At 35.6% G+C, this 144179-nt stretch overlaps 10 protein-coding genes and 1 non-coding gene across 14 annotated transcripts; 6 read left to right on the top strand and 5 right to left on the bottom strand.

Annotated features, from left to right (window-relative positions):
• The first annotated feature begins 12603 nt into the window (after positions 1–12603).
• On the top strand, positions 12604–15191 carry KLCR1 (Tetratricopeptide repeat (TPR)-like superfamily protein). Its single transcript, XM_079029332.1, has 3 exons — positions 12604–13455; positions 13708–14616; positions 14711–15191. Exons 1-3 carry the CDS (start codon positions 12788–12790, stop codon positions 14946–14948), a joined length of 1815 nt encoding a protein of 604 aa, XP_078885458.1. The 5' UTR covers positions 12604–12787; the 3' UTR covers positions 14949–15191.
• A 38578-nt stretch (positions 15192–53769) lies between these two features.
• Positions 53770–56198, top strand: LOC145094284 (bidirectional sugar transporter SWEET6b-like). The gene is made up of 5 exons (XM_079032559.1): positions 53770–53899; positions 54164–54200; positions 54345–54723; positions 55188–55307; positions 55821–56198. The coding sequence occupies exons 1-5, from the start codon at positions 53857–53859 to the stop codon at positions 55995–55997; spliced, it is 756 nt and encodes a 251-aa protein (XP_078888685.1). The 5' UTR covers positions 53770–53856; the 3' UTR covers positions 55998–56198.
• Positions 56199–63701: 7503 nt separating this feature from the next.
• Positions 63702–64729, top strand: LOC145091584 (signal recognition particle 19 kDa protein-like). Its single transcript, XM_079029331.1, has 4 exons — positions 63702–63832; positions 63966–64147; positions 64270–64369; positions 64503–64729. The coding sequence occupies exons 2-4, from the start codon at positions 63968–63970 to the stop codon at positions 64631–64633; spliced, it is 411 nt and encodes a 136-aa protein (XP_078885457.1). The 5' UTR covers positions 63702–63832; positions 63966–63967; the 3' UTR covers positions 64634–64729.
• A 504-nt stretch (positions 64730–65233) lies between these two features.
• LOC145091582 (uncharacterized) lies at positions 65234–67213 on the bottom strand. The gene is made up of 4 exons (XM_079029330.1): positions 67075–67213; positions 66879–66985; positions 65759–65793; positions 65234–65578 (listed from the first exon to the last, which is right to left on the bottom strand). The coding sequence occupies exons 1-4, from the start codon at positions 67075–67077 to the stop codon at positions 65511–65513; spliced, it is 213 nt and encodes a 70-aa protein (XP_078885456.1). The 5' UTR covers positions 67078–67213; the 3' UTR covers positions 65234–65510.
• Positions 67214–82297: 15084 nt separating this feature from the next.
• LOC145091581 (cytochrome c oxidase subunit 5C-1) lies at positions 82298–83722 on the top strand. 2 transcript variants are annotated; one of them, XM_079029329.1, is made up of 2 exons: positions 82298–82449; positions 83231–83722. In XM_079029329.1, the coding sequence occupies exon 2, from the start codon at positions 83239–83241 to the stop codon at positions 83428–83430; it is 192 nt and encodes a 63-aa protein (XP_078885455.1). In that variant the 5' UTR covers positions 82298–82449; positions 83231–83238; the 3' UTR covers positions 83431–83722. The 2 variants fall into 2 exon arrangements, with proteins under 2 accessions (XP_078885455.1, XP_078885454.1); XM_079029328.1 differs by having other exon boundaries at positions 82298–82453.
• A 4575-nt stretch (positions 83723–88297) lies between these two features.
• LOC145091579 (protein ABIL3-like) lies at positions 88298–90484 on the bottom strand. 2 transcript variants are annotated; one of them, XM_079029324.1, is made up of 8 exons: positions 90077–90484; positions 89917–89999; positions 89678–89828; positions 89498–89597; positions 89361–89421; positions 89197–89285; positions 88985–89130; positions 88298–88873 (listed from the first exon to the last, which is right to left on the bottom strand). In XM_079029324.1, exons 1-8 carry the CDS (start codon positions 90179–90181, stop codon positions 88733–88735), a joined length of 876 nt encoding a protein of 291 aa, XP_078885450.1. In that variant the 5' UTR covers positions 90182–90484; the 3' UTR covers positions 88298–88732. The 2 variants fall into 2 exon arrangements, with proteins under 2 accessions (XP_078885450.1, XP_078885451.1); XM_079029325.1 differs by having other exon boundaries at positions 88985–89127; positions 90077–90466.
• Positions 90485–91156: 672 nt separating this feature from the next.
• On the bottom strand, positions 91157–93015 carry RPN12A (regulatory particle non-ATPase 12A). Of its 2 annotated transcripts, none has more exons than XM_079029327.1 (6): positions 92838–93015; positions 92310–92388; positions 92097–92199; positions 91733–91993; positions 91536–91647; positions 91157–91455 (listed from the first exon to the last, which is right to left on the bottom strand). In XM_079029327.1, exons 1-6 carry the CDS (start codon positions 92940–92942, stop codon positions 91315–91317), a joined length of 801 nt encoding a protein of 266 aa, XP_078885453.1. In that variant the 5' UTR covers positions 92943–93015; the 3' UTR covers positions 91157–91314. The 2 variants fall into 2 exon arrangements, with proteins under 2 accessions (XP_078885453.1, XP_078885452.1); XM_079029326.1 differs by having other exon boundaries at positions 91733–91996; positions 92838–93013.
• A 22219-nt stretch (positions 93016–115234) lies between these two features.
• On the bottom strand, positions 115235–119976 carry LOC145091578 (cellulose synthase-like protein G2). The gene is made up of 6 exons (XM_079029323.1): positions 119413–119976; positions 119029–119178; positions 117044–117169; positions 116525–116959; positions 116003–116350; positions 115235–115906 (listed from the first exon to the last, which is right to left on the bottom strand). Exons 1-6 carry the CDS (start codon positions 119974–119976, stop codon positions 115364–115366), a joined length of 2166 nt encoding a protein of 721 aa, XP_078885449.1. The 3' UTR covers positions 115235–115363.
• Positions 119977–133505: 13529 nt separating this feature from the next.
• Positions 133506–134219, bottom strand: LOC145095055 (uncharacterized). Its single transcript, XM_079032997.1, has one exon. The coding sequence runs from the start codon at positions 134217–134219 to the stop codon at positions 133506–133508; it is 714 nt and encodes a 237-aa protein (XP_078889123.1).
• Positions 134220–135828: 1609 nt separating this feature from the next.
• Positions 135829–135935, top strand: LOC145096681 (small nucleolar RNA R71). Its single transcript, XR_013704052.1, has one exon. It is a non-coding gene; the product is annotated as a small nucleolar RNA R71 (small nucleolar RNA).
• Positions 135936–136292: 357 nt separating this feature from the next.
• On the top strand, positions 136293–143157 carry LOC145095054 (uncharacterized). The gene is made up of 6 exons (XM_079032996.1): positions 136293–136319; positions 140538–140605; positions 140663–140841; positions 141170–141466; positions 142335–142344; positions 142434–143157. The coding sequence occupies exons 1-6, from the start codon at positions 136293–136295 to the stop codon at positions 143155–143157; spliced, it is 1305 nt and encodes a 434-aa protein (XP_078889122.1).
• Positions 143158–144179: the final 1022 nt, after the last annotated feature.

The raw sequence follows: 144179 nt of genomic DNA, 5'->3' as shown, positions 1-144179 counted from the left end.
GGAAGTCCTAGACGCCGAGGTGGCATGCCTTGATACAATTTCATTTGGAGAAGGGTTGAACACAGAAAAGGATGAAGACATAAAGGGAAGAAGGGTGGAAGGTGATCGACCATTCACTACTAAACCTAAAGCACGAACCATTACAAAATATGAAGTGATTAAATTTAAAGAGAAGGAGGAACAAGAGAAGGTAAAGAAGAATGGGTTAAAAAAGAAAAAGAGAAAAAGAGAAGCCCAAGCAACTGAGGAGGATGCTGTGAAAAAGAAAAGAGATGAATTGAAAAGGGCTTACAAGAAAAAGATTCACGCTTACAAGACCAAGTATAAACCACAAAAAGTTAGGCGTGCATTCCCGATGCTCGAAGATGACGAAACGTAGACGGGAAGGAGTCTAGCTAATGACTCCTTAAAAAGAAGCGCTTGGCGGGAGGCAACCCGTTATATAGAGTTTGCTTTCTTTTACTTTTTAGTTTTTTTTAAATTTTTCCATAGTTTTTAAAATGTTAATTCTCCAATTCACCGGACATGTCTGCTTGAGAGTGTGCATGGGCTAAGTGTGGGGTGAAATGATTTTAAATAAATAACAAAATTTCGAAAATTATGAATTTCAGAAAAAGTTTGACTTCGTGACTAGACTCGCCGAGTCTGACTCCGACTCGACGAGTCGGTATTATTAAAAAAAATAATAATAATAATTTCGAAATTACTTTTACATCTGGTAACTAGGGTTTTAACCCTAAGAATCAGTTTTCACATACATACTCGCCGGGTGCCTCTCTCTCAACTTCCTCTCAAGCATTCATCTTTGTTCTTCAAGTTTTCTTCAAATCTCTCAAGATCAAACTCAAAAGGTAACAAATTTCTTCTTGATTTCTGTTAAGAACGTGATTATAAGGCCATCTATGGTAGCAATTGCATGAAAAATCCCATTTTTGAAAAGTAATGAATTTCTAGGGTTTTGATTTTTCATGATTTTTGTTGTTTTGAATGTTTATTTTGGCCTTAATACCTTAATAATGTATGCCTAGACAAAACCCTTGACGAAATTTCCAGGATTAATGGTCTAATTTTCATCGACCCGTCGACTGACTCGTGCAGTTTGCGCGACTTGCCGAGTCGTGCCTGGACTCGACGAGTCGAGTCGGGAAGCATATGCGAAGATTTTTTAATTATATTCTGTGTTTTCTGGGTTTTGGGTATTTGTTTTGCAGAAACCATGTTCAGAAGGGGGCAAAGTTCCAATGGCAACCAAGGGGATTTTCCGTGGCTAAATTTCCCTCAAATCGAGTCCGCTTCGACAATGCGGAAATGGAAGAAGAAGCTGGCTGATATTAAGAAGAAAGAGGTCTATGTGCCCAACCGGATAGATTGGGAATGGCTGCAGCATGTTCGCTATGAGGAGGAATTAGCTCCTTATCTTTTAAAGGAGTTTCATTATAATGGCGAAACAATGGTTTGTGACGGGTGGAGCCGGGTCTTCCGTATTCAAGAACCGGTTTATTTGGAGTTGTGCTTAGAGTTCTTTTCCACGGTGTCTTTTACCGGGGGAGTGGATGCTTTTCACCCAACAAGCTTCAGTTTCTGCCTTGGGGGAGAATTTCATCAATGCTCAGTGGTGGATCTTGCATGTCGATTAGGGGTTTATGACCAGCCCTTGGTCTCAACACCTATCTTTCGGGCCTTTTTGGCACAAGCACATACGGTATTTCCCGAAGGAGTTACAAGTGCGGGCTGGTGGAACACCATTGGTAATAAAATTTATATTCCAAAGTCGGCGCAAGAAGGGAGCATTCGATCCCCAACACATCGCCTCATTCATCATCTAATTTCATCCACCATCAACCAACGAAAGGATGATGACAAGGTTTCCAACCTTGATGTCTTTTTCCTATGGAGCATCATTACACCCGACGTTTTTTGCAACATTCCTTGGTGTCTTGCTTCATATCTTTCGGAGGGTGCGGTCAAGGATCGCAAGACTTCAAGAATAAATGGTGGGATGTTTGTCACCCGGTTGGCCAACTCATTCGGGTTGATGAACCGCGGTGCATGGAATTTCATGACGATGATCCCTACACCTCCTTTCAACCCAATTCTTTTCCGGAGAGCGAGAATCATTGAAGACTATGGTGGTGGCCATTATGCCATTCCAAATGAGGACCCGGTGGTTGGTCCCGAGGCGCCGGGAAGACGAGTTAGATCGAGGATAGAGCGGGAAGTGGAGGAGGAGCCACCGGTGATTCCGGTTGAGAATGAAGATGTACCAATGGATTGGTACAACGTGGAGATGAGGCGACTCCAAGATCAAATGGCGCGGGGCTTGAATTTTAGCAACCAATCTCATATCCGGCTTTTTGACCACTTTAACATTCCACACATTGATGGTGGTAACTTTCCATACATTCCAACATGGGAAGAAGTGATAAGTGCAAGAAGAAGTGGGGCTGGAGGAAGTGGAGTAGGGCTTGATGATGATGATGAGGAGGATTGATGTTTTGATGCATTTTTATTGAACAATTTTCAATTTTGTGTTTGTTTGTTTTATTTGGTTTGTTTGATGTTTTTTAAAACTTGCTTTTGATATTTAATTAATGTTTGATGCTTTGACAATTTTTCAGAATTGAATTAGGAGTGCTAGCTTCAAAAAGGGTTTAGAGTTCTAGAATCAAAGTGAGGAAGAGAGTCAAGAAAGGAGGAGCGTTAGAGTTAAAGTATTGAGTCCGGTCCTTAGAGATGTTGTCAAGGGAGTCTAGAAGTGAATAGAAAGTATAGAGAGTTTATTGGAAGCTGGATCAGATGCAGAATTATATTATTTTCATTTAGTGACCAACTCGTCGAGTGCACTAAACTGACTCGACGAGTCGCCCTTAATTCTCAACAATCCGAAGATTTCCCGAAGTGACTCGACGAGTCTGGTATATACTCGATGAGTCGTTTGGTTTCATGTCGAAGGGGCTGTTGATTTGATGCTGATTAGAGTACCACTTGACTATATATTCTTTCCATATTTGTTCTTGAAGATCTTACACTGTTATCCGCGTATTTGGAGTGACCCACACGAGACGAGACACCCAAGGCATGGATACCATGTCTAAAGTCAATTAAAGTTGGAGCTGAAAAGGAAGTGATCAACCTATCCACTGCTATCCCAGGGGAGTTTGTTCCAATTCCCTCTTTAGTTTTTTTTTTTTATGTTTTTGTCATACATAATATGCAATGAGGGCATTGCATCAAATAAGTGTGGGGTAGGGGGTTGGTTACATATTAGAAAATTTAGAGTCTTAATTTAGGCTAATTTTAAAATTTTGCATACCAAAAGTATTACTTAGGATCTAAATTAGAAAATTTTGGTAAAAGTAAAATTAGGACTCCATGTTAGAGTTGTGTTGATGATTGCATGAAAACCCAAATGTTTAGTTGAGCCTATATACGTTCTAGTGCATTTGTGGCTTCCTTATTCTAGTGAAATCATGGGACAAAAACACGACCCTGCTCGGCCCGAGGGATGCAATATGTTTAGCAGCCTAAACTTGAAATGTATCCAGGAAGATTGTTATCATTAGCCAATAAAGGTTGAGGTTGAGCGCCCCTGCTTAAGCATGTAGGGATTTGAGTGAAAAAAGAGAGGTACATGTTAAAAAAAGAGAGAATTACAAGAGAAATTGTATGAATTTTGGAGCAATTAAAGTGAAGATCAAAAGATCAAAATTCCAAGAAATCCAAAAAGTTGAAGATACCCGAAAATCAAACAACAAGGTGGTGAATTCAAAGAAATCAAAGATCAAATGTCAAAGAAGTGAAGAATTCCAAAGAGCTCCATAGTGGTATCAAAAACTTGTAATTTTAGATTATGTATGCTCAGGTTGCTCAATTAAAAACACCTTGAGGGTAAGAGGTTTTCTGCAGATGGATTCGGAGGGTTGCATAAAATGAGCATAGTTCGGGATGAGTGGGCAAATGTTTATGAGGATTGTGAGTATTTAGAATATGGGAGGTCTTTAGGAAAAATTTTAGACACAAATGCATGCGTTGCGGTCTTGGCATAATGGTTGGGTTAGATTGGAGTTGTTATATATGATTCTAATATGTTTAAAATTCAGTTTTGCTTGGGGGCAAGCAAAAGACAAGTGTGGGGTATTTTGATATGTGCATAATTAGTTCATATTAAGTATACATTTTTACTCATTTATTAGCTAAATTATTGCATATTATGGACAAAAGGTACTTAAAAGTGTTAAATTATGTTTTTCAGTCCAAAGATGAATCTCGGAAGCGAAAGGAAGCGGGAGAAACAGTTAGAAGATCAAGAATGGAATCAAGAAGAAAAACACTAAAAATGGCATCTACTCGGCGAGTCATATCGGCTACTCGGCGAGTCCAATCGAAGGATCGAGAAGATAATGACTCGGGATCCCAGAGAGTTATCACAATACGGGGAATGTGAGAGGGACTCGACGAGTCACCACATGACTCGACGAGTCGATTCGTATATTTAAAGATAATTCCACAGATCGATAAAGAGGAGTTCTGGGGACGATTCAGAAGTATTCTGCTACGATTGAGAAGCCAGAAAAACCCTAGAAGACGACGAAGGAAGCTAGAATTCAATTCCGGAGAGTAATTAAGGCAAAATTTCATCATTATACTTATTCTTTTGTTTATTCATCATGATTAAGCAACTTGACTTTGTTTGTTTGCTGTTATTTACTTTAATTATGAGCTAAAACCTTTAGACTTCTGTTTGGGGATACAAAGTTGACAATATGGTTTGATTGATTGGTAGGATTAATTCCAAGTTGGTGAATTTTTGTTATTTTAGCTTGCTAAAGAACCTTGTGTGTGAATGATAATTGATTTTCTGTTAATAGGAAGGTAATTAATTAGCATGAACATCTATTGATTATTGACCTCATATGTTATGTGATCACTATGCTATATGTCTAGGATTAATGAATATGAAACTAGAATTAATAAGAAAATTGAGTAAATTCATGTGCAAGCTTGTAAGATGACCATCAAACAAGAAGTTAATTAAAAGAATAAATTAGTTAACTATTGCAAGTCTAACTTAACCCGAATAATTAATCTAGTGAATACAATTAAATTAGACAATCGGCCACTGTTTAAGTTAGTTTATTTGCTAAGGATTAGGGTAGTGAATACGAATCTAATCACTTGAATGGTAACCAACGAAAGAATTAATCCATTGCACCATTACCTTGAAATCAACCATAGAGTTAACCAAGTTGAACTAAACAGAAGTTCCTTTCCAATTATTGAATCTAGTTAAGTCGTTATTTTCTAGTCTTAAATTAGTAATAGTTAGTAAGTTTCTAGTCTTGTAAAACTAGAGAAAAACCTCTACTTCTTAATTAACTTAGATTAAATTAGTTTTTAGTTTAATTTTCCGTTCCCTGTGTTCGATACCCTGCTTATTTAGCTATACCACAATTGATAGGTTCACTGCCTTTTGTGTGTTATTTGATAATTAAAAGTAGGTTTAAAACTAAGTGAGTTTACACACATCACAACTAACAAGTTTTCCATCCAGAAACTGACATCCCACAAAAGTGCTTTTGCGATCGAGACCACATCCACCAAGATCAACATCTGAATATGCTTGCACGAAGAATCCGGAGTTAGAAGGATACCAAATTTCGAGAGAGGTGATTCTTTTGAGGTATCAAAATATATTCTTAACCACATCTGATACCTAGCACAATAACAAAAAGCAAACATTATATCTAGACGACTCGATGTTAGATAAATTAAAGACCCACTCATCTGTCAATATAAAGTGATATATGTTGTCGCCTTGTCCAATGATGGTGTAAGCTTCGTTTCGAATGCCATTGGAACCCTGACCTTTAAATCACCCACCATTCTGAATTTCGCTAGCAAGGTCTTCGTGTAAGCTTCTTGGTTGATGAATATCCCCTCTGAACTCTGTCTTATGTTTAAGCCAAGGAAAAAGTTAAAAGGACCCATTGAGCTCATTTCAAATTTAGTTTCCATCAGTTTTTGGAATTCAACAGTTAATTTAGGATTAGTGGATCCACAAATGATGTCATCAACATAAATCTGAATGATCATTAAATGGTCACCATCTTTATTGCGAAAGAAGGTTGGGTTAACCGAACCTTGTTTAAATTTAGATTATTTCAGAAAACGAGTAAAGGTTTCATACCATGCCCTTGGAGCTTGTTTCAAACCATACATAGCCTTATCCAGTATATATAAATGATCTAGATACTTTTCATTAACAAACCCTGGTGGTTGTTCCACATAGACTGTTTCCTCTAATTTACCATTCGGAAATGCACACTTCACATCCATCTGAAAGACTTCAAAATTTTTGTGAGCGGTATATGCAAGAAAGATCCGAACAGATTTGAGTCTTGCAACCAGTACGAATGTCTCCTTGTAGTCTATACCTTTCTCTTGGCAGTATCCTTTCATAAATAATCGTGTTTTATTGCGAATCACATTTCCTTCCTTATCCATTTTCTTACGAAGAGGAGGTCAGGATTTCTTCAGATAACAAAAACAACAATTACTAAGATCGATAGATTCTATAAAAGACGTGAATCAAATAAAAAAACAATGAAGATCAAGTAGTGTCAAATGATTATATTGAATAGCTTTAGAAGAGTTCAACGTGAACTTCTCTGTGAAAGCTAGGTAGGGAGATACATTCGTTAACATTAAAAAGATACATGCATGCACATTAAATAGTCTAACCCTATAAAAGCATAATCACGGATGGACAGGTCCAAATCCGTATAAATGAGAATATTCTAGTACATATATTTGACACAATACTTTTATAACCCACCACATCAATGGGCATGTTATTGATAGATTGGTTGCCAGGTTCAAGGGTCGGAACTTGGTTGTTCAGACGGTTATTGGGATGGTCAGGGTAACCCAGGAACAGGAGATTGGTTTGGATAGGAAACTGGGGAAGAAGAAGTGGACTCATGGTCCGACTCAGCGATTTGAGTAGTTGGACGTTGCCATGGCTAGTGTTAGAGACCCGAGGGTTCGTGATGTTTGCACAAAGGATGAAGGGGCATAGGAGCATGTGCGCAACAAGTCTAAATGTAGCAGGTGCGGATGGAAGGGCCAACTCCACCAAGAATGCACTATGGAGGTAGAATTATGTCATCGTTGTCATCATCCTAGTCATATCAGGGCGAATTGCCCACACTTAGTTGTTGGGGCAGCTCAGGTTCCATCGTCGGTAGTTCGACAAGAAGAGGAGGTCAGTATTTCTTCAGATGCTATCGCATGTATATAATCTTTTGTTTTTCTCTCGATTATTATCCATATTTATATTGCTTTGAATTTTGATATCTTGTTGGGTACGGGTAAGCAATTGTCTCTGGGCCAGTTCTCTGTTTTTTCCTGGGTTATATCATCAAGAAGAATTATATGCCATTTTGCATGTTAAGAGTTATTCGTAGGTCGTATCTTGCTGAGTGGGATTCAGTTGTTTGGGTGCTTGTTTCCGTTCTTCATTGGGTTCAGTTCAAGGGTTTTGATTGAGATATCTCTAGTTGAATCAGCAGGATTAGTTATTCAGCAAAGTCAGAGTGCGGGCGTGATAACATTGTTCAGGTGGGATTTGCAGTCATCCACGACAGGACCTTTGGATCCAGTCACTACCGTTGCCAGGAAAAGAACGGCAACAAGAGCATGAAGGTGGCAACTGTATGATCTTGTTTGGTCATTGGAAGTGTCGGGGGAATTTTATTATAGCAAGGGTTAGTGTTGATTAGAAATTAGAGATTTTGCGGAGGATGGGGAGTTGGGGTGAAGATTCGCCAGTTCAGAGCAAGGTTTATGATCTTTGTCTCCAACATAAAGGATTTAAGGCTTTGGTGCGGTATCATGGGAAGTGATTGGGGTTATCGGACTTGCTAAAATTTTGGGGAGTGTTCACCCGGATTTTAATAGTTAGGCGGTTATCGAGATTGGCTAGTAATGGAATGCTAGTATTGGTAAGCGCAGATCATCGTCGGTTCATGTTATATAAAGGTAAGATGGGTTGGGAATCCATCATTTTTTGTGGGATGAGAGAGCTTCGAAGAGTCCAAGTAAGGGAGAATCGTTCAAAATTCTGGGAGATGGATCAGGTGTGGAACTAGGGTAAGTTTCACATCCCAGTCAGGAGGAGAGACGACTCAAGTAATTGTCTGGATTACAGTTGTGTAAGTTAGGAGTCCATGAAACTTCCAACAGCTGGTCGGTGCTTTCTTTGTGATGTGTAACAGGGTGGTGGATGGATCCAGGTTGAGTGTTGTGTTAGAGCCTCGCTGCATGTTCTTGTTTGATGAAGGCTTTGGGTCTGAAGAATGACATGAACACCTGATTGGAATTCAATTTGATGAGGGTTTGACTTAGGATGATTAGGGTTGAGATGGTATAGGTGTGGTAAGACCATGGTTGGTTTGATGTGTTGTAAGACTACGAGATAGCCGTAACATTCACTAGATTGGCAGATAGGATAAAATTGTTGTAAAGTTGCGATGGGATCGTAACGTTCACCAGTTTGAGGTAGTCTATCATTGTGGTGGTCATGTGTATAAAGGAGGATCATTTCCTGCCTTGGGCAGGACAGATAGGATTTTTGGATAACATTTCTCTGTCTTAGGAGGAAGACCATTGAGGTCCGAGGTGGGGTTGGGCCTATGTAGCTCTAGTAGGCATGGGAGCCATGGGTGAGGCTCGTGTGATTATGTCAATGCAGGTGGGGCCTGGTAGAGACTGTTTGGGTCGAAGTATTGGATCATTGTTTTTATAGGAATGGCTATGTGGTCAGTAAATGGCACATAATGATGCATAGGCTAGGGTAGCCTTGTTAGTTGGACTCTTAGGAACCTGGTGGCTGGACCAGGTGTGAGACTGGAAATCTTAGCAGTGGCTGGGGATCTTTATATCTAGGTTTAGTAGAGGGTTGTCGTGAAACATAAAATTTCGGATGAAATGCAAGTGTAAATCCTTGGAATCTCCAGTTACGAATTATGTACCGAGTTGGATTTTGGTGGGAACTCGCGTTGGGAATCACGAGTACATATGTTAAAGGTCTTTATTTCAATAAGATATGAATTAAGTAATTTGTATGCCAAGGGAACCAATTGAAGGTTTCAGAAAAAAAGGGGATGTTTTCGATTCTGGTGGTAGAAAAAGCCTTCTTGATCGTGTTTTGGAATGATTCTACTTGTGTGTGGGTCGGGAAAGTTATGGGACTTTAGTATTATAACAGAAGCGTATCGGTTCAACATATAAGGAAGCAGTGACTTATTTAAACTAAAAGGTTTAACTTTCAGATTGTCTCTCGTTGCTCATTATGTTCATGGAATCGTTAACATCAGGATGAGCCTCTTCTCAAAGGAATATCTAATCCCTTTCATTAAGTGGAAAGTTTCCAGCGTCAGCAAATGGTCTGTGATTTTGTTTTCTAGTGGGAACCCCTAGGCAATCAGAAGTTGAGTAGTTAGTTTGGAAGACAAGTAGAATGGAATTAGCAGTGGTTCAGTATGGGCGGTCTGTCGGGGAGTCAGACCAATTTGAGATTTTAGAACTCAGGTATAATAGAAGTGGTTATTCTGCAGGGGATTAATTTAGGCTGAGAAAGGATTCATTCATCATCAGGTTTGGAGAGCCCTATTAAGGTTGGGTCCAGTTTCCTTTAAGAAGGTTGTTGTATGCTCGAGGTTGTGGTTGTGTTGCTCAGGTTGTCTGGCGTTCCTGGGATGGTAAGGAATGATTTTGAGGACGAAATCTAATTCATGTAGGGGAGAGTTGTAACACTCAGTTCCATGTATGAAATTATTTTCATTGCGTATGATCTTTCTTTGAAGGCCACAACGTGGTGAATTTCCACCACGATGTGGCGAAGAGTTTTGGGCCGCAGGGGTTTAATGAGCCACCACGACATGGTGATTTTGTCACGATGTGGTGGTGGCTGTTGGGGAAAACCCTAAAGTTAAGGGTTGGGCCCTATTTAAAGATCCTTAACCCCTCCTAGCCTCCCTCCCATCAACCTCCATTTCTCCAAATCGTCCCTTGCAAACCCTAGATTCCTTGTGTGAGTTTTTGGCCTTAAAGAATGTGATTTTGGTGCTTGTGAAGGAAGAAGGTGGTGGGAGATCTCTTGGGGAGTTCAAAGCAAAGAAGATCCAAGCGTTTGCCTTCCTCTAGCATCCCACGGAGGTATAAAGTCTTCACCTTGTTGAGTTAATGGATAGATCTATGGATTTTGCCCAATTTTCTGTATGTTTTGTTGCCTTGGATGATTGAACTTCATAAAGTTTGCAACTTTATGAATCTCCAGGCCATTTGGAGCATTTGACTCTTGGGATCTAGCTTAGAATCGAGTTTTGACGCGATGCATGGAATCTTGGTCTCTTTGCCCTATTTTGACCTAATAAGAGTTTAAGACATGTATTAGACATGCATGACTGAAAAGCACAAATTTTTATGGTGTGTTTGATGTTAGAGGCTCTTTTAAAGCTTTTTGGTTAAGTAACCTCTCGGATTGAATGATTATTGCTTAAGCCATAAAGTGTTTTGGATCTTAAAGTTGAGACTAAACATTTTGGAGGGCTATATTGGATAAAGTTGGAAACTTTATTCATGTAGACCCTATTTTGGACCAGATCTGAGTTGGAGACCCTTTGGAATCGAAGAAAGTGGCTGAATACATTAAGCTGCTGAAAATCTCGTTACCACGACGTGGTGGCGGGGTGGATTGCACCGGTTTTGTCGTATTCGGCACCACGATATGGTACAAGGGTACCATGACGTGGCGATCAACTGAGTTGACTTTTCTTGACCTTTTTACCGCCTGACTTAGTTTGACCCATAAGGGGTATTTTGGGTATTCTGGATTATATTTGAGAATTTGTCTTTGATGGTTAGGAGTCGGTTAGAGCTGGTTTTCGGAGTCAGGACCTCATTAGTTATTATTCAGATTGGGAGGTGAGTTTCCTCACCATGTTTAGTTGGTCTAAGGCACCAATGCCGAGCCATTACTTTTTATGTGGAATGCTAGTTGTCTTTGTGATGCTTGCTTGAAAGACCATGATTTGACCCTTGGCAATTTTATGAAAGACCAGGATATGGCTCCTGATAATTGTTTGAAAGACCAAGATCTGGCCCCTGACACTTGTATGAAAGATTGGGATTTGTCCCTCGCATTGCAAAGGAAGACCATGATTTGGCCCATGGCAGGAAATGATTGTAAGACTATGATTTGACCCATAGCATTTACTTTCTCATGTATGATATGTGGTATTTTGGGGAACTAACTAAACTTTGTGCTTACGAGTTTTTTTATGGTAATGGTTTCAGATACTTCCAGTTTGAAAGGGAAGGACCCGACTTGATCAGAGCACCTCCACCCATGTTTCCGCATTATGATAATTTTGGGATTGTACACTGATAACTATTTTCTTATAAAAGTATTTTTGAATATTTAGATAAGCAGATATTGAATGTTGACTTAAGGATAATTAATGTTTTGGTTGAATTAAAAATGAAACTTTTACCTTATAATTTTGGGTTGTTACACACATTAAAGCTTGACTAAAACTAGGGGTGGCAAATCGTGCTATCGTTTCGTGTTTGTGTCTGACATGACACGACACGACAAGGTTTTATGTAACACAAACACGACACGACATGATGTCGTGTTTTTTCTAACTAACACGAAAACGAACGAATTAAAACACGACACAACACGAAAAATATAACATTTACTAAAATTTGTTTATTTAATGAATATTTTATCAAGTATAACATGAAAAACACGACAAACACGAAAAACACAATAAAGAACTACTAAATCGTGTCAATTTCGTGTCGAATTTTGAACACAAACACGACACGACACAACATCGTGTTTTTTACTGCTAACACGAACACGACACGAACATGAATTCTAATTTCAGTTTCGTCCCGATTTTGTTTCGTTTCGTTTATTTTTGTCGCGTCGTGTCATAAATTGTCATCCCTAACTAAAACTTAATGATTCCCCAAAATAGATTGCTTAAAAACATGGGGTATTTTTATTTTTTGTTGAATAAAAAACTTGTTTAAATTAAAGTAATGTTTTTTTATTGTTATATTTATATCTTTATTTTAATTAATGAATTTTTTAAATTTAATATGGTATTCTAATTTAATGAAAAATTAATATGAGATGTTTTTTTAACCGATCCGAAATATAATGATGACATGAAACCCAGCTATAACAATTAATTATGAAAATAACGGATACCTTAATACATTTTTAATATTAAATGTAGAGCTACAATTCAAAATTATATTATTCGTTTAGTCCAATTTGTTAGTTTGTTGGGAACAAGCAACCTAAAACCTGATGAAGTTGATCTTTAAACGAAGCTGGCTGGTCATCCCATCGCAGGTGATCTAACCCCCAATCCAAATATGCTGTGCCACTGCCATCTCATCCACCTGTGGGTCCATCCCACTTTATTTGAGCTGTATGACGGTGGGTCCCACTCCACTGATTTTATTGTTGGTTAATATTATCATTTATCACCACTCTGTCTTTCTTCACACACCCCAAAACCAAAACCCACACACACAGCAGCTACCGAGTAACAGTCACCAACAACCATTTCGAATGCCTCCAGGTTCTTATCTGTAATTAAGAATCTTTCTGGATCTCCATTAATGCTTTCTGCATAGCTGACGATTATATGCATCGGTGAGTTGAGATCTGCATTTTCTAAACTCTTTCTCATAGATCACAGCCATGCCTGGTTTAGTTTCAGTGAAAACGCCGCCACGAATCACCATACCTGAAGACAGCCCCAGCCAGAATCACCAGATCCGCCCGACCCCCGAACGTGCTGACTCGATTAACACCAAAACAACCTCACCGGCGCAACGAAGGCCTCCGTCTCCGTCTCCTTCGTCCTCACGCGCGAAGCCGTCGCCAGATCGGGGATCTGGAAAGAAGAAATCGCCAGAGAAACATTCTTTACTTGATGAGTCGTCGCTGGACAACCCCGATCTAGGCCCCTTCCTGCTGAAGCTCGCGCGTGACACGATCGCGTCTGGAGATGGCCCGAGCAAGGCTCTGGATTATGCGCTCCGAGCATCCAAGTCGTTTGAGCGCTGCGCTGTCGAGGGTGAACCGAGCCTTGATCTGGCTATGTGTTTACACGTTGTTGCAGCTATTTACTGCAGTTTGGGGAGGTTCGAGGAGGCGATCCCGGTGTTGGACAGGGCAATTAAGGTCCCTGAAGTTTCAAGAGGTGCAGATCACGCTCTAGCTGCATTTTCGGGGTATATGCAGTTGGGTGATACTCATTCGATGCTAGGGCAGCTTGATCGCTCCATCGAGTGTTACAAAGAAGGATTAAAAATTCAAATGGAGGCCTTAGGCGACACAGATCCAAGAGTTGCTGAGACTTGCAGGTGAAATTAAGATAACAACTCTCACTTTTGATTTAAACCATGCCGTTTTCTCTGAGTTCCAGCTCTTCAACTACACTATGTGCTTTACAATTCCTATTGAGTTCCATCTATTAGCCTAGAATTATTATTTGAAAACACAATTAGAATTCAAATTGCTGGAGCTGTTTATGATTCAGATGTACACAAATTGTGTATAGTTTTTGAATGCTCCAAATTTTTTGAACGCATGTTTTTCTGACTTGAATTCTGTAGATACTTAGCAGAGGCCCATGTTCAAGCAATGCAATTTGAGGAAGCAGATACCTTATGCAAAAGAACCCTAGAAATCCACAGGGTACACAGCCCACCTGCATCTCTAGAAGAAGCAGCTGACAGACGTCTAATGGCACTGATATGCGAAGCAAAAGGAGACTACGAAGCAGCTTTAGAACACCTTGTCCTCGCCAGCATGGCAATGATAGCCAACGGACAAGACAACGAAGTTGCAGCAATCGATCTGAGCATAGGCAACATCTACTTATCCCTCTCCCGTTTTGATGAAGCCGTGTTCTCATACCAAAAAGCACTCACAGTCTTCAAAGCTTCAAAAGGCGACAACCACCCATCAGTGGCCTCTGTTTTCGTCCGCCTTGCTGACCTGTACTACAAAACCGGAAAGCTAAGAGAATCAAGATCATATTGTGAAAACGCCCTCAGAATATACGCAAAACCCGTCCCTGGAACAACCCCAGAAGACATTGCTAGTGGAATGACTGAAATCTCAGCGATATATGAATCTTTCAATGAACCCGAAGAGGCTTTAAGGCTGTTGCAGAAATCAATGAAGCTTTTGGAGGATAAGCCAGGTCAGCAGAGTACGATTGCAGGAGTGGAAGCGCGTATGGGGGTTATGTTTTATATGGTGGGAAGATATGAAGAGGCGAGAGGTGCTTTTGAAAGCGCTGTTGTGAAACTTAGGGCTAGTGGTGAACGAAAGTCTGCTTTTTTTGGAGTTGTTTTGAATCAGATGGGTTTGGCTTGTGTTCAGTTGTTTAAGATCGATGAAGCTGCTGAGTTGTTTGAAGAAGCGAGAGAGATTTTGGAACAGGAATCTGGTCCTTGTCATCAAGATACACTTGGAGTCTACAGCAATCTTGCAGCAACTTATGATGCTTTGGGGAGGTAAATATATAAAGTATTCTACTCATTTTTTTTTTTCACATTTGTTACAACAGATGATTGGTAAAATAACATATTTGAATATTATATACAATAGAGTGGAAGATGCGATTGAGATATTGGAGTATGTTCTTAAACTACGAGAAGAAAAGTTGGGAACAGCGAATCCTGATTTCGACGATGAAAAGAAGAGGCTGGCAGAGCTTCTGAAAGAAGCAGGTAGGTCCCGCAACAAGAAAGCAAAATCACTGGAAAACCTGATTGATCCAAACTCCAAGAGAACAAAGAAAGAGACAACTTCCAAGAAATGGTCTGCTTTTGGTTTTAGAAGTTGATCAATGATCAAGTCAAACAACAATTCATTTCTTTAAAATATTCTATCTAATTACACTCTACTATTATAGAAGATTGTGTTGTGTCTGTCATATTGTGTATAATAGTGTTTCTTCTCATTCCCACATCGATTCACGCCTTCTTTTTTTCCTTTTCTTTTTTGTTATTGTTGTTGTTGGGGATTTGACTCTTTGAGTTTGTTTTCTGAATTTGTTGCAAGGAATGGAATATATCTTTATTTGTGATTTCTGTCTCGATTAATTAATTCTATCTTCTTTTACTTCTTATGTAGAAAACACTTTTTTTTAAAGACAATTTCACACCAAAATAAAGTTTCATATTGCAAAGAAAATAATATAGTTTTAGGTTGAGATATATTTTACAAAAGAAAATTTGGTGTAAACATTATATAAAAGGGATAATGACTTGAAAGGGTAACAAACTATATTTTTTGTGCATATTTGGTCACTTAATTTTTTTTTGTGAACTGTTAACTCTTAAACTTTTTTTTAACATACCATTATGACCGGCCATTGTATGTTTAGCCGGTCAAGTTGAATTTCTGGAAAAAATATAAATTTTCCGACGAAACTATGGACACATCTAATGAACGTATGCATGGAATGCAACCTAAAATCGAACCCTAGGTTCGTGTTCTTGTTTTTGGAAAGATTTCTAAAACCTTAGAAATCAAAAATCGAAGCTAAACGAACAACTTAACCTCAAAGTTGCCATGGAAATCGATTCAATAAAAAGACCTCATCAGAATTCGAAGTTGATGAAAGGGGATGGTCTTGATTTTTTGTTTGGACAACCTCATCAAAGGCAAATTCTTTTTGGTTGTTTGTAATCTATCAAAAACAAAGCATCACTGTTCATCATCTCCATTAATGAACGTGCAACACCTTTGAATACCATCACAACCATCGGAAATCGTCACCATTACTGCCATCAAGCACCACCATCTCTGCCTTCGTCTTCAACCTCAATTATCGGAACCACCTTCGTTTTCCAGAGTTGAGAACACCACCCTCAATATCCACCCTATACCTACCGTAAGTCACCACCAAACTCCACTTGTTACCTCTCATATCCCGTCACACCTCCACTTATGTCTTCGTCTACCATCAGTCAACACCCGCCATCATCTTACCTTCACCGAAAAACCATTGCCCTCTTGTTCAAACAAAAACCCTAAAAAATGCTTTTAGTTTTTGATTTCTCACACACAAACACCATGTGAAATCAAGTTCATCCATCACAGATTTCGATTTCATCCATGGTAGTTTCGAGTTCACATATGGTAGATTTCAGGTCTCGTTTCTAGAACCATTGATCTTCATCGAGTTTAACTCAAACACACATCTGATGAAGAATTTTGTTTTTAAAGAAACCTTAAATCAAACCCTAACTCATTTCTGACGATGAACAAACTCTAACAAGAATAAAATATTTGAATAATTTTGTGTGTTTGTGTTCTTCAACCAGGAACACATACAAAAACTCATAAATATGGAAACAAACGATAAAAAAGAGAGAGGAAGAGAGAAACAAGAAATCTTAAAAATGTATCAAGAACTCATCTCGCTGGAAAATCTATTTTGACCGGAGAATATGACAGGAAAAATCATAATTTAACAAAAAAGACGTTAGAAACCGGAAAAACCCTTTATCCCTATATAAAGTGTACGTTAATTGCGATGGACCAATTTCCTTATGGATAGTGCATTTCTTAGGGGTTGTTTGTTTCTTTTTTTTCCAGAAAAACCACTTCTGTCTACGTCGCACAACACATGCGCAACACTTGACCTTCTGCAGCTGTTATTTGTTAGAAAACTTATGACTTAAAAAACAGTTTTGCGTGTGTTGCACAACACTGGACCATCATCTTCAAACCACTTCTTACTTTATTTTAAGTTATATTATTCAACATAAATTTTTTTTTTAATTTTTTTCAACAGCATATTTATTATTTTAATAATATTACAAAGGATACTATAAATAATTTGAGTATATTTTACATCAATTCAAATAATTTCAAAACCGTTTGCTAAATTCCATATAAATACTTTTTTGTGTTACATTGTCTATAACAAAATATTAATAAATTATAAAGTTAGCCACTGTAATTATAAAATTTATTGAAGCTAACCGGAAAAATAACCACTATCTTTGAAAATTTAACAAAAATGGATTTGCTTTTCGCTAAATTAACAATTTTATTTATTTTTATTTAGCAAATATTATGTTTAATTATTTTATATAAAAGTCTTTAAAAATCATATCATCATAATAATGGGGGGCGTTGACGGGGGGGGGGGGGGGGGGGGGGGGAGTGGGCAGTTGCACAGGGCGTATAATAAAAATAAGAGCTCCTTTTTTTATCGTCCTGAACTTTTGAAAATATTTAATTTTTCAGGACCGACCGGCCGACCCTGATCATAATGACTTTTATATTTGATCTGCATATGATTAAACTAAATTAAATTTTGATTTAGAATTACTTTAACTATTATAGAGTTAATTTCAGTTTATTGCAACATCATGTAGATGTTAAAAACACACAAACTTCTTATTAAAGGTTGCAGCAGTTTGGTTCACCTCTTCTTCTACAGAGGTTGCAGATGTGGTCCGTAGACTTTAAGCGTTTTCGCTTTAAAAAAACAACCAAATATCTTAGAGGGCCTACTCCGAGATGCGTGGCTATAGAATGAAATTTTTTAATATTTTGGTTATTTCTTAGCATATAAAAGGCAGATGACTACTTGAGTCATTTTATTTTTATTTTAAGGCAACGAAGGTTTGATGATCTAAATTGTAGTAGTATGTAAATCCGATGGAATTGGACCTTATCGGATATGATGTTTTAGCTAAAGGTCTATTTTTACCGACCATAGTTTTATAGTAAAGGTTAATATGTATTATGAAAGTTGTATGTTTCTTTCTAGTTTGATCAAAGAGAAAAAGACTGATGTAGTTTTTTTTTCTTTTTGTTATATTATCATTTATCTATGCAACAAAGTTATATTCTTTTTCTATTTTATAAAGTGTAGTTATTTTTTATCAGTTTACATAATTATCTTTTAGTTTCTTAGCAATTCTTTGACCAATTTATTCAATCAATTGAAGTTAACACATGGTTATATAAATTTATAAGAAACAATATAGTTTCATTGTGGACTAAGCAACCAAGGGGCTTGGAATTTGTACAAGGAATGAAGAAAAGTTATAATATAACCATTACTTAATTTTTATTTGAACTACGACGAATTATATTATATTAATAAACTATAAGGGAGGCGTTAGATAAAAATTCCAATGGAGCGGATACAACTATTTTAGTAAGGATGACAACTAGTTTCATTGTGGACTAAGCAACCAAGGGGCTTGGAATTTGTACAAGGAATGAAGAAAAGTTATAATATAACCATTACTTAATTTTTATTTGAACTACGACGAATTATATTATATTAATAAACTATAAGGGAGACGTTAGATAAAAATTCCAATGGAGCGGGTACAACTATTTTAGTAAGGGTGACAACTCTCGACTCAACCCATAACATGACACTGATGAAACCGGAAAATAGACGTGTTTGGGTTGAAATTTTTGACCCGCCAACCCACCAACCCGTTTATTTCATGGGTTTAGTTAGGTTGTCTGGTTGGGTTCGCGGGCCAACCCGCCAACCTACCAACCCGTTTATGGAAACTAATTAAATTCGTCATTAATGTCAACAATAATATTCTTTCAGAATAAATTCATATCTAGAAGAATGAGAATGTATTGCAGCAGAATGAGAGTGTATTCTAGTAGAATATACTCTTGTTCTTCATATTCCATACAACTTTATTGTATTTTAAGAGATTGAGTCTTGAAACAAAGTACAAACTCATATATAAAAACCTAGATACAAATTCATTCTGAAAGAATGTTATTGCTGGCATTAACGACGGATTTAATTATTTTCCATAAAAAGAAAATTATAATTATGGATATCATTTAATATACATATAACTATGGAATCATTTAATATCTATAATTATTTAATTAAATAATTATTTAATTTACTAAATTTGTATTGTAAACTCTGTTGATATAATGAGATTATTGTCAAAAATAAAAATGTTCAAAAGTCATCTACTGGATTTCATAAATGATAAATATTGTTTCAAGGATTTCAAAAATATAAAGAACACTAAAATCCGAGTTATAACGAGAAACTTTTGGCCGAAACAACCTAAACGAGAATCGAAGATCTCAACAATAGTAATGCAACGGTAAAAAGTCTGACGAAAACGGACGTCGAATGAAGAAGTTATGGATTTTTAACGGACTTTTCGTGTCCTGGCCTATTAAAATATATAATTAAAAACAATAAAGTCAAAAGTAGCCGACGAATTCTAAACGAGAGTTGTAGAGTATATTTTTACCTACGCGTGCATATAAAAAAACGTCAAAATCGGAGCTCGTATGCAAAAGTTACGGATTTTACAAGTTCAAAGTGCACAAACCGAGGCGATATACGCCCAACGTACCCTCGTACGCCCAACGTACTCGGGTGCTAGGCCTCGGATTGTCCACGTCTCCCATCTACGCCCCTACGCCCCATCCCATCCGAAGTCCGGCAGACGAGGATGCAGTCATGCATGACGTCCGGTACGCCCCACGTAACCCGGAGGTACGCCCCGCGTACCGAGGGTTTCCAGCCCCTATAAAAGGGATGCGAGGGTTCCGGGCATAAGCGCTCATTTCCTCTCATTCTCTTGCGTTTTTCTCCATTTTGCATGCAAGAAATATCCTGAAGCCCCGGTTTTCATACCCAAGTCCCGAAGGAAGTTTTACGCTCCCGAGATTCCCGAGAATCCCGAGAAATCCACCTTCTCCTGTCAAAGTTCTGCTCGGTTTTCATCTCACGATCTTCACTCTATCAGGTGAGTTCATACCCCTACAACTACGTTTTCAAATGCTTTTTAATGCTTTTATACACTTTTAAAGGGGGGAAATACAAGTACACACACGGTTATCCTCGTGGGAAAAACATCAATCTTTTGCTATACTTTGTTATATAAACAATCATATGTGATTTATAACTATCATACAAAAACGTTCGCATGCAACATATCATGATAACACTTTGCTCTTTTGAAATGAGACATGTTGTTATATAAATATCAAACACTTCCTTTATATTTTGAGTATAAATGTTCAATAATGTTATTACAAATGTTATACTTACATACAAAGCCGACACAGAACTAGGGTTTATCATACAAACGAATCATACACTTGGAAAAACTATAATAGGTATAGTTTACTAGATATTCATGAGATTTTGCATACTATAAGTACTATATCAAGGAAATACTTTCATATACAAGAACAAATGGACTTTTCATATGTAAATCTTTGATACTAAGTTTTGTGAGACATTCAACTTCACATACTTTCAAGTATGCAGTTAAAGTCATGTATTATATACCATAATCTCTTGTAGGGAGAGCGTGATACTTGTGTATAGATCTATACAGGATTGAAAATCCCGCACCTAAACTGTTAGCTACAGTTAGACCGGCAGGTCTGGGGTGACAAACGTCATAACATTCCAACGACTGAAGAACGTTGTTACAGGCAGTCTAGGTCAATAGCATGGTTATAAAACTCACATGGAGTATTAAAAACACGTTGATTTACGGGGTTATCAAATGCCTTAGTGATTTCATACATACATAAATCTACTATCATAGGCATGAAAAACACTTTTGCATTACAGTTTCGGAACTTTTAAACTACTACACACTTTTGGAAAAATATTGGATTTCTAGAAGCAAACATTCAAAACAGTCGGGTCTTGGTAGAAGACTACTTTTATACTAGTAGGAAATATGGGATTTCTTGGAGTTTTCAAACAATTTCATTCAAATTTATACAAACATTGACATTAAATACTTATGAACTCACCAGCTTAAATACTGATCTATTCTTTCAAATCGACTTGTATTTCTCAGGGATTCAATAATTCAAGTAAACATCAGCTTTTGGAGAAGTGACGCTAAGGCGTTAGTTTAAAACTCATTCTTGTCACCATTAGGGATGAGCATATGGACCGGGGAACCGGCCGGAACCGGTATCGGAACCGGAACCGGCACCGGAACCGGAACCCGATGGAACCGGTCAGGCCGGGACCGAGACGTTATTTTTGTAGATTTTTGGAACCGGAAACCGGTAGGAACCAGAATCGATATAACCGGAACCGGTAGAACCGGCAAAACCCGGTAGAACCGGCAAAAACCGGAACCGTATGATGCTATTTTTAGAGGACCGGTTCCAACATTTGAAGACACGACAAGAACCGGTAGGAACCGGGAACCGGTATAACCGGAACTGGTAGAACCGCCGGTCCGGTTCGGTTCTTGATTTTGACCGAAGCCGGTTCCCGGGTCGGGGCCGGTTTGGTCCTTTTGCTCATCCTTAGTCATCATATTGTAATTTGTTTTGAAACAAGTACCATTCAACAATGTAACTTTCAAATTATATATATGATGGTTGTTTTACTTTCTTTACTATGTATTTAATTGTTATGATACTATATGAAGTCATCCGCCATCGAACGATTCCGCCGTTCTGGTTTGGGGGTGTGACAATATATTGTTGGATGTAAAACATTATCATTTTAAAAATATTGTTTTTGGAACAATTTGTATAAAATACTTAAATTATTAATTTAAATATAACATTACAGGGCCAACTTAAATATAAATTTTTGTTTAACTTAAACAACTCAAAAAATATTTTATAAATAGTTAAAAGTGATAAATTGTAGTGACTTTGTAATAATGGTTATAAGTTGGTTAATAAAGTTAAATAAATATCAAACCTAATGTGTAATCATAAATAAACTAAATTTCAATTTTAAAATAATATCTTTACTTCTACTTATAAAAGTATGTCTTTAACTTTTAATATACTCCCTCCGTCCCAATATTATTGTCCACAGACAAAAAACACACAAATTAATAAAAGCATTAATTACCATCAACTTTATTTAACAAAATTACAGTTTTGTCCTTACTTTGCATTTAATGTTCCATTAAATGTTTAGTTGGTTAAGTAATAATGAGGGAGTATTTTGGTAAAAATGTTATTTATTTTTAGAATTGGACTATTATTTTGAGACAAACCAAAAAGGAAAGATGGACTATAATTTTAAGACGGAGGGAGTATTATACTTAATTTATTATATTTAAAATGTTGTTGTATGTACAACATTATCAGTTTAAAACTACAACTTTTGAACAATTTGGACAAAATACTTAAATTATTAATTTAAATATAACATTATAGTATCAATTTAAATATAAATTTCAGCTCCATTTAAAAAACCAAAAAATATTTTGTAAATAGGTAAAAGTGATAAATTGTAGTGATAAAAGCAAGAACTAAATTGTAATATCAATTTAAAAAAAATATTTCCTAAAGATATTTTTATAATCGTTAAAAGTTTTCAAATAAGTAGCTTAAAATAACTTACAATAACAATAGTTAAAAATTACTCTCTATATATATGATTATATTGTTACCTTTAAAATAAAAAAAACAATGTTTGATGTTTTAAAAAATTATAATGATAGAAATTAAAACATTAAGCAAATAAATTTTAAAAAATTAATTAACAATAACAATAATTATAAATAACATTAAACCATATTTTATATTTAATTTTATTCATGTGTAACTCGCAGGTAGAAGTCATTCAAATGATTGACTAAACAACAATATTAAAATCTCGTATTATATTTCTATTTATAAAATTATGACTTTAATTTTTTACTATATTATAGTTAACTTATTAGTTTAAATATGTTGTCGTATGTGAGCAATTATCATTTTAAAGTCACAACATTTGTATAATTTATGAGTTGATGCAAAATAGTTAAATTATTAATTTCAATATAATATTAAACAATTAGTTTAAATCAAATTCAGTTAAACTTGAAAAAAAAGAGATTGTTTTATAAATAGTTAAAGATTATATATTATAGTGTTAAACCTAAATTGTAATCCTAAATTAACAAAAAAAAACCCATGAAATTATTTTTTATAATCATTAACAATTTTCAAATAAATAGCTTAAAAATAACTTACAGTAGGAATAACTAAAAGTAATATTATATAAAAGAAACTATAATATTTTCTTTAAAAACAAAAAAAATATTTTTTATTTTAAATAACTACAATCATAGAAACTAACAATATTTATTAAATAAATTTTAAAAACATTAAATTTATGAAACCAAATTAAAAGAATTAAGAGTTTCGAAATACGTTATTTTAAATAACTTAAAACAACAATAGTTAAAAGTAAAATTATATACAAAAATTATATTGTTGTCTTTAAAACAAAATCAATGTTTGATGTTTTAAATAATTACAATAATAGAAATTAAAATCTTAAGCAAATAAACTTTTTAAAATTAATTAATCATAACAACAACTATAAATATCATTATATCATATATTATATTTATTTTTATTCATAAGTAACCTGCAGCTAGACGTCATTAAGACACTTAGAATTATACAATTTTAAAAGATATCTACATTATCATATAATTCAAAACAAACAATGTTTATACCAAATTATTATAAGATTTACTATATAAAAGCTAAGAACAATGTTATTGATATATTTAAAAAAACATATATTTGTAAAAATTTCAAATATATTGTTGTATTTTGTGCAACGCGCGAGTATTCGCCTAGTATCTTATAAATGAAGCATTTTTCCTTGATTCTTATGCATTTGAACCCCCCTAATTTAATTTCCTTAATTCTTATGCATTTCAAATCCCCTAATTTAATTAATACCACTCAAAAGACTTTTTAATAATGATTATTAATTGGTTCTTTAATGTAAAAATAACATGAACAACATCAAACATAACAAGACCAAGTATAAATATGGTGAATAATAGGAACATATTTGTCATATTTTACAAGGATTAAGGACCTTTAAAGAAGGAAACAAGACTTTTATTTGTGTATTGCTTTTCATATAAATTTCAATATTTTTTTGTTTTTACCAACTGTTCAATATGTTGTTGCTTTTGATATGTCACATGTTATATTTGGAGGGGGGGGGGGGGGGGGTAGAAACTTTTGCATAAAGATGCACCTAATTCCATTCATTACATGTACTAAATTAATATTTGACTCATGCATACACAAACAAATCTTGCTGATCATTTTAAATTCTTTGAATAGATTTGATTTTCATCATCCTTCCTTCAACAATGGAAATTATCTCTACCATGCGTGTAAGAATTTTTATTTTTCTTAAGATTTTTTTGTTAAAACCATTTTAATACTTCAGAATATAAAAAAAAAGATGGAAAACAGTGAAATATTCATCATTGGCATCACAAGGTGGATTTATTGAACCCTAGAAGATATTGGAAAATTTGAAGTCATATTAGCAAATGTATTGCTACATATAAACTGTTTTACATGTAAGTTGGTCTTAGTTTCCATTAAAGTCATGATTTCCTATTTGATCCTATAAAATATCATATGTGAACTAAAGGCACGTCATGCATATTGTACTCGTACAACGGATACCAATGAGTTGCCATGCTCCTTTTCAAGTCATGAAAAGGTAATCCTTTTACCTTTCATTTTTTTTGTATATATACATTTAGTCTCAACCAAGCATTTTTGTGGCAGGGATGTCACAACCAGCAAATTAGGGCTAAGATCTTTATATTTGTACGAGATAATTTCTTTGTGTAGCGATGTAACAGTACGTTAAGTATAATTCAAACTTAAATGCTATTAAGATTCTATTCTCATACATTGACATTTAGGTTGAAATAACCTCATGTAGGCTCAAACTCAATCCAATAAGTCAATTTCCGCTCAACGTTGGGCCTTAGCCAAGAATTGTCAGTCCAAACCCTTATTGGGCTGCAAAAATTCTTCTTAGACCATAATGGGCCGACTACATCTATTAGGTATTATTTTGAGCCAAAAACCCCCTAACGGGCTTTGTAAGGCCAAAAATCACTATTAGGCCTCTTATTGGGCCGAAAACCTTATGTTTAGCATTAATGGGCCACAATTCATTATTGGACCTTCTAATGGGCCAAAAACCCTCTACTGGGCTCTTTTGGGCCGAAAGTTATCATATACAGTCTCATTGGGCCAAAGACTACTCTTTGGGCCCTAATGGGCCAAAAATCTCTATTGGGCCCTCTCACTAAACCGAAACTCCTTATCGGGTCAAATCATTTCTTTTGGACCCATTATTGGACCGAAATCTTTATTGGGCCCAAACCAAGCCTAAAAACACATATAAAATGAAAACCCATTAATGGGCCTAAGGTGTACTCAGCCACTCTTGAAAAACATAGCCCAATTTCCCTCTCCTCCTTGGGCCGATCGGTTGAAATTAAAAAAAAAGAATTAAAAAAAAAAGAGAAAAAGGTTGCCACCTCAATAATATACAACATACATCAAGGCTATTACATTTCATACATCCATGCAAGAGATTTTTGCCTAACTGTATCAATGATCTTCTCTCCCTCTCTCTCTCTCTCTCTCTCTCTCTCTTTCTTCCTCTTAATCGACCGAAGCCTCATCCCTCTTCACCATTTTCATTTCAAAATTCACTCTCACTTCTCATTTCCTCTCAAACCTTCAACACTTCTCTCATTCTTTTTCTCCACAAATTCATGAGTGTGCTAGTGTGTTTCAAGAAGTTTTCTTCAAGCTTCATAACTTGGTAAGTCCATGTCTAACTCAAGAGTTTTTACTTCAAGTTTATGCTTAGAACACTCAATTTATAGACTTAGTTATTTGTTAAACTTCTTAGAACAACCACGACTTCAAAAGTTCTCTCAAGAAAGCAAGCTAGAACCGAAAACCTTTCTCCATCTTCCTCTACACTTGAAAAAGCCCCAAAGTGAACTTCATAAGCCTTATTTTTGAGTTTTCTTTCTTTTGGGGGAGGATACAAGTCTAGTCTTGTGTAAGATCTTTGTATATTTGCTTGCATGTGTATGTTGTATATGTTATTATGTGTTGAAATGTTGTGATCTCATGCTAAAAAGCCATGAACTCGAGATTTATACAAGGCTCAAGTTGTTGGAGACAAATTTATCTTGTGTTGCTTCACATGTTTTTTTATTATGGTAAAAATGGGTCATTTATGACAATTTCGGTAAAAATGGGTCATTTATGACAATTTCGGTAAAATGGGCTATTTTTGACAACTATGGTAAAAATGGGCTATTTTTGACAATTATGGTAAAAATGGGCTATTTTTGACAACTATGGTAAAAATGGGTTATTTTTGACAATTATGGTAAAAATGGGCTATTTTTAACAATTATAGTAAAACTGGGCTATTTTTGACAATTGTGGTAAAAATGGGCTATTTTTGACAACTATGGTAAAAATGGGCTATTTTTCACAATTATGGTAAAACTGGACAATTTTTGACAATTGTGGTAAAAATGAGCTATTTTTGACAACTATGGTAAAAATGGGCTATTTTTGACAATTATGGTAAAACTGGAGTATTTTTGACAATTATGGTAAAAATGGGTTATTTTTGACAACTATGGTAAAAATGGGCTATTTTTGACAATTGTAGTAAAAATGAGGTTATTATGACAAAAGTAGTAAAAATGGGACAAACTCACTCTTCCACAAAAATTTGTGTGTCATAAGTTGCCTGTCAACAATAGTTTTTAAACACTCCTAGGAAACTGTGTAAATTACGACATGAATTAGTGTGTGTCATAAACTTCAGTCGTAAATATACACGAGTAATATTATTTATAACGTTAAATAATGGGATTCAATATTTGGGTAAATTCTGTTAAGGCTCTTGTGAGACACTCCTTCACTATACCTATTTAGTGTACACCGTAAGTCTTGTAGCTATAATCAGAGTCTCTTAGAGGGAGAACGAGATATTATGTACAGATCTATATGGGGTTGACACCCCCACACATGAGCTGTTCGCTACAGCTAGACAAACCAGTCTAGGGTGAAAATTATCTTTAGAAACCGATGCCTGGAGAACGTCAAGACAGGCGCTCTAGTCACATTAGTATGGTTGTAACGACTCACATAGATATTTATTTTAAAATTTACGCAAGATATACACTCAACTCATTTTATAAAGTACAAAACAATGTGTCGTCTATTTTGTAACTAATTTCACCACTATGGTCTTAGAGTTTTAAGACCACAACTTTTCGTGTAACAGAAAATATAGTATTTTCTGGGAGCACTCTTTATAATTTCAAACAAGGAAAACAAAAGACCATGCATGCAATTATACATGATTTGGAACAAGACTCTCAAACTATTTTCACAGAAAATATTGGATTTTCTGGAGTTTTACAAACCATTACAAAGTTTTCTTACAAATATGCTTATGAACTCACCAACATTCTATGTTGATGCTTTTCAAAAACGACTTGTATTCTCAGGGACTCAATAAGCAGGTTTGGCAGCTAAGGATTTTGGATAGTTGTTGTATTTTTGAAACATCATACAGTGTGTTATTTTTGGATGTAATTTCATGAACAAATACAAAGTTGTAAACAATGCATGTTGGTATCTTTAATGTATGATGAGGGTTGCTATGTTTCATTCATATTCAATTATTATGATATTACACGATGAAGTCACCCGCCCCCGGACGTTTCCGTTGTCTTGGTTCGGGGGTGCGATAGATTGGTATCAGAACATTTTTTATAGTGAACTAGCATATCTAACCATACAAGATATGCAACTATAATACAATTGGACTAAAATACTCTGAACAAAAATAAAATATAAGCATGAGTGCACATATTAGGAGTGGTGTCATAATAAGAAGCAATTAAAAGTCTTTAGAAGAGTTGGACATCACAGTTAAACCCAAGCAGTTATGTAATCGTGTTGGGGATAAATATAGCCTGATCAACTATATTTATTCAAAATACGACCAACATGTGTTCGGGAGTGATCGGGATGGACAACGAATCTAAAAATTTCCAACCTTATACCCAAAGTTTTAGTGAACCAAACATAAACAATTAAAATACTATAGGAGTATTTTAGCACTATGTGTGATCTTCATGCATTTCTTGTATCTTATTTGTGCTTATACATTCTCGTGTAGACTCTATGGATGGTTTCCACCATCTTGAAGACCCTTTTCCCCCGAATTAGGGGCATGGTGGTTGGATAGAGGAAGAGCCGGAAGAAGAGCCCATGGAAGACCCGGAAGAGGAATAAGTCGACGAGGAAGTCAATGAGGAAGAAGAGGAGGAAGAGGATGACTCGGACATAAAATCCGAAGTCATTGACCTACCCTACATGGCTAGGGTACCCGTACATCAGATGGGCCCCAATGGCCCTATGCCCTCGTGGGCCCACGACATATGGACATGGAGCGGGAATCAGGGACAACGTCCACTGTTTGGAATGGAGCAAAGATTTTACAACCTTGGCCATGGAGGGCCAGCAGACCGAGCTCTTCCTGTGAAGGTCAGACGGACCAGGGATATAGGCAATCAGGCCCAAGCGACCGCCAATCAGATGAACGAGATGAGGGTCGCGGTGGAGCGCGAAGAAAGGCAGACCCAAGACATAGTGAAGGAATATTAGGAGTGGCATGCCACACTAGAGGAGAGGATGCAGGTCGCTGAGCGCCAGCTAGCCAGAGTCCAAGACGCTTCTAGTTCGTTGTCGGCACCACTAGATACCTCCCGACGTGAGTATGACCCAGCCTACTCACCACTTCTATTGATGAGACTTCCTTTTCTTTTACTTTATGTATGTATGACTGACCCTACGATTAAGTGACCACACTACTCGGAGGGTCGTTATGATGTCAGATTTTATTCTCTATGTACTGCAGACCTTTTTCAAAGTCAATTTTCATGCCCTATGTACTAAACATTATCACTTAATGGAACGATTATGTGTTTTATCGTGATGTTGTTATCTGTTATGTTCTATCTTTTAATTTTTATTTGATGTAATATAATTTCAATTATAAGTACAATCGAACCACCGTAACTGTTAGAAACAAAGGTATTCATAAACTCATCGCCATTCGTGTTTCATAGCAAGAAATGACCAGAAAAAGTAACCGCGAAAACACTACAACAGCGCCACCACCACCACCGCCTCCACCGGAGATGGACTCAGCAGCATTTCAAGCGGCAGTCTCAGCCGCGGTTACCGCGGCGTTAGCTCACATCAACAACAACGAAGGCGGATCAGGAAGCTCTAACCTTGGAAATAACCAAGGAATTCAAAGAACGTGTACCTACAAGGATTTCAAAAATGGGAAGCCAAGACCATTCAATGGGAGTGGGGGTGTGATAGCCCTCACCCAATGGTTTGAAAACGTTGAGTCTGTCTTCGAGATATGCGGCTGCCCGGAGGAATGCTAGGTGAAATATGCAGCCCCCACCTTTACTGACAGGGCCCTTTCATGGTGGAACGGCCACGTCAAGGCTTTAACACTACAGGTGGCAAATTCCATGGCATGGTAAGACCTGAAGAATGTGATGTTGGATGAATACTGCCCATGTGGCGTAATACAGAAACTCGAACAGGAATTGTGGAACCTCACAGTCAAGGACTCCAACATAGAAGCCTACATTGCTCGGTTCAGTGATTTGGCACTCTTGTGCCCGGGAATTATTACCTCAAAAAGCAAAAAGGTTGAGCGTTTTATTTGGGGACTAACTCCCCTAATCCAAGGAAATGTGATAGCATCAAATCCAACCTGTTTGATAGTGCAAAACGCCTCGCACAAAAGTTATATGACCATGGGGTACCAAAGGGCTCGACAAAATTTGCCATTGAATCAAAGAAGGGGGATGACAACAAAAAGAACTGGGGAAAGAAGAGAAAGGGACAACAAACGCAAGAATCTGGGAAGAAAAAAAAACCATAGCAGGTCACGATGCTACAATTCCTGTTGCCACAACAACAGCTGCACCAACACCTACAAAACCATATGTAGGTTCTCTTCCTAAATGTGACAAATGAGGCTTCCACCATAATGGAACCTGCCGAGACCTGCAATGCACCAGCTGTAACAAAAAGGGGCACACTGCCCGGTATTACACGACACAACCCCAACAAAACAACCAAACCAACAACGCCAATGCAAGTCAAGCATGTTACGGATGCGGGGAGACTGGCCATTTCAAGCGAAACTATCCCAAAGCCAACAATCAAGGTGCAGGGGGATCAGGCAGGTTCCTAACAATGGGACAAGGGGAGGCGATGCAAGATCTGGCCGTATTCACTGGTACTTTTCCCCTCAATAACATCTATGCATGCATTTTGTTCGATATTGGGGTGGAACGAAGTTTCGTGAGCCATAAGTTTAAGCACTTACTAAATCAAAGTCCCCAAAAGTTAAAAGAAGCCTTCACGGTGGAAATGGCTAATGAGAAGACTGAAACCACAAACGACATTTTCATAGGGGGCACGCTAACACTAAATAATCATTCGTTTCAAATCAACTTGATGTCGGTTAATATTAGAAGCTTTGATGTGATCATCAGTATGGATTGGTTAAGCCCCCACCATGCCGATATTATGTGCCATGAGAAGGCCATTCGCCTTCACCTACCCACTGACGAAACACTAATTATCTATGGCAATAAACCTGGTACAAACCTCCGTCTTATCTCATGCATCAAGGCATAAAAGTGCCTGCATACAAAGAATCACGCCTTTCTAGCTCACATAGTGGACAAACAGAAAGAGGGGAAGAACATTAAGGATATCCCGGAGGTATGTAATTTTCCATATGTATTTCCTGAAGACCTCCCGGGAATACCCCTCGAGCGACAGGTCGAGTTTTGAATCGACCTAGTACCTAGAGCCACGCCAATTTCCAATTCGTCGTATAGATTAGCTCTTGCAAAAATGCAAGAGCTGTCTAGCCAGTTGAGTGAACTGTTAAACAAAGGATTCATAAGACCGAGCTTCTCTGCTTAGGGAGCTCCGGTTTTGTTTGTCAAAAAGAAAGATGGTTCCTTCCGCATGTGTATCGATTACCAGGAACTCAACAAACTCACCGTAAAAAATCAGTACCCTCTTCCTAGGATCAACGATCTATTTGACCAATTGCAAGGAGCCAATTACTTCTCAAAGATAGATCTGAGATCCGGAAAACCATCAATTGCGAGTATGAGAAGAAGATATCCCCAAAACTGCCTTCTGAACTTGTTACGGGGACTATGAATTCGTGGTTATGCCCTTCGGTCTGACGAATGCACCCACAACATTTATGGATCTGATGAATCGAGTCTGCCGACCGTTCCTAGACAACTTCATGATAGTCTTTATCGATGACATACTTGTTTATTCTCTGAGCAAGGAGGAACACAACCAACATCTACGGCAGGTTCTGGAGACCCTAAGGGGGAAAAGGCTATACGCGAAATTTTCCAAGTGCGAGTTCTAGATCCGCAAGGTGGATTTTCTAGGACACGCGATCTGTGAAAAAGGAATACACGTGGACCAATCCAAGATCAAAGATATCGAGGGCTGGGCAACCCCGAGAACACCAATGGAGATCAGGCAATTCTTGGGCCTTGTTGGTTATTATAGAAGGTTCATTCAAAATTTCTCCAAGATCACCAAGCCCCTCATCACTCTAACCCAAAAGGGCATACCCTTTAACTGGAGTGCAAAACAAGAATTTGCTTTTCAAACCCTGAAACAAGCCCTCTGCAGTGCCCCGGTGTTGTCTTTTCTAGAGGGAATGGAGGATTTCGTGGTGTATTGCAACGCTTCGAATCTAGGATTAGGTTGCGTACTTAGGCAGCATGGGAAAGTGATAGCTTACGCATCTAGACAACTAAATACCCATGAAGTAAACTATACCACTCATGATCTTGAGTTGGGAGCTGTGGTCTTCGCTCTAAAAATTTGGAGGCACTACCTCTATGGGACGAAGTGCACCATTTTCACAGACCAAAAAAGCCTCCAGCATATCCTGAACCAGAAAGAACTAAACATGAGGCAGTGGCAATGGGTCGAGCTGCTGAACGACTATGGATGCGAGATCCAATACCATCCAGGCAAGGCTAAAGTGGTGGCCGATGCCTTAAGCCGAAAGGAATACTCAGGTTTCCGAGTAAGAACGCTAACGATGACCATCCACTCCCATTTATCTTCACAAATCAAGGAGGCCCAACTAGAAGCTTTGAAACCGAAGAACATCATAAATGAAGCCTTGCGTGAAATGAACAAGAATCTCACAATCAAAGAGGACTGAGCACACTATCTCATGGACCGGATCTGGACCACAAAATTTGGAGGGTTTAGAGATGTGGTCATGAGTGAAGCCCACAAGTCAAGATACTCCGTCCATCCGGGTTCCGAAAAAATGTACCTGGATATCAAACAACATTATTGGTGGCCGAATATGAAGGCTGAGATTGCTACCTATGTAAGCAAGTGCCTGACTTGTGCTAAGGTGAATGTAGAATATCAGAAGCCCTCGTGTCTATTGCAACAACCCGAAATCCCTGAGTAGAAATGGGATAGGATAATAATGTATTTCATTACCAAATTACCCAAGGCGGCAGACAGACTGTGTAATATCCCAAATTTCGAGACCAAAAATTTCATTTTTGAATTAATAATTTATAAAACATTTTACCATAACATTGTCAAATAAGCAACACATTACAAAATCATAATGTTGTGTCCCAAACCATGACATCAAAAGTAATGAAAATCAGAGTACAATCCCAGAAACCCAATGCGGAAACCATGTGTGTGTGATGCACTGCTACACCGCCGACTCCTTCCCCTTAGACGAAGAGGTACCTAAAACCAAAACCAAAACTGCAAGCACAAAGCTTAGTGAGTTCCCCCATCATACCACATACAATATCATATCATCGGTATCCTTCAACCGGTATCTGCCATCGTATCTTTCAACCGGTAACCGCCATCGGTATCTTTCAACCGGTACCCGCCATCGGTATCTTTCAACCGGTAACCGGGGACTATTTCACCCTCTACTGCTATCATACAATATCAAGATATAATCATATAGTCAGGCATAACTGGGGTACTGACCTACCCTTCGATCCTAATGACTGATGTCAGGGAAAAACTATTCCCTACTACTACCACTAACATACACATTGCATATCATACAGGCATATCTCATGACCATATCACATAAACATACCAAGATAATTATCACAGAGACAATTATCCACTAAATACCCCTGATGTTTGGCCAATATTGTGGCCTTAGACCTACCCCTACTGGAAGGTAACTCACCTCGATGTCGTGCAGCGTCTGAACTATCTTCGGCGTACAAGCGACCACCCTCGACTCCTTGATCCCTACACGACAACACTTCAAAGTTATTCATTTGAGTATGCAACCCTAACCAGGGTCATACCAATCTATTCAAAGTCAACATTGGTCAAAGTCAACTTCTAGTTGACCTGACTCGCCGAGTTGGTCTACAAACTCGTCGAGTCCATACCCTTCAACTCGATGCAATCCCTGTCTCCACTCGTTGAGTCTGGCAAGAACTCGACAGGTTCTCCTTCGATCTTACATTCAGGGCCAACTTCATCTGACTCGCCGAGTTCACCTTGAACTCGTCGAGCCCACCTCCCTCTTATGAACACGTCCAGTCTACAACTCGTCGAGTTGTATGAACAACTCGTCGAGTCCTTGGGAGATTCCCTTGGACTCGCCAAGCCTGCTCTAAGCACTCGTCGAGTCCCATGACTCCCAGGCCCCTAATGAGCTTGAACAACTAAGGGACCTTCCTTGCTCTCATTTGGTCCTTCGACAGAAGGATTTGATGGTCATTACGCTCTGACTCGTCGAGTCCCAAGAATGACTCGGCGAGTTCACTCTTGACCACCACCATACACTCGATCTAAAGGGGTCTTAACACACCAAAACCATAGATCTGGCCTCCTAATGCCCATTTTACATGTAAAGTCCTGAACTTGATGCACATGCAAGGGGGTTTTGGCTCAAAAATCCATAAGAAGTGACCTACAAGAGGCATGGGGATCTCATGGCCATAAAATTGGCACCTTTATGCCATGAGACCCCTCCTAAGGCCCAGATCTGAAGTCAAACTTCATTCATCCCTTCATAATCCGAAAATGGCTTAGAAAGCCCCCAAAATCCCAACTCCAAAGATGAATAATCACATAGAAGGCCAAGACAAGAGATTTTTACCTTGAATGAACTGGAAATGGAACAAATCTCCTGGATCTCCAAACCCCAACTTGCACTCCCAAGCTCCTTTCCTCTTCTCAAGCTTCACAACCCACCAAAATACACTAAAATGGCCTTAGAGCACACAGACAAGGCTAGGGTTTCGATATACTGCCTTATGGGAGTGGTAGGGACGAAAAAGGCTGGGATAAGTTGTTTAAATAGGGTGCAAACCCTCAGATTTAGGGTTTCACTCAAACAACACCTACTCGTCGAGTTAGGCTCCCGACTCGTCAAGTAGGCCACTTAAACTCTCCCGCGGTCATGACCCTACTCGACGAGTTGGGCTATCAACTCGTCGAGTCCTAGAACAAATACAAGAAACCTTGAATTAAATACATACTGGGAATCAAGTGTTACAAATTGGATGCCATTTGGGTGATTGTCGATTGGTTGACTAAGTCCGTCTATTTCCTACCAATAAAGGAAACGTATAAAATGGAAAGGTTGACCCGGATTTACATAAAGGAGGTTGTGAGATTACATGGTGTATCGATATCTATTATCTCAGACTGAGATAGTAGGTTTACCTCTCGATTTTGGTTGTCGCTACAAAAGACGTTGGGAACTCAGCTCGATATGAGCACCGCCTACCATCCCCATACCGATGGACAGAGTGAGAGGACCATCCAAACATTGGAAGACATGTTAAGGGCCTATGTGCTAGATTTCAGCAAGGCTTGGGATACCCACTTGCCACTGGTCGAATTCTCATACAACGGTAGCTATCACACAAGTATCAAAGTTGCTCCTTTTGAGGCCCTTTATGGACGAAAATGTCGATCACCTCTCTGTTGGGCTGAGGTAGGAGATACCCAACTCGCAAAGGGACAGGTACCAAACAACACTCTCACAGGACCCGAAATCATCCGGGAAACAACGGAGAAAAATCGTCCCGACCAAAGCACGACTCCTAGCATCTCGAGACTGATAGAAGAGCTACGCAGACCAAAGGCGAAAGCCACTGAAATTTCAAGTATGAGATCGCGTGCTGCTAAAAGTCTCTCCCTGGAAAAGGATGATACGATTCAGAAGGCGATGAAAGTTAAATCCACGATACATCAGTCCATTCGAGATCCTTGTCAGGATCGACCCGGTGGCCTACAAGCTACAGCTACCACCAAAGCTTAGCAAAGTACACCTCGTCTTTCATGTATCAAACCTAAATAAATGCCTATCAAACGAAACCCTTATTTTTCCACTTGACGAGATTGAGTTGAATTAAAATCTCCTATTCATTGAGGAACCGGTTGAAATCATGGATATTGGGCCAAAGACTACTCTTTGGGCCCTAATGGGCCAAAAATCTCTATTGGGCCCTCTCACTAAACCAAAAATCCTTATCGGGTCAAATCCATTTCTTTTAGACCCATTATTGGACCGAAATCTTTATTGATCCCGAACCAAGCCCAAAAACGCATATAAACCGAAAACCCATTAATGGGCCTAAGGTGTACTCGGCCACTCTTGAAAAAACGAGCCCAATTTCCCTCTCTTCCTTGGGCTGATCGGTTGAAATAAAAAAAATAATTCAAAAAAAAAAGAGAAAAAGGTTGCACCTCAATAATATACAACATACATCAAGGCCATTATATTTCATACATCCATGCAAAAGATTTTTTCCCAACATTTATCAATGATCTTCTCTCTCTCTCTCTCTCTCTCTCTCTCTCTCTCTCTCTTAATCAATCGAAGCTTCATCCCTCCTCACCATTTTCATTTTAAAATACACAGACTAGAAAATTTTAAAATTTAAATTTCCTTACTGATGTATTTCTTTGACTTAATGACATCAGCTCCTAGGCTTGGAAAAGTGGAGAATGTTGGAGACACTCAAGAGACTTCTGAAAGCCAAAAAGACGATCATGTCCCTACTTTATGAGGTGTGCTAAAAGTATTGGCTTTTTAAGATTTTTACATTCAATATCCTCGATCTAAACCATTTTTTATTTCTTATTTTTAATGAGTATAAGAAATATAAAAATGAGTAAATTGTGAGAATGGTTCCCTGACTTTACATGGCAATGAATATTGATAGTGTCTTAAGGTCAGGAACTACCATCCTTCTCTTTATCTTCTTCTTTTTTCTCTCACTATTTTGTTACATATATAAACACTTTATTATACAGGTTCACCATGGTTCTATATCAGTTGAAGGTACATTAGGAAATTTCAGGTTGTGTGATTGTTCACTAGGTACGGATCATGTTTGGGAATGGATTTTTGATATACGTAATCAAGGAGCTGAATCTCTTATCCAAGTACATATTTTATAGTTGATGTTATGTGTACAAAGGTTTACTTATTATTTACTTTGCCCTAATCACTCTTTCTTTATATGTGGCATATATCAATTCTCATTTGAGTCCTACAGTCCTGAACATGATGACTATGAAGGATATAACTTTAGCTTGAGTGGCAAACTTTCTTCCATTCGTATCCAAGAGGTTAGTTTTGACTTTCTTTATTTTCATTTCAATTGAACGACCAAGTAAACTCACTGTATGTTTTCTATGTGTACGTATTTTATTACTAAAATGAAGTTAATTCAAGTTGCAGCTCCTTACATATCTTGTGGCACTGGCGCCTCCGGTTTCAGAAGAAGCGATCAAGTTTGTTGATAAAGTTGGAGGGTTTGAATGGTTGATTAAGAAGTATAAGATGGATGGAGCTGCTGCAATGAAGTTGGACCTCTCTTTAGAGACTCCAATAATAGTGGTACCACGGGATTCCAATGGCACAGAGTTAGTAGTTCTTCCATTCCAACTGCAGTTTGTTCATAATCATATCATATGTCTTGTGACCTATGAAAATGGTTTATCATTGTTTCTTTCATGGATGCAGTTTCTTGGAAGTGAAGGTTTGGGCTTCAAATTAAACCCACTGTCACAGTTTTCTGTTTTTATATCTTTTAATAATATGATGGAACTCATAAACCCACTATTGTAAACAGATAGGCTCATTGCATATTGTGGTGTCTGACAAAGAATATGGTATTATTACCAACTGTCTTGCCATGAACTTGGGTGAACAACCTGATTATTTGAAGATGATGTGGCTTAGGATTGACTTTATTCGTTCTTTTCTTGAATTGGGATATAACTTTCTCTTCACGGTATTCTCTCTCTCTCTCTCTCTCTCAAACACACACACATTTTCTCTCTCTACATAGGAAAAAGTGGATTTTTGTGTTGTTATGAACTAAAGTCTAGGTTTAGAAGTTAGATGTTTGAACAAATCAAAACAACTTAGTTTTGAGTTAAAAACAGAACCCCTTGTGAAATAGAATAGTTATGAGAAAAATAAAATCAAGAATGTGATCTTTATATTCAAAACTACGTCATTTTGAGTGGTTCTACAACACAACATATTTGACTCATATATTTACTTTGAGATTGAACTTAGGAAAGGTTAAACCTCAGATTTATTTGACTCATATATTTACATAAGCTTTTTGTTTTAGGTTCTTTCTGAAGCTAAGAAAATAACTGAGTCACGTATGGCTGCAAAGGTAAGTTTTGTAATCTTGTGAAGTGTTTAATAGCAATTTTAGTAATTTTATGAACTTGTAGTATGATGTGAAGGATTAAGCTTCCTATGCCTCTTATTTTCTGAAAAGATAATACTTGGTTATGTGTTTTTCAGGCTGCTCAAGATGCAGAGTTGGCTATCACATCAAATACTAGTCTAGAAGGCGTGTGGTGCTCCTAAAGTCCCTACTAAAGCTGTTTGTGCAGAGAGCATATGGAATTGCGAAAGGAGATACTGACTCTTCTAAATCTTCAGAAACCGGTACAGTCGACCACCTTTAGAAGAAGTTTTGGAGGCTAGAAAGAAAAATGTTAGTATTTATTTTATAATTGGTTGTTTAATTTATCAACATCTAGTAATAGAGTTTTGAAATTAATTTACTGGTTCAAAATTGGAGGTTGAACATTGCAATGACAAGGGTAATATGGGAAAATTAATTTACTGGTTCAAAAATTGGTTGTGTGATACACATCCACTTCATTCAAGTACTTTAGACAAGGGTAATATGGGAAATAAGCAAATTAAGATAATCTTATTAGTGGAGGGGCAAATTAGGTATTTTGCTTAATACATTTGGTTATGAGGGGAAAAGAAAGCTCAAGTTGAAAGAGATAAGATGCTGCAAATGCAAGCGTTGCATTCTTTATTTTAATTGTTAGTATGAAACACATAGTAGATTAGATTAATGCAAATTTATATATTGTAAGAAATAGAATTGTATGACATTAAATTTTATGCAATGAATTGTATTTTTTGTATATGGTATTTTATTTCTATTATGAGACATTAAATGCAAATTTAATTTAAAAATTAATTAATAAATATATAAATATATTTTTTTTTAACATTTAAATTTACGATACGCAAAAATGTGTGTCATCTTCATTTATGACATGGCCTTTCTTGACAAAGGTTTTAATGATACGCATTGTGTGTCATAAATGCGCGTCGTCTATAGATGACGCGCAAAAGCGTGTCGTCTCTCGTTATGTCAGGGCCTTCCTTGACGCGCATTTGTGCGTCGTCTGAGCGTTTTACGACACACATTGCACGCTGTAAAAGGCTGTTTTTCTAGTAGTGTATGTAATTTTGCATTGCGCAATGCGCGGCTGTTCGCCTAGTATACTTATAAAAGAAACATTTTTCCTTTCACCACATTCATTTGAAACTCTCATGCATTTTTTTATTAACCACATTCATTTGAAACTCCCATGACTTTTCAATTTCTTTCTAATAATAATTATAAGTTGATTAATAAGGTTAAATAAATATCAAAACTAAAGTGTAATCGTATATAAACTAAATTTACATATTAAAATAATATCTTTACTTCTACTTATAAAGTTAGGTTTTTTAACTTTTAACATACTATACTTAATTTATTAGTTTTAATATATTGTTGGATGTAAACCATTATCATTTTAAAGATACAATTTTGGAAAAATTTGCATAAAATACTTAAATTATTATTTTAAATATAACATTACATGGTCAACTTAAATATATTTTTTTTTAACGTTAACAACCCAAAAAATATTTTGTAAATAGTTAAAAGTGATAAATTGTAGTGATTTTCTAATAATGATTATAAGTTGGTTAATAAAGTTAAATAAATATCAACCCTAAAGTGTAATTATAAATAAACTAAATTTCAATTCTAAAATAATATTTTTATTTCTACTTATAAAGTTAAGTCCTTAACTTTTAACATATTACACTTAATTTATTAGATTGAAAATGTTGTTGTATGTAAACCATTATCAGTTTAAAGTTATAACTTTTGAACAATTTGAAAAAAATACTTAAATTGTTAATAACATTATAATGTCAACTTAAATATAAATTTCAGTCCACTTAAAAAACCAAAGAACATTTTGTAAATAGTTAAAAGTGATAAATTGTAGTGATAAATGCAAAAACTAAATTGTAATTTCAAATTAATTAAAATATTTCCTAAAGATATTTTTATAATCGTTAGAAGTTTTCAAAAAAATAGCTTAAAATAACTTACAGTAACAATAGTTAAAAATAACTCTATACAAATGATTATATTGTTACCTTTAAAATCAAAAAACAATGTTTGATGTTTTAAATAATTATAGTGATAGAAATTAAAACATTAAGCAAATAAATTAAAAACAAATTAATTAACAACAACAACAACTATAAATAACATTAAACCATATATTATATTTAATCTTATTCATGTGTAACTCACGCGTAGATGTCATTCAAACGATTGAGATTATGCAGTTATAATAGATGTATATATTATCATATAATTCAAAATAATCAATATATTATATCAATTTAGTATATGAATTATTATATCAAATTTAACAACAACGTTATTGTTATATTTCAAAAAAAACATATATATGTAAAGACTTCAACTATATAGGTGTTTATGCGCAATGCGCGGGCATTCACCTAGTTTATATTAATAGAGAATTTAGCAAATCCTACTCCTAATAAAAGAATCTTGTTAGCCACGTGCCCATTCAATAAACCTCATTCACCATCCACTAAAATTACCAATGTACCCTTCTATTCTTTAATCTTACTTCTTCTCCCCAAATCTCGCTTATAATGTAACACTTGATCCCTGGTATGAATTTAATTCAAGTAGTTCTTATATTATTCTGTGGAACTCGACGAGTTGGGGGCCCAACTCGTCGAGTAGACTCGTGATCTACGGGGAGTTTAAGTGATCCACTCGACGAGTCGGGAGACTGACTCGGCGAGTAGATGTTGTTTGAGTGAAACCCTAAATTTGAGGGTTTTCACCCTATTTAAACAACTTATCTCTCCCTATCTCAGCCTCCATCGTCCCTTATACTTCCAGAAGACATTAGCCTGAAACTCTAGCCTTGTTTGAGTGTTCTAAGGTCATTTTTGTGCCTTTTGGTGGATGGTGAAGCTTGAGAAGAGGAAAGGAGCTTGGGGGTTCAAGTTGGAGCTAGAAGATCCAGAGATTATGTTCCATTTCCAGCTCATTTAAGGTAAAAAGCTTCTCTCTTGATCTTCCATGTGTCTAATCATCTTTAGGGCTTGGTTTTTTGTATATTTAGGGCATTCTAAGCCATTTTCGGGTTGTGGAGTGTAATACAGAGTTATGACTTCAGATCTTGGTCTTTGGGGGGTCTCATGGCATAAAGGTGCCAACTCTATGGCCATGAGAGCCCCATGCATCTTGTAGACATCATTTTTGGTCCTTTAGAGCTTAAAGACCCATGCATGGACGTAAAGTTTGTCACTCTACGTGCTATATCGACCCTAGGAGGTCAGATCTACACTTTGGATGAGATGAGCTTAACAGAAATCAAGTTTATGGACATGGAATTTAGTGGACTCGGAGAGTCGAGTAGTAGTTCCCCAACCTTTGCTGTTGTGGGGGTCTGGTTGAGTAGGGGTGCAAACAAGTCGAGCCAAGCCCGAGCCTGGCCAGGCTTGGCTCGGGCTCGTTTAAGTTATATGAGGCTCGATCTCAAGCTCGGCTCGATTCGAGCTTTCTTGTACTGAGCTCGGCTCGAGCTCGTAAAGAATTATCCAAGCTTGGCTCGGGCTCGGGCTCGACTCGTTTTTTATCTGATGTGCCTAAATAAGCTTAAGCTCGGCTCGAGCTCGTTAAGAAGCTCGTTTACTAATACCCTAAATCCGTAATTCCTCTAATATATTTTTATTTTAATATATATAAATAATAATAATTTATATTATGCAAAGGCTCGTTTAGGCTCGCGAGCCTAATTAAGCTTAATGACATAGGCTCGAGCTCGTTTAATAAACGAGCTTAATATTAACCTCGAGCTCGGGTCGAGCTCGTTTAAAACCGATTTCGAGTCGAGCTTTTAACGATCCGATCCCGAGTAGCTCGCGAGTAGCTTGGCTCATTTGCACCCCTATGGTTGAGTCTAGAGAAGGACTCAACAAAGTTGGATGAGATTATTGATGGGTTTTAGCCATAAGAACTTTCCTATGTGCATATGCAAACCCTATAGCTTAGATCTAGGTTTCTCTAATTGAACATGCAATTTATCCAAGACTTTCATGGCTAGATCTAATGTAAACTAACAATCAAATACATATGAAAACAGATCTAGAAGAATACCTTGAGTTACTTGCTTGAAAACTTCTTCTTCTTGGAGCTTAGAGTCATAATTGTCACTCCTCTAATGGCTTACAAACACCAACTAGCAAGAAGATGATTTAAGAGAGGGAGAGAGATGAGAAATCAGCTCTAGGGTTTCCTCAAACATGGAGTGGCCGATTTCTCCAACCCTAAGGGTCTATTTATACTGTGAGCTCCTAGGGTTTCACCTTAAACCCTAATTGGATAACTTAGCCTCAAAGCAATCCAAAGATCATTTTAGATAAGCCTTGGACGATTTCTAGGAGATCCATATCCCTAAAATCATCCACCCCTATATCTATAAAGATCCTTAGCTCCAAACACAACTATCACACATTTGACAGTTTATGCCCCTTTATTCAATTAATCTCTTTAAGTCACCAAATTAATTCCTAATTAATTTATGACTTATATTAATCAAATAATATTATTATTCCTTTAACATATTATTCTTATAATACATTAATAATAATAATAATATCTCTTCTGTCTATAAAAATCACCTTGTCAAGTTGCTATGGTGAAGGCAACCCAAAAGGACCATGCACAATCGGGTCAAGTACTTATCAAATATAGTTACAGCCTTAGACACAAATCCAACAATTATAGACCTGGAAATCATGGGGCTCGACGAGTGCATGATCAAACTCGGCGAGTCCAATTCAATCTCCCAATCCATGAAGATGGACTCGACAAGTTGTTCATACAACTCGGTGAGTCAAAGACTGGACACATTCATATGAAGGAGATGAACTCGGCGAGTCGGATTAAGATGGTCCCGGTGGTATGATTGTAGGAGAACCCTTCGAGTTCTTATTAGACTGCTGCTATCTTAAACCTGCTGAAGTGATCTAGAAGATTTGTTCTCTCTGATGTTCTCTCTGAAGATTCTCAAGCTGAAAGCGCTATCTTTCAAGAATCAGTACGTCAAGCCTCCTCACCCGATGTGCGTTTAGAGTCAAATCTTGAAGAAAAGTTCAAGTGCTCAAGATGAAGTCATTCATTGAAGATTCATCAAGTTCATCTTGAAGTTGTGAAGAATTTGAAGATAAATGTTGAAGCCAATCTCCCAATGAAGATTAACAAGAAGAGTCAACTACTTTTTAGGGGGGGGGGGGGGGCTTGTTGGGTCAATTAAGAAAAGAAAGCTATAAACCAAGGGGGAGATTGTTGGGTCAAAATATGGTTTATACTTTGCTTTTCTGGGCAATTATATTTTTATGTAATATTTTATGAGCTTTCTGTCTAGTTTACGGTCAGGTGGGGTTTACGGTTGAGTTTACGGCTGTAAACACCTTACGGCCGTGAACCCATTTACAACCCATGTCCACGAAGCCCATGTTCCCCTTGTATAAATATAGGTGTTAGGGTGTGAGGAACAGATTGATGAACCCTAGAGAGTTTACGGCCAGAGAGACAGAAGAACTATTGTGTGTTAGTGTGTGTGAATCTCTTGTATCCGGATCATCATTCTATTCATTAATACATTGAGCTTCATCATCTACTTCTTCTCCTTCTCTTCTATTTGATCTGACATCATCCGTTTGATTGGGATTCCACACCATCAAACGGATCTGATTGATACATTGGCATTTTTGGGGACTTACAATTGGTATCAGAGCCAAGTTGTATCAGTCAACTTTGTCAGATTTGGAGCATAATTTGATCTTATTTTTGAAATATTCTTGCGTTTTTGGATAGATCTCTGAAAAATAAGGGGGGTTTGTTCTTCGTGTTTTTCATAAAAAAAAGGTTTTTGATCGAGTTTTGGAGCAAAAAAGGGCAAAAATCACTGTTTTTGTTCGTAACCTGCGAGGGGGTGGCGGCCAGCAGCTAGGGTTTCCGAAGAGTTCACGGCCCGAGGTTTGCGGCTCGGAGTTTGCAGCCTCGGCTCAGAGTATACGGCTCAACAGTTTGCGGCTCGGTCTCGCACGTTTTCCGGCTTCTGAGTTCTCGGCCTCGCACCTCGGCCTCGCAAGCAGCAGCCTCGCAAGAACCAGCCTCGCTTCGCACATAAAAAAAAATCAGAAGCGCGTTTGGAGGTGCCTGGTTTCGAACCCGCGACCTCCTGTTCAACAATTCAGCGACTTATCCAACTCAGCTACCTGATCACTTGTTCTTTTCCTTCGAAATTTAAGCTATAACCCGTCTTTCTCGCAGCAAGTTTTCCTATTTTGACACTTTTAACCCAAAATTCAATTCCTTTTTAATTTTAAATTCCTTTTTCATCCAAAAAAAATATAATAATAATAATAATAATAATAATAATAGTAAATTAAATTAAATTAAAATTAATAAATAAAATTATATTTTAATTTTTGACTTTTATTTTTTAACTTTTGACCTTAAATTTTGACTTTGACTTCCAAGTTTGACTTTTGACTTTAAACTTTAACTTTTTCGTTTAACTTTTAATTTTTCAAATTTAACTTTTCGGTTTGACTTTTAAGTTTGACTTTTAAGGTTGACTTTTATAATCAAAGGGTTTGACTTTTAAGTTTGATTTTGGCTTTTAGTTGTGCTTTTTAATTGCTTTTAAGGTCAACGAGGGAAATAAAGACATGAAAGAGAGTCGCCAGGAGATGTTAAGACAAAATTTCAAAATTTTCGATTATATCCCTGGAGAAACCCTCGAAACTCAGTTGCAGCGATTTATTACACTTACTACTAAGATTAATATAGATGGGATCTTCTTGTCTAAATCTGAGATAAACAAAAAGCTATTGAATTCACTTCCAAGATCGTGGGATATGAATGCAACTATCATCAAGAAGACAAAAGATCTCAATCATCTTAGTCTTGCTGATCTAATTGAAGAACTTGATGCTTTGAAGTGTAGAGAAACAATGAGTTCTGAAAACATTCCAGTCACTGAAGTTACATGTACTCCAGCTTGTGAAGCTACGATTAAATTTCTTTGGGAACAAATTGATTTATTTAAAAAAGAAGTTGAGGACCTGAGATATGAAGGATATCAACTCAGGAAAGGACAGAAACCCCTGAAGGTTGGATTAGAAGCAAAAACCAAGGACTTTAGGAAACTTCAGGAAGAGTATAGCAACAAATGTGAAAATTATGACTATATTAAGAGACAACTTGCTGCTGTAACTAAAGAACTTGACACTTTAAAAATTAAATGTGGAAAAACAGACGTTAGTTTTAAAAATTATAATACGTCAAGTCAGACAGTCGAGTCCTTATTTGAAACCCAATTAAAATTCAAAGATAATCAAAACAAGGGTCTAGGATATGATAGTGTTCCTCCACCTTTCAATCATAACTACACATCCATCCCAATTACACAGGAAGAAATTGACAAGGAGGCACATCTTTGATATGGCAAACCAGCTGGATTTGTGTCAGGAGGTATTCAGGTAGAAAATACTAATGTTTCTACTTTATGTGCAGGTAAAGTAACAGAGGATGAGAACAAGGAGAGTTCTAATGAACAAACAAATGACCCCTTGAAATCTGAATCTGTTGCTTCTAATCAACCTGTCGTTGGTAAATACAGGCCACCATTTCAAGCTAAACAGAGTGCCTGTTGCAACTGTGCGTGTGGGAAAAGCAAGAGACAAGGAAAAGATACGCCACCAGGGGCAGAAAGAAACAACTTCACAGTGAAGAAAAAGACATGTTTTCACTGTGGAACACCTAGACACATTGCCAGAAATTGTCCAAGTCACGCATATGTTCCCTACTATGCACAAGGATGGAAGAACGCGCCAAGTGGGAGATACTTCAAAAGAAATCCTTCCAGGTCATGTTCAGTCAATGTTGACTGGAACGCGCAGAAGGTAAAGAATCAAACCCACAAGGCCAAGAATCTGAATGCCAAGGGCAAGAAGGGAGTGTCGACCAAGAAGCCCAATCCAAGAGATGCTCCAGTGAAACTAAGACCGGTTAGGTCAAAGTCACCTAGGCAGACGGCTTCAAGTTCCAAAGCAAGTGCCGAGGCACCCATCGGATCGAACAAGAAATGGGTTAAACCCGAATATAGATGGGTACCAAAGGTGAAAACTCCCAAATCTCCTAATGCTTCTAACGTTTCTACATCTTCTGTTTGTGATAAGCAGGATATGTCATGGGAGAGAGTATCGTGCATTGATGACAAAGGTCGACCCAGTTTCAAAACGGACTGGGTTCCAAAGACCAACTGATCCCGCTCTGTGTCAGAGCGGCTATGGAGGCATATCATCAGACTTCGGTTTGTTGGTAGTGGCTGCTCCTGGCACATGATAAGAGGCATCTCTCAACTGTACAACATTCAGAACTTTGTTCAAGAGTATGTGTCCTTTGCGGGAAAGGAAAGAAGGGAAGAAAGGAAGGGATCACATGGGGTTAGTACTTAACGATGTGAAGAATTTTTGGATCTGTTCTGAGATTACGCGTGTTGTTCTTAGACCTTCTGGATGCAAATTTAATCTGTGACTTACGGTTTGAATTTTCTTCTCTATATTCCTGAGTTTTTCTTAAGCTGATTTGCTTTAAAGACTAATTTTTGTTTTAGCATAGTTTAAATTGGCGCATTTAATTTCGTTTCTCTCCTATGCACAAATTTAGGGGGAGAAATAAAAATAAATCAAAAATTAGAAAATTTTAAATATATATATATATATATATATATATATATATATATATCCAAAAACATTAGGAAAACAGAAAATCAAAAAAATGGTGTTAATGGAATGTGCTTGCAGGAGATGTTTTGGGAAATGAAATTAGCAAGTGATAACGGGCAGTCTGAATCGGCGTAACGTACCTAAGTTGAATCGTCTATGCTCTGTGTTCGATGTGCTGGTAGGCACGAAAGATTTTAAATGGACTTGACTAGGGAGAGTTGAACCTAATGAATTTAAGGACTTGACAAATTTTGACCTAGTTAGATCCGTTTAACTTGATGTCACGACGCTCGGATAGGTTAAGCAGGGAGATATACATGGGAATCTACCGGTCACATTAAATAACCCGTATCTAGAACTGTGGATTCACTTTTCCTCGATGTGCGGATTATGTCCTTAATTCCGGTTGGATGGGGCGACTGGTAAATTCCGATAAATTAGGTCTGTAGAATATCATTTTCTTTCTTTCTTTTTGTTAGTCATATGTTGTCTCCTTTGCGTGACTTCCAATCCGACCTGGTACACAACATATGCAACTCTATTTCTCTGCATGTTATATATATATATATATGAAATTCCTCTTATCTGTTAGCCATATGATGTCTCCTTTGCGTGACTTCCAATCCGACCTGGTACACAGCATATGCAACCTTCTACTTCTCAACCCCTCTGAAACAATAAGTAATAGAATTCTGAATCTATCCTCTCTCTGAATGGTTGTCTACTCACCCGATGTAAGGAGTACTCTGGAAGTTCTTGATGGCTGGGGCATATTAGAAAGTGGGAAACATGTTCTAGTACACTTAAAATTGAACACATACAGATTGTCTGTAGATCTCACTGCTTGATTTAGGTGGACAACAATATCCCTGGTTGTAGTCAGTTAAATGGTCATAAGAAAAGTTTATTTAAGAATTAGGGCCAATTATGATAATAAAGTTACAATTAGATATATGCATGTTGTTGGATTAGTGTCTAAGCCCGTAACCATATTTGGTAAGTACTTGACCCGGTTGTGCATGGTCCTTTTGAGTTGCCTTCACCAAAGCAACTTGACTGGAGAAATTAAATAGAGAGAGAGGTTATTGTGATTTATTAATATGTTGTAAGAATAATATATTAAAGGAAAAATCATATTTGTTTAATTAATATTGGTCAATAATTAATTAGGAATTAATTTTGTGATCAAGTATAATTAATTAAACTAGAGGGGCTGAATTGTAATTATAAGATAGTTGCAAGATAGGGCAATATTTATCCTTGTTAAAGGATGGACGAATTCAAGGATAAGGATATCCTTAAAATCGTCCTAGGATAAGAGGATAAGGGTTTTTTCAAGGCTTATCTTGTGGTTGCTTGGTGGGCAAGCAATTGGATAAGGATAAGGACTGAAACCCTAATCTAAACCCTATATAAAGACCCCTAGGCCTTTAGAATTCGTGTACATGCTCCTAAGAGGTCCCAAGGATGAATTCCATCTCCTCCCTCCTCTATCTTAAGCCTCTCCAATTGCTTGTGGTGTTTGTGAGCCATTAGAGGCACTACACTTGTGGTGCTTGCTTTCAAGACTTACGATTTGAAGATTTAAGTTGTTATTGCAATATAACAACAAGAGGTATGTAATCCAACCTTGTATGTTAATTTCGAAAATAGCAATGCACATTAGGGTTTTATTCTTGTGTTCATAATGTTGTGTATCTAATAGTGAAAACATAGATCCAAACTAGGGTTGCATGCACACTTAGGATTGTTTGTATAAAACCCATCACATGTATCATGTCATTGGTAAATTGTCCAAAAATGTCACAAATTTTTCGTGTTTAAGTGGACCACAATACTGGCGATCGATCAGAAGAAGATGTGAAGATAAGGGTACCGACAAGTAGAATAAGACTGTCCAACAACTTTGATCCCAAATCACTCTTAAAGTTAGATATCATTTTATTTTTGTTAAGTTTGTTCATAGTGTTCTTCTAATTTAAATATTAGGGGAGAATTAAAAATTTTAAAAACCAAACAAAAATCAGAAAATTAATATATATATATATATATATATATATATATATATATATATATCCAAAAATATTTTTTTTTCTGTTTTAATTTGTTTTAAGTTTTCGTTTAGTTTTGTTTTGTCTTGAAAAGTGATTTCAAGTGAAGATGAAATTCATGGAGTTTGTGTCGAAGATTTCTGAGCCAAAAGCTTCGTCCGTGAGCATCGAAGAATTCTCATTCGAAGGAGCAAGAAATGAAGATTATTCTTTCAAATCCAATCTTTCAACCCCAGAAGCAAGGTGAAGCTGAAATTGAAGATTATGTGATGGATTGCATTGAAGCCTCCTCAATCAGTCTGCTGCTATCTTAAACCTGCTGAAGTGATCCAGAAGATTTGTTGTCTCTGATGTTCTCTTTGAAGATTCTCAAGCTGAAAGCGCTATCTTTCAAGAATCAGTATGTCAAGCCTCCTCACCCGATGTGCGTTCAGAGTCAAATCTTGAAGAAAAGTTCAAGTGCTCAAGATGAACTCATTCATTGAAGATTCATCAAGTTCATCTTGAAGTTGTGAAGAATTTGAAGATAAATGCTGAAGCCAATCTCCCAATGAAGATTAACAAGAAAAGCTCGCTACTTTTTAGGGGGAGCTTGTTGGGTCAATTAAGAAAAGAAAGCTATAAACCAAGGGGGAGATTGTTGGGTCAAAATATGGTTTATACTTTGCTTTTCTGGGCAATTATATTTTTATGTAATATTTTATGAGCTTTTTGTCTAGTTTACGGTCAGGTGGTGTTTACGGTTGAGTTTACGACCGTAAACACCTTATGGTCGTGAACCCATTTACGGCCCATGTCCTCGAAGCCCATGTTCCCCTTGTATAAATATAGGTGTTAGGGTGTGAGGAACAGATTGATGAACCCTAGAGAGTTTACGGCCAGAGAGACAGAAGAACTATTGTGTGTTAGCGTGTGTGTGTGTGTGAATCTCTTGTATCCGAATCATCATTCTATTCATTAATACATTGAGATTCATCATCTACTTCTTCTCCTTCTCTTCTATTTGATCTGACATCATCCGTTTGATTGGGATTCCGCACCATCAAACGGATTTGATTGATACACATGCATTTTTGGGGACTTACAGTAGGTCGGATACCCCAGATATGTCTGACATCATGTTTTTTGATATGTTATTATATAATAGTAGTAGGGGTGAAATAGTCCCCGTGACCGGGTGAGATAGACTGGAGGGTAGGCATGCATCCCAGAATGGCCTGACATAGGTATTCAGCACCCCAGAATGGCTTGACATGGGTAGTCAGCACCACAGAATAGCTTGACACGGGTAGTCAGCACCCCAAAATGGCTTGACATGGGTAGGTTGGACACCCCAGAATTGCCTGGCAGCATGTATGATTGTATAGTATGTGGTATGATGGGCGGAACTCACTAAGTTTTGTGCTTATAGTTTCAGTTTTGGTTTCAGGTACCTCTTCATCCATGGGGAAGGAGCCGAAAGTGTAGCAGCGCATCACACACACATGATTTCCGTAATAAGTTTTCTAGGATTGTACTCTGATTTATATTATTGTTTGATGTTTTGATTTTGAGACATGTTCATGATGGTTTATGGATTAATATGATATTGACAATGTTTTTAGTAAATGGCTTTTACAAATTACTTAATTACAAACGAAATTTGTGGGCTCGAAATTTGGGATGTTATATATAACATTATAGGATATTCAAATTTTAAAATATGAAAAAGACATCATCCCCAAATCTTTGTACAATCAGCAATCGTCTTTTTTTTTCTTCGTTGATCCACGATATCACCTCCTCTTCTTACATCTACCCTCTTTCTGATGCTTATCTCGCTTGAAAATGTTCCACAACTATATTAAACTTGAGATTAAGAGAAATGGCGTGAAAGTTAAAATGATTTGATCCTGCATTTTGTTTTGTTTTGTTTTGTTTTTAAAGAAAGATAATCATCTTTGATTTTTCCTGACTTATGTTCCATTATGGCACGTTTATTTGACTTTTCACCAACTAATCTACATTTGTTTTGAATTTTGTTCTATGTTTATAAAAATTCGGTTTGGTCAATAGATATGTTAAGCCTTGATTGGTTCGACCCGATTTAGGTTTATTGAAACGTTTTCATTCAATTATGCTTAGGGTTTTATTTGATGAATCATGAGCTTTAATATGCACGGTTGACTATTGGCAAGATAGCATCATCTCTCTTTGCTTGTAAGTTATAGTTATATTTCACAATGCATGCAGACTGTTCGATGATTTGCCCAAATGAAAAACTTTGATGTGTATGATATCACAAAATGCTATATTTGTCTCCTTTGGTGTTTCGTTTTAACCTAGATTACCATGGTAGTTTAGTCTTGCAATTACATTTCGGTTTTGATTTTGTTAAAAAGGTTACGAAAAAGAGAGCCCCTTTAAACATCAACATTTACATGTTTTTTGTGTGTTAATACTTCGATTTATGATGTTGTTGATTGAACCATTATGCTACATATTATGGTACTCTGATAGAAACTATGATGTCAAGATGATAATTGGAGGTCCTTTTGATACCATCAAGAACAAGCTTGCACTCAACCTTGTTGCCAATAACGACATTGATTGGTAAAAAGTATGAAATAAAGTTTAGCATTAATGAAATCCAAGTGTTTGGCTTATGGATAAAAAATGACAAAAAGAGGAACTCGATGGATGTATCCTGATCAGTTTCATTATAAAAAAATTGAAAAGGGAAGGTTATATGTGGTATTTTATAAATATTAGATTTTGTAGAGTGACTAGTATTATCGGTGATAAGAAAAATGATGAAAAAATTGGATTACATTTTTTAAAACACAAATAATAATACACCATTATAATTTATAAATTAATATTTCGATTGTTACATGATAATATTCAAATAATTATTAAATTAAACATATATTAAAAGTCAACACATACAAAACGTATATTTAATTTTTCGTATAACAATGGTATTTCCATGATTTATTGTATTTTTTACATTTATTCAAATTTTCATTGCAATGTATAAAATCATAAATTTATTAGAAATCAACACATACAAAACGTATATCAGATATCTAAAATAATTTATATATTAATTTTAACTAATCATGATCTACCCCAATAAATGAAAATGTTATTGTCACTTGTCTTTCTCTCATTTAATTGACCACATGTAATTTTGTCATAATTTTCAGATATATTAATTTTTATTTGTCATTTACTTCATTATTCATTTCCTATATATCATTAATTTAGTTTCCATAAATTAAACCTAACATAATGACTATTAATTTAAAATTTGAAATTTGAAATTTCAATTTCAATTTCAAATAAATTTACACATTTAACATTTGTATTTAACATTTTGTTATAATAACTCGTTTAGTATACGGGTCTGACAATTAAATACATAATTTTAATTAATTTAGTTTTTGCATGTTTTTTTGTCATAATTTTCACTTATTTCATATTTCAAATTTAAATAAACTTCTCATTTAATCACTCCTATTTAACATTATGTTTTAATCAATCCGTATAATATGCGGATCTCACAACTAGTAAACTTATAAGTAATGCTTATATCTTTGCAATTTAATAAAATTTTATACAACTTTTATTTTTTTTATTCTAAATTATTAATACTGTTTTTCTTTCTTATATATGTGGTTCATACAGGTTTTAATCTAATTTATTTATAAAATTTTAAATATAATTCGATCTTATCAATTCTTGATAAGGATATGACTCAGATTATTGATGTTACAACTTACAAGCATAAGAATGCAATTAATTCTTTACCGTTTGACTATTATTGATTGCTTTGACTTGAAATAAATATTTGAAGCAAAAACATAAATTAACCGAGTAACCGTGAAAAAAATAAAAATAAAATAAAAAAATAAAACAGTGAGCTAGTGCGTATATATTTAAATATTTATGTTTTTGTAATTTCAAATACAATTATTTTTATCTAAAAATCAAATTATTAATATAATGATAATTTTAAATAAACAAATTGGAGAGAGATAATACATCATCTTAATTTTCAATTGCCATTTATAACACAATATTATTATCTAAGTTTATATTATAAAATTATATCCATGTTTTTATAAAACCACACTAGTTTTTTTTCGAATGTATTTTGCCTTTGTATCTGTTTTAATATTACAATTTTGATCTAAAAAAAAAAAAAAAAAAAAAAAAAAAAAAAAAAAAAACTACAAATGTATTTATGATTTATCAATTCCAATAAAAAAAAAAAAAAAAAAAAAAAAGAATTTCCCATTTCAAGGTGATTTGATTTAATTGCTCAAAATTTGATTATTTCTATATCACCAAAAAGAAAAAACACCGCCTTCCCATAATAAAGGAAAGCTCATTTTGTAACGAAATTATCCATTTTCCATTTTATAGATTTTATATTCTTCAAATATATTCAAATTAAAGAATTTACAACAAAAATTAGGCATATGGTCCAGGCATTATGGATTTTGGTGAAATTTGGCATCCATCCATCATTCTATTATTAGATCATGAGTTTTAATATATAGAAAACGGTTTTAACATGTTTTAAATTATTACAAACTTGACAGGACAAGTTTTTACCTCTTACACGGTTTCACTCCTTTGCAAATTCGACTTATTTACATCAAAAAATATAAACTTTTAATTAATAGAACGTCACAATCTGTTTTGATTTGTGAATATGACATGTAACACACTTTTTCCCTTTCTCACTGGAGAATTCATTACTAGTAATTATGGTAACATGATTATATACTTTTTTTGTTTTGATCTAACTGTTGAAGAATATTTAATTTGATACATCATTATATCTATTTTGTCATTCGTTAATACAGGAGATTTGACAATGTACGTTGTGATGATGTATATATAGACAGCAGTTTAAGTTTAACCAGTTTTAGTGTGTTTGGCTTCATTAGGCTAAGTTTCGGTAAAATTTTAGGTAGAATTTGGTTTAAATTTTTATCAGCTGAATCATATTATCTTTCGGTTTATTAAAGTTTTTCTATTTGTTTAACATTAGTAATTGACATTTAATGTATTTCGAAAATAGAGAAAAAGGAAAATGAATAGTAACTGCAAAAAATTTTGAAAATACAGATGAACCATATATCCAATTAATTAAATTTCTAATAATAATATTAAGCTTTCATTATAAATACGTTTTTGCTTGCCCTATTAAATTTACACCATCGTCTCTCTCTCTTTCTCTCTTTCTCTTCGTTTTCTCTCTCACACAGTATTAAACCATAGTCATGGTTTCTGCCGATTTTGCTCGCAATACACTAGGTGTCATCGGTAAGCTCTTCTATCTTCATATTATGTATGAACAACACATTAAAAAGATTAGTATTTAATTATATGCAAAATATGGTTAGTGATTATTCAATATATAGTGCGTGTCTTGATAATATATATACTCTATCCACTTTGTATAATTCTAAGCTCCGAAACATGCATTGGGAAGTATATATATTTTTATTATCATTTGCTTATATGTATAATTTTAAGAAAAGTTAATGTGTAATGTTAGTGATGATGTACGTTTATTTTTCTTTTCAGGAAACATCATTTCAATCATTTTGTTCTTGTCGACAGTGTAAGCTTTATTATTTTCGTAGTTTTATACATACATATATACATAACATATGTATGTTTGCATACATAATTACTGTTATATATAAGTTGACATATTGATTTTTTATTTTCTGAATTTTGGATTTTATGATTATTATTTTTTCAGGCCAACATTTTATAGGATATGGAAAAACAAGTCAGTTGAAAGATTTTCTCCGGTGCCATATCTTGTCACCTTTGTGAATTGTGGGCTATGGATTTTCTATGGCTTGCCATTTGTGCACCCTCATAGCTTATTAGTCACCACCACAAATGGGGCAGGAATACTTATCGAATCGGTTTACTTGTTGCTTTTTATAATCTATTCAGATCATAAAAATAGAATTAGGGTTTTGTTGGTGTTGCTTTTTGAGATTATATTTCTCGGGGTTTTATTTGTACTGGTACTGACATTGGCACACACCACAAAGCTTCGATCATCCATTGTTGGTGGCATTTGCGTCGCGGGTAACATCATGATGTATGCTTCTCCATTATCTGTAATGGTACGTTTCTCTTAAATGCACCCTAAAAAGTTGATGACATGCTTTGATTAATTAGAAATTATCTAATGTCAATTAAGAGGAATTTTAAACTGAATTACGAGGGATTAGTCTTACGTATCATCATTGTCGAATATGTTTCAGAAAAATTGGAAGGCGTTAATTGTATGTGTTGTCATTGTTGAGTATGTGTTACTCAATTATAACATGTTGTCATATGGTCGAATATTTCTCCAAAAGTAATTGGACCAATTTCAAATTCAATTTGTACTAAAAGTGTGATGATCTTATTCCTTAAATAGCAAATAAAACAAACTCAATTATTGGTGGATGACCATGTTAGCTTATCCTGCATGGAAAAGAAGTTTCTTCATCTTCAATATTGTTTTTTGTTCATATGCCTTGAAGATCTTTTTGTTACATTCATTTTTCATTTGACTTATGTCAATAATTTATGATCTATGCAGAAAATGGTGATCACAACAAAAAGTGTCGAGTACATGCCGTTTCTATTATCTCTATTCTGTTTTGCAAATGGCGTTTGTTGGTTCTCATATGCCCTCATTCGTTTCGATCCGTTTGTTGCTGTAATTGCTCTCTCTTTCTCTATTTACTTTTTATTTAATATGGATTTTTTATATATTTTATACTAGTTGTGAGACCCATGTATTACATGGGTTAATTTTAAAAAAAAGTTAGATATAAAAGTATAAATATTTGAGAACATAAAATTTATAAGAAAATAAGAAAAATAATAAATTATTAAAAATGAAATGCTTTTTTATATTTTAAATGTAAAAAAAAATAATTTGAATAAATTAACAAAATAAATTAATGAGTTTTAATTTGGTAATTTTAAAATTAAAAGGTAAGTTAATTAATAAAATTGATATTCATTTATTACTACATTTATTGTAATTATTACATTGAAAGATTATATGGAATTTTATAAAAATAAGAAAATTCATAAAATAATATATAGAAAAAAAAAATTAATTCAAAATAACCAAAAGATAACATTTGACAAATTGAATAAAATGTGACATGTGACAAAAAAAATCTTCGTTTATTAGAAGTATCATGACATTTTTTTGGTTTAGGTTCCTAATGGGCTTGGGGCGCTTTTTGGGCTTGCCCAACTAGTCTTATATGCAACATATTACAAGTCAACACAAGAAATGATAGCAAAAAGAAAAGACAAAAGTGAATTAGTCCTTGGAAATGGAAACGTAGCTACATCTGCGGGGGCTATTAATGGTGAAGTAGAAAGGGTTTAGAAGAATTTTTAGTATGTTACTACCATTGGAATTATCCGAGTAAAAGATCGTATTAGAAATGAGGTATTTTAACTTTTGTAATTCTATAAGAATTTATCATTTTTGGCTGTGATTTTTTCCAATGAATGTTTATGTATTGGGTTAAATGACAAATTGAAGTATTGGAATGTTTTGATGGAATATCAACTTTTGGTGCGGTATTACGATTTTACAAACTTTGCAGTCAAAAGTGTTTAACAACAGAAAGTTCTAATATCAGTCTGTTTCTTATGGTTCATGGAGAAGAAAAAAACCAATTCATTCTAAAGAAAGGATGATGAAATTGGTGTTCAAATAGAGAAACTGAAAGGTAATAAAGATTTGCATAACTACGAATCTTATTAGTGAAACTTACAAATTGAAATTCAACAAATTATTTGTCTTCTTTGTTTTTTTTCTATTTAAAAAGTAATTGAAATAAACAAATTTTTTACCATAAAGAAAAGAATTAAAGAAAATATATATAAGTTTTTTTAATTGCTAAAGGGGCCAGTTGCTTTTTTTTTGGATTAAATAACTTTATATTAGTTTTCATCATACAACGAGTGAGATGACAAACGGGTAACAAGTTGTGTCGCTAAGCCTTTTGTATGGTAAAATTAATTCTTTTGAAGACTACATTCATAGATCTAGGAGATATAACATTACTATGCATGATCCGTTTTACTCAATTAAGAAGTTTCACCGCATTCGGCATGTGGAAACCAAACGTATCAAATGCAAATGATATGAACACATGTTGATTTTCAATGCACGATTTTCTCATGTTTGGTGACTTTGTCTATAGCAGCTTTTAAAGCAGTATGTCCTGCTGTGAAACCTCCAACTCTCAAGCCCACGAGAGGGGATACCCCTGTGAGGTCCACAGTCCACACATGCATGTTTCACTCCAACCCATCCAAAAATCAAAACGTCATCCGGTCTAAGGGTTGACATTCCTTCTGTCGAGTCAGTCAAGAATTTCATAGGTGCCTTTTTCTTGGCAAAAACCCTGCACGCTTAAATATGTCAAACAAAACATCCCTAACCATATCGTGCTTGTATTTGAACCTCGGGAGTTCTCTACAGTGAACTGCATACTCTCCAAAAGAGTCCAAACATGCTTTGTGACACACCAGACATATCTCATCAACTGAGAATATTGAGATCATGAGTCGATATTTGAGGATCGTACGATACCCCATAGGAGACATATGTTGGCCAAGCCTATATATCAGGATAACTAGAAGAAAATATTGAGCATGTGGTGCACGTAAGCACTGGAAAACCGCTTTCTGCCGATATGTCATGTCAAGATGCACTTTTATATCTTGGATAATTTAGGGCACTCGCTAATGTATTCTGGGATTTAGGGGGGTATCTTTAGTAGTAAAATTGTTAAGTTCAATATCTGGAAGCTTGTTATGAAGAGAAGCCAAGACACAATCATTATCAGAATCCATACCATATATGCCATTATCTCGTCAGATGTGGTCTTACAATGCCCAAGATTTGGCCCTTGAGGTAACAAAAGCATATGAGGTAGCCTCTACTACCGACTATAAACCTAAATCACCAAACCTAATGGGTAGGGAAGAAATTCGCCACTGTATGTCGCCAAAGAAAGGGCCACCACAAACCACAATGTCCTTAATCGCCCCACACAACCCACTGTCAAAGAATAATACCGCCTCCTCTATGTGAACGGGTTGGCACGTCCTCGACCCAAAGAAAAGCTTAGCAATACCCATATAAGACCGAAGTAGAAGGAGCTCACTCTGGGGGTCAGAAAATTGTGGAAGAAGACGTGTCAAATTCATAGTGTTTTTAGCTCTTAGCTCTCTTTATGGCTAAGTTGCTAATGAAACTAGCATCTCTACTAACATCTCCCCTAAGAAGTTTCACCCCCAAAGGCGGTCTCCTGATGCCAACCGAGAATAGCCCCTCACGTAGCTTCCTACCATCACACGAGGGCTAAAAGATAATAGTTTTTTTTAATATTCAGCTGAAGGCCCAATTTTGGGCCATTCACCTTAATGATGTCCAACGCTTTGGCTACCTCCTCCGAATCTCCAATAAGTATGACATCATCAAGGTACCATGCATGGAGAAGAAGCCTGTAATTGTCTCTAATATTATGCAAGAGTGGGTGCAATACAAGGGCAAAGAGAAGTGGTCCCAAGGGGTCTCCTTGTTGAACCCCAATAGTGGACCAAATATGTGTGTCTCCTAAATACAACCTTGTTGCTTGACCATATAAGAATTTTACCCTCAAGGATATAGAAAGACTCCTCAATCTGACCTCATGAAGTAATGCACATCTGTCGACAAGGTTAAAGACATTGGAGAAGTCTACTGTAAGCATGGAAAGAGACCTGTCATCGTCACGCTCATTCAACACCCGATTGACGTTATGCAATATGGCCTCATCGCCACCCGACACCGTAATAGCCCAAAAACTAGAGAAATTTTTTCATTTTAATTTAAGATTATAATCACAAGTTCAATACCAAAATCCAATACATAATCATAAAAATTCATCAGAGTGTTAACAACAGGAAATGCCAAAAATAGTGGACAGTGAATGCGGCGCTATCAAGTCGGGTCCTTCCCCATAGAATCGAAAGTACCTGAAATCATAATATAAACTATAAGCTAACGCTTAGTGAGTTTTCCCAAAATAACACATATTAGTCATACTAATGGGCCCTGTCCCGGGGTTCATTCCAACCCAACACAAGTATGTGCCCCTACCCTGGGGTATATTTCAACCCAAACATGTCACAATGGGCCCCGCCCTGGGGTATATTTAAACCCGACATATCATATTAGGCTTCGCCCTAGGGTGTGTTTCAACCCAATCACAACATGTAACACACAACAACTAACATATTGCATAAACAGATAATGGGTCGGGCTTGATGCCTTCGACCCGTAGTACCGGGAAAAGACTCACCTCAGTCTGCTGAAAATAATAACTGCTCAGCTACCAATCTCCAAAAATCTCACACTGTATAAGTATACAAAATACCCTAATTAAAATTATGATACAAACCCAACCAAGGCCCAAAATACCTAAGTCCAGACTCTTCAAATAAGTCCTAAAAGCATTTTCCTTTCAATGGGCTCAACCATATTCGACCCATTTACAATAATGGGCCTAAGGCCCAAAAGGCCCAACCCATGACACTAGAAGCCCACAAAAGAGACTGGATCCACCTAACCTAACCAGGATAAGGCCCACAATACAACCCTAAACTCCTAGGGTCCAAAAACGAAGCACACCACTGAAAGCCCAATTACAACAACCCACTGCTGAGTACGTCGGCGTCCTCAGCTTGTACGCTAAGCGTACACGCTTAAGGGCATGTACATTGTGCGTATGAGCTTGTACCCCCAGCGTACTCCGTAGGCTGCCAACTTTGGATTTTAGATTTTATTTGGTTAAGACACTTGCTCCAATACCCAAATCTGACCTCTTTGAAGTGGTTAATCACGTAAAGTTGCCAACTTTACGTGCACGCATGACTTAATGAAGCCCAAAAGCCGAAAAGAGCTTAATAAATGACTTAATGCTTGCATGGAGGTCACAAACATCAAAAATTTTGCACCTTTAAGCTGAAAGAGGCCACTAAACATCTAGATCTACAAGGTTGGGTGTCTCAAATGGTCTTGACTCATCAAGACCTTCCAAAAGGGACCAAAAGACCAAAAAAATCTCAAGATGAGATATAAACAATAGATGAGCAAGATATGAACTTTATACCTCTAGAAGCTTCTTAAGATGATGAAGATGCTGGATTTAGAAGCTTTACCATTGTTTTGGTCAAAAATCGACAAAGTAGATATTAACCAAATTGCATGAGAGGATGTGGTGTTGTAGGTGAAGTGATTGACAAAATTAGAACAAAATTGAACAAGTTGTTTACAAGGAAAGCCATTGATCCTTGGTAGGATCTCCAACATAAAACCTTGGGAGGTGATAATGATCACCTGCCTTATATGATCTTATTGATTTGAACAAAAATTACAGATATGAGCTTGATAATACGGTTACAAATGATAAAGTGAATCTAGATGAGTAAGGTGTCATAGAATTGTCCCCATTATGTAAGTTTTATATGTGTATTTATAGTCTAGATTAAGTAACTAAATGTCCAATATTTCCAGGATCCTACTGAACTGGTATTTAAAACGTGGTTTGACTTGATATTTCCGGGTCTTAAGCCTGGTTGGACTGATTCTTCATTGAGAATTGGTCTTCCCTTGACTACTTATGCACACGTGTTAGTTATGAACAAAATATAACCGTTATAAACATTAATAAAAATAATAATGGTAATAGTCGGGATCCTGAGGTAGTTGAGGATCCTGAATACTTAAGGATCCTACAAATTGTGAGGATCCTGACCCTAACAACCACGCCCAAGGATTGCACCACAAACTCTTCTCCTTGCAAACACACCAAAAAAATGGCTTCCTTTTGACACTCCGAGCTTAAACTCACTTCTAATGATAATTAGGGTTTCTTAGGACGTTGAGAGGCAATGGAAGCTGATAGAAGTGAGGTCCAAAGGTCATAAGAGGGTTTAAATAGGACACACGACCAAAAAATTTGGGTTTCTAATCCAAGTCACGTACGCCCCGCGTACCTCCTCGTATGCCCTGCGTACGAGGCTCTGATGCTCAATGATGCGCGCCCTCGTACGCTTATAAGCTAAGCATACATGTACGTATTCCCAGCATACGAGGGGAGGGCCCTTTGCCAAAAACTTAATATTAAAAAAATAAAGGAAAATTACCTGGATTTTTGGATGTTACAGACACCCCGACCCTGAACTGAAAATCATTGAGATACTTGGCCACTTCTTTATCAACACCTTTCATAGCCAACTTGGAAAGCAAACGACTTCATATAGTGCCTACCGCAATAGGTCGTATTCCCTTGTCAAGTTTTAAGAGTGGTATGAGAGGAGTAGAGGCAACAAATTCTGCTAAACTCGAAGGGCACCTTCCCCTAGCCATATTTAACCACATATGTAATAACACATAGGAGATCTTTGGCTATAGCTGAACCTTCTCCCACACTAGGTACCTTTACGGAAAGATTTAATGCCCCCGAGGACAATGTCAACATCCATTACAAGGGGAGGTTCTGAAAATATGGTGCTCAGCATGGAAGGTGGCGGCTTATATGGATGCTTATCCTCTAATGCCTTCATGGTATCACCCCCAAATTGAGCAACCCCCGAGGAACATAAAACTTTCGTCGTTGTTGTAAAATGTTCTTCGACAACCTTACGAAGACATTGTCTAACATTGGTGTTGTCTAGTGTTCTTTTCTCCAGAATGTACTATTTTTTTGCCATGTTGCTCCAGTTTTGCATTGTCAACTAAGTTTTTAACTAGCTTGTCGATACCGTCTTTAGTCCCCAAGTAGCTAATACGCTCAAGATATTACGATGTTGCAAAGACTTCACGTTTCCAGACCTACTTTCTTGCCTATTCTTGGGGCTGAACACCTGAAGAGTACACCTAGGAAGAATTAACAAAGCAACCCACGCTTCAACGAACCGAGATGAGGAACCATCTTGGAAAGGGTTCTTTCAAAGCCTGAGAGAAAGCCATAAGACAATTATAAGGGATGCTTTAACAGTGTGATAGGTAGTTTAAAAACACGATCAAGTAGTTGAGCGTCCAACACCAACCCATCGTTGTCGGCTTCCGGTCCATTGGGTGGCGGCTTTGGAATGCCAACAATATGCCTACTCATGTCATTATCCCCATCAATAAACTTAACCAGGCCACTAAGGGTTTTGTGAATAACAATTTTATAATGGTTGAAATTGAAAATTCAATCCAAAATGGTTTTATTAATTTCTATCACGAGTTTTATAAGTTAAACGGTGGAGGAAAATTGGACACACCAATATAAGTTTAAAACGTTAAACTATACTAATTTGGAAAATGCTAATAAAATGCTCATAAATCATAAGCACCAAACATACTAAAATTATATATATATATATATATATATATATATATATATATATATATATATATATATATATATATATATATAGAGATTTTTGTAGGACTGACAAATATGTACCACGGAAAACCAACATATATATATATATATATATATGTTGGTTTTCCGTGGTACATATTTGTCAGTCCTACAAAAATCTATAGTTTAGTCAAAAAAAATGTTTAATGGTGCATAAATGATCAAATTTTAGATCTTTCTAGTGAATTTAGTCTATGTACACTTAAAATGACTTTTATGCCCTTTTAATTTATTTTTTCCTACTTATTGTAATTGTTATAATACTTAAATTATTTAAAAATTAAAAGCCAACCCATCGACCACATGCATCATTGTCCCCCCTCCCCTCTCTCTTTCTCTCTCTCTATCTCTCTCCCGCACACACACACCTAACTAAACTATTAACGTCGGGAACCACCTATCCTTTTAAACCAATCAAAAAAACCACCGCCTTTGCTACAGGAGTAAAGCATCACCACCTTTGTCCTCAGAAAAAACACCTTTCAAACCCATAAATGCATTCAAATGGGGAATAAAATCGAAAAAATCCAAACCGAAATTCATACTAGAAATCTAAGAAAAAAAAAGTGTATATATGTTTGTGGGTGTGGATGCGACGATAGAAGTCTGGTAGGGACAAACGATGACGAATACAAGGCAGTGATAGAACAGATCGATGGCGATGATGGAGCCAACATTTGTTAATGCAAATCTATGGATCAATCGTCCGATGTTGAAGATTGATGGAGTTAGAGCGCATATCGATGATGTATGAAGGTTTCTGGCGGAGTTCGTAGATCGATGATGCAAATATGTGGTGTTAATGATCGATATTGTAGATCAACAACTTCAGAGTGCTCGACGACGACGCTAGTGTGTCGGAAAATGTGAAGGGCGACGAATCTAGGCGATACACAAGTGTTGGCGGCTCGTCGGGGATTGGGGTAGATAAGGTGGTAGTGATGGCTGAAAGGTGGCTTGTGTAGCTGATGGCGACAATGAGTTTTCTACCATGGCTAATTCCATTTTTTCTACTTTTCCATGTTAGATCTGATGACGAAGATGGTGGTCCGACAAGTAGTGGTGTTCGACAGACGGTAGTTGTCTGGTCGATGGTGGTCCAACAACGGTAGGGTAGCTAAGCAGCAATTGGAGAGAGAGATGGAGTCAACATAAGGAGTGTGAGATTTAGTAGAAGGTGGGTAGGTCTGACTTAAGAGGGGAGGGTGGGGTGGGTGAGGTTTTTCGTTTTTGTATTTTTTTAATTAAAATATTAAGAAAATAACTAATAAAATATATATATATATATATATATATATATATATATATATATATATATATATATATATATATATAAAACTGCAAGTGGTGTATGCAAAAAAAAAAAAAAAAAAAAAAAAAAAAAAAAAAAAAAAAAAAAACCATGAAAACCAAAATTGTAGAAGGTATTGAACCATTAATTCACGACCAAAACTTTTGAATTAAAATTATATATTTTTTTCAACTGCATTTTTGTAATTTTGTATTTATATAAATTTGTATTTAAAACATATCTATCATATAGCCCAATAAGAATTTGGGCTTTTAAAACTTAGATGTTGGATTCGGACAGTTATTACTTTTTATTCCTTCAAGAGACCACCAGTCCACGACTACTGCGAGTCTTCCTTTTGCAGATCCCTGTCAATTCTTGATCTTCTCGCCGGCGAATTAACCAAAATCACCACCTCCATCAACATTCAACGCTGTAATCTTCCAACGACAATAGGTAAATTTTAGCTCATCACCTTGGCCTCATATATTAATTCGTACCAATCAGGCAATTTATTTAAGTGATTGTTGGTGTTTCCGTTCTTTCTCACCCTTTCTTTCTGGATCGATCTCGAATTGTGATTTAACAGGAATGATGGATGGAGGTACACCTAATTTCAAGACTTGGAATATATTGTACCCTGTTTACATAAATTCAAAGAAGACTATTGCTGAAGGTAGAAGAATCTCCGCAGCAAAAGCATGCGAAAACCCTACGTCTCTCGAAATCGGCGATTGCTGTGGTCACCTCAAAATTCCTTTCGCTATTGAGGTTTTTCTTATTCGGTCTCCCTACATTCCTACAAAAGAACCATAGATGATTCTCACAAGCAAATTTGATTTTAAACTATGCCTAGATTCAAAATTTTCTGAAGTATTGTAATTGTTTTGAAGATTGATAAGGCATATCCAAGGGATTTCATGCAAGTAGGGAGGGTGAGGTTTTTGCTGAAGAGACCAGATGGGAGTTTGCACAATCCACTTGTTGCATCCAGTAAGCATTTCTAATTTCCTTCAATGTCTTTCCCTTATATGCTATGAAATGAATATGATCACATAACAAGACTATGATCTAAGAATGAAGTAGTTTCAGGTTTATATTATTAATTGTGGAAAAAATATTGCAGAAAAACAGCTGATGATTCGTGTTGCTGAATTGGTTCCTAGACACCCTGGTAGACTGAAGAAACAAGAGCCTGCATCTACATCAAATGCTGTGCCTTCTAAATCTGGAAAGGGTGGAAAAAAGAAGAGATAGCTCTTAGCTTTTACCATTTGCCAATATGTAGTTTTAAAAACCAGACATTGTTGCTGCTTATTGCTTAATTGTGTGAATCATAAGATTGTTTGTTAAGTTTTCTAGTGCTATTTTCAGATAAATCCTTACATTTTAAGCCTTTTAACTGACAAGCCATTAGGAAACTCTTTTTTGCAGAAAAACCATGATAACTTCAGCCATTGTTTACCGATTAAAAAGCAGGTTACAAATGCTTATATGCGTAAAAAAGAGTCCAGTAGAGAACAACCAATAACATATTTACATACTCAAAAACATTCCAATATGATATACTTTGTGTTGGTTGGAAATTATTGTAAGCATGCCAACTGATTTTAGTAGATAAATGGTGTCTTAAATAAATAAATTGAAATTATCAGAGGTTCTTCTAAAACAAATCATAATGTTTTTTCGGGTAGAAAAAACCGAAAATATAGAAGCTTTTCTGAACATCTTATGTTACTTTTTTGGATAGAACAAAAGGTTGTGGTTTTTGTCCTATTGATATTAATCTCGATTGTTTGTTCTGTGTGTGGCAATTTACAAACTTATGAATTGTAAATTGGAGTAATAACAAATATGTGTTCAAAGGATAAATGTAAAATGATACCCTAACCAAAGGTCTCAAATTCAAATCCTCGGGTTTTTCACATATAATTACATTAAAAAAAAGTGTCAAAAGAAAAACAACCATGTCTTTGAAAGATACATGGTACAAGATTACACACACAAAGCAAAGTAGAAGAGATGTATATTTTCTACCCAAAGGAGTTTTCTTAACAAGAAAGTTCTACCAAAATAAAATAAAAAAGCAACCTATTTATCTATATTCTAAAAACAAAGAAACCATTGGAATCGCTCAGAAAAATATGATGGAGACGCCCATTGATAAGCATCCAACAGCCACCCATGGACTCAACCGTTCACCTGTTTCAAATATTAACCACAACTCAGATTCCATATCATATGTCTCATTATGAAAATAATAATAATAATAATAATAATAATAATAATAATAATAATAATAATAATAATAATAATAAATAATGAAAATGAAACATGGTAACATCACATGCTACTGATGTACTTGAGCATGGGAAGCTTTACCTATTCTAGCAGCCTTCCAGAAGAATCCCCGAAATCTGCAATAACACATTATCAGAATTCAAACTTAAGTAGTGTTTTGAGACCCAATAAAGATGTCATTTAGATGTTCCTAATGTCCAAAAAGGGTTTATGATTCATGGGGAATCGATTGGGAATTTTTGGTATTTTTGTTAGGGTTTTATTTGTGACATGGCCAACAGTATCAACTTACTAAGTAAAAATGAGGACCTTTTCTATTGACAACAATACCCATGTCATGTTAATGTGGAAGAATGTGTGATCCAATTACTCATTCAAACTTCAAAGGCTAGAAAGCATTTGTTTCTGTGAGAAATACATGCCACAACACGGATTCATTACTCATTATTATCTGTTTCTATGCTTTCCATCACTCAGTCATAAAAATCCCTAATCATGACTCAATTTATAGGAAGACAATTATCCACCAAAACAAGTCTTTCATAAGAAGCTAGTTGGGGTAGGTTAAATCAAATGTGTTCCTAAACAAAACTATAAGCCAGTGAAATTTAATAGAAACAGTGTTACCAATAAACCCCACCACTCATAAACACTAATAAGGAATTCACCATCATCCAAGATACACAGGCTGAAGAAAATCACTTTGCTCAAAATTAGATCACTTCTTTCAGATCTCCATGCAATTCACAGTGTTAATTCTTAACACTGAATTACAATGTCATACCACCAAATCTATTTCGACATTGTGTAGTGATCACCTATAAATCTAGTGTGACACTTGATCAGAACCTAAAATAACCAAATTTTACATGGTAAATCCTAATAGATCCTCCAAAAAACGATAGAATGTGTGTATAGATGTGCAAGGAACAAGGATTTACATAATAAAGTCAGAAGATTTTAAGATTAACCCTAGTAAAAGAGTATTGTGTGGATAGAAATCTCTGTTATGATAAACTTTCCGTTTCTTTCAATTTTGAATAAAGGGGAAGTTTGGAAAAGAATTCTTAATCTTTAACAGTAATCAAAGCTCATATTTGATGTTTTCTAGGTCAATCGATACCTAAATCCGGGGTTGTCAAAATATAGATCAATAGCGATCAAATTAGAAACGATTAGAGATTGACATGGAGAAGCTAACCCTGTTTTCTGTTCAAGGATGGTAGGAAACTGCATCTTCAAGAAAGTGCAGGTGCATATTACCAACAAAACCACCGTCAGAAATGAATGAAAATTGAACAGCGCCGACTGTATAAATCAAATTAACAATTCATAAGATTAGATTTATGAAAAACCGATACAGAAAACCATGGAGTGTAAGCAATTTCTCAATTTACCATGTTAGTGGAACCGTGAGAATTGAAGCGGAGGGTTCTTCTTCGTCGGCTCCGATTCAGATTTAGTTACAGGCCAAAAAATAAGCGGAAGCAACAACATATACGACGTCGTTTAGCTTGTGATTCCGAAGAATTTTGCTAAGGGGAGTCGTAACACCTTTAGCATCTTGTCACATCATCTATTTAGCATCTTGCCACATCATCTATTTGAATGCCACATCAAGTTTTTTTCTTAGGGTAAAATGTGAACAGTTTCAATAGTTCAATGGCAAATAGATAACGAAAAAAAGTTTAGTGACTAAATATGAACAAAACCGAGAGTTCGTTTCCCTGTAAAAAGTTTAATGACTAAATGTGAACAAACTTCCTCTTGTATTATGTTTTAACAAATTATTTATTTTTATTAAATTGTAACAACATTTGTTGATGAAGAAATCTATGAAATAAAAAAAAAACCCTGAAAATATATTTAAAAAAAAAACAAAAAACCAAAACCGAAATAAAAAACCAATGGTTTGAGATTTTCCAAAATAAAAAATCAAAATTTCCAATCTGATTTTGGTTTTACAAAAAAATGAACCATTCTCATTTATGTGAATTATGACCATTGGTTTGGCATGCGAAATTTGTGACATCCCATGAATATGTAGTTACAACATCGTCTGAACTCGTAATTCATAGTAAGGGGTTAGAGTATCATCGCATGAATACGTAGTTACAACATCGCTTGAACTTGTAATTCATCACCTACAGGTTATGGGCCTGCTGGTGTTTCCACTGGGTTATCTAGAATAGTCTGTGGTCACCATCTATACTCTGGTAGATGACTACATCGCCACATTGTTGGTTAAGGTTATGGTATCTCCTTTCATCCCATCACGTATTCGTTATCATCTATTTACCTAATTATCATCACCTTTCTATCATCACCTATCTCTCATCATTTTATTTTATCACACACCAACTATTTCATCTACCCATGTTTCATCCGCAACATATTTGTAGATATAAAATAAATATACCGTTTAAATCTTTTAAAACATGTATAAAATCGTTCATCCAGCATAGACAACAAGTATTCAAATAATATGCACACATAGCATGTAATTTATATAAAATACTTCATATATATGTGTAAGATGAAAGTAACTATATATACCATAAAAATACCATAAATGCTTCCTAACTTCGAACCCCAAGGTTTACTCTACTAAAGCTTCATATTCTCGGCTCTCTGAACCTAGAAGGGTCCAGATCTATCACACCAAAACGCTCAAGATAGCTCTTCCTCTCACTCTACACACTCAAGCTCGCTAGGGTTCTCACTTATGGGAAAGGTAGTCGCAATTGAAGGCCATAAGTGCCTTTAAATATGGCTCGGGCCCAAAGATTTCGGGTTTCTGCCAATAGCGCGGACTCATCAAGTCGCCTCACCGACTCTTCGAGTCCATTCATTAATCCGAGTCATCAGTCGCGACCTTACTCGACGAGTTGAGGCGTCAACTCGTCGAGTCTCTCTTCTTAACTCAAAAGAAAAATACTTAAATTACGATACCTGGAAATCCGGATGTTACATTTTGTTTTTTTATTTCATAGATTTCTTCATCAATAAATGTTGCTACAATTAAACAAAAATAAATAATTTTGCTAAAACATAATACAATAGGAAGTTTGTTCACATTTAGTCATTGAACTTTTTAGAGGGAAACAAACTTTCGATTTTGTTCACATTTAGTCACTAAACTTTTTTTCGTTATCTATTTGCCACTAAACTATTGAAACTATTCACATTTTACCCTTATGACCAGTAACAGCTGGTCATAAGGGTAAAATGTGAATAGTTTCAATAGTTCAATGGCAAATAGATAACAAAAAAAAGTTTAGTGACTAAATGTGACAAAAGTCAAAAGTTCGTTACCCTTTCAAGTCATTATCCATTTAATTTTTAGCATTTGAGAAGTAGTGGTTGTGTACTATTTTAATAGGGTTTAGTTTGAAAAAAAAAACATAAAAAAATAAAAGATAAAAATGAAACAACCAATCATAATTCACATAACCATTTTCTATTTCCTCTATCTTCTCGCCACCTCTTTGGCGACACATTTTTGGCGAGTTTGTTAGCAAAAGATAAGGAATGGGTAATAGTTTATTAGCGAGGGAAGTGGCGAGGCTTAGCACCTCCCACACCTTTAAGCCTTACTTAGCACATACAATTTTAATTAGTCGGGCCAAAGTCACCGTAAAATTTTAATTTTAAAACCGAATTATTTTTTTTAAAAATTAATTAGGTAATTATATTTATAATTTTATTGCAATATCCACAACAAAATGATAGGTTTTTCATGTTTTTCATGTTATTTGGTTGATTTTACAACAAAACTATAAATATAACAACATAATTGAGAAAAAAAAACTCGGTTATAATGACTTTCTAGCAATTTGCCTTTTTTAAAAAACAATTATTGTCATTGGTTAAGGTTAAATAATATAATCAAACTAAATAGATAGTGATTTTTACTTTGAGGTGTAATATCAATGAAAGTAACAATAGTAACAAGAGTGATACATTCCTTAAATTGAATATGATAAGATAAAACAAAAAGTAATGTCCCTAGGTTATATTGTTAACCATTTGGGTTGTAACGTGGAAGATATGATAGATAACATATTGATCAATGTTCAAATTCTAATACTACTCAGTTCTTGTGGTTATGGAGGTTCGTCTGCAGTGACTCCATGACATTAGGCATAACTTCATGTTCACAATGGGGTATTAGTCGTACGCGAAAGCTGGCCTGAAAACCCTGTTTAGGGACGTTTCATTTCCAAAAAAAAATAAAATAATAACGACCGTGTACTAAGAGATATAACTTGTGTGAACTCTTATGTAATGATAGGATATTGAGAGACTAATTTACATAATAGGGTTGTAGATGAAATGTGGTTACTATACAAATTGTTTTCTGACAATATCACAATTTGTGTATAATAATGTGACTCCAGACATGAGGCATAGCTTCATGTTCGCAACGGGGGATTAATCGGTACGTGAAAACTGGTCTGAAAACCATCGTTAGGGAAGTTTCATTTCCAAAAAATTAATTACGATCATGTACTAAGAGATATGACTTGTGTGATCTTCTTATGTAATGATAGTTCATTGATAGACTAATTTACATAATAGGTTTGTAGATGAAAATGTGGTTATGATACAAATTGTTTTTCTGACAATATCACAATTTGTGTATAATAATGTGGAAACCTAATTTATAGACGATAAGAACATTGACATCATCGTATTTAATTAAGACTTTTCATATAAAAGATATTGATTAACTTAAGTTAATTAGAAAGGTTTAAAAAAACCAATGACCCTAATTAATGAATTGCATAACTTCATCCCGATCTATCTTTCTAAAACTCAAACGTATATATAATACATGTTTCATTAGTTCATTGGTTAAATACATATTAAATAAGATAATTGATGTTGAAAAAAATTATTCTATAGTAATCTAAATTTCACCTATTAAAATCTATAAATACCCTGGATAGACTTTCAATATCTCATAGTCATCTGTGTTTTGTATCCCTAAAATTGGTTTATTTGAGTAATTAATGATGAAGTCTTTTGGTCTTCTAGTTTTTGTGATGGTCATGTTGACCATGCTAGCGGGGAATGTATATTCACAATCCAGAAAGTGTGACATTCGTGATATTGATGATTGCTTTTTAGCATTAGAAAGATCTAATATATCACCAACTGAAAAAATGTTGTGATCAATTTAGACAACATATAGATTGTATTTGTTTTACAAACAATACTACTTCAAAATAGGTGTCAGTGTTCGTAATGGATGTCATATTGATTGGAATGACATTTTGTCCCTTATTCTCTAAATAATTTATTTGAGGAGCAAGAAAACCTTAATGTTTGCATAGAGATCATATATAAATAAACTAGTTTATAACCCGTGGGAACCACAGTTACAAAATTAATTAAACTTTTATAGTAAAAACTAAAAATTATTAATCAATTATTTTAAATAAACTATTAATTTAAGAGATATTTTTATTAGTTATGTGAAATTATAATCGTTGATTCAAATAAATATGTAAAATTAACTTTTAATATATATTAGATAATTTTTATTTGTGAATTAATGAAAACAATAATATAAAATTTAAAATAGAGAATAAATACATTGGCAAATAGCATCACATTAATGAGGAGGTCTAATAAATTTAAAATAAAGAACTAATAGATTGACAAGTGGCAACACATTAATTAAAATGTCTAATATGATGACACATGGCAAAAGAACTACTCCTTTATTAGTATACTAGTTTATAACCCGTGAGAACCACGGTTAGAAAACTAATTAAACTTTCTAAATAAAAACTCAAAACTATTAATTAATAATTTTAAATAACTTATTAATTAAAATATATTTTTTTGTTATATATAAAATTATAATCGTTGATTCAAATAAATACGTAAAATATATTATCTTATAATTTGTATAAATTTTATTTTATTATAATTTGTATAAACTTTATTTTATTTTTATTCTAATATTATTAATATTAATTTAATGTAATTAAAATATGATTTAAATTTTGAAATTTGAAATTTGAAATGGAGAATTAATAGATTGACAAGTATCATGATATTAATTACAAGTGTCAATAGATTGACAAGTGTCATGATATTAATTACAATGCCTAATATTGTGACACATGGCAAAAGAACTACTCTTTTATTAGATAGGGAGACTAGGTTATAACCCACGGGAACCACGGTTATAAAATAAATTAAATATTTATAAAAAAACTTATAATTACTAATCAATTATTATAAATAAATTATTAATTAAGATATATATTTTTGTATTTGTATAAAATTATAATCGTTGTTTTAAATAAAAATGTGAAATATATTTTGAAGATATATAGCAGACAATATTTATTTGTGAAGTAATGAAGAAAAATAACGTTAAATTCGTGAATATTCAGTGCAGATGAGGTAAATATTTGTATATATATTGAGTATATTGTACAGTTGTTTTATTTGAAAATTTAAAAATTACATTGTAAAAATGAATAGGTGTTATGCATGGATTTAGTATATTTGACGGAATTGCATAAAGGTGACGTGATTGTTTGAAATTAAATTTATTGAATAACGGTTATTGTAATAAATTAGGCAATAGATATTACAAATCAATTTTTTGTTGACGTGTTTCATCTATGTAAAAAGGGAGGAGTGAATTAATGGAAATGTAATTAATGAGAAAAAACCGAAGACTGACAAGTGGCAAATAATTAATTTCAAGTTCTAATTGATTGACACGTGGCAAATTTGCTACTCTTTTATTAGGTAAGGAGACGAATGAATGAATAAATTTTATGTTCATAAGAGAATACAAATCCATGATTTTTCTTTTCAAGTTTCTTAGTTGAAATAATATTCCTCATATTAGACGTTACTTTCAGTTTTCCCTTTCCATGATTGCTTGTAAGTACTTTAGTTTGATGATTTGATTCGTGTGGATAGTGCATGCCCCCCTTACAAACACACAAACATTCTTTTCATTTTTCATATGCAAAAACAATTAAATTTTAAGAAAACAACCATATGGACCTAAATTATTTCCCAAATATACAAAACATATGTAAATGAAAGTGTTATAGAAAAAAAGACGAATTTAATAAACAATAATTGTCTTAAATCAAAACATAATATAAAACGTTGTTAAGATTGAGATGTAACTTAAAATTATAGGATTATATGTAAGATCATAACATCATACAACAATCAATCCAATCCAATTTTTCTTAATTTGGTATTTAGTGTCCTAAATTGTAAAGTCTAAAATAAACATAGAAAATTCATCTCACATATTTGTTCAATAATCCAAAACGTAGTCTTAAAATTTGTTTTTTTCTACTTGAAATTGAACCTCAAAATTTGTCAATTGAGCTCAAAAATTAAACAGCATATGGCCGCATATAACCTCAATATTGTTGTTGAAAAATATAAGTTTTCTTTTAATATAGTATCATGTTTTTATTTCATTCCATATGGTAGAAACGTTTTATGAAAAAAAAAATTATACTATATAAATGGATAATGGTATCAATGCATCATTTGTTTTCCGTCTTGTATAATTATATTAGATGGTTAGATTTACAAATTAATATATATATATATATATATATATATATATATATATATATATATATATTTATATATATATATATATATATATATATATATATATATATATAGGGTTAGGTTCATATGAGACAGTCTAATTTTGTGAGACCGTGAGACGCATTTTTTTATTTTTTTTATTTTTATTTTTATTTTTTTTAGTTAATTCAAGTTCCGAAAATAATATTTAAAAAAAGAATTTTTTGATTTTTCCATTTATTTTGCATTTTAAAATTATTTTTAGAATATATACAGTGTAATATTCTATTTAGAATATTTCACGTATTTTTCAAAAAAAATAGAATTTTATTTTATTTTTTTTAGTTAATTCAAGTTCCGAAAATAATATTTAAAAAAAGAATTTTTAGATTTTTCCATTTATTTTGCATTTTAAAATTATATTTTAGAATATGTTAGTGTAATATTCTATTTAGAATATTTCACGTATTTTTCAAAAAAAAAAAAAAACGGGATTTTTTTTTATTTTTTTTAGTTAATTCAAGTTCCGAAAATAATATTTAAAAAAAGAATTTTTGGATTTTTCCATTTATTTTGCATTTTAAAATTATTTTTAGATTTGGTCTCACGGTCTCACAAAATTAGAATGATCTCAAATGAACCTGAACATATATATATATATATATATATATATATATATATATATATATATATATATATATATATATATATTAAAGATATTAAAGTTATGAATAATAAATTTCTTAAGTATTTGACAAGATTGGTCCCTAAAGTTACGTATGTTTGCTCATTTTTTTTTTGTCACTTTTGGTCCTCCAACTTATGTTGGTTTTAAAAAAACTACATACACCCTTCACCTTTATGCTTTTATTCACAAACAACCCTCTCACTTTCGTTTGAATTTTTCATAATCCTCGCATTTTGTTACATATTATTAGTATTTAGTCTTTTAGTAGAAATGGTCCCTCATTATTATTATTATTATTATTATTATTATTATTATTATTATTATTATTATTGTTAGACAAAATTACACGATTGGTCCCTGTGGTTTACCAGATTTAACACATTGAGGACAACGATGAAAACCGAAATCACTTTTTTACTCCTAATCTTATTTTTTTTATTAATTTATATTTCTCTTTTTGGATTTAAAATAATGTTTTATTTATTAGAAAATACTCATCCAATACCATAAAGCCACCCACCAGCTGTCATCACCACCACCACCGATAAAATTACATAAATGGTCCATATGGTTTACCCGTCATCACAAATTCAGTCCCTAGTACCTTAAAAGACCAAATTACACCCATATTAACGGACAAAAAACAACGGTCTATATTTTTCGGATTGGTTTTCCGGCCGCTGTCATACATAACAATAAAGTTCAATTTGTGAGACAATTTCTTTATTTTCCTCATTTATTGCAAGAAATAATGATTTAGATTTCTTTACTTATGTAATTAGATGGCATTTTATATCTTCCTTTACTAGATTATCTCAATGCAATTCAACATGCTACTTTACTTTACAAAGCAATACTTTCCGCCCCCAACAACGCCGTGGAATCTTTTCTAGTTATAATTGTGCTAATCAGTTTTTAAAGTTTTTTTTCTCACCATTTGTTTTTACAACTTAATTTTTTTATTTTGTTTTACAAGTTTTCGCCATTAGTTTTATACATTTATTATTTATTTCGTTTTACATGTTTTTCATTGTTTGTTTTTTCTAATTTCATTTTTGCAATGTTTTGAATGCTTTTTAAAATCTATTTTTACAACAACTTCTTTTGTACTTAGTTTTCATGTTTTTTTTTCTAAATCTACTTTTCTAAATTCATTTTTATATGTTTTTTCAAGTCATCTCGAGGCTTCAAACGCATCTAAGCAATTGACAGTTATTTTTATAAATTCAAATACTTACTTCGCATATAGATGCCAATTAACTAAATAAAACTATTGATCGAAGTGATAATATTATAATTACTAATTTCCCATGTATCCAATAATATTATATAACTAAATTATGACACACGTAAAACAAAGAGGAACATATAAAAAATACATATAAAGGTATAAAAAGTTGGTACATTTATAATAATAATAAAAAATAAAGTAACAGAAACAGACTTAATGTTATTGATAACACTGAAATGTCCGAAAAAAAACAAGGAAACACTTAAATATTGTAATACCCAAAATTTGAGGAGCAACTTTGGGTATAAATCACCTTTTTGGGATTGGACACGACGTGTTGGAGGCACCAACACGACGTGTCAAGATAAGAAAAGACGCGGGTCTCATTAAGAGCAACACGACGTGTTGGTCACTGGAAATGAAACCCTAATCTTTCGGGTTTTGCTCCCTATTTCAAGGAATGAGATAGTTAGGGTTTGTTCACCCTCAGCCCTCCATCATCCCTCAAGCCTTGAATGAAACCCTAATCATATCTCCCTCTCATTTATGAGCTAGTGTGGTGTTTTTAGAGCCAAAGAAAGAAGAAATTGAAAGAAGGAAGGCAAGATCCAGCAAGCAAGTCCCTCATCTTTCAGTTTGGCACCACCACTACCACCACCTTTGACACCAGTTGACCTCACCACTGTCACCTCCATCACTTATACCACTGCCACATCTGTCACCACCTCTTCTGCCACCAACTGTCATAATCATTTATGATTACTAAGTTTGTGAACAGACATATATGTATAATCATTTATGATCAAACATATACGTATAAACATGCATAATCATATATGATTATACCTCTCTACCATATAATCATGTATGATTAGGCATACCCTGTAGCTGCCGATACGCTGGAGCGTTAGAGCGGCAAATGGCAAATATGTGGCTGAGGTTGAATCTCAAGATCTCTACTTTTTTTTTTAATCTCAAGTGAATTGTCCCCTATATATATATATATATATATATATATATATATATATATATATATGGGACGGTTCACTTGAGATAAAAAAGTAAAGATCTTGAGATTCAACCTCAGCCACATATATATATATATATATATATATATATATATATATATATATATATATATATATATATATAGGGGTAAGATTCGTTGAGAACTTATAGTTTTCCGAGAACCCGAGAACTAAAAGTGGAGCGTTGGATCAAAATTAACTCATTAAGAACATGATCGTCATCTTATCAATCCCATTTAATGTTTAAATTTTGGTGTTATTGGAAATATTAATAAAAAAGTCTGAAAACTAGCATAATAAATCAAATTTTTTGATTTTTTTAATAAAAATAATAAGTTTCATTTTTTTTAAATGTAGATTTTTAATTTTTTTAGAAAACATGAATTTTTTTTAAAATATATTTTTTTTATAAAAGCTGTAGTTTTTTAAAACCAATAAATTTTTAGAAACCACAAAATATTTAAAAAACTCAAATATTAAAAAAACTATAATTACTTTAACCAAATTATTTAACGTTTTAGGAAGATAAATGCATATTTTTTCATAACAAACCCATGTTTATTAACTAATATATAAACATAATAGTACAAATAGTTTATTTGATATAAAAATAAAATATAAAAAATAAAAAATGCTACAAAGGTTTAAAGTGATATCATTTCTCCGTGTCAAGATTTTCATATTTTTTTTTTCAATTTATCACTTTCGCCTATTCAATATATTCCACAAATTCTTCCAAATCTACAAGAAAATTTAAAAAAAATGATTAATGTTAGAACACTCACAAAAATGTGTGTGTGTGTGTGTGTGTGTGTATATATATATATATATATATATATATATATATATTATGTAAGATTCAAATGTGAATTACATGTGATTTATATGTGAATTACATATGATTTATATATGAATTACATCTGATTTACATGTGAATCACATGTAATTCATATATGATTTACATGTGAATTACATGTGATTCATATGTGAATTACATGTGAATCACATGTAATTCATATGTGATTCACTTGTGATTTAGATGTGAATCACATGTAATTCATGTGCGATTCACTTGTGATATACATGTGATTTATATGTAAATTACATGTTAATCACACGTAATTCATATGTGATTCACGTGTGATTTACATATGAATCACATGTAATTTATATGTCCTTCATTTATGATTTACATGTGAATTACATGTGATTTATATGTGAGTTGCACATGAATCACTTGTAATTCATATGTGATTCACTTGTGATTTACATGTGAATCACATGTGATTTACTTGTGAATCACATATACTTTATATGTAAATTACATGTAATTCATATGTGAATTACTTGTGATTCATATGTGAATTACATTTGATTTATATGTGAATTACATGTAATTTACATGTGAATCACATGTAATTCATATGTGAATTACATATATTTCATAGTTTTGATAATTAGAAATATCAACATGAAATTTGATAATGTGTAGATAATAAAAAACTTAACTGAAAGCATTTTAAGTCAGGGGAGGGGTAATATTGGATCTATATGTAGGAAAAGTATTCGAAGTACATCACCGTGAAGTCATGTCTTCATAGGAGATGAAAGTATTCTCTTTATTACCTATTGAACAAAAGCATAAGAAACATGAGTGTTTTCTCAAAATCTTATATTGATTAAGGCCATGTGATATGAATAATTAGTAGTTCTTACCGGAAAAACAAAACTAAAAGAATCGACTGGAAAGCGGGGCATATTTGCATGACACAGATAATACATGCATTACTCTCTCAAACAGACTTAGTGAATGGAGCAAGACATTTTGCTAGCTTCACCATTGTTTCATAAGCCACATCATTAACCATGGGCGATTGCATTAATGGATTCACAAACTTGACCTGAAATATAATCAGAAGTGAATTAGAATTTAGAAAGATAGTTTTTGATCCATGTCAATTAGATCATGAACTTCAAAATAGAAATTCATCAGAGGAATATACACAAAACTTGTTATAAAACAGAAACACCTCAAATCCAAATCATAAATTCCAAAATAGAACCCTAAAGAAGATCTTACTTGTTCAAATAGTTGTTTTATTGAATTTAAAAAACATATTAGAACAAAAAAACAGTTGTATATTATACACACTTCATGTAAAGTTTAAAAGTATACAAACTAATCCAATATTCATTTAACATTATTCATAAAAAAATAATATATACCTGTGATTCATTTATCTCATCTACATCCATAAATCACCTTCTTTTTTCAAATTCAATGACATGGATCCTTGAGAAATTCAATCTTGCCCAATTGAAAATCACCATCACCCGATACATGAACCTGATGAAAACTAGGTTAGCCACTCAATAAAATATATCAAGCCACAAAATGATAAAAAAAAACTTAAAAATATTTAAAAGAAAAAAAAAACAAATATCAGTTGATTCACTGAGAGATTGCGAGCACGAACATAACCAGTGATGAGAAGATTAACAATTGAAATTAGTAAATGACCAAGGAAAATACATGCATTACTGCAGCCATTGCCATATAATCTTCTTGCCATCTACCTTTTAGGACAACCTTCCAACATGGAAAATATCAATCCTCTAAAGACCAAATACTGTTTCAAACTAAATAAAGAGCATCATGTGATATGACACTAGTAGTAGTTACTGTTTCTTGGGTTTATTTATCTCTATTTTCCCTGTTCACAGTATTGTGAACAAAAGTATGTAGGGTACAATGAGATTAAAGCACCAAGCTCTATATTTTAGAATTTGTTTTTCTAAATGTTGTTTTAGTACTTGGGTGTAAGTAAGTTATTAACAACCCCCACCACTGGTTTGTGATTTTGTCAACATGAAGATTTCTTACATAGAGAAGGAAGTTTAGAATTACCCTTTTATTCTCAACATAAAGATTTTTTTATTGTCCTGATAGCACGTGGATGAACATGGTAGAGCCGACCTGCAAAAAATGTTATTAAGATCTTCAATCAAATATGTTTGCAGCAAGAACGCCTTTAATTAACGTTAGCAATCTTGTTTTCCTAAAATGAAATTAAAGATTTTACTAATTTTTAACAATTGAAATTTTAGGGTATACCTAAACATTTTACTAGGAAAAAAACACTTCTTAGAAAATATTCGGTGTAAAAGATTTGTTTGGATTTTACCTCATTCATACTATCCAGCTCCTAGAGAAGGTCATGCAAAACAGCAAGCCATGCCTTGTTTTCCCTAATATAATCCAAATAATTGAGGGGGGAAAGGAAAGATATATAAGATCAAATAAAATAAAAACAACATTTCTTTTCTCATTAAAAAACAAAATCAAAGCATCATATGGCTACAAATACAATACAAATATATGTAAAAATTCATCTCCATAGATGGATACCTATGTTTTATAGTATGATATGCATCAAAAAATTAAGAAACAATGAATTTTTTTAATGAAGACTTTGTGACTTCCCAAAATTTCAAGAACTTTTTTATAGAATATTACTAAACATAAAAAATTACACAATATGGAATAAATAGGGCTATAAGGCTAGCAATTATGTAACACTAATACTGGAATCTTTAATATGAATATAATATGCATAAAACATGATTTTTCCCTTGAATTATTTTCCACTCAAAAGTGTAAATTCCAAATGTATAAATAATATACATATTTAACATATACATATATAAACATCTTTAAATCACAGTTTAGCAACTCCTACATTAAGTAGGAAGTTGTTATATTATATGACGATTGATGAGCTTTCGAGCTTTTGAGTTATATCATACTGTGGTGCACATATATGGATCTCCTCCTAAATTTCTCAAAATATAACCAAAAAAATTGTTCAGAATCCTAAATTGGAATTGGTTCATCGTTCATGAAGTCAAAGTGAAGTTAACCTGTGATATTTCTCATTGAGGCATTTCATCGAACATGTTGAGTGCAAACAAATATCTATATTTTTCAATAACACAAGTGTCTATTTTTATACCTACAATAAACACAAGGATTTAACTCTTTTTAAAAACATATTGACTAAACATGTTCAACTTAACAATTAGGAAAAAGCAATTCATAAAGGTCAAACAAAGGTCAGGAATCAACAATAGAAACATATGATACCCAACTTTTGATCGACAAGAGATCATCTTCTCCGTTCAAGTCTTAAATCCACAGTGGAGGCCGAGATGAAGTCGGCGATTACGGTGTACTCCGAGGAACGAATTGATGAAGGATAAAACGATTCAAAATTAAAGCATCTTTAGTGGAGTTTTTTCTATGAAGAACGTGAGATCAAGGAGTTCAGCAACAATGAAACTTCGATCGTTGGGGGATTTCCGATTTCATATAGAATATTAATTATCGATGATGATAGTTTGATCGATTGGGATCTGGAAATCGACAATAAATGTGGTTCGTCGTTTTCTTCATGGTATTCGTGTGAGTAGAAGCAATTTCAGAATTAAAAGCACGGAATTAGATGAAGGATTAGAGACATTCGACGGAGGTGAGTCGTCGGAGGATGGATCGTAGTTTTGAGCGAGAGAGGAAAACGGGTAGGAGAGAGAGATGAAAATTTATTTTATCAGATATTAGATTTAAGAAATCATTTAATTATACTTTTGTTCCTATAATATCCTGACTGAATTAATTAAGATACACATCCTTCTTTTTTTGTCTACTTATTTACAAAAATGTCATCATGCATCTCGACCCTTCTTTTTTTTGATCCAACGTTCCACCTTTAGTTCTCGAGTTCTCGGGAAACTTTGAGTTGTCAAATGATCCTCCCTAATATATATATATATATATATATATATATATATATATATATATATATATATATAGAGAGAGAGAGAGAGAGGAGGGTGCAATTGAGAAAAAAAAGGTTGAGAATGGGGGAATCATTCTCAGCCACACATTTATTTTGCCGCAAAACACTTAAGCGTACCGTCAGAAATGGATAACGGATAAACATGTGTTTTCCAACCAAACATGTTTCCTTAAATTATGCTAATCATTACCTTAATATACACAAAAACATATTTTTTTTTTCGTTTTTTTTATTTTTAGAAAGCCATTATTATCGAAAAATTATTTTAAATATATCAAAATTCATAATTTTTTATTCTCTATAAATAGACATCCATATTGATATACTTTTAAGATAAAATAAATTTTTTTTTTTAGAGTTTCAGCTCTCGTTATTCATAAGTGAATAAAAAAAAATCTATCAGATTTTTATTACAGTATATTCTTTATTCACTTATGAATAAAACGTATGCGTAACTTTTTTTATAGTTTAAGTATCGTTCATATATGAATATGACACGCAATAAAGTTTTTTTTACTTAAAATATATTTTTTACATCATCTTTCATTATATATTATATTTATATATGAATAAAACGTATATTAATTGTCGTCATATTTTATATTCATATATGAATAAAACATTTATCAGGTTTTTGTTACAGTTAATTTGTTATTCATATATGAATAAGTAGTATAAATGATACTTAAACTATAAAAAAATTTAATTATATATTTTTATTCATAAGTGAATAACGAATGTACTGTAGCAAAAATCTGATGCATTTTTATTCACTTATGAATAACGATAGCTGAAAATATAATTTTTTTTATTTTATCTTAAAGTATATCAATATAGATGTCTATTTGTAGAGAATAAAAAATCATGAATTTTGGTATATTTAAAAATCATTTTTCGATATAAATAGCTTCTTAAAAATTAAAAAAAAAACAATGTTTTGTATATATTAAGGTAATGATTAACATAGTTTATGGAAACATATTTTGTTGGAAACACATGTGTATTCCTTATCAATTTCCGCTGGTACAACAAAGACTTATATATATATATATATATATATATATATATATATATATATATATATATATATATATATATATATATATATATATATATATACACTTTAAATGAATTCAAGGTATCATAATTTTGGAGCGACAAAATAGTTTTATGGAGGGGTATTGGTGTATATGGCATAAATTAAGGTCCTGATTTGGAACATTCAAAATTGTAAAGGACGTAGTTGCAATTTTCCATTGACTAGATACAAGCCGAGAATCTGGAGTACCATTACAAAGCGCACATCCGTAGGGCAAGTGAACGGCGAAAAAAAGCGTTACCGGAAAGTCTCATCAGCTTCATCGCCGCTGTCTTCTGTAGGTATTCCTTCCCCCATCCCTCTATTTCATCTTGTTTCTATCTCTACAAACAAAGATTCAACTTCAATCAATCAGATCTATAACAACCGTAGATTCACATGAGTTTAGGCTTTCCTTTGCTTCTTCACGCTCATACGATTTGTTTTGTTGTATAACGAATATAAACTTAAATCGATTTATTTACTTCTATGTGCTATTTGACTTGATCGATTGCTATCACAATCGTTATCGCCATTTTTCGTTGTTTATTGATAGACTTGGTAATGGATTAGGGCATTTTTCATCTTTTGCTTTAGCTCCAGTCCAAGCTATGAATTTAAATCATGGAAACAATGAAGTACGATTGGTGGGGAAAACATCTGATCTGTATAAACTCATAGCCCTTAACTTTAGGCGAGCAAACGCTAATTATAGCAATAAAAGTCTACTCATTTCATGGGTATGTCTTTGTTTTTTCGATTTGCTGTGTAAGTTATTTCAATACATTCTAAAAACTCCGTTCATTTCTCTCTATTCTATATGAGTTCTGGAATGGAAAAAGGAAAGAGTTGCAATGAGAAGAATCCATAAGATTACAAACTGTTGTATATGTGTGTCGAAATTGTTCATATTTATAGTGAATTGATCTTTTATCAGTCGATTCTTTTTAAAATCAGTGAGTTAGAGTTGCTTGTGAAGATTTGTGTGCATTTATATAAGTAACATTTATGGGCAACAGTTTCTTTAAGGTCATGGGATGATTTACTGATATTCAATGTTTGTTGGGTTTTGAGTACAGAATTAACCATGGTTGCTGGTAGGGTTGCTCATCCAGTGTTGAAAGGCCCAAGTGTGGTCAAGGAATTGATCATTGGATCAGTGCTTGGGTTAGCTTGTGGTGGTTTGTGGAAAATGCATCACTGGAATGAGCAAAGAAAAACAAGGGCATTTTATGACCTTTTGGAGAAGGGCGAGATAAGTGTGGTTGTAGAAGAATGAGGACATTTTAGTCATCATGCTATGTTTATGACCAAGGCTTTAAATCAGAGATCATACTCTGGATTTTATTTTTTAAAAATAAAGTTTTTGTTTTGGATTTGTGCACAAAAGTTGCTCTTTTGTTAAAACTCTGAAAATGTTGTTTTTCTTGATTCTTGTTGTTGAAGATGCTATTGTAACCAAATTGCTCATGTCATGGATTTACAAAAGGTGTATTCGGTAAGACATGATGGTGGTGTATTGTGTTTGGCACACATTGAACAAGGTTGGATATAGACTACTTGCTTTCACATCTCTCATATGCATAAGACTTGAATACCTTTCTCATCTTTTTCATAAAAATAGCTTAAAAGCTTGTGGGGTTGTGTTGTGGTTGCAATATCTTCTATATTCGTGTTAAAGGCCTATTGTTATGTGACAATCCGAACTGAGGACGGGTTTTTGGAGTTAGCTCACCCTCGCGGGATCGCGACCCTTTGTCCCGGCCATTGTAGCACGTGTGTCGCCCAGGGCATAAGGGGCATGATGACTTGACGTCATCCTCACCTTCCTCCGGCTTATCACCGGCAGTCTGTTCAGGTGACTTGTGAGATGTAAATCGAATATATGAACTCAAACTCATCTGTGGTTAAAAAACATTCATCCTAGTCCGTGTTTTAGTTAGTTTTGCATGGGTCGGTTTTGGAGTAAACTCGTATTCAAACTGACAAGTTTGGTTTTTTGGCTTTTGAAACTCATTGGGTTCGGTTTTCGGTTTCAACCCATGAGTTGATGGATCGGTTTGACTCAGTAAGTTATTATACCATAATTGTTATTAATATATTATTATATTAGTTATACTTCTAGTCCTAATTAAGTAATACAGTAATTATTAATGATATATTAAATGTATTAAATAAATTATATATTGTATGGGTTTTGGATTTACATACATACTGGGTTTTGGTTTTGTGGGTTGGTTACAAAATTCCAAATCGAGATTTCCGGTTTTATACAGTCCCTACCTAAAATTTACGGCTTGGTTTTGTTTTTGTCGGATCTTGTCAAATTTTCAGTTTCGGTCCTACTCAGGTTGAGTATCACCCTGAGTATGACTAGAGCTAATAGGCCAAACAAATTAGACTCGGTTCAAATTCAGTCAAAAAATCTAAAAGCCAACAAGAAGTTAAACATAAAAGAAAGTTAGAATTCTTACTTATACATCATTCTCTTTTGAATCTCTTTACCACTTACAAACTACGACTCTCTCCCTCTCCCTTAGAATGAATCTATCTGACGCCTAAGGAAGGAGGGAGTCGACAACGGTTTGTGGAATGGGATGAGGCGATACTGCCGGTTTATGAATACTTCATCGCCAATTCCAACGGGTTGGGGCCATTTGCGGGTTGGTGAACCTGTGATCTCTTGTCTCTCTTTTCTCTTCCCCCCCCCCCCCCCCCACACACACACACACACACACACACACACATATATATATATATATATATATATATATATATATATATATATATATATATATATATATATATATATATATATATATATATATATATACCCGAAACCCTAACCCGAGTTGAGCGGGTAAATCCCCGAGTTGACCGGGGATGGGTATTACCCGGATATAAAAAGCGGGGATGGGGATGAGGATGGTTTTACCTGTCGGGTACCCATACCTGTACCCGAAACCGACCCTGATGGGTACCCGATATATATATATATATATATATATATATATATATATATATATATATATATATATATATATATATGTTTTTATTTTTAATAATGCATAAGCAAATGTTCATTAGAATAAATAAGGTTTTCTAACAATAAAACGTATAGTTTTCGGAAGACTTTTTATGTCTTTTTTTGCAAAGAATGATTTAATGTGTAACCTTGAATGTTATTGTTCGTGTTTGAAGACATTTAGTGATTATAGTGTTTTATATTAAATATGTTAGTTTTTGTTTGTTGGTTAATATATAATTATGAGTTATTTTTCATAAAAGTTCAAAACTTTGTAACGGGAAAAAATCACCGATTACCCATTGGGGATCCCCGATACCCATTGGGGATGGGGATGGGGATAGATTTTTAATCCCCAATGGGGATGGGGTCAGGTATGGGGATGGGGAACACGAAACCCGGTATACTCGTACCCATAATATATATATATATATATATATATATATATATATATATATATATATATATATATATATATATATATATAGGGCTAGAATATTGTATTGTAACTATCTATTGTGTGGATGTACGATTGATTGTGAACCAATCATTTTAGTTATTTTAAAAAAGTGATTAATAAATGTTAGTGAATTAAAAATAATTGAAAATTACAATCTAATTTCACTATAAGGGTATTTTAGTTAATTGAGATAAATTTGAAAAAGGAAAATTTTTGATTTTTGCGGGAAATTAATTCTTTTGATTTAAAAACTCTGATTTTTTTAATTAATTCATTTTTAATTCTAACGTAATTTTTAATTATACTCGATTTTATTCTAACAGAATGATAGTCTCTTAGAATGATATTCTATAAGAATGTCATGATACATATTTCTGACTTAATACATATTTTGATTAAATGAACTTGTTGTAGAAAGATAACAATTTTGAACCATTAGTTGAAAAATAACAAGATCCTTGTATATTCATGGATATTTGAATGTAGATTCATATTCTAACAGAATGTCATAAAATGAAATAATTTCTTAAAAAACATATCATGCTTAAATATACAACTCTTGAACAAATGCACTTGATCTTCTTCAATGGTCTAGATTCAACTTGATTCCACCGTTCTTACGAGAATGACATTCTACAAGAATACCATTCTGTGATAAAAAAAAAATTATCTTCATCATCTAATATATGCAATGCTCATGTCTCTGCCCAAAAAAATACACATTATCAAACTCTATGATAAAATACCCTTACAAACTTTAGTGATTCTGACATAATACATACCACACGGTCATAACCAAAAATTTTTGTATGAGAACCCAAAGAATATTATCCTTCCTTATTTTGATAAAATATTGGTCTTCCTCTTTTTAAAGTATTCGTCATTCTGAAAGAATATTTGTAGTCTTTAAATAACATTCATTAGGTAAATCAAATAAATTTCATTAATCTAGAATGAAACTTCCTATGAAAGGATAAAATGGTCAAAACACTAAATTAGCTTTAAAAATATGAAAATTTTCACCATAAAAAAGGAATTAGCAATATTCATATCAACCAGTGGCGGATGCAGAACATTTTCGTAGGGGTGACAAAAAAAAATTCCAAATAAATCTATATTAATAGTGTCACTCGTGTTTTAAGCCGGTGCACCCAATAGAAAAAACATAAAAAAAAATTTTACACCACCTGCCGGCGTCGGAGCAGTGGCCCGGGACCCTGGGGCACCACTAAGGTCCGCCATTGATACCAACATAAATTCCCATAACAAATGTCCGACGAGGCCTTCCATTGTTGTGGATAGTTTTGATTTTGTTAGTAGTTTTGGTATTGTTGATAGTTTTGGTATTGTTGATATTTTGAGTTTTGAAATCCTAGAGAAGAAAATAGAATATCTTGACTTGAACCGCCTTGCATGGATTTACGGGTTTGGCTAGAACCGGCTCGTTTAGCTTTGTCACAGGAATCCATTGAAGACAACTAAAGCGGAAAATTTTTAGTGAAATTTATATAGGATTGAGTGAAGTGGGATATGTTGATAAATATATACAAAAATTATATATAAAAAATTAACATAAAAAAATAAAAGAAAATGCAGCTTTGGTCATGTTCACACGATGCATGAAAACAAAAAGACACAGGCGAATATATTCTTCACATGTAGGGTTGTAAACGAACTGAACGAACATAAACAATGACTTATTCATGCTCGTTCGTTTAAGTTAGCCAAACAAATAAACAACACAAATGGATAAACAAACGAGTTTTTTTGTTCATGTTCGTTCGCTTAACAAATTACCTTGTTCATGTTTGTTTGCTTATGTTTGTGAATATGCTAAACGAACGAACATAAACGAACACAGATAAAAAAAAACACAATTGAACATATATGAGCATAAACGAATATATACTATAGTGATGTAATAACAAATCAATTAAACATATATAAACATAAATTAACTTAAACGAACGAAAATAAACGAACGTAAACGAACAACTCTAATGAACGTTCACGAACATAAATGAATGGACGAGACCATTGTTCATGTCTGTTCGTTTAACTAAAGAAACAAGAAATTGTGTTCATGCCTGTTCATTTATTAAATGAACGAACACAAACAAACTTCCCGCCGAACGGTTTGTTGAACGTTCAATTTGTTTACACCCCTACTCACATGCATGCATTGAACACGGGCCGGTCACGGTATCACAACCAGATGGTACTGCCGATACCGCCCTAACCCACCTTCAATCCACTGCACGACTCCGTCCTCCCTAATACCTACAACTACATCTATATTGGAACTGAAATTCCCATAGTTTTGTCGGGAATAACTTCTTCCACGCTTAATGATTAGCATTTGCATAATTTCATTTGACTTGTTTTGTAACGGTAAAAATCCGAAAAGGTAGGACTTTGAAAACCAAGTTTGCTGACTTATCACCAAACCCAATATGAAAATGTGTTTCTCATAAATCGAATAAACTTTAGTTTCTCTTATTGAGTATTTCTGTTCTAATCAACAACACAAAATCCAAATCCAACAAGGGCGTGGGATAAGAGAGATTAAACTCATACTCTTCTTATCCCACTAAGAGTGGATAAACTTCTTTCAAGTGAGACCTTTGAGAAGATGAAGAACGTGTCTTACACATATGAATATGAATAAAAGATAAATATGATATATACTAATATACACATACACATACATACATACATACATACATACATACATACATAATTAAAAGACGCATATTGGTACCTAAATCTACATAAAGATGGTAAAAGTCCTCAAAAAGTTTAATCTCCATGTCCAACCTCAAACACTTTGTCTCATTGCCCCATCAACCTTAACAATTTCAGCCCTCCTTATTGTCTCTGCAGGCTGCCTTATTTGAACATAACCAAACCATTGTAATCTTTCTTCCCTTCATTTATCTGTAAATGGTATGTCCATCTCATCATCCTCATTTCCACAAATTCCATTTTTCCTTCGTGTTGTTTTCTTTATCGGAACCTTAAACCAAGATGCATCGGCAATATGGCCAATGCTATTTTTTTTGGTTCTAAACTTGTGAAGAAAAGACATGTGTAATGCTATTTATACTCGTTCTTGTGCTTATTCATGCTAAGCAACGCTTTAAAAAGGTTTCTAGTTTTCCTGGAGTAAACTTCCATATCTTTTCTTCTTTCTCTTTCAGGATACAACGATTGAGAACTCCACGCCTCCACCGGACTCTGCAATCATACGAATCAACTTATGATAACTTCTCAACGATTCAATTCATTAATTTCAAATTATACAAAAAAGAAGAAGAAGAAACAATAATCGGCTTCATTTTCGCTTACTTGCTGTGTGTTTGGACTGATGGATCGATGAATAACGGATCCGTAACGCATTACTGGAAAGCTCGGACTGGTGGATCGATTAGTAGTAGATCCTGTTCGCTTGATTCTGAATCGACTTGGTGACATGGATGGTGCTCGTTTTTCTGCTAATCAGATAAACCCTAATTAGTACATGAAGTTTGAAGACTGAAAACAACTCTGTTCTTGTTTACCCAATCCCTTGTTTGATGCAGCTTTTGCAAATGAAAATGCAATCGATCCTGATCGGAAATCAATAGAAGCTAATCCCGTATCCCTCCTCCTGAGAAACAATTTTATTCCGTCAACATGCCCTTGGTGGAGTTCCAATGGAGGTTAGTTATCAACATGAAATTACCTCAAACTTGAAAATTCTGCTTTTGCTTTTTCTGCTTCAACTGCTTCATTAAAGCGTCCATCTGAGTCAATAACTTTTCGTTAAAACCAATGTTGGCCATTAAAGATCAGAAGAATACATATCTCAAATCCAGTTACCTGGGAGCCGATACTGCTTATGGTATTTGGGTATCTGTATCATCAATGACTGTTGCAAAAGGCCTTCGTGGTCACTATATGTGTGACATGTTCGTAATCTCTGCAACGATCTCCAGAAGGATTCAGACACATGACATAAGAACATACGAACAGAAAACGAAGAACATTTGTCTTGGTTACCTGTTCGATGCATAATATTTGAAGATTTGTTTCAAGAGCTTCATTGAGATTTTCATCCAAGAAACTGTTGATTTTAGACGAAACAGAGCCCAAATGGTCAATGGTGCTAACCAGAGCTTTTGACACATAATCTTTTAAGCTTTCTAACAATCTACAAGAAAGCAGCACATGACTTGTTAAACAACGAAAGTAAACTAGAATTTAAAAAGTCAGTTTTTTGGATTTCATAATCTACTTACAATTCATCATGATCACTTTTGTGATACGAATCTTCAAAAAACTCTGCAGCTGAGTACAACTGCATTCTTATATTCCTCAAATCCTATAAAGTTCATTTCCTTACGTTATAACAAAATCCGATTAAGTTGTTGAATATATTAAAAAAAAAATAATAATAACCTTGAGACTATCAGCAAAGACCAAGCTACGTTGCATGAAGATTTCATCATGATTTGAAGGTGGACGAAGATCATTTAACAGAGATGATCCATCCATAGCCTCCATAAACACCAAGAACACGCACACACACACTGAATCCCAGAATTCTTTTTGAATCGAAATCACAGAAGATTTGGGGTTTTAATTAAATGTGGTGAAATGAGAGTTGGCAATCAAAGAATGGGGTGCTATTGAGGGTTAATAAAGTGTCGGCTATAAAAGCTGAAAGAGAAATATAAATGGACAAATTAAAGATGGATAATAGAAACAAATGGTGGGACTTGATTACAGCAACTTTTGGTGGCTTATGGATGGCTGGTTTTGGAGGCCACTCACATTGATATTATCGCACACCAGTACAGGGTATAATATCATACGTAATATCAACATGAAAAAAAAAAGGATTTTGATGGATAAATAAATTAATTTTGAACTCAATATGGTGATGTTAGATCAACTAAACTACGAACATGGTGTATTAATGTAATATTTTCAGCATAAAAAATGAATAAAAAGGTGTAATAAGCAAGAAAGTAAGGGCTTTGTAGTCTGAAATGTCAACATTTTAAGGCCTGTGAAGGAGAAAAGAATGGAATTTAATATAAAAAAATGAAGTTGATGGGTGTATTACTAATGGAAATGCATGTATCATGGATATCTAATCTAAGAGGACCACGAAAAGGCAATAATATCTAAATATTAAATGCCATTTTCTTGTTGAGATTTCATTATCAAATTCGTTAACATTATTATTATCAATAATAAAAAAACTTCTTTCATAGCATCTTCATTAAAGTCCTCGTTTTCGGACAAAATTTATAGGTTTTTGTCTTTCTAGGTAAGAATATTTTTCCATTTTTTTAGCATGTTTATTATTTTCAGATATCATGTAACATAATGATTAAAAGTCGACCATGTTTGTAGATCAAATGAGAAAAAAAATGATATAACCCACATGTTTTAAATACACCCATCAGGTTTCATTTCTTTTCTGTTTTAAAACAATTAGTTCACAAAAAGGTTAGTGGTAGGTAAAAAGAGTGAAGAACCCCGTGAATGCAATCAAGAATAAAAGCCAACAAGGTTTCACGAAATCTCAGTGACATTAATAGTCTAGTACAACATGAGGTGGTTTTCAGAAAGCAAATAACAATTTTTTTTTTGAAATTAAGAAATGTTTTTGAGGTTTGATTTATTAATCAAACAATGCGCTCTAATTCCCTTGCGTAGCTGAGAGTCTGATTAATGAGCTGGAGAGATGGAATCTCTTTGCATGGAGCGGATTCCTTAGCCTTCTGGAATACAACTAATCCATTCTTCACCTCCCACTCTGGATGCTCCTGCACATTTCATTTCAATTCATACTTTGTCAATAATTCATATAATAATAAACTGAAAAAACTGAAAGAAAGAATGGAACCTCTTTGATGTAATCAAAAAGTTCTTGGTCTGAAGAAATCAATAGCATTTCTCGTGCATCTTTAACAGTGAGAGAGTCATACGCCTTCTCACTGCACCCAGCAATCTCATCCCTACAAATGAATTTACAAAATCATGTCATAATTATTGTTAAATAAACTGAATAAAAAGAAGTGAAATGCTTCCAACAATTGTCACCTGACTGTTCTAGCCAAAAGATCCATGAAATAAACATAAGTTTCATGAGGAACAGTCTGTCTAGCAGTCAATACTCGATTGTAAGCCCCTTCCATGAATGATTGCTCAAGCTCCACTGCATGCTTGATACAAGTGTTTTCAAGAGCATTGGCTGAAAGCAACTCTAATTCAGTGTGAAACTCTGCAATTCTGTTCTGAACAAGTAGTCTCAAAAGATTCAGACCCAAGATTGGGTACTCTTGGGGAGATTGTGTAAGGCGACTACTGTTTTTCCAACAATAAAATAAAATTGAATTATGAACAACGATTTAGGAACAGAAAAAGAAAAAAAAAAAAAAAAAAGATTAGATCAAACTATAAATACCCAACATCTGTATAGTAAGGCTTCAGCTGAAAGAAATCTCTCTCAAATGCATCTTGATCTTCCATCTTTACACTAAGCACAACAGCATGCTCATAGATATCCCCTGAAATTCACCGATTAATCAAATTATATGCTTATACTATGAATAAAATGTACCTTGGTCTCAATAGAGTGAAGGAAGGTGAAAAGAAATGCAAGTTGTTGAACACTTACTTGCTATGGTTAACTCTTGAACTGCATTAGGCGTTTCTTCAAACAATGGAGGAAGGCTTTTGAATTCTATCAGCAAGATCTGCAAGTCAAGAATCAAGAAGGATTATAGATTGATTATATGTCGAGTATTACACTAGTATGTATTTCTATCCAAAAGCACATCAGCCCTTCCAGGGTTCTATTTCATATTTTCATTAGAATAACAAAAAGAGAATACGATCCATAGTCATACATAATGACTCCCTGGAGTTCGATCAAAATTTATTAGTAAAAATAAATCCTTAACTGCAATGGCATCTTAAGTCTAAGAAAAGACTCTCAACTACAACCGAACGATACCATTTCTTAGATCTCAATTGTGGCTTTATATCTATATGTACTAACAACAGCCGGAAAATCTCAGTTTGTGTTAATGAATTTACTCAAGTTGTAATTTATACAAGGATCACATCAAACATGACACATAATAACAATCTAAGGAACACGAAAAAAACGGCAAGTATAATTAGGGTTTATGATTGCGGGTACCTTGAGCTGGGAGAGAAGCTTCGAACAAGTATCGAAATCATTACGAACTAACGCAGCTTTGAATCGTTCGAAGAGCTGTGAAACCTCGGTTAGCTTGGGATCCATACCTTCTTCTCCAAAACTCCCTCTCTGTGTTTTTTTCGGTATTTGCTTATTCTTTCTCGTTACCTTCTTTCCAAGAAATGTATTTTACAGATAGAAAAGTAGGCTGGGCCGGACTCGGATCCCATGAATCAATAAATATATCTGGATATCGTTTTCTACTAACGGGCCTTCGAGTGGACTACCCCAATTTTCAAATGTCTATTACGGAAAAACTAGATAAAAGTTTACAAATTGTTATCCTACCCCTTTCCATTTTTTCCTCTAAAAATAAATAAAAAATAAGGTAAATAGTATTTCATCTCCAACCCTATTCTATTTTTTACCCTAGGGATGTTATTCGGGTCGGAACCGAACCGAACCCGAATAAACCGAAAACCGAATAAGGGTAATTATATGAACCGAAAACCGAACCAAATAAGCAATACGGGTTCGGTTCGGTTCGGGTATTATTCGATTCAGTTCGGTTCCGGCCCAAATAACCCAAATAACATGTACAAGATGATTAAGGAGCCGAATAACCCAAATAACCTAAATAACATTTACAATGTGATTATAAATATTGTATTTTGTATGACTTTTGTAGCTTATGATAAACACGAATAACATGGATAACACGGATTAACTATTCTTGATATATAAAATGTAAAATCCAACCACTACAATCTTAAGATATAGTTATTAAGCAACATATTAAACACTAAACATTAAACATCCAAAACACCTAAAAACTATCTATAAGTATATAAGTTAAACATTAAACATTATGTGGGTATTTTTGGTAACGATTGATAGAACACAAGACCAATTGTACAAATGGAAAAAATGTGACTTTTCATATTCGGTTCGGTCCATTTGGACCGAATAAGCCCTTATTCGGGTAACCCGAACCGAATAACCCAAAAACCGAATAAGCCTTATATAGATACCTGAAAACCGAATCGAATTGCTTATTCGGGTCTAATTCGGTTCGGTTCGGTTCGGTTTTCGGTTCGGTTTTCGGTTCGGTTCGGGTTTTCAGGCCAAATTCTCATCCCTATTTTACCTTATTTTTACTCCCAAAAACTATATTTTATTCTTCTAACTTATATAGATTGTCAAATACATCCATTCTATTAATATGATTTTAACAAATATATAATCTATATTTTTTTCATTACACTAATATTAAATAAATAAGATTATATTTATAACACATAATTATAAGCTTTTGTAAAATACGTTATTGTGCTTTCAAATTTCAATATGTATTTAAATTTTAATATGAATTTGATAAACAAAAAAATTTATAATTAATTACTATAATTTAATATATAACACAATATTATAAGTATTAAATATTATATTTAAATAATAATTAGTAGATAAAAAAAACCAGAAATGTATAAATATATAAAATGAGGGATTAAAACCGACAACTCAAAGTTCATCCCCATTATGGGGGAATAAATGGGATAAGGTTGAAGAAGAATGAGGGAAATAATGAAGAAAGAGAGTGAGTTGGAGATGCTCTTATAAGGACAAACTTAAATAATAATTATATATTAATAAATATTATTTTTAATATATAATATTTATATATTAAAAAATATTATTTTATTAAATTATTAATGTTTTAAATAATAATTTTTCTTTTTAATTTCAGATTAATTTTTTATTGGATTATTATATATTAATAAATATTACTTTATTGGATTATTAGTTTCTTTTAGTTAATTTTTTAATTTAACTTTATTGGATTATTTATTTTATTTTTTTTATAAAACCACCATCATCCTAACTAGTGTTATACCCGTCCGATGGACAGTTGACCGGTGTAATAAAAAAATATTTATTTTACTTTGTTCTATATCATCATTATGTAAATTGTTACCAAACACTATACAATGATAAATCTATATTGATTTTTTTTTCTTATCACCACATTGTACTTTCAAGTGCGGTCAATTACAACCAATAATATGATGGTAAGAGTTTAGTAGATATGGATAGTGAATGCTAATGTCATTTCATTAAACTCTGATAGAATTCATTGCATTATGGATTCTCGAATTTAATACATTTCAAAACCCTATTATGCCATTTTGATGCTCCTTGCTAGTTGATTTTATAATATTGTAGCCGTTAAAAATATCATGCATTCCAGCTCATTCAACTATTGTATTAAACTACATATTGTGGATGATTTTATTGCTTCAATATGTAGCATATTTGAAACTACAATGCTCTAATAAAAAATAATTTTAAAGTACAATGTCGTAATAAGAAAAAATGAAAATACAATGCTATAATAAAAATAAAAATTAAAAACACATGGCTATTTCTTATATTCAACTTCGTTACCATGCTTTATCCAACAATTTTTTTAGGTTCTCATCTTCTTTCTTTATACATGAGCTTATAAGATTGTCACGTTCACCAATAAGAGAATAATAATTAATTGTTTGTATAATGTAATTGTCTATATAATTGATGATGCATTACATGGTCACCAACCACCTTTTTAGGATCATATCTTCTTTTTTTATCCGCCACCAACGACTAACTCCGCCACCGTCATCGTCACCAACACCTCTTCACTTCACGAACACCATCACCTCCAATGTGACCAACACCACAACCACCTCCGCCACTCCTACCACCGTCATCTCAGCCACCGCTGCCACAACAACCACCACCATTGCCATTGTCACTACCTCTGTCACCAACCCCATATTCATACTTATTTATATATAAATATAATATATAATTTGGTCCATGATTACCGATACATTACCTAAAAAGTTAAAAGAATATTTGTTACAAGAAAATATTAAATCATATTTTGTTTAAAAATATTATAAAAATGTGTCGGGTATAAAAGAATATTTGTTACATGAAAATATTAAATCATATTTTGTTTAAAAATATTATAAAAATGTGTCGAGTATCTAACCATCACTAGATGCATACATTTTCTCTTTGGTCACACCATCAAGTCTTGCAAATCCATGATTTAGATATTTATTTCAAAAAATCATTGCGAATCGAGGCTTTCCATTCATATGTGAATCATCAAGGGTCATGTTAATTACATCATTTCAAAACAGCCCTTTTATTGGATTGAAAGACCTAACTTATATTATTTGATGATAAGTAACCATATTACTGCATCTAGTTAAATAATCCATTTGATCTCACAAACTTTATAAAACTAATATAAAAAAATATCCATTGGGTTATGCCTATACACGTACTAACATCATAAAGTTTATGGACATGGATTCTCCCCAGGACTCCAGGAGATACAACATCAATGTAATAAGAAGTAAGTAGTAAATATACATAATTTATTTATTTATCCATGGATAGCTTTAGTTCTACTTTTATACTAATTGTTTTTGTCACCTAATGATGCTATTTTTTTTTTTTTTAGGATTCCTTATACACTTACAACTTTATACTACTACATGGATATATAAAATAAAAATTAGGAATGTATATATGTTAGACACATTAATGATATGGAATTTTATAATTAAAAAATACCACTGAAGTGGCCTTTTATATATTATTTCAAGTTATTTATTTACAAATTAATATTTATAAATATATAGATTAAGCAACTCCATGTACATTTCAGGAACAGTTTTGGTTACACAGAGGGACACATAACTAGGGCTGACAATTCTCGATACGACACGCGACACGACACGAAATAAATGGGTTTGGGTTGAGTTTTTCAACCCGCTAACCCGCCAACCCGTTTATTAAACGGGTCATATATGGGTTTCTCAAAAAATAAACGGGTTGACCCGTCAACCCGTTTATATTCTTAATAAAAAAAATATTTTATTTTTAAATGTATTTATATATCAAGTATTAATATTTAATAAGTATTACAAAAATATACCATTTATTCATAGACCATTTGACTGTTTTGACATTATGACTCGTGGTGAATGGTCTAATGTCATAAGTCGTAACCTATAAAGCTAAGTTTGTAACATGTTTTTATGAATGTTTTTAATTTTCATTAGGATGTTTAAAACTTAAATATGTAAAATTCGGACCCATGAACCCAAATCTGACCCACGAACCCGCCAACTTGTGAACCCGTTTAAATAAATGGGTTGGTGGGTCATATATGGGTTTATGTTCCAAACCCGCCAACCCGTGACCTGTATATTTAAATGAGTTGTGTTTGGGTTGACATATTTTGACACGCCAACCCGCTAACCCGCGACACGCCAACCCGAACACGACACGATTGCCAAGCCTACACATAACCACCCTTATTTTACAGGTTCCAAGGCCATCGCCATCCTTTCCATTTTCGCTTTTCCTTTCGCAATTCGCACCACCATCCTCACTGCTACCTGTCAATCGTCTTTTGATACGACAATGACGTATCAAAAGGCACTGAAATTCAAGCTCAAGAGACTGGGACAGTGATGAAAGTAACCTTTAACCTTAATGATCTCATATGCAAATGCACAACTGTAGTCCAGCAGAAAATATTAGTGTGAAGCAAGAAGACGAAGGGTAAGCTACATTGCAGGATTTAGACCTAGAAACGGTAAATCTTAATACTATGAATTTTGATTTTTCTATATTGCTGGAAGTGATCCGAGAAAGATAATCAACCAAACACTTAAACATAAATACATTAAAATAGATAAAGCAGACATACATTGCTATCTAGAGAGAGAGAGAGAGAGAGAGAAAGTTCAAGACGCGGAGAGGAATTTAGATTCAATCAATTTAGAGTTTTAAGAGTTAGGGTCACCAACTCGTCGAGTAGCCCTTCCAAAATAAATAAATAAGTTAAATGAATACCAGGAACCAGACGTTAAAATTCTTCCCCACTTGTCTTAGACTTCGTCCTCGAAGTCTGCTGTGTTTGAAAACAACTCTGGGTAGTGCTCCCTTATCTCCTCCCCGGGCTCCCAAGTCCACTCCAAACCTTTGCGGTTCTACCACTGCACCTTTACCAACTTCACCCTTTTGTTCCTCAGATCCTTTGACTTCCTGTCAAGGATAGCTACTTGCCGCTCAATGTAGTTCAAGCTGTTATTAACCTAAATATCCTCAAGGGGTACGACTGTTGAATCATCCACTAAGCCCTTCATCAACTGGGAAACATGGAAAGTGTTGTGGATCTAGCTGAGCTTTGCTGGTAGATCCAACTGATATGCCACCTTGCCCACCCGGGCTATAACCCTGAAAGGTCCAATGTACCTGGGGCCCAGCTTGCCCCGCTTCTGGAACCGAATGACACCTTTCCAAGGTGACACCTTCAGGAGGACCATATCGCCCACCTGAAACTCTAAGTCTGAACGTCTCTTGTTGGCGTAGCTCTTCTGCCGACTTTGAGCAGTCTGGAGCTTGCTCCAGACTTGCTGGATCCGCTCAGTAGTCTTGAGTACTACCTCAGTACTCCCCATAACTCTCTGAATGACCTTGCCCCAACAGATTGGGGTCCTACACTTCCTCCCGTAGAGCATCTCAAAGGGAGGCCGGTCTATGCTAGTGTGGTAACTGTTGTTATATGAAAAAAACGCTAACGGAAGATACGTATCCCAACTGCCACCGAAATCCAAAACACATGCGCGTAACATGTCCTCGAGAGTCTGTATCGTCCTCTCGCTCTGTCCGTCTATCTGAGGGTGGAAAGCGGTGCTGAAATGGAGACAAGTACCCATCTCCTTGTGAAACCGCTTCCAAAATCTGGAAGTGAAACGAACATATCGATTTGACACCACCGTAATAGGCACTCCATGTCGTGCTACTACCTCACGCATGTATATCTCAGCCAGATTCTCAGTCGGGATACTCTCCTGGATCGGGATAAAATGAGCACTCTTGGTCAACCGATCCACGATGACCCATATCGAATCTACTCCACGTGCGGTCCTGGGAAGCTTGGTAATGAAATCCATAGTGATATCCTCCCATTTCCACATAGGAATGTCTAATGGATGCATCTTGTTGTGTGGTCTCTGGTGCTTAGCCTTGACCTTCCTGTAGGTCAAACACCGCTCTACGTACAAAGCAACGTCCCGCTTCATGCAGGGCCACCAATAATCAAGGCAAAGATCCATGTACATCTTTGTCACCCCCGGATGGATGGAGAACCTCGACTTATGGGCCTTATCCATCAGAAACTATCGCACTCCGCCCCAGTACAGAACCCAGACCCTCCCGTGCAGGGTCAACAACCATCGGCTGTCATAGTCAAACGAGGCCACCCGGCCTACGATCCGCTCACACATCTGGCGCTCCTCCTTCAGGCCCTCAACCTGTGCCTCTCTGATATGCTCCAGATGTGGATTAATCACTGTCATCCTTAGGCATGTGTCTCTAATCGGAGTCGCCACCGCCTTATGGCTCAGGGCGTCGGCCACCATATTGGCCTTGCCCGGGTGGTAAAGGATCTCACAATCATAATCCTTCACTACATCTAACCACCGACGGTGCCTCATGTTTAGATTCGGCTGATGCATGAGGTACCTTAAACTCTTGTGGACCGTGTAAATGGTAAAATGGACTCCATAGAGGTAATGCTGCCAAATCTTGAGGGCGAAAACCACAACCCCCACTCTAAATCTTGTGTCGGATAGTTAGCTTCGTGAGGCTTCAGCTACCTTGAAGCGTATGCTATCACATGACCTCACTGCATCAATACCGCACCCATGCCTGTGATCGAAGCTTCATAGTAAACTATGAAGTCGTCGACTCCCTCTGGCAAGGTCAGAATCGGTGTCTCGCATAACCGCTGTCTAAGAGTCTCGAAAGCTGCCTACTGCTAAGCCCCCAAGCGGAATGCCACTGACTTTTTGGTCAGTCGGGTCAAGGGAACATCGATCTTGGAGAAATCCTGGATGAATCTCTTGTAATAACCCGCTAACCCTAGGAAGCTCTGAATCTCAGTTGGAGACCTCAGAATCTCCCACTGCATCACGACTTCAATCTTGGCCGGATCGACCATAATGCCCTTCTGGTTGACAAGGTGACCCAAAAACTGAACCTCGCACAACCAGAACTCACACTTGGAGAACTTTGCGAAAATTCTCTCCCTCCTCAGTGTCACCAGCACCTCTCTCAGGTGGCCCTCATGCTGCTCCTAAGTCTATTTTGGGAATATCATATTTGGTGATTTTAGAAAGTGATGTTCTTTTGAGAAACCAAATCTCCAATAAACTCCCGAAAGGAAAAAACGAGTCATCGGAAAGTTCATGTTCAATACTTCTCTGCCTCCTTAACCCTTCCAAAGCAGCGAATCGTCACCACCACCACCCACCACAGCCACCAACATTAGTGACGGTGCCGGAGATGGATCCATATTATGAAGTTGAATATGTAATTAAAGTGTCTCGGATTTTATCTTTTCAACTATCAAATTCCTTGGCCTTTTCATCTCTTCATCTTAACGAATGTATTGCAGCGGTATGGTTTTCCACACCTTTTTCTCCAGATAGCATACAATCGAACCAATTTGCTTGACCTGCAAATATAAGAGAATGGGAATAATAAGGTGGTGGGTAAATAGAGGTGGGTGGGGTTGCTATTTATTTCTTTATTTCTTTTCTTTTAAATAATATTAATTATAGAAAAATTAAAAAAAACATTAAAAGGTGTAAATAAGTCATTTCATATGGGTCAGTGACTAACCACGATAGAAATTGAAATCATAACGACCTTTTATGAGACTAAAAAAGGTTAAGGACTAAAACTGTAACACCTTGACTCCGACGTATAAATTTCAAAGCTTTATATTTATGTTTTTAGACCTGCTCGACGAGTTGGATGCCCCAATTCGTCGTGTAGAAAAGGATCCATTCGCGTGAACTTTGGGACCTACTCGACGATTTGTAGGACCTAACTCAACGAGTTGGAGCTGGAATACGAAACCCTAATTTCTAGGGTTTTGCACCCTATTTAAAGGCTCATTATCCCCTATGCCTCTCTTATCGCCTCCTTGACCTCAGAAAACCCTAATCGTGTATTACTCCTCATTTTGTGTGTGTAAAAAGCTTAGAAGGTGGTTTTAGTGAAAGAAGCTTCAAGACTCAAGAGCTTGCATCAAGGAGAAGCTTGCAGATCCAATACGTACTCCGTATTGGCTTCCATTTAAAGGTAACAACTTGTTGCCTTGATCATTCTAGTGTTAGATCTCCTCATTCAAGGGTTTTAGGCCATTTCTAGCATATTTGTGGGTCATTTCTGGTATTGAGCATGATCTGAAGTTGTAACTTCACATCTGGACTCCTCTAATCCCTCATAGTCATAAAGTTATCAAATTTATCAAGCTTTGGCCCTTCTCTTTGGCTTAAACCTCTTCCTTAGCTTGGTTTTGGCATTTAAGGCCTTGCATGCACTTAAAGTTTTCAACTTTATGTGGTAACTATCCCCAAGGAGGTTAGATCTACAATTTGGATCTTTGGGGTAGCTTAAAAACGTCTGAATGAAAAATTGCTAAAAGAACTTGATGAGTTGGATAGCCAACTCGACGAGTTAAGACGGGTTTTCCTGCTTTCTGGATTCTGCATGAACTCGGCGAGTTGGGAGTTGACTCAACGAGTTGGTCAGGGTTTTCCCGACATTTTGGACACTGCATGGACTCGACGATTTTTCTGGAAACTCGGCGAGTCAACTGGGCTTTTCATGATTCTTTGAGTTATGAAGGAACTCGACGAGTCAGTAAGCTACACTCGACGAGTTGGGTCAACATGGACTGTTGACCTTGATTGTTGACTTTGACTTTGACTAAGGGTTGACCAGTTGGACTTTTGAGGGTATTTTGGTAAATTGGGATCTTGATGGACTTGGTCCTATGGTGGTTATAGGTGGTGGAGTTTGTGGTTGTGATTCGGGAGTTTGATTTTGTCATTACAGATCGACATTGTGAGGTGAGTTTTTCCTCACTATACTCAAGGGTCGAAGGCACCAAGGTTGTCGCTTTGGATTGTTATCCTGCTTTATTTCTATTAGATCGGTATCCTAGTAGATAGGATGTTTCTATGTGTTTATGACCAGTTAGATCAGTATCCTAGTAAAAAGGATGTTGCTATGCTTAGTGATCTTTCGATCAATATACTATTATGTGATTATATGATATAGTTGTACATGATTGATTGGTGGTTGAGGCTTATCTCCTTTGTGTCTGAGCCAACAGACCAGAGTATTCCCCCCGATGGTTGTGGGCCGAGAGTATTCCATCCCGAGGATGATTGGACTCATAGTATGCAGGCATTCGAACCCGATGGTTGTATGCCGAGGGTATACCATCCCGAGGATGATTGGACTCATAGTATGTTGGCATTCCAACCCGATGGTTGAGGGCCTGGGGCATTCCAACCTGATGGTTGATTAGGCCCATAGTATGCTGTTATTATATTTGTGTTATTTGTTGTATGGTTATTTTGGAGGAACTCACTAAGCTTCGGGCTTGCAGTTTTGGATTTTGTTTCAGGTACTTCAGATGATCACGGGAAGACGAAGGCGTGATCGTGCACCTCCTCACAGGTTTATGATTTGACTTCTAGGATACTTTGATATGAAACTATTTTGAAAACAAATTGTAATAATTAAAGGTTTTTGAATGCTTGAAAAGTTTTAAATAGGCTTGAATTTTATGGATGTTACAAGTTGGTATCAGAGCCTTAGTTTGAGTGAATTGGAAGAACACTCGTGTGAATCCAATCTCAAACTAAGGAAAAGATTTTCAAAATGGTTTTCAAAATATTAAAGGAGGATGCAGAGTGTACGATCAACCATAGCCATTAAGTAAACCCCAAATTACCATACGAATATATGTTACAACCCAAAAATTTCCGTCAGTTTTAACGTCGAAATTAAGTACGTCAAAAATTAGCCAAATTTATCCCAAAATATTTTTGATCGGATTTAAATCCTTTGGAATATTTTAAATAATATTCTTCAAGCGAACCAAAATTAAGGAGGTATAATTTTAAAATTTGCCGTGTTTAAGGGTAGTCGTGAAAAACTCCGTTCGCGGTTGGTGTCAGATGGACCCCCAACCAGGCGATAAACTCCACCCTATATAAGGGTTGAGTGGGTTTCATTCCAACCCTTTTCACACCTTAGGAGTATCTCTCTCTACTTTCTCTCTCTACAAATCGGATTTTGGTCAAAAATCGCCCCTTCGAGCTTCAAAACGGTAAGTTAACCTTCCTAGCTTGTTGTTTAGCTTATCAAACTTGCAAATTCGTGGCATAAAAATCCAAAAATCCCAAGAACAAGATTTTACGGTCTTGGGAGCATCCCAAAAAAAACACCTTGAAAGAGGGTTTTGGTGCCCAAAAACCCCTCCAAACCACTTCTAATGCTTAGCAATGACTTAGGGGCTTACATGAAAGGACTTAGAACACCAAAATCTTAACATATGGGGAGTAAACATGAGTTTACAATCTAAGAACATTCTTGGACCGTAAACCCATCTTCAAGGACCATAAACACCTTTTTAGGTGTTAAACTACCCCTCAAACACCTCCAAAAGCTTCCATGAGTACCTAGAGCCTTGTAATCCTTCATTTGATGCACCAAAACACATGATTCATGGACTAACATGCGTTTACTGCCGTAAAATCATGTGTTTAAGGTAGTAAACTCACCAAGAACACCTTCATAGACCGTAAACACCTTTCCAAGGTGTTTAAGTGCCTTTAACACCTTCCTATGCTCATATAAGTGACTAGAACCTTGCCTACATAGCCTAGAACCACCAAAGCACAAAAGGAATGGGCTAACATGAGTTTACGACCGTAAAATCATGTGTTTACGGCCATAAACTCCTCAAGGAGTGGTCAATGGACCGCAAACTCCCTATTGTGTCCATTTTGAGCCCCAATCACTTCCTTAGCCCTTGATTCGACTCTAGCATGATTCTGTGAGTGAGTTAAGACCTTTAAACATCCCATGACACCACTACCATGAGTTTACGGATGTAAACTCATGGGGGAAGTGGTCTTGAAACCGTAAACACCCATAAGGGCCATCATTTCAAGAGTAAACTCCAATGTGAGTCCATACACACCTTCTATGTAACCCTTGATACTTCTAGCACTTGTAGCAAGGTGTTTTTATGTAGTAAGACATCCTTACTTGCTTAATTAGTTATTAAATGACTAATTAGATACTTAAATGTATCATTACATGTTAAATAGGATTCGTGTGTGTGGTCAAGTCCTCACTTGACACTTAGCATCCTATATCGTCCATTCATCCGAAATGCCAACGTCAGGTGAGTTCATACCCCTGAATTAACCTTTTAAATGTTTTTACATGCTTTTATGGGGGGAATACAAGTTAAAACATGCTAGTTATCATATCAATCATATGTGATTAATAACCCGCATGCACAAGGATTTATCACACTTTCAGCTATTTTACCAAGTATAATACTATAGATGGTTTTCCAAAACGTCTTTACTTGTTTAAATCTTTTCTCAAATTGTCTCTCGTGCTGTATGTTTTATTTCTAAACCAGTTACAACAGTGTTTTAAACAAAGGTTTTCTTTACTTATATTGTGTTATCAAATTATATTCAAAACGTGTTTATGAACGGTTTTCAAAGCTTGTTTCACATAACGATATCAAGTCGTAAATTCTTATTCTTAAAGGTTTTCCAAAGGTTTTACCAAAGTTTTCTTCTATAATTCTATGCTTCTACTTCGTTAGATGCATGCCTGTACTTGTATAGTTATATAAATAATGTTTAAAAGACTTAGGAAGGCTAGTTCGCCCTATTTCCTTTTCCTCGTTGGGATGTGGTCTGGTGGGTATCGGATATCCGTCCGAAGGTCGTTTAAACATTAGTTATATATCATGTATACACGTATAAACATAAAGGTTTACATCGACCAGTTCATTTCCCTTGGGTAGCAAGGGCATCCTTCCATTCATCATTCATAGATCAGAGACACTAGTTACTATTATAGGAATAGTTAGGAGGTTCTATTTACTCTTTCTAGTGCGAGAATTCCAAAGGAGTCAGTTCATTAGTGAGTCTATATCATTACTCCAGCGCCTCTAATAGAATTCAGAATACGAGATGCATCTTCAGGACACGGATTTCCCCGTTGTCAAGTTGGTAACCAGAGTCTCCTGGAGGGAGAGCGGGCATTGTGTGTATAGATCTATACGGGACTGACACTCCCACACCCTGACTGCTAGCTACAGTCCTCGGCCTACCAAGCGAAGGGGTGACAAATGTCACATTTATTCCAACGCTTGCAGGGCGTCGAGTACTCTAGTGTCAATTAGTATGGTTACGAGTATCTCCATGTTTACCTTATAATTCATGGTCTTAAGGTAACGAGAATTAACACTGTATTTATGAAACAACACTCTTAGGATTACACTTTGTTTTAGACCTTGCTAGTTGTATCGTTCATTTGATACTGTATGGGGTCTGTGTTTCTTTGTTTTAGACCTTGCTAGCTGTATCGTTCATTTGATACTGTCTGGGGTCTATGTTTCTTTGTTTTAGACCTTGCTAGATGTATCGTTCATTTGATACTATCTGGGGTCTGTGTTTCTTTGTTTTAGACCTTGCTACCTGTATCGTTCATTTGATACTGTCTGGGGTCTGTGTTTCTTTGCTTTAGACCTTGCTATCTGTATCGTACATTTGATACCGTCTGGGGTCTGTGTTTCCTTTTGTTAGACTGAGTAAGGCGTATCATTCATTCGATACTCTTCTGGAGTCTATGATTTCTTTTGCCTTAGTCAGCAGTGTTTTTCTGCTGAGGCATATGTTATTTTCCCCTAGTATTTTTACTAGTGATATTCTCCTACTTTCTTTAAAGTCAAATACCGTATTTTGGTAATGATAGTATTTTAGGGAAAATTTCTCTTTAAAACATAACACTGTCAAGTCTTGGTAGAAGACTGCTTTTAATTAGAAAATATAGGATTTTCTGGAAAGGACGCTAATACACCGTAGATTCTAAACTGCTACTTTATATAAAGTTATTTTGAATAAAATGCTTACTTACACAAATGACACTAAATACTTATGAACTCACCAACATTTATGAAAATGCTGATACTCGCTTTCAAAATAACTTGTATTCTCAGGTCAGCAATAGACAGGTACACCCGAGCTGCATCTATACTATACTAGTTTCTGTATTACTTTGATGTCTCTATAAAATGTAACTTATGTAAAACTATTACTATTAATGAAATGGTTGTTGTAATTTGATTACTATACCGCATATGTTGTGATGCTTGACATGACGTCATCCACCCCAGAACGTTTCCGCCGTTCTGGTTTTGGGGTGTGACAGATTGGTATCAGAGCATTGTTTATAGTGAGCTAAGTATATCAATTCCTAAAAGATATACAGCCTATAAATACATAGGGATAAAACACTCTGACGAAGAATTATACTTTAAATTATAACCATATTTTACCAAAGTATAAGAACATCCAGAATCTAAACACCCGAACAAAGTATCACAAGAAGAACAAGAATAAAAGTCTTCGGATGTTGAGCATTACCGTCAAACCTGGGCAGTTATGTAATCGTAAGCTGGAATAAATGTAACCTGATCAACTACATTTATTCGAGATGCGATGAACGTGTGCTTGGGAGTGATAGTGGTGTTGCAACAGGTCTGAAACTTACCAAATAGGAATGCTAGAGCCAAACATAAAGTTTAAAATACTATGGGAGTATTTTGGAATACTAAAAGACTCACATTAATCCCATAATCATATTCAGAAGTTAATAATCAAACAAGATATTAAAATACCATAGGGGTATTTTAGGATCCATAGATAACCTTGTGTGAAAAACTAAAAAGATCCCTTATTGATATACCTATGATTACAAATGGTACACTTCCAAGGTTATATATAATAAGGATCCCATAGACTGAGAATGTGTGGTTTCGCTCTATTTCCTTTTCCTCGTTGGGATGTGGATATAGAGTAGTATCACATATTCGAAGGCCTATCGGATCTAAGCTATATATGATTTGTGTACCCTATGTAATTTTAGCAGGACTCGATATGGATCATCCAGTGAAATGTTAATAATCTCTTAGGATTCTTTAGACATTTCCATTCTTGCATGAACCCGGTAGAAAACTCTATCCACTTCAGTGCTCGACAGAAGAGTTGATTCAGATCCAGGAGAAGTTCATTGAAAAGATTTCCAGTTCGGAAATAAATGAACTAGGACGAGACTATCGAAACCACCAAATGCCTATACCCTTCTAGGGACACCGATGGGAAATTCGCCTGAACTTCTGAGATTTCCAGTCATCCATCATGAAGTTATGACACTCAAAGTCAGGATCAGAAGTAAGGCGGAATAGAAATTCAATATGTCTTCACGAGAAAAGAACCCTAGGTAACTATCCGAAGAAACCCAACTCCGGTCCCAGTCAAGGATATGAGGTAGACAGAGGGAGCCAGTACATGGAACCCCGAGAAGTGTCTTTTCCTCGTATTCGTCACACTAATACACCCATAAAATAATACAATTTAGTGAGTTGGTGATTACACTACTCACACTATGTGTTAGGTAAATCACTGTTTCCCGTCGCAAGTAATACGATTTGATCGGATCTCAAAACCTTGATTGAGAATGTTTAGCCATAAGCCTTCATGAGCCTTTTCTTCTATGATTTCGTTCCGAACTTCCCTCAAATCTTTCCAAGCCGGAGAGTGAACCTTTCCCCGTATAAAGGTAACTTAGTAGGAACGAATCCTATCTTATGGCTTTTCTGATACTCATACTCCTACCTTGAATACCCGGACTACATCATAGGGACGTGGGTCGACATTCAGACAACCAATTTCCGAGGCGCGGGAAAAATTATTGCCTATTATAGTACTAAATGCACAAGACCCATACGCATAGCAAGGAAGTCACAACCCCTAGGGTTTAGTTGAGAGTTGGTTCCCTGTTGTTTTTGCGGATTATTTGATATTTTCCTGGTGTATTTTCAGTATGGTGGTTACGAGGCAATTCAGGATCGGATCCGGGTCAGTACCAGGAGCTAGCAGCCAAGATAGGCCAGCATTGATAGAGGATCGTGTCAGGGATATCATCCGCAAGGAGGTAGTCAAGATTTTCTGGGGTCCGATTCCGGAGATGTTTGGGTCTATCAAGATCGCAACCATTGTTTGAGATTACGACTGCTGTAGCCTTCGCAACCATGGCGGCTGTAGGTGCGAGTACAGGGCGGGCTTTTCAATACCGGTACTTCGATAACACGAAGCCCCCGACGTTCGATGGGACTCAGAACTCTATCATAGCCATGAGGTGGTTGTCGGATGTGGAGGGATGTTTCTTCACGTGCTTATGTCCAGCTGACCAAAAGGTCAGATGTGCTTTGAACCTGCTGAGGTCCGAAGCAAAGGACTGATGGAGATTGATTACTGGGTCGTATACTGATGATCAAAGAGCTGCGATTACTTGGGAGCAGTTAAGGGATATGTTTCGCGCTCTCTACATTCCATGAGTCGAGCAAGAGCGGCTGTCACATGAGTTTTTGGATCTGAGACAAGGTACAAAGACGGTGACCGAGATCACCCACTTGTTCACTGAGAGGAAGATTTTTTTCTCGGAGTTTGCTTCTGAGCAGTCTCAGATGACACGTTATCTGAGTATGCTCCAGATTGATATCTGTCAGTTTGTTGCTACCCAGCGTTGTGATACATTGTTGGAGTTACAGGAGGACGCTAGGCAGCGTGATCTTGAAATCGAGTTATAGTTACGGGAGCTGAGGCAGGCCCCTCTGCAGTCACAGTCGGCGCCAAAGTGGTCCAAGACCGCTGATTCTAGGTCTGGAAGTCAGCCCGACCGCACTTGTGGGAAGTACGAGAAGGCTCATTTGGGGGTTTGCCGATCTGGTAGCGGGTGTCACAAGTGTGGAAAGCAAGGCCACATTGCTAGGGATTATAGACAGTAGACTCTGACTTTTGGGTTTAGACTTTGTTATCATTGTGAGCCGGTGTGCCGTATAAAGGCCCAGTGTCCCCTACTAGTTGCCAAGCCGGCGCAGGCTCCCACGCCAGCTACACTGAGGATTACCGACGGGAGTCAGGGTAAGAGCAGAGCCTCTGAAGGCTCGGGGACACGCTTTCCAGCTTACAGTCGAGGAGGCCAGGATAGCACCAGATGTGGTTTCTGGTATGTTTCTATCATTTATCTTATTGATTATACATGTTTTATGCTTATGTGTTTGTACGTATGATTAGGTACATTTTTAGTGAACTTTTTACCTACTTTGGTATTATTTGACTCGGAGGCGGGTCGGTCATTTTTCTTTCAGTCATTCAGTAGGGAGTTTGGTTTTCCATTAGGAGAGCTAGAGTGTTCGTTGCGAGTCTCTATCACCAACGAACACAAGATTTCCGCTTCTTCAGTCTATCGGGGTTGCGTGATGGAGATCTTCGGGGTATCTTTCCTGATAGACTTGATTCTGATTCCCATGGGGGATGTGTGCGTGATTGTGGGTATGGACTGGCTTAGTTGCTTCTGTGCCATGATCGATTGCGAGGGTCAGCGGGTGGTAGTTCGAACCCCAAGTGGGGGAGAACTGATTATCTATGGTGAGGGCACCGGATTAGGATCAAGGTTTTTCTCGGCTGCTAGGTCTCGGAAGTATATTCAGCACAGGTGTGCGAGTTACTTAGCGTATGTGGTGGATACGCGGGTTAGGGATCAGGTTTCAGTTGCAGATGTTCCGGTTGTTAGAGAGTTCGCTGATGTGTTTTCGGAGGAGTTACCCTGAGTGCCTAGGAGAGGCAAGTCGAGTTCATGATCAACCTAGTGCCAGGTGCGTCCCCTATCACTAAGGCGTCATACCGATTGGCACCACTAAAGATGCAGGAGCTGTCATCACAGCTGCAGGAACTGCTGGGCAAGCAGTTCATTCGTCCGAGCAGTTCCCCGTGGGGAGCATCGATTCTCTTTGTCAGGAAGAAGGATGGTTCACACCGGATGTGCATTGACTACCGGGAGTTAAACAAGTTGACAGTGAAGAACCGGATAGATGATCTTTTTGATCAGCTGCAGGGAGCATCTTGGTTCTCCAAGATAGACTTGAGGTTCGGGTACCATCAGGTCAGGGTTAGGGAGGAGGACATGGAGAAGACTGCGTTCATGACTCGTTATGGGCATTACGAGTTCGTGGTGATGTCGTTTGGGCTCACCAATGCACCGACAGTGTTTATGGACCTGATGAACTGGGTCTGCAGACCGATGCTCGATCGCTCGGTCATCGTGTTCATAGATGATATCTTGGTGTACTCCAAGACTAGAGAGCAACATGAGGAGCATCTCCATGAGCTACAGGGGGTTTAGAGGCAAGAGTGGCTGTATGCCAAGTTCTCGAAGTGCGAGTTTTGGTTACGAGAGGTTCAGTTCCTTGGACATCTCATTAACCAGGAGGAGATTTTGGTCGATCCGGCCAAGAGCGAGGCAGTTATGCAATGGGAGATTCCAGAATCTCCCTCAGACATCAAGAGATTCTTGGGATTGGCAGGGTACTACCGGAAATTCATACAAGATTTCTCCAAGATTGCGGTACCTCTCACTCGTTTGACGAGGAAGGGGGTGGATTTCCGATGGGGCCCTGAGTAGCAGACCGCATTCGTGACATTGTGGCGACGACTTTGCGGTGCGCCAGTGTTGACACTACCTGAGGGAGTCGAGGATTTTGTGGTGTTTTGTGATGCATCGATCACCGTATTGGGACTAGTCCTTATGCAGAGAGGACAAGTGATAACATATTCATCGCAGCAGTTAGGGCCGCACGAGACGATATATCCCATACACGATTTGGAGTTGGGAGCGGTGGTTTTCGCTCTCAAGATTTGGAGACATTATCTCTATGGGGTCCGTTGTACCATATACATGGACCATAAGAGTCTGAGATACATTATCGATAAACCGAACGTGAACATGTGACGACACAGGTGGCTTGACGTAGTCAAGGACTATGACTACAAGATCCTTTACCATCCTGGTAAAGCGAATGTGGTTGCGGACGCCCTGAGCCCCAAGTTAGTTGGATCTTCTGTTCCAGATGCATGTATGAGGATATAAATGGATTCTCCATTTGTGAGCTTGATTAGGGAAGCTTAGGCTGAGGGTATACGGTAGGAGAACTGGAAGCTTGAGAGGATTAGGGCTGAGAACACCCAATTTGTACAGGATAGTCGAGGATTGTTGACCCGATATGGTCGGGTATGGGTTCCGATGTCTGGTGGGGTCAGACCGATTGTGTTGGAGGAGGCTCATAAGTCTCGTTTATCTATTCACCCCGGGGCCACCAAGATGTACCGGGATCTAAGTTTGAGCTACTGGTGGCCGTGCATGAAGAGAGAGATTGCTTGGTACGTCGAGAGGTGCTTGACCTGCAGGATGGTCAAGGTCGAGCACCAGAGGCCACGTGACAAGCTGCAGCCTCTGGAGATTCACATGTGGAAATGGGAGAAGATCACGATGAATTTTATCACCAAGCTGCCGAGGACGACGAAGGGATATAATGCGATATGGGTTATCGTGGATCGACTGGCCAAGAGTGCCCATTTTCTACCCATCCGTGAGAGCTCATCAGCCGGGAAGCTGGCCGATGTGTACATCCTGAGATCGTTGCTCGCCATGGAGTTCCGGTCTCTATCGTGTCAGACTATGATGTTCGGTTCATCTCCCGTTTCTGGCAAAAGTTCCATGAGGAATTGGGCACGCGACTGCATTTTTAATGATCGCCTGAATTACGTAGAGAGGCTAGTGGACATTTTAGAAAGGAAAATCACGGTTCTACGAAACAAGGAAATACCTTTGGTAATGGTACATTGGCAGCACCGGAGGGGATCCGAGTGGACTTGAGAGCCGGAGGCAAAGATGTGGGAGCATTATCCGGAGTTGTTCACCGAACAAACTTCGAGGACGAAGTCTAGTTCAAGTGGGGGAGAATTATAACACCCCGAATCTTAGGTATAAATTTCAAAGATTTATATTTATGTTTTTAGACCTGTTCGACGAGTTGGATGCCCCAACTCGTGTAGAAAATGATCCAGCGCATGAACTTTGGGACCTACTCGACGAGTTGGAGATGGAATATGAAACCCTAATTTCTAGGGTTTTGCACCCTATTTAAAGGCTCATTAGCCCCCCTTCTGCCTCTCTTATCGCCCCCTTGACCTCAGAAAACCCTAATCGTGTATTACTCCTCATTTTGTGTGTGTAAAAAGCTTAGAAGGTGGTTTTAGTGAAAGAAGCTTCAAGACTCAAGAGCTTGCATCAAGGAGAAGCTTGCAGATCCAATACGTACTCCGTATTGGCTTCTATTTAAAGGTAACAACTTGTTACCTTGATCATTCTAGTGTTAGATCTCCTCATTCAAGGGTTTTAGGTCATTTCTAGCATATTTGTGGGTCATTTCTGGTATTGAGCATGATCTGAAGTTGTAACTTCACATCTGGACTCCTCTAATCCCTCATAGTCATAAAGTTATCAAATTTATCAAGCTTTGGCCCTTCTATTTGGCTTAAACCTCTTCCTTAGCTTGGTTTTGGCATTTAAGGCCTTGCATGCACGTAAAGTTTTCAACTTCATGTGGTAACTATCCCCAAGGAGGTTAGATCTACAATTTGGATCTTTGGGGTAGCTTAAAAACGTCTAAATGAGAAATTGCTGACATAACTTGACGAGTTGGATAGCCAACGCGACGAGTTAAGAAGGGTTTTCCCGCTTTATGGATTCTACATGAACTCGGCGAGTTGTGAGTTGACTCGACGAGTTGGTCAGGGTTTTCCCGACATTTTAGACACTACATGGACTCGACGAGTTGTTTGGAAACTCAGCGAGTTAACTAGGCTTTTCACGATTCTTTGAGTTCTGAAGGAACTCGACGAGTCAGTAAGCTGCACTCGACGAGTTGGGTCAACATAGACTGTTGACTTTGACTTTGACTAAGGGTTGACTAGTTGGACTTTTAAGGGTATTTTGGTAATTTGGGATCTTGATGGACCTGGTCCTATGGTGGTTATAGGTGGTAGAGTTTGTGGCTGTGATTCGAGAGTTTGATTTTATCACTACAAATAGACATTGTGAGGTGAGTTTTTCCTCACTATACTCAAAGGTCGAAGGCACCAAGACCGGCCCTTTGGATTGTTATCCTGCTTTATTAATAGTATGATCTGTTAGATCGGTATCCTGGGTAGATAGGATGTTTCTATGTGGTTATGATCAGTTAGATCGGTATCCACGTAAATAGGAAGTTGTTATGCTTAGTGATCTGTAGAGTAATATGTTTGTTTGTAGACTGTTATGTGATTATCTGATATATGTCTGCATGATTGATTGGTGGTTGAGGCTTATCTGCTTTGTGTGTAAGCCAATTGAACAGGACATTCCACCCCGTAGTTGTGGGCCAAAAGTATTCCATCCCGAAGATGATTGGACTCATAGTATGCGAGCATTCCAACCTGATGGTTGTGGGCCGAGGGTATACCATCCCGAGGATGATTGGACCCATAGTATGTTAGCATTCCAACCCGATGGTTGAGGGCCTGGGGCATTCCAACCCGATGGTTGATTGGGTCAATAGTATGTTGTTATTATATGTGTGTTATTTGTTGGTATGGGTATTTTGGGGGAACTCACTAAGCTTCGGGTTTACAGTTTTGGATTTTGTTTCAGGTACTTCAGATGATCGCGGGAAGGCGAAGGCGTGATCGTGCACCTGCTCGCATTTTTATGATTTGACTTCTGGGATACTCTGATATGAAACTATTTTGAAAACAAATTTTAATAATTAAAGGTTTTTGAATGCTTGAAAAGTTTTAAATTGGATTGAATTTTATGGGTGTTACAAAAACCCAAAATTTGAAAAACCATATGGACCATTTATGAAGTTTTGCATTAATGTAAGCGTATTTTCCTGAACAAATATGGCCATTGCTACAGATGTGTGGCATGTAAAGGAACTGGATGTAAAAAAATATAACATGTCTCATTTTATGTAACCAACCATGAAAAAAAAGACAACATAAATGAATATATCCATGGACTTGACATAAGGTACTTCCAATAGAGAAGAGAATGTGTGAAGGAGTCATGGAGAAGTCGTCATTTCTCGCTCAATGTATTAAAACTTAAAAATACTCTGTTTTTTTTTATGGAATTTAGATGTTGTTGGTGAGGAATTGTCTACCTATTGCACATATATTTACAATTTTGATGGAATCTTTCAACTCCCAAAAGAGATGTCGGCGTTGTTTGTTTTTTTTTTGTAAAAAACCTCTTCAGACCTCTTATTGCTGCGCGACGTAGCACACGCACAACACTTTTCATCTCACAACTGTTTGTTTTTTTAGAAGTCTTCCGGGTAAAAAAACATATGCGCTTGTTCTGTCTGGGGAAGTACTTGTATTGCCTCTTTTAACATCTTCTTTTTTCTTGCTGAAATCTTGATGAATCTTGATTATATGTTGTTGAATTGTTGTCTTATATATTTTTTTTTCGTTTTTTTGGTTTGTTCTTTCTAAATGGCTTTTTTCGTTTTTTTATAGTGAATAATGATAATTCTTGTTGAAATATCATTATTTTTTTGCTGAAATATCATAAATTCTTGCTGAAATGTCATACATTATTAAATTTTCGGTATTAAAAAAAACTATTTTCGTTATATAAAATAAGTTTATTTTATTTTTTAAATATCTGCAGCAACATGAAGATGTTATAAAACAAACATGTTTCTTATTATAGTCTGCAGCCGTTGGTCCACCTCTTCTGCTACAGAGAGTTGCAGAGATGGTCCGCAAACTTAATAAATTTTTGCTTAAAAAAAACAAACAAACACTGGAGTATAGCAAATGAGTCCATATATTGGTTTTTGCATAATTTATTACAAAAGTAGTAATTATGTTGAAGTATGTTTAACCAATTGATGTTTGTTTTGTGTTGTTTGCATTTTCTAGGTCGAAGCCCAATGATATCATGTCTTTATCTCCCTTTTTGAGGTAAGGGTTCAAATCCCCCTGGGTATATGCGAAATTATGAGGAGTTTAGGAATTGATTAGATTCTCCGTTTTAAAAAAATAAGACATATATGTTTGAAATGATAAACTACAAATAAAAAATGCACTCACTTTATAATTATAATTAGTTTTTATAAATTGAAGAACATAATGTGATTACTATGTAAAAGATATCTTAATTGTGAGTTACACTTTGCATACAATAATATCATACTAAAACCTTTTATATAGTTAATTCATAAGATAATATAATACTAAAAAATTATAAACCTAGTCATATAAACAAAATAAATCATGTGCATATCATGCAATCTCTAAACTATTAAACAGTTAAAATACAATCTTTTACATTTTATTAGTGATAGTAAAAGAGATGGATCGAAAGTTACAACACAAGCCTACCATAATCTAAAAGACCAAAGGGGAGGCGAGATACACCATTGAAGCAATGACAATTGATCTTAACGTTATCTTTAGTGGCATTCTTCCATGGTCATTCCTAATGAACATGGCTTCATAAATAGGCCAACTATTTAAAACTCCAAAACCCGCCAAAAAGAGTTGTACAAATAAGTCCTCAAATCCTCCATTCTTGATCATTTTCATAATCCCACCTATTAACGCTACAAGGTTGACCAAAGCAACCACTGATATAGGGTAAAAGAAAGGTGATTCGACTCCAAATTCCATCATTCCTTTCTCATATCTTATATTGGCTTCTTTATCAATCACTTTGTTTGTCACATTAAATGTAGAAGAAGATACATGTAACTTCGTTAGCGTATACTCGATTACTCCAAAAATATAGCTTGAAAGAGATCGAATGATCCACGCCCTTTGGTTATTAAACCAACCTCGTGGAGTTCCACCTCTTAGTATGAACTCAAATAATTCTTGACAATAGGCTCCTATGAATGAGAAGACATATAACAAACACCATGGATTTGAAACCTGTATAATATATCAAATTTTAAGTAGTTAAAATCTAATAAACATGTATTTGGAACTAATTTTTATGATTTTTAGTTGATAATACAATCGTGATACCTTAGGAAAAAGTGGAAAAGAGTGGATGATGGCTAATTGCGGTAAAATGGAATAGATAAAAAGCGGGATGCACCAAATGGGCCAAAAGGTATAATGAAGGTAACATAGGGTTTGCAAAAAGGGTAATATTTTGGACCCATAGTTAATTGGGTTGTACTCCGAAAATGCCATATCTAAAACCCCCATGGACCATCTTTGGGTTTGATTGAGCAAGTCATGAAGGTTCATGGGTGCGTCCCCTAAGAACGCTGGTCTTTTTGGTAAACAAAAGACGGACCTCCATCCTTGACATTGAAGAAGATATCCTGTGTAAAAGTCCTCCACCAATGATCCATATCGATAGCCTAACTATACAACAATAAAGAAACTTAGCTAGTGTATAATTATACGTGTTAGATATATTTGAAGTCGTTGGTATACTTTTCAACATAGCTCTTATGGATAGAGCAGTAACTCCAACATTTATAGAAATGTGTGATATACTAATAATAACATGTTAAAGCACAAAGTTCATATACATACCTTGGAGCCCCATTTAGTTTGAGCCTCAAAATCAGATCTAGCTACCTCATGCACTCGAGCCAACACTTCATTAGATTGGATTGCTTGTCTTTGATTTTGACTTTGACTTTGTTCAAATGTACATGATGAGGGTTTTCCATAAAAGGCCCCTCTTCTGAAGAAACACCCAGTGCCAGCATGAGAAGGGCCTATTAAACCATCTAACCCGGTCATATTGATTTGGAATATGAATTTAAATTCAGCACCGTATAAATCTTCTTTATTGATCCCATGAAATAGTTGAGGATATTGGATATATGCTATGTTTTGAGAATCTTTTGAAGGGTCTAAGAAGTAACACAATGCTTCTAGTGGTGTTTTTGGGTCATTTGAGTACATGTCACAATCCATAGTTAGGACAATTGGTGCATTTGTCATGGTATGTGATACACGAAGCTGAAACAAACAAAAGAAACATTATACAAGTATTTACATATTACACAAATTCGAAAAGACATGCGAATAATTAAGTATTTTTACCAAAACATTAAGAGCACCAGCCTTAAATCTGTGAGGTGTGCCTTTCCGTTTCTCCCGTGAGACATAAATAAGGTTTGGCATCACATTACCTTGGACATCGTTGTCTATAGTGCCATTTAACAAAACCTGTTCACATCATACATTAGCATCGTGGCATTTATATTTTGCAATATATAGATACAAACAACTACATATAGAAAACACATGTTATTATATATAAATCTTAAACGATTAAGAAAATATTTATACAACCACATATTTTTCTTTTACGAACTAATTTAACATTAAGAACTTTTTACTGACCTTCACAATAATGTTTAATACATTCTCAAAATTCCTTTTACCAATCCAAATAATAAATTTCATCTTTTATGAACCATTTATACATGTAAAAATTTATGGAGTTGTATTAACGAATTAAAACATAATTAAATAATTTATATATAAAAATTGTTTTATATTATAGATCAATGAAAGTTATAATATAAAAACATCTATGAAAGATAATACTAGTGGGGCAGAAACCTTTTTTGTATTGTATTTTTTTCAGCTACTATTTCTTTTCAACCTTCTCTTGTCGCCTTATTTAAATATCGTTGCATGTGGTCTGTTGGTCATTTTGTGATATATATATATATATATATATATATATATATATATATATATATATATATATATATATATATATATATAGGGTTAGATTCATGTGAGACGTTCTAATTTTGTGAGATCGTGAGACGCAATTCTAACCACTCATTTTGTAGATAAAAAATATTTTTAAAATGCAAAATAATTGAAAATTTTCAAAAATTTTTTTCAAATATTATTTTCGTTATTTATATTTTCCAAAAAAAAAAAAAACAAAAAAACAAAAAAACAAAAAATAAAAATAAAAAATACCGTTTTTTTTACATATTCTAATAGAATATTAGAATATTTTACATATCTGATAAATCTAATAGAATATTCTAATATTCTAAAAATCACATTATAATATTTATCGTGTAATATTTTATTAGAATATTTCACGTATTTTTCAAAGAAAACGGTAATTTGTTTTTAAAAGTTTTTTAGGTAATTAAAGTGACGAAAATAGTAATTAAAAAAAGAAATTTCGGATTTTTCCTTTTATTTTGCAGTTTAAAATTATTTTTATATTGCGTCTCACGGTCTCAGAAAATTAGCATGGTCTCAAAGAAACCTGAACATATATAATAATAATAATAAAATCAAACTTTTGTTTATCACATTTTATTTACTAAAACTATATACTTGATCAATATCAAATATTATATTTTTGAAAAGTTTTATTAAACATTTTAAATATAGTTGTTGAGAAAAGCTTTATAAAAAAGTTGTGTATTGTAAACTAGTTGTGAGGTCCATGTATTACATGAGTTCATTTAAGAAAAATATGAAATTTTAACAATTTGAGAAGTTTGAATTTATAAGAAAAATGAGAGAAAATTTAAATTATTAAAATTAATGAGTCTTTAATACATTAAATACATTACGTATATAAATATTTATAATAAATACCTTACACACACACACACACATATATATATATATATATATATATATTACCTTATAATATATTAAATGTGGAATTTTAATTTATAAAAATAAAAAATAAAATAAAATGATAAGTGGAAAATAAAAAATTAAAAAATTTTAGAAAATCTCATGTGTTCAAATGAATGAGAAGAGAAGATGTGGCAAAAAGATTTTGATTTATTACGGAGGATAATGCATATAAACCAATTTATTGATATTTTTTGCTAGCTTCTTCTTGCAAGTTCTTAATAAAATTTTCATTTTTATTTTTCTTTTCATCTATTTATTTATTTATTAGTTTTTGCATAAAACCCAGTTTCTTTAAATTAAACTGATGAATACGTTATATACCAAAAATAATAAATTATAGAATGAACTAGTTAAATGCTCTAGCAGCTACATGAATTTTCGTTGGACCCAATTCTAACCTGGACAACGGTCGGGTGGTCCACACGTGTGAATTCAGTGTTCCAGTGGTTGAAGACATGGCCATACTTCTTATCATCATCATCATCAAGATCAACATTTCCACATACGACACTTTCTTCGACTTTCACTTTCATTCTCTCATACATCGACTGCAATAAAAGTTTGGATTTTGGTGAAGATTAGATCGACCACATAAATCTTTTCGTAGATAAGTTTCACGATAGATAGATAGATACAATGATGTTAAATTTGGGTAAAAAGGTAAAATGCCAAATTAAACGTAAATCTTATTATATGTCATTTTCTTTATTTTTTGTAACAAGATAATTTTGATAAATACTTTTTATATTATAAAAAGTTAATAATAATAATAAAAATAAGACCTTGATTTCATGGGTCTCAGGGAAGCGAGGGTAGTGGGAGCTAAAATGAGCTTCTGGACATCTATCCATTATTCCGTTCTTCTTGCAATATGGCAACCATTGTTTTGCAAACTTAGCAGCTTCCATGAAAGCAAACAGTGTAAGTTTTGAGCCTCCATCGTCTGACAAATAAACCGACAATTTCTCTGTCGGGTAATCATAAGCCATGATTGACAAAGCCGTATTCACCACCACCATTGGTGGTTCTTTGTAGGGATCCGCCGTGCATATGAACACATCCATGGCCGGATATTTGGTCTCATCCTTTGGGAGGTTTTCAGGGAAGGTTCTCCGGTGAACCGGATTCATTCTAAAGCCTTGGTGAGTGAACCACATAAAAGCTAAGACGATATCAGCCAGTAACATGAGTACAGAGACGGTGGTGTTGGTGGTGTGGAAGAGGATGATGGTTTGGTGATAAAGAATGGCTACGATGTTGCATGCGTATATCAGTGCAAATATACGATTGGGCCATGTGCGACGGCAGGTCAACCGTGTGTGAAGTAGAGGGAGGTGGTTTTGCATGGTGGTTCTTTGGCTTCCGGTGGCGCTCCGGCTACGTACCCAATATTAATTACTTGATTTTGATTTGATTGTATAGGTTCTTTAAATATCGAAATGTCATCCCACTTATATTAATTTAAAATTGAGACCAATAGGAAGATACTTTTATTTACTTTATAATGAACTACGATGTAATATGTAAGTTTTAGCAAATGAGTTGCATAGTTCATACTAACTATGCTGTTATTTAATACATAAATGTTTTAACCATGATGTATTATGATGATTACAGTTATATATATATACCATAATAATAATATAGAATATTATAATCATTAAACCGATTATATGTAATGGAAATAATTAAATAATAATTATAATCTTCTCAAAGATCTTGTAAATAATTTGCACCTGATTTGAAAATGAAATTATTGAACTTTTAATTAATAAGCCGTCTTAATATCATATTACTAAATTGTTAAAGATGGTTATGGAGACATATAAGCCAAGAACAGAAACAAAAAACTTCCAATAAAACAGCTACGAAAAGCAATAATCATGCCGTCAACAAATTTTACTCTATTATTTTATGTTATCAACAACAGACAAATATATTCAGTCTTAAATGATGTAATTCATAATTTAGGTGTAGTTTTTTTCTCTTAAAAGGGAATCTGTTTAAGAGTACTTTCTCTGTACAACAATCTTATTTTGAAATAGCAATCAGGTTATTTATTTTGTTGTGGTGTAGGACTGGATTTGTTAAAAAATGTACGTGAGTTACTGCTGGACATAAAAGAAAAGATAAGGGGTAGGTCACAATTCACAAGGGTTTGTTTAATAAAGAAATTTCCCAATTTGTAATTAATAATAGATAAATTGAGTAATCTAACCTTATAAAGAACCATTTTAACAAAAATAATTATATATATATATATATATATATATATATATATATATATATATATATATATATATATATATATATATATATTTGTAAATGACCACTTGTTCCGGAACATAGCATTCCGGTATTCGTTCCGGAGTTCCTACTCCGCATTATAACCTCAACTTTTTTTCGTCTTTAATATATATATATATATATATATGTGTGTGTGTGTGTGTGTGTGTGTGTGTGTGTGTGTGTGTGTGTGTGTGTGTGTGCTCGCGTGCACGCTCGTAGAGCCTTAATGTTAATCAAATAATTTGTAATTATCTCTTATAAAACTGTTTTAAAATGATTTTCTCCGAGCGTCAACACGAATAAAGCTTTAACAACCTGTGTGTTTACCTTCACAACTTTAGGTGAACCAACACGCATACTTACAATCACATCCAAACTAATTTGATGGATCGCTTGGAAGCTTGTTTTGTGGCTACTGGATGGTGATATATTTGTTTTTTGCACTTTTCTATTGTTTCTTTAAAATATATAACGTTTCTACATCTAAATTAATTCATTTTTGTTCCAAAAAAGAATAGATATCCATGCATTCACAGGCTGCTTCTTGCCTGTCATCTTCATAGGTAGTGTCCCTTTTAGAGGGGATTACTTAAAAACAATGTTTGTAGCGGTTGCTATCCACAGGAACAACCAGACCCTCCCTATAACATTTGGTCTGGCCGTTGAAAATTAATCTCTACGGTTGATCCTGGTTCCTTATGAGGCTAAGAGAAGGTCTGAGATAGTGTATGTATGTATCGTTCATAAAAAATATGGTAGACGCCGTTAGTTCTTGCATAGAGCATGTATTCTCTGATTTTTTATCATAGTTATACTTCTAAACGCGTGTTCAATTATATGCACACAAGATGCGTATCTGGCAGAAAATTAGAACCATTGTTTTGGATGACATCCAGCTCACATACTGTGTATGATTTTGAAGAAAACTTCTGCCGGCTAACTCCTGAGGCTCGTGAAATTCTTGCCAACATCGGTCATGTGAAATGGGGAAGAGCCTATTTCCCTAACATCTGTTGGAATGTAGTCAACATTGATGTTCCCCAATTTCTTTTTTTTTTTTCTTTTTTTTTGTGTGTTATCGGTAAATCAATGCAATGTATCGATAATAATGTTTACCGAGTCAATTCGTGACTACATTCAACGAACTTTCCATGAACGTAATGGCAAGTAAAATATCGGGTGAAATATTAAATTTATTTAAATACCTTTATAAGAACCTTATTTGATCATATTTACTTTTCAGCGAGTTTAACTACTGCACTCACCCCATATGCTGAAATAGTGCTTCATAAAAGGATGCAAAAGTGTAACATCCCAAAAAACATGACCAAAAAATTTCTTTTTAAAACATTAATAAAATCATAAGTATCAAATCATTTCATCCATAAACAAAGGTTTATATATGTCAAATCAGAGCATCATCTCAAAACATGTTCTTTTTATCAGAGTAAACATCCAAGGCTAAAATTTCTTGGTGTGTGTCATGCGATCATCCCGAGCTCTTCCCTCCGTTACCGGAAGTACCTGAAACCAAAACTGAAAACCGTAAGCATGAAGCTTAGTGAATTCCCCAACCTACTACATATCACGCAAGCATATCCATACACTGGGCCCCCGCCCGCTGCATCGGGCCTTGCCCGAAATCAGGCACCACCCGGCATCAGGCCCCGCCTAGCATCAAGCCCTGATCGGTATACAAATTTGTCTCTCTTAGGCCCCGCCTGTTACTGGGCCTCGCCCTCTATACACATACATACAATCAAATAACATACTAGCATATAAAGGAAACATACTCTACTGTACTCCTGTACTAAGGCCTCAACTATCTTGGGCCCCGCCCCTGGTCTGCTACTGATGAGTTATGGAGCCCCGTCCATACTCCTGCTGTTAGTGAGATACGGGCTGTAACACCCATAAAATTCGAGCCAATTTAAAGCTTTTCAAATCATTTAAATCCATTCAGTTATTACAATTTGTTTTCAAAATAGTTTAAATATCAGAGTTCCCAGAAATCATAATCATCAATCGAGGAAGTGTACGGTTACACCTTTGCCTTCCAGCGGCCATCCGCTGAACCTGAAACAATAAACTGAAACTGTAAGCCCGAAAGCTTAGTGAGTTACCCCAAAATACCCATACTCACAATAATACACATAAAATCATAAAAAACATACTATGGGTCCAGTCAACCATCGGGTTGAAATACCCCAGGCCCTCAACCAACTGGTTAGAATGCCAATATACTATGAGTACAATCATCCTCGGGATGGAATACTCACAACCCACAACCAACAGGTTGGAATGCCCAGGTCTATTGGCTTTCACACAAAGCAGATAAGCCTCAACCGCCAAACAGTGCACATATAATAGATAACAATCTATAAACAGACAAACTGATCTAACAGATCATAACAGTATAACAACATACTATCTACCAGGATATTGATCTAACAGATCATAGTGACATATAACATCATGTCTACCAAGATACTAATCTAACAAATCATAACATCATATATCATCCTATCTATCAGGATACCGATCTAACAAATCATAACAACATATAACATCCTATCTACCAGGATACCGATCTAACAGATCATACTAGCATATCACATAATACCATCTTATAACCAGGACATCGACCTAACCAGGTCACTAACCATAAACATAACCTCATAATAACTACCAGGATGAAAACCAATAAACATATCATGCTATAACCGGATACAATCCATAAAGGGCCGGCCTAATTGATATAGTGAGGATAACTCACCTCGAATGCAGAAGCTTCCTGAAAGAAATCCTTAGCTGCTGCCCTGTCCACTTCCTGAGCTATCAATACTGATCAATATACCCAATTAGCAATTGGGTCCCTTACTAAAACCCTTAATCCATGCATGGGGTAAAATGAACATTCTACCCCTGGCCCAGTATGATCCAAAACTAAGGCCCAACCCAAAACAAAAGCCCAACACTAAGTAGGCTTTCCAAGCCCACTAGTGGCCCACTAATGGCCCAATTTGCTAAATTGGACCCAATCCCTCTAATGGGCCTTACCTTAAGCCCAAACATATTCTTGGGCTAAAACATCTGACTTCTGATGGTCCACTAAGGTCCAAAGGCCCAAAGTCTACCGCCTGGCCCAATCCGAGGCCCAAAACAGTCTGAGCCCACAACTGATGAGTACGCGGGGAGTACTCCCTTGACGCTGAGCGCATTGACTGAAGGTGGTGTACGCTGCGTGTATCTGTATGCGCGCCCAACGTACTCCTCTGTTAAGCTTTCATTAAGTGCTTAATACTCCATTCCAGCAGCTACAATTACAGATCCAAGTCCTCTTCGACATCTTAATCCATAAAGTCGAATGCTTTAAGCCTTTGCATGGTTCAACGAATCCCAAACACCAAATATGAATTCCTAAAGGTCAAAATCACTCCCAAAATGCCTCAAAACTTCTTAATATCATAAGACCTCAATCCAAACTCCCAGATCTGATTTCAAGGGACTTCTTAAGTCATAAAGTTTCCAACTTTATGACTTAGCATAACTCAATAGGGTCGAAACCAAAACCCTAAGTCCCAAACTTCATAAAATGACCATTAAATCATGCATGGAAGGTTTATAGCCATCAAGATCCAAACTTTGTGACTCCATAACCTCAATAAGGACCAAATATAGATCTTCAAAGGTTCTGGAGTAACTTCTACTCACAAGAACCACCACAAGGGACCAAAACCATAACCAAAAACCACCTAGCTAGATCTACATGAAAGAGTTGTCAAGGTTGAGACTTTATACCTCCAAAAGCTTGCAAAGTTGATGAAGGTTGTGGATCTAGAAGCTTGACTCCAACCATAGCTTGATCACCAAGTTCCTTCTTCTTCAAGGTCCAAACATAACAAGTCATAACCCAACTAGATCCACATGAGAAAGCCACCAAAATCCAAAATTTATACTTTCTGGAGTTAGATCAATATGATTAGGGCTTGGATCTACAAGCTTCAAGCCAAGCAATGCTTCCTCAAGGAACTCCTTCTTCCACAATAAGCACCAAAAACCCACTAAATCACCAAAAAGAAGTGTTAAAAGCGAAATCGAGTGACTGCTGGATTTCACGACTAGGCTTCGGTGTTTACGACCGTAAACGGTTCAAGGACACATGAAGATTCAAGTGTTTTCGACTGTACACTCAAGTGTATGTTCATGGTGTTCTTGGTGAAACCAAGGAAATTCAAGGGTTCACGGCTGTAAACCCAGAAATGAAGGGTGATTGATCGATGAAAAGAAGAATAATAGATGTTCTTATCAAGATTTGAAGGTGAATCAAATGATCCTCGGATGATTGTTGAGATAAAACTAGGGGTTTTCGGTTGAAGATTGATGTGTGTGAAATGCACTGGTTTTAATCCTACTTTTAAATTATAAATTTAGCACACAAAGGCAGTGAACCTATCTTTTAGTGGTATAGTTGGATAAGTAGAGTGTCGAACTCAGGGAAAGGAAATTAAACTAATCAACTAATTTTAACTAAGCAAGTAATAAAGGTAAATGGTTTTCTCTAGTTTTACAAGACTAGAAACTTAAACATACCACCTAACAAGTGATTAACTAAAAACTAAAACAAGTAAAAATTCACCAAATTTGATAAAAGAGTTTCTGTTTAGGTCCAACCAATTCACTCCTATGGTTATTTGTGTAATAATGTGATAATTAATTGTTATTGGTTACCAACTATAGTGGTTAGATTCGTGTTCACTAATACTAACCCTTAGACAATTAATCAATTCAAGCAGTGGCCAATTGTTTAAACTAATTAATTCCCTAGTTCAATTATTTGGATTAAATAAGATTTGTAATTGGTTAATCAAGTGGGTGTTTCAATTAACCTCTTGTTTGTTGGTTTCTCAAACAAGCTTACACATTAATTTACCCATTCTTTTATTAATTCTAGTTTTATATTCATTATTCCTAGACATATGATAAAGTGGTCACATAAACATATGAGGTTAACAACTAAGAGATGTTCATGCAGCTTAATTGTCTTCCAATTAACAGAAAATAGTTGTGGTTAATGCATAAGGTTCTTTAACAAACTTAATTTAATAAAATCACCAATAAACAATTAGCAAAAGTAATAATTAAACCATAGGAGTAATGTGGTTCTTCCTAAACAGAAACCATCCGAATTTTAGCTCATGATTACAAAGAAAAGAAGCTGAAGAACGAATTTGATTAAGCTAAACATAATTCAACCCTAAGATTAAGTGGAAAATATAACCTAATTCGCCTCGAAACTTCAAAGATCAAAGGTTAGGGTTCTTCAGGTCTTCAAGGATTTCTCCAATCGTAGCTCTATCTCCAAGGAAGCCAGAAAAGTCCCCCAATTCGGATTAAGACCCCATATTTATAGTTATCACAAAACAGGGGCTACTCGGCGAGTAGGTCGTGGACTCGCCGAGCACCAGGTGAAATCCGTGTACGGTAAGGATTTTTGACTTTTCTTCGGGAACATTCTCATGGAATCGCCGAGTTTGTGCGTGGACTCGCCGAGTAGGTGTGTGGTTTTTCCTTTTTCTTCATTCTTTGGTTTCTAATCGCTTCTCCTTATTCCTTTTTTTTCCAAGCATGCATTTGGACTAAAAACACAATTTAAACATTATTAAGTACCTTTTGTCCACATTATGCACATAATTTAGCTAAAAATGAATAAAAATGTATGCTAAACATATGGCTAATTATGCAAATATCAAAATACCCCACACTTGACTTTTGCTTGCCCCCAAGCAAAACTGAATTTAAACACATTAGAATCACATAAGACAACTCCAATTGAACCCAGCCATTATGCCAAGACCACAACGCATGCATTTGTGTCTAAAATTTTCCTAATAACCCCTCGTACTCTAAATACTCACAATCCTCATAAACATTCGTCCACTTTTCCCGAACAATGCTCATTTTATACATCCCTCCGAATCCATTAGCAGAAAACCTCTTAACCTCAAGGTGTTTTTGGTTTAGCAACCCAAGCATACATAATCTAGACAATTACAATTTATGATACCACAGTGGAGCTCTTTGGAATTCTTCACTTCTTTGATCTTTAATCTTTAATTTCTTTGAATTCACCACCTTGTTGTTTGATTTTTGGTATCTTCAACTTTTTGAATTTCTTTAGAATTTTTGATCTTTCACTTCATACTTTAACTTTAATGCTCCAAAAATTCTTCAAACTTTTCTTGTAATTCTCTCTCTTTTTTTACATGTAACTCACTCTTTTTTCACTCAAAACCCTACATGCTTAAGCAGGGGCGCTCAACTTCAACCTTTATTGGTTAATGATAATAATCTTCCTGGATACATTTCTGGTACACGATGCTAAACATATTGCATCCTTCGGGCTAAGCGAGGTCGTGTTTTTGTCCCATGATTTCACTAGAATAAGGGGGCCACAAATGCACTATAACGTATATAGGCTCAATTAAACATTTGAGTTTTCATGCAATCATCCACACAATTCTAACATGGAATCCTAATCACTTTTTACCAAAATTTTCTAAATTAAATCCTAAGTAATGTTTTTAGTATGCAATAGCGCAATTTTTTTTTAAAATAGACCTAAATTATGATATTAGGATTCTAAATTTGCTAAGATGTAACCAACCCCCTACCCCACACTTATTTCATGTAATGTCCCCATTCCATGGTATGAATGAAATTAAAAAAAATGAAATATAGAGAGAATTAGAACAAACTCCCCTGGGGTATCAGTCGCGAAGGTGATTTTCTTCAACTAAGCTCCAACTTTGAATGACTTTAGACATGGGAACAACTCTTCCATGTCTTGGGTGTCATGTCGCGTGTGGTAGACTTGCAAATGACTCAAATATGTAGGACAAAGCTTCTAGAAACCTCCAGTAATGAATCCTTACGAAAAAGTTGGATAAAACTGCAATGAATGTGCCCAAAACAACTCTGGAATTTCGAAAAATAATGATGGACTCGGCGAGTAAGTCATGTACTCGGCGAGTATATTGCCAACTCGCAGTAATGTCGGGTAATTATCCATGTACTCGCTGAGTAGGCTATGTGCACTCGGCGAGTAGGCACTGAGTCGAGAAAAAAATGTCCTGCTCGTTACTTCTCGACTGAGGTGCTGAATTGGGGTGATTCAGTGACTCTTCTTCTAATTACTTCAGTAATAATGCACTCTATCACTCCCAACTCTAACGGACTCAACCTTAATGGAAAACACTTCGCACTCTCATTTGAACATTCCTCACTTAAACCTTCACCCTTAAGACTTCTAAATGCATCCTAACCTTCCAATCCTGAAAAAAATGCAACCACAAGTAAAAGCAACCAAATAAAAGTTTAAAAACACAATCATCCAAGTTCAACAATAATCCAAAACCAAAAATCATAAAAACAAATAAAAACACAAAACATCGAATCTTCAATCTTCCTCATCCATGTTCGCTCCTCCAGCCCCGCTACCTCCTTCTTCATTGTTCCTACGCATCCTTTCATCCCAATTCATTATATAGGGATAACCGGGCCGGGTCTTGGGGCGATGTTCATTTGTTGCAAAAGATATTCGATTGACGCATTGTTGTAGTTAACTCCCCGCCCAATGTCATCCAAGTACCTTCGATATTCAACTTGGTTACACCCGACATTCTCATTTTCCACCGGAATAACCGGTGGGTCTTCTCGGGCCCTCTCGCTCCTTTGCCTCACCCGTCGCCCCGGCTCCTCGGGAATAACCGCCTCGTCCTCATGCGGAATGACATAAGAATCTCCAAATTTTTCTACAATCCGTGCCCTTCGATATAAAGTAGTGTTGAAAGGAGGGGGAGAAATGAAGGTTAGTGCCCTCGCCTCTTGCAAATCCAAGATCTCGTATGATCGCGTAAGCCTTGTAACGAACATTCCTCCATTGATTTTGGAGGTCACCTTTTCTTTGACAGCCCCATCCGAGAGATATTTGGCCAAGCAGTAAGGAAGGTTGCAAAAGACATCGGGAGTAATGATGCTCCAAAGGTAGAAGATATCAAGTGTCGGGACTTTGTCATTGTCCTTCCGCATGTTGATTGTGCTGGCAATAAGGCGGTGGATGAGACGATGAATTGGTGAGCGGATGTGGCCTTCCTGTGCTGAAGATGGAATGTATACCCGGTTGGCAATGGTGTTCCACCAGGTGGAAGCAACAACCTCTTCAGGGAGGTCTTTATGGCACTGATCCAAAAAGGTTTCAAAATCTTCAGTTAGCATGGCACTTTGATTGTAGATGTCAATTCTCCATGCTAGCTCCGCCATGCTGCACTGTCGCAGCTCCCCACCAAGTGAAAACGAAAGAACATTGGAATTATAATACTCACTACCACCCCGGAATGAGATGGTAGTGAAGAATTCCCAACACAACTCTGCAAAAACTGGCTCTTGGATCTTGAATAATTGCATCCGTCCATCACAAATGATGGTAGAATCCCCCACAGTGCAAGATTTCACCAAGTAAGGTGTCAGTTCTTCCTCCAGCCCAATCTTCCTCAACCAATCCCAGTTTATTGCATTGGGAAGGTGGATCTCCTTCTGCTTTAAAGCTTCCAATTTGTTTTTAGCACGGGCCTGTGAGGATTTATAAGTTATTTGGCGAAAAGAAAGCCACGAGATGTCTTCTTGGCTTTCCCCTCGTGAAGTTTGGCCTCTTCTGGACATGGTTCCTGCAAAATAACATTAAGAAAGCACAAACAAACAACACAGATCTGTCAAGGCCTCTACTCGTCGAGTTCAAGAACTACTCGGCGAGTAGGAAGAACATCGGGACAGATTTCTCTCGGACCCATATGTGTTAATTAAAACACCCAATTTTGCATAGGGGTTTGATGTACTAAGTCCAATAAACACTAATCCAAAAGAAATTTTGTCTAAAACCTCCTAATTCATAGTAAAATCAAAACCCTAGAAATTGAGGAAACCTCCAAATCCGAGTTTTGGACAAAATAAGGGCTAAGAAGTGATAAAGCTTTAACCTTTAACAAGTATTGGGAGTAAAGATCTTACCTTTATGCTTGAAAGATGGCGATTCAACAAAGATTGAAGAAATGGCTTGAGAGTAGATATGAACGACGAGTATGAGGGTAATGTTTAGAATGATTGAAAAACCCTTATTTACAGATTATAAACTACCAGTGTAAATTTTCTACTCGTCGAGTAGAAGAATGCTACTCGCCGAGTAGATCCGCGTATTCGCGATTTTCTGGGCTTATAAAGATGTACTCGCCGAGTATACGTGTAAACTCGGCGAGTAAGTCTTGCAGATTGAAAAAAACTTAATTTTTTTGGATTTTTAAACCACCACCCCACATTCTAAGCATTGCTTGCCCTCAAGCAATCATTTAAAACATGTTTTCAGAGGAAGAATGAAAATAAAACATTACCTAAGAAATTAAAAAGAAAATAAATGGAAAAGAAATGCAAACTCTAACTCGGGTTGCCTCCCGGAAGCGCTTCTTTTTAAGGAGTCATTAGCTGGACTCCTTCCATGCTACGTTTCTGCCATTCGCTCCAGCAACAGCCCTTCTTCTATGTCTTCATTCCTTGGGACTCCTTCTTCATATCTTTTTACTCTTTGTCCATTGACCTTGAAAGGGGTACCATCTTTTGATAATAACTCTATAGCACCATGTGGAAACACCTTCTTCACTAGAAAAGGACCATCCCATCTTGACTTGAGTTTGCTCAAAAAAAGTTTCAGTCTTGAATTAAAAAGTAACACCTTTTGTCCTTCATGAAACTATTTATTACCCTTGATCCTCTTGTCATGCCAACTTTTGGTTTTCTCTTTATAGATTAAAGAACTAGTGTAAGCATCATTTCTAAATTCCTCAAGAGCATTCATTTGCATCAACTGGTTGTTCTTGAGCTCCGCTATGTCGAAGTTGCACATTTTTAACGCCCAAAAAGCTTTATGCTCGATTTCCACCGGTAAATGGCATTTCTTTCCATAAACTAGCCTATATGGTGTAGTACCAAGAGGTGTTTTGAAAGCTGTTCGGAAGGCCCAAAGTGCATCATCTAGCTTGTCCGACCACTCTTTCCGATTGCTCCCCACTGATCTCTCTAAGATTCTTTTCAAGGCTCTATTGGTCACTTCGGTTTGCCCACTCGTTTGTGGATGGTAAGATGTAGAGAATTTATGAGTTACCCCATATCTCCTTAACACATTTTCTAGTTGATCATTGGCAAAATGAGTGCCTCGGTCACTTATAAGAGCTTTTGGGACTCCAAATCTTGAAAATATCTTCTTCAAAAATCGCACCACCACTCGAGCATCATTAGTTGGTAATGCTTGTGCCTCCGCCCATTTGGATACATAATCCACCACCACTAATATGTATTTGTTGCCTTTTGACATGGGAAATGGTCCCATGAAATCAATCCCCCAAACATCAAATACCTCGCACACTTGAATACTTTGTTGTGGCATTTCATTTCGAGATGAAATGTTTCCTGCTCTTTGGCATGCATCACATTATTTGACAAATTGGGCTGTATCTTTAAAAATGGTGGGCCAATAAAACTCAATGTCAAAGATATTCTTAGCAGTGTAGTGTGCTCCATGATGTCCACCGGTGGGCCTGCTATGACAATGCTCCAAGATTTGTCGGCTTTCATTCCCGAACACACATCTTCGTATGATTCTGTCCGCGCAACTTTGGAAAGAGTAAGGCTCATCCCAAAAGTAATATTTTATTTCTGAAAAGAATTTCTTCTTTTGTTGGCAGGTAAGATCTTTTGGGATGTACTTGCTAGCTAAGTAATTAGCTATGTTTGCGAACCATGGCTCTTCTCCCGTCGTCACCATAATGTATTCGTCCGAGAAGTCATCTCCAACTCTATCTTCTTGCAATTACGGGTTTTCAAGCCTTGATAAGTGGTCGGCTGCTACATTCTCCATTCCCTTCTTGTCGCGTATCTCGATGTCAAACTCTTGAAGATGTAGAACCCATCGTATCAATCTTGGCTTGGCATCCTGCTTGGCAAACAAATACCTGATAGCGGAGTGGTCAGTAAAAACAATTGTTTTAGATAAAACTACATAAGGGAGGAATTTATCAAAGGCATACACCACAACTAATAATTCTTTTTCGGTGGTGGTGTAATTCTCTTGGGCCGGATTTAGAGTTTTACTTGCATAATAAATGGGTCGAAAGTGCTTATCAACCCTTTGACCAAGGACATCTCCTAAAGCAAAGTCACTAGCATCACACATTATTTCAAACGGTAACTCCCAATTCGGGGCAATAATGATCGGGGCATTAGTCAATTTTTCTTTCAAGAATTCAAACGCCTCTAAACACTCTTTAGTAAAATTAAATGGTGCATCTTTTAAAAGCAATTGTGTTAAAGGTCTAGTTATTTTAGAAAAATCTTTTATAAAACACCGGTAAAAACCCGCGTGTCCAAGAAAACTTCTAATGCCCTTCACATTAGTTGGTGGAGGTAATTTGGCAATGGTGTCAATCTTTGCCCGATCCACTTCAATTCCTGATTTGGAAACCTTGTGGCCTAGAACTATACCCTCCTTGACCATAAAGTGACATTTCTCCCAATTAAGAACTAAGTCAGTCTTTTCACACCTAGCAAGCATCAAATCAAGGTTAGTGAGACAATCATGGAAGGAAGATCCAAAAACAGAAAAATCATCCATAAAGACTTCCATGAATTTTTCCACCATGTCGTGGAATATGGTTGTCATGCACCGTTGAAATGTCGTGGGTGCATTGCATAACCCAAAGGGCATGTGTCAATAAGCAAAAGTCCCACTTGGGCAAGTAAAAGTGGTCTTTTCTTGGTCCATGGGGTGTATGGGTATTTGGAAATAACCCGAAAAGTCGTCCAAGTAACAATAGAAACTATGGCCCAATAATCGTTCTAGCATTTGATCAATAAAAGGTAAGGGAAAATGGTCTTTATGAGTGGCATCGTTTAGCTTTCGATAATCAATGCACACTCTCCAACTGGTTACCGTTCGTGTCGGAATAAGCTCATTCTTCTCGTTGGTTATGACCGTCATCCCTCATTTCTTGGGCACCACTTGGACCGGACTCACCCACGGACTGTTGGAAATAGAGTAAATGATCCCCGCATCTAAGAGTTTGACTACTTCCTTCTTGACTACTTCTTGCATGTTTGGGTTTAATCTTCTTTGGTGCTGTACAACCGGCTTTGCTCTTTCTTCCAGGTTAATCTTGTGTGAACAATAAGAGGGACTTATTCCCTTGATGTCGGTTATGCTCCATGCTATAGCCCGTTTCTTCTTCTTCAATACTTGAACTAGTTCTTCTTTTTAGATTCGGAGAGGTCAGAGGCTATTATAACTGGATTTTGATGGCCATCTTCAAGGAAAGCATACTCCAAGTGCTCTGGTAACGTTTTGAGTTCGGTTTTTGGGTTCTACTTGTTGTACTCGCCGAGTTCAGGAGAAGGACTCAGCTAGTCAGTTGCTGAATTTACAAATTTCATATTTTCTTCACATGGAATCGACGAGTATATCGGCCCTACTCGCCGAGTATCTCTGTCAGATTGTTTTTTTTATTTCTTCATACTCAGCTTCTTCCAGCAACCTCTCGATCTCCAGTAAGTCTTTTTCAGCATCAAATTCTTCATCAAAGATATTGGACTTGTTGGAATCTTCATTATCATACTCCTCCATTAATTCATCAAACATGTCAATTGAGAATGCCATGTCATCACTATTCCTTTCTTGCTTCATAGCTTGGTCAACACCGAAAGTTACTGAATCTTCTCCTACCCGTAATGTAAGCTTCGAGTCTCTCATGTCCACTATATCACTTACCATGTTGAGGAAAGGTCTTCCAAGGATGATCGGGACTTGAGGATCTGCTTCCATGTCTAGAATTATAAAATCTACGGGAAATACAAACTTGTCCACCTTGACCAATAAGTCTTCACATATTCCTCTTGGAAATGTGACTGTCTTGTTTGCTAAGTGAATTTCCATGCGGATTGGCCTTGGTTCCAGGAGATCCAATTTCTTGAAGAATGAATAGGGCATGAGGTTCACACTTGCTCCTGAATCAGCCAAAGCATGGATGGTGGCCAAGTTGCCAAATTGGCAAGGCAAAGTCAAGCTTCCCGGGTCACCTTTCTTCATTGGTAATTTGTTTAACATGGCAGCTGAGCAGTTTTCATTAAGAACTACTTCTTTCACCTCCTCCATATTCCTTCTATTGGTTAGAAGCTCTTTGAGGAACTTTGCATATTTTGGCATTTGAGCGACGACTTCAATGAAGGGTATGTTGATTTGAGGAACTTTGCATATTTTGGCATTGGAGGCTGAAAGGGCTTTTCAGGAACTTGTTCTTTCAAATCTGGCAGTGGACTCATCGAGTGCATATTATGGACTCGGTGAGTAGAGTCTGTGTCATGTAGAATTTTATTTTTATTTTTTTTTTCTGCATCCTCCTTTTGCATGTCTTTGGGTGCTTCATTCTGAATGGGGGCCAGAGGTGTAATTATCTTCCCACTTCTTATTGTGACTATGTTTATGTGCGCGCCTCGTGGGTTGTTTTTGGTTTTACTAGGAAGTTCGCCGGGTGATCTTTGATTGATTTGTTGAGCAAGTTGCCCAAGTTGTGTTTCAATGTTGTGATCCATAGGGGTGTTTGTTTGGATGGATCGGTTTGATCCGATCCAATCAAGTGAATCCGAATAGATTTCGGTTTTCAAAACATTGATCCGAATAATCCAAGCTAAATTGAAATCCGATCCGATCCAACCAAATTACAATTCGGTTGGATCGGTTTTCAAGAGGCAAGACATTTTGAAAAATATATAACTTGAATATTAGCAAAATCTATAGAGAAACTATTTTTTTTATAAATTATAATTTATGAACAAATACTAAGAAAATATATTATAGTTAATATTTCATTGACAATTTTTTTTTGATAAGAAGTAATTTCAAAGTAGCATATTCGATGAAAATTTCTAATAACCAAAAATAATAATTTAGTAAATTTATAAATAGTTAAAGGTACATATGAAAAAGAGATAATAAGTTGTTATTCGGTTTTTTTCGACTATTCGGTCCTTAGTTTATAAACCAAAACCAATCCGAAATCCAAAATAATAATTTGGTTTTGCTGAAAACCAATCCAAAAATCCGAATATCTTAACCAAATAGTCCGATCCAAATTTTCCAATTGGACAATTCAGTTTTATCCAAATAGTGAACAACCCTAGTTGTGGATAGAGGCTTGCTGGTTTCTAAGCATGGTTCTTGTTTTTTGGATTGCAGCATCATGATCATTATGTCTCTTTTCTGAGGCAGCTACAAACTTGGTAAGCATCTCTTCCAAACTTCGTTTTCTTTCTTGTGCAGGCTCCTCCTTTTGGTAAAAACCTCTTCCCTTTTGCTTGAACTTCTCCTCCTTAGCCTTCTTGTACTCGTCATAAGGGAGCCACTCCTTCTTTGGTTTGCGCCAATCTTCATCATATCGGTCCCCACTTGAGTAACAAACTTGCACCTTTGTGTTGCCATTCTCATCCAAGTCGCAGTCTCTAGTAAGGTGAGGCCCATTGCAATTCTCACAACCCACCCGAATAGCATGTATCGTTTGATCCATTTTATCCATCCTCCTATCCATGGTTTTTAGCATAACCATGACTGCTGACAAGTCTTCTGAAGCTGCATAGGCGGCCCCCTAGTCACATAATTTCTTGGATTATGGTATTCTCTAGAATGCTTAGAGAATTCTTCAATCAATTGCTTTATTACTGGAGGTGCCTTCTTCGTGAGTGGACCTTGCGAGTCAAGTAATTGCCTAGTGGTAACATTTACTCCATCATAAAAGATGGAGACTTCTTGTTGAATATTAAGGTCATGATATGGGTAATTCCTTAGCAAGCTCTTGTACCTCTCCCAAGCTTCATATAGTGACTCTCCTGCTTGTTGTTCAAAGTTAGCAATGGCTTTCTTGAGCTTGGATATCTTGGATCACGGGCAGAATTGATCAATGAATTCTTCTTTCATTTGGGCCCATGTAGTGATCGATCCGAGGGGCAATGACTTGAGTCGATCCTTTGCAGCACCCTTCAAAGTAACCGGAAGCATGCGAAGTAGCTGAGTTTCCCGAGGCACATTTGGAACATTGAAATAATCAGCCACATCATTGACTTCATCCAAGTGCTTGTAAGCATCTTCATGGTCTTTGCCAGTGAAGGGTACTCCTTGAGTAAAGCAAGAATGTGACCCTTAAGCTCAAAAGTAGCAGTTGCGGGAATTGCGGGTTGCACAAGTCCCGGGCCAGTGTCATCACGGATCCTCTTCTTCCATTCTCCCATGGGGATTTCATCAATGTTAGCCATGGTAAGTGCTAACTCGTCGCTGGAATCGTAGTCATGCCCGAATGTAGGTTCTTCTTCCTCCTCGGTGTCGTACTCGGTGTCTTCTTTGATCGGGTCTTCGCCTGCTAAAGATGCGCTGGAAGCTCCTGATTTGCTGCTCTTCTTTTTCCCAAAAACAGTCTTCAAGTTAGACAAAGGTGACTTCTTAGGTGTATTTTAGCTTTCCACGTCCTTGCCTTTGTTCTTTCTCAATGCGGATTCTGGGTCTTCAAGCAGGGGTACCAACGGAGTGTTGGATCCTTTGGTCATGAAAGTCCTGAAATAAAACCAGAAAAACACGTAAAAAGAAAAAAAAATGCAACTTAAATAAACAAAAAAAAAATTCAAACAGCAGGCTACTCGCCGAGTAGGTGCGAGTGCACTCGGCGAGTAGCGAGTTTTATAAAAAAAAAATTAAAACTAAAGGTAAAAATTCACAAAAAATACTTATGGATTCTAAGACCTAACCTACTTACTGAATGACTAAAAAAAATTAACTTTGTGCAAGAAAACTCACACAAAGGATCGATAAAATTAGGAATTAGATTTAATTTTTGAACCGTTCCCCGGCAACATCGTCAAAAACTTGATGTGTGTAAAACCAACTAGTTTTAATCCTACTAACTTAAACACAAAGACGAACACACGAAAGGCAGTGTACCTATCGGTTAGCAGTTTAGTTCAGGTAAGTATGGTGTCGAACACAGGGAACGGTAAATAATTAAAAGAAATGCTAATATTATCTAAATAAAACAAGTAATAGAAAGGGGGTTTCTCTAGTTTTGCAAGACTAGAAACTTAAACAATTAACTAAAACTTAAACTAAGAAACTAAGAGCTAAGCAAATAAAAATCAACTAAATTCAATAATAAAGAGGACTTCTGTTTAGGTTCGAATCATTTGTTCCCATGGATGATTTCAATGTATCGGATTAATTCTTCATTGGCTACCGACTAAGATGATTAGTTTCACGTTTGCTATTACTAATCCTTAGGAAACAAATTAACTCAAGCAGTAGCCAGTTGTCTAAATTAACGGATTTCCTAGTTATTGATTCGGGTTAAATAAGACTTGTAATGGTTAATAAAATTGGCCCTTCAATTAACCTCTTGCTGATGTTCATCAAACAAGCTCACACATTAACTTACCTATCTTCTAGTTAATTCTAGTTTCACATTCGCTATTCCTAGACATACAACTATGTGGTCACGTTAATCATATGAAATTAGCAACTAAAAGATGTTCATACAACTTAATTACTAATTTATTAATAGAGAATAGTTGTTGTTAGCATATGAGGTTCTTTAACAAGCTTAACAAAACAATATCACCAATTAAAATTAACCCTAACCATAAAATCAAACCATGTTTACAAATTCATCTACCCTAAACAGAAGCTATGAGTTTTTAGCTCATATCTACAACAAATAACAAACTAAAAACATAATCTAATTATTGAAACATGGTTCATTCAAAAGATTAAGATAAAAGTAGTGTGTTATTGCCTTTGATCTTCTTCCAAATTGATATCTAAGTTGAAATCTCGAAAACCACAGCTTCTAAGAACCCTTCTGGCCTCCAAAAACCGTCCTAAACTTCCCCCATTAGTTAGGGTTCAAATGAGAAGCGTTTCTATATATATATATATATATATATATATATATATATATATATATATATATATATATATATATATATTCTGAAAACATGGGCTACTCGGCGAGTCCAGTGACCTACTCGCCGAGTCCATCACTTAAAATCCCGTGTACGGCAAGGCAAAGTCAAGAATCGCGAAACTTCTGACCAACTCGTCGAGTTGATGGCCTACTCGTCGAGTCCGTTTGGAATCAGCATTTTCTCAAAACAAGAAAGTCGTCCAAAATTATGTCTAGTTTTTAGAACATTTTGAATCACGTCAATCGGAGTTACGGTTCATGAGATATGACTAAAACACTGACAAGGGGTCAAGCTGTCCAGCAACATCCTTCTTTCTTCAAAATCCAAGATCCAAGCGTCCAATCGCCAATTCCGCTTCATTTTCCTTTCGAGCATGTCTTTGTTGCTGAAAATGAAATATTTAAGCTAATTAAGCACCTTTGGTTCATTATTTGAGATACAATTAACATAAAGTATTAAGATCATGTATGATTTTTATGACTAAATAAGCCCATATCAATACGCGGGTTAGAGAGCAGCTCTCAGTTTCAGAGGTCCCAGTGGTTAGAAAGTTTGCTGATGTGTTTCTTGAGGAGTTACCCGGAGTGCCTCCGGTGAGGCAGGTGGAGTTCAGGATTGATCTAGTGTCGGGTGCGGCCCCTATCGCCAAGGCGCTGTACCGTTTGGCACCGTCGGAGATGCAGCAGCTATCATCTCAGTTGCAGGAGCTGCTGGGTAAGCAGTTTATTCGTCCGAGTAGCTCACCCTAGGGAGCACCGATCCTTTTCGTTAGGAAGAAGGACGGTTCGCACAGGATGTGCATTGACTATAGGGAGCTAAACTAGTTAACGGAGAAGAACCGTTATCTGCTCCCGAGGATAGTTGATCTCTTTGATTAGCTGCTAGGAGCATCTTGGTTTTCCAAGATTCATTTGAGATCAGGATACCACCAAGTCAGGGTGAGGGAGGAAGACGTGGAGAGGACCGCGTTTCGGACTCATTATGGTCATTACGAGTTCGTGGTAATGCTGTTTGGGCTCACCAATGCGCCAGCGGTGTTCACGGATTTGATGAATCGAGTCTGCCGACTGATGCTCGATCACTCGGTCATTGTGTTCATAGATGATATCTTAGTGTATTCCAAGACCCGAGAGTAACATGAGGAGCATCTTAGGGAGATGTTGGAGGTTCTTAGGCGAGAACAGCTGTATGCCAAGTTCTCGAAATGCGAGTTTTGGTTACGAGAGGTCCAGTTCCTCGGACATCTCATTAACCAGGAGGGGATTTTAGTCGATCCGACCAAGGTGGAGGCGGTAATGCAGTGGGAGACCTCGAAATCTCCCTCAGACATCAGAAGTTTCTTGGGTTTAGCAGGGTATTATCAGAGATTCATTCATGATTTCTCCAAGATTGTCGTACCCCTCACTCGTCTAACGAGGAATGGGGTGGATTTCCGGTGGGGCCCTGAGCAGCAGAGGGCGTTTGAGACCCTCCGCAAAGCTGGCCTAAGCCCAAGGCGAGCTGGGCCATGGCCCAGGGCAGCAATTTATAATGGGGTAGCAATTTATAATGGGGTAGCAATTTTTCAAAGTCTATTATAGGTATTATGGTATATTTGGGCCATGAAGACTAGTCCAACAAAATCCATCTAGTTCAAGACTTAAGAGGGCAACAGATTCTTGGAGACCTAATACACGGTATCTGACTCTTCGATCTAAACTTCCAGTAATTGAAGATGAAGAACACGAGGCGTCCTTTCTTGAGAATGGAGATGGACATGGATGATTACAGGTCTATCGGCATCGCATTCGCATACATACTGACCTCTCTCTCTCTCTCTCTCGCCATCGTCTACTTCTTTCTTTCTTTCCTGAATCCTCCTCTATTCAAAGGTGGATACAGCTATTGATGAATTCGTCCTCCTAAGGTCCTAACTCCTAATCAATCCAGTAAGTTTTTTCTAATATTTCAAATTTCTTGCATAACCTACTTGAAAATTTCTTGCATAACTCCTAATCCAGTAAGTTTTTAAAATTTCAGTTTTTTTATATAGCTTCCTGGAGAAGTGAACTTTCCATTCAACTCATCCGATCCAAGATTGCAGACTTGCAATGTTAAGGAAACTGGATTACACTAAGCTTCATTAATTTTACAGGTAATTTTTTTCTTTCTTTTTCTTCTACTGCTCTTGCTTTATGAAATTATGATCAAATTAAGTTGTTGATTTTGATTGTTTTTATATAATCTGATAAGTTATGTGTATGTCTATTGTTGAATCTAATATAGTATGTCTATTGTTGAATCTGATATAGTGATATGTACATTGCGATATATATGAATTATGTTTTTGATTTTTCTGAGATGCGATATGAATTCTGATTTTGATTTTGCTGAGATGTTAATTCTGAATTCTGAATAATTGGATGAATATAATCTGTTGATTTTTTTAAATTCTAATTTTTGAATAATCTGATTGTGTTTTTGATTTTTGAATAATATGTTAATTTAATTTCTGAAAATCTAAAAGATACTATTTTTTGTTTAGGTTGTGGATACATTGTTAACTTCAGGTTGTGGATACAGATTGCTAATCTCACGGATTGCTAATCTCAGGTTGTATCCTTCTTTGTTATTGTTACATCTTTTTTATTTTTAATTTTTGTTGTGAAGTTTAAATATGTTTCCTAGAAAACAACCATCTGGTGCTCAAAATAGGAAACGAAAACAAAAAGAACAAGATCTTACTAATAAATTACAAGGATCTTTAAATAAGTATTTTGTTAGAAATGAAAATAATGATGAAAATACTAATGATGTTGAAACTAATGATTTTGTTGATAATTCTAAAGGTCCAATTGAAACTTCTAATGAACCTATTGAAAATTCTAATGATCATGAAATAATGATTTTGTTGATAAATCTAGTGATATTAATATTTTTGATCAAAGAGTATGGGATAAGTTAGATTTAAAAATGAAAGATTTGCTTGTAGAAAATGGCCTATTACGGAAATTGAAAATAACAAAAATTTTCCAAAAGATTCACTAGGTAGACATTTTTCTTGTGAATTTTATATTTGTAAATTAAGGAATGGTGAATCTTATGATAGAAAGTGGTTGGTGTATTTAAAAGAACTTGATAAAGTGTTTTGTTTTTGTTGTAAGTTATTTAAAACAGCTAGATCTAGAAGTAATTTGGCAACCGAAGGAATTAATGATTGGAAACATCTTAGTGAAAAATTAAATGAACATGAACATAGTTCTGAACACATGATTAATTTAAAAACTTGGACACAAACACGACTTAGGTTAAGGAAAAATGAAACAATTGATAAAGAGTTACAAGAAAGAATAAAAAAAGATAGTCAACATTGGAAAGAAGTTTTGATAAGAATTATTGCTGTTGTAAAATGTTTAGCTGAATATAATTTGGCTTTTCGTGGAACTAATGAAAAAATGTATGAGAAATCTAATGGTAACTTTTTAGGTGTACTTCAAATGATTGCTGAGTTTGATCCAATAATGAAACACCATTTTCAACTTATTCAAGATAAAAGAATTCACTTTCATTACCTTAGTCATAAAATTCAAAATGAATTAATTGAATTGTTGGCATCCGAAGTTAAAAGTGCAATTATTAGAAAAAATAAAAAAGCAAAATATTTTTCGGTAATTCTTGATTGCACTCCGGATGCAAGTCGTAAAGAGCAAATGACTTTGATTATTAGATGTGTTGATGTTGCAAATGTTCCAATAAAAGTAGAAGAGTTTATTTAGAGTTTTTAATGGTAGAAGATACATCCGGTTTAGGACTTTTTATTTTTTTTTTTACAAAATGCTTTAAAATCTCTTGACTTGGATATTAATTGTATTCGAGGACAAGGATATGATAATGGAACAAATATGAAAGGCAAACATCAAGGTGTACAAAAAAGATTGCTTGATATAAACTCAAGAGCTTTTTATATGCCTTGTGGATGTCATAGTTTAAATTTAGTTTTGTGTGATATGACAAACTCTTGTCATAAAGCTAAAACATTTTTTGGTACTTGTCAAACAATATATAATGTTTTTTCTAGCTCCACACATAGATGGAGTGTTTTACTTGACCATGTAGATGAGTTAACCCTAAAATCATTGTCTACTACTCGTTGGGAAAGTCACATTGAAAGTGTTAAAGCAATAAAAACTCAACTTTTTCAAATAAAAGAAGCATTAACAAAATTAGCTCAAGTGAGTGATGATGATAAGGTTTGTAGATATGCGGAATCATTAGTAGATGATGAATTTTCTAATTTTGAATTTATTTTAAGTTTAGTGATATGACATGAAATTTTATTTAGAATTAATTTGGTAAGTAAAAAATTACAATCCAAATATATGATTCTTGATGTTGCAATAAAAAATTTAGAAGGATTAGTTAATTATTTTGAAAAATATAGGGAAAATGGGTTTGACTCTGCTATTAATGAGGCTAAAAATATAGCAGAAAATATTGGAGTTGAACCAAAATTTCCTATCAAACGTGTTTATAGTAGAAAAAAACAATTTGATGAAGTTCCAAATACCGAAAGAGAACAACAATCATCTCAAGAAAAATTTAGAACTGATTATTTTATTGTTATAGTAGATACGGCTCTAACTCAATTGAGAAGTAGATTTGAGCAAATGCAACATTTTGAATCCATTTTTGGATTTTTGTTTGATGGTTCAAAGTTAAAATCTTTACTTGATGATGAATTAAAAAAATGTTGTAAGAAACTTGAAACTAGTTTGACAAATGGTGGGGAACTTGATATTGATGGAAAAGATTTATTTATTGAGTTACAAATTTTGCAGGAAATGTTGTCGGATGAAGCATACAAAGGTGAACTTCCTTGGACAGCTATTCAAATTATGGAGTTTGCAAAGGAGATGGACATGTTTCCCAATGTGTTGGTGGCATATAAGATTTTGTTGACGGTACCGGTCACGGTTGCTACCGCGGAAAGAAGTTTTTCAAAATTGAAGTTATTGAAATCATATCTTCGAAGTACCATGACTCAAGAAAGATTAAATGGATTAACAATTTTGAGTATTGAAAGTCAATTCCTACGAAGTCTTGACTATGATAAAATAATAGATGTTTTTGCTTCAAAAAATGCAAGGAGGCATCGTTTTAGATGAATTTTATGTATACTTTTGTTTGTATAACCTTGTTTTGGTTTGATTGAAAATTTTATTTCATTTTTACTATTTTTTAAATAAATAAAGGCATTAGTTTAGAATCTCGCCCCGGGCATTAAAAATCAATAGACCAGCCCTGACCCTCCGACAGTGTTTATGCGAGGCGCTAGTATTGACACTCCCCGAGGGAGTGGAGGATTTTGTTGTATTTTGTGATGCATCCATCATAGGTTTGGGGGCAGTCCTCATGCAGAGAGGATGGGTAGTAGCCTACGCATCACGACAGCTGAAGCCTCATGAGACGAGATACCCTACGCACGATCTTGAGTTGGGAGCGGTGGTTTTCGCTCTCAAGATTTGGAGGCACTATCTGTACGGGGTCTGTTTCACTATATACACGGATCACAAGAGTTTGAGATATATCATGGATTAGCCGAAACTGAACATGAGGCAGTGCGGGTGGCTGGATGTCGTCAAGGACTATGATTGTGAGATCTTTTACCATCCTGGTAAAGCGAACGTGCTTGCGGATGCTCTGAGCCGCAAGTCAGCTGTGTCCTCAACCCCAGCCTGGTGTATGAGGATAGCGGTGGATTCCCCACTGGTGGGTTTGGCCAGGTATGCTCAGATTGAGGCTATGAGACTAGAGAAATGGAAGTTGGAGAGGATTTTGGGCGAAAGCACCCGGTTTGTTCAGGATAGCCGCCGAGTGTTGACCTGTTACGGTCAGGTTTGGGTTCCGATGTCCAGAGGGGTCTGGCAGACAGTGATGGAGGAGGCTCATAAGTCTCGTTTTTCTATTCACCCGGGAGCCACCAAGATGTACCGTGATTTGAGTTCGAGCTATTGGTGGCCTGGCATGAAGCGAGATATCGCTTGGTTTGTTAAGAGGTGCTTGACTTGTAGGATGGTCAAGGCCGAGCATCAGAGGCCTCATGGTAAGCTACAGCCTCTGGAGATTCCCATATGGAAATGGGAACGGATCGTGATGGATTTCATCACGAAGTTGCCGAAGAAGGCAA

The sequence above is a fragment of the Lactuca serriola genome, chromosome 3 (genome assembly GCF_051521515.1).
Source record: "Lactuca serriola cultivar US96UC23 chromosome 3, Lser_US96UC23_V15, whole genome shotgun sequence".
Lineage (NCBI taxonomy): Eukaryota > Viridiplantae > Streptophyta > Magnoliopsida > Asterales > Asteraceae > Lactuca > Lactuca serriola.
This window is presented reverse-complemented; position numbering and strand designations above follow the sequence as displayed.

Excerpts from the sequence above, each read along its gene's own strand:
- KLCR1 (XM_079029332.1), top strand. The coding sequence starts at position 12,788 with ATGCCTGGTTTAGTTTCAGTGAAAACGCCGCCACGAATCACCATACCT. Across the intron at positions 13,456-13,707 it reads AGAGTTGCTGAGACTTGCAG|ATACTTAGCAGAGGCCCATG; the intron begins GTGAAATTAAGA and ends TGAATTCTGTAG. Across the intron at positions 14,617-14,710 it reads ACTTATGATGCTTTGGGGAG|AGTGGAAGATGCGATTGAGA; the intron begins GTAAATATATAA and ends TATATACAATAG.
- LOC145094284 (XM_079032559.1), top strand. The coding sequence starts at position 53,857 with ATGGTTTCTGCCGATTTTGCTCGCAATACACTAGGTGTCATCG. Across the intron at positions 54,724-55,187 it reads CTTCTCCATTATCTGTAATG|AAAATGGTGATCACAACAAA; the intron begins GTACGTTTCTCT and ends TGATCTATGCAG. Across the intron at positions 55,308-55,820 it reads GTTTCGATCCGTTTGTTGCT|GTTCCTAATGGGCTTGGGGC; the intron begins GTAATTGCTCTC and ends TTTTTGGTTTAG.
- LOC145091584 (XM_079029331.1), top strand. The coding sequence starts at position 63,968 with ATGATGGATGGAGGTACACCTAATTTCAAGACTTGGAATATATTGTAC. Across the intron at positions 64,148-64,269 it reads AAATTCCTTTCGCTATTGAG|ATTGATAAGGCATATCCAAG; the intron begins GTTTTTCTTATT and ends ATTGTTTTGAAG. Across the intron at positions 64,370-64,502 it reads CAATCCACTTGTTGCATCCA|AAAAACAGCTGATGATTCGT; the intron begins GTAAGCATTTCT and ends AAAATATTGCAG.
- LOC145091582 (XM_079029330.1), bottom strand. Across the intron at positions 65,794-66,878 it reads ATCCTTGAACAGAAAACAGG|ATTTCGGGGATTCTTCTGGA; the intron begins GTTAGCTTCTCC and ends GTGTTATTGCAG. Across the intron at positions 65,579-65,758 it reads CTGGAAGGCTGCTAGAATAG|GTGAACGGTTGAGTCCATGG; the intron begins GTAAAGCTTCCC and ends TATTTGAAACAG.
- LOC145091581 (XM_079029329.1), top strand. The coding sequence starts at position 83,239 with ATGGTTGCTGGTAGGGTTGCTCATCCAGTGTTGAAAGGCCCAAGTGTG.
- LOC145091579 (XM_079029324.1), bottom strand. The coding sequence starts at position 90,181 with ATGGAGGCTATGGATGGATCATCTCTGTTAAATGATCTTCGTCCACCT. Across the intron at positions 90,000-90,076 it reads TCTTTGCTGATAGTCTCAAG|GATTTGAGGAATATAAGAAT; the intron begins GTTATTATTATT and ends TGAACTTTATAG. Across the intron at positions 89,286-89,360 it reads GCAGAATTTTCAAGTTTGAG|GAGGAGGGATACGGGATTAG; the intron begins GTAATTTCATGT and ends ATTGTTTCTCAG.
- RPN12A (XM_079029326.1), bottom strand. The coding sequence starts at position 92,942 with ATGGATCCCAAGCTAACCGAGGTTTCACAGCTCTTCGAACGATTCAAA. Across the intron at positions 92,389-92,837 it reads AGCTTCTCTCCCAGCTCAAG|ATCTTGCTGATAGAATTCAA; the intron begins GTACCCGCAATC and ends CTTGACTTGCAG. Across the intron at positions 92,200-92,309 it reads TCAAGAGTTAACCATAGCAA|GGGATATCTATGAGCATGCT; the intron begins GTAAGTGTTCAA and ends GGTGAATTTCAG.
- LOC145091578 (XM_079029323.1), bottom strand. The coding sequence starts at position 119,976 with ATGCAAAACCACCTCCCTCTACTTCACACACGGTTGACCTGCCGTCGC. Across the intron at positions 117,170-119,028 it reads ACCACCCGACCGTTGTCCAG|GTTTTGTTAAATGGCACTAT; the intron begins GTTAGAATTGGG and ends TGATGTGAACAG. Across the intron at positions 116,351-116,524 it reads AAACTAAATGGGGCTCCAAG|TTAGGCTATCGATATGGATC; the intron begins GTATGTATATGA and ends ATTGTTGTATAG.
- LOC145095055 (XM_079032997.1), bottom strand. The coding sequence starts at position 134,219 with ATGCCAAAATATGCAAAGTTCCTCAAAGAGCTTCTAACCAATAGAAGG.
- LOC145095054 (XM_079032996.1), top strand. The coding sequence starts at position 136,293 with ATGGGGATTTCATCAATGTTAGCCATG. Across the intron at positions 136,320-140,537 it reads TTTCATCAATGTTAGCCATG|GTTGTGGATACATTGTTAAC; the intron begins GTAAGTGCTAAC and ends TTTTTTGTTTAG. Across the intron at positions 140,606-140,662 it reads TCACGGATTGCTAATCTCAG|TTTAAATATGTTTCCTAGAA; the intron begins GTTGTATCCTTC and ends TTTGTTGTGAAG.